The 121896-nt window shown below is 39.0% G+C and overlaps 11 protein-coding genes, 1 long non-coding RNA gene and 1 pseudogene across 15 annotated transcripts; 6 read left to right on the forward strand and 7 right to left on the reverse strand.

The window, feature by feature from the left end:
* Positions 1-971: 971 nt before the first annotated feature.
* Positions 972-5019, reverse strand: LOC145480351 (uncharacterized). The gene is made up of 2 exons (XM_081458641.1): positions 4784-5019; positions 972-2530 (listed from the first exon to the last, which is right to left on the reverse strand). The coding sequence occupies exon 2, from the start codon at positions 2520-2522 to the stop codon at positions 1560-1562; it is 963 nt and encodes a 320-aa protein (XP_081314767.1). The 5' UTR covers positions 2523-2530; positions 4784-5019; the 3' UTR covers positions 972-1559.
* Positions 5020-10113: 5094 nt separating this feature from the next.
* Positions 10114-16113, forward strand: LOC145482142 (uncharacterized). 2 transcript variants are annotated; one of them, XM_081460748.1, is made up of 12 exons: positions 10114-10688; positions 10792-10995; positions 11310-11484; positions 11614-11809; positions 12566-12923; positions 13140-13334; positions 13823-14009; positions 14260-14514; positions 14706-14877; positions 15147-15295; positions 15441-15638; positions 15975-16113. In XM_081460748.1, the coding sequence occupies exons 1-12, from the start codon at positions 10314-10316 to the stop codon at positions 16100-16102; spliced, it is 2592 nt and encodes an 863-aa protein (XP_081316874.1). In that variant the 5' UTR covers positions 10114-10313; the 3' UTR covers positions 16103-16113. The 2 variants fall into 2 exon arrangements, with proteins under 2 accessions (XP_081316874.1, XP_081316872.1); XM_081460746.1 differs by having other exon boundaries at positions 10116-10688; positions 15969-16113.
* A 66-nt stretch (positions 16114-16179) lies between these two features.
* LOC145482143 (uncharacterized) lies at positions 16180-17822 on the reverse strand. The gene is made up of 3 exons (XM_081460749.1): positions 17280-17822; positions 16931-17185; positions 16180-16359 (listed from the first exon to the last, which is right to left on the reverse strand). Exons 1-3 carry the CDS (start codon positions 17564-17566, stop codon positions 16197-16199), a joined length of 705 nt encoding a protein of 234 aa, XP_081316875.1. The 5' UTR covers positions 17567-17822; the 3' UTR covers positions 16180-16196.
* Positions 17823-19428: 1606 nt separating this feature from the next.
* LOC145480352 (uncharacterized) lies at positions 19429-21998 on the reverse strand. Its single transcript, XM_081458642.1, has one exon. The coding sequence runs from the start codon at positions 21431-21433 to the stop codon at positions 19694-19696; it is 1740 nt and encodes a 579-aa protein (XP_081314768.1). The 5' UTR covers positions 21434-21998; the 3' UTR covers positions 19429-19693.
* Positions 21999-23255: 1257 nt separating this feature from the next.
* On the forward strand, positions 23256-28125 carry LOC145482144 (uncharacterized). Its single transcript, XR_014048724.1, has 4 exons — positions 23256-24458; positions 26973-27038; positions 27121-27186; positions 27545-28125. It is a non-coding gene; the product is annotated as an uncharacterized LOC145482144 (long non-coding RNA).
* Positions 28126-31831: 3706 nt separating this feature from the next.
* Positions 31832-43492, reverse strand: LOC145482145 (cellular tumor antigen p53-like). The gene is made up of 16 exons (XM_081460750.1): positions 42864-43492; positions 42722-42759; positions 40786-40853; positions 40110-40255; positions 39766-39814; positions 39616-39645; positions 39408-39477; positions 39205-39312; positions 38791-38904; positions 36836-36947; positions 36083-36216; positions 35399-35466; positions 34946-35025; positions 34719-34776; positions 34336-34373; positions 31832-33812 (listed from the first exon to the last, which is right to left on the reverse strand). Exons 1-16 carry the CDS (start codon positions 43157-43159, stop codon positions 33617-33619), a joined length of 1605 nt encoding a protein of 534 aa, XP_081316876.1. The 5' UTR covers positions 43160-43492; the 3' UTR covers positions 31832-33616.
* A 1486-nt stretch (positions 43493-44978) lies between these two features.
* On the reverse strand, positions 44979-54351 carry LOC145482147 (uncharacterized). The gene is made up of 8 exons (XM_081460753.1): positions 53908-54351; positions 53310-53370; positions 52978-53070; positions 51900-51960; positions 51339-51454; positions 50347-50449; positions 49255-49310; positions 44979-47983 (listed from the first exon to the last, which is right to left on the reverse strand). The coding sequence occupies exons 1-8, from the start codon at positions 54249-54251 to the stop codon at positions 47861-47863; spliced, it is 957 nt and encodes a 318-aa protein (XP_081316879.1). The 5' UTR covers positions 54252-54351; the 3' UTR covers positions 44979-47860.
* An 80-nt stretch (positions 54352-54431) lies between these two features.
* LOC145482146 (dynamin-like GTPase OPA1, mitochondrial) lies at positions 54432-70825 on the forward strand. 2 transcript variants are annotated; one of them, XM_081460751.1, is made up of 32 exons: positions 54432-54570; positions 55707-56043; positions 56681-56795; positions 57345-57410; positions 57793-57878; positions 58022-58069; positions 58512-58619; positions 58829-58915; positions 59320-59396; positions 60013-60049; positions 60238-60318; positions 60660-60734; positions 61240-61311; positions 61481-61536; positions 61789-61832; positions 62039-62101; positions 62654-62721; positions 62839-62911; positions 63150-63222; positions 63367-63482; positions 63733-63797; positions 64187-64429; positions 64721-64765; positions 65115-65228; positions 65793-65901; positions 66275-66354; positions 66465-66518; positions 67070-67156; positions 67386-67496; positions 67799-67892; positions 68414-68524; positions 69915-70825. In XM_081460751.1, the coding sequence occupies exons 1-32, from the start codon at positions 54536-54538 to the stop codon at positions 69977-69979; spliced, it is 2895 nt and encodes a 964-aa protein (XP_081316877.1). In that variant the 5' UTR covers positions 54432-54535; the 3' UTR covers positions 69980-70825. The 2 variants fall into 2 exon arrangements, with proteins under 2 accessions (XP_081316877.1, XP_081316878.1); XM_081460752.1 differs by having other exon boundaries at positions 57796-57878.
* A 6135-nt stretch (positions 70826-76960) lies between these two features.
* Positions 76961-78250, forward strand: LOC145482533 (uncharacterized). The gene is made up of 3 exons (XM_081461130.1): positions 76961-77080; positions 77206-77305; positions 77732-78250. The coding sequence occupies exons 1-3, from the start codon at positions 76961-76963 to the stop codon at positions 78085-78087; spliced, it is 576 nt and encodes a 191-aa protein (XP_081317256.1). The 3' UTR covers positions 78088-78250.
* Positions 78251-81321: 3071 nt separating this feature from the next.
* On the forward strand, positions 81322-100546 carry LOC145482150 (arf-GAP with coiled-coil, ANK repeat and PH domain-containing protein 2-like). The gene is made up of 30 exons (XM_081460754.1): positions 81322-81590; positions 82842-82899; positions 83886-83944; positions 84202-84316; positions 84749-84807; positions 85093-85155; positions 85265-85322; positions 85474-85539; positions 86111-86155; positions 86288-86383; positions 86662-86736; positions 87071-87114; positions 87303-87365; positions 87490-87541; positions 88237-88340; positions 88981-89041; positions 89258-89314; positions 89779-89846; positions 90373-90440; positions 91344-91407; positions 92351-92420; positions 92741-92832; positions 93926-94556; positions 95586-95646; positions 96354-96421; positions 97095-97204; positions 97668-97728; positions 98141-98190; positions 98519-98574; positions 99074-100546. Exons 1-30 carry the CDS (start codon positions 81538-81540, stop codon positions 99187-99189), a joined length of 2643 nt encoding a protein of 880 aa, XP_081316880.1. The 5' UTR covers positions 81322-81537; the 3' UTR covers positions 99190-100546.
* LOC145482151 (uncharacterized) lies at positions 100258-104450 on the reverse strand. The gene is made up of 4 exons (XM_081460755.1): positions 104271-104450; positions 104145-104192; positions 102865-103028; positions 100258-102038 (listed from the first exon to the last, which is right to left on the reverse strand). The coding sequence occupies exons 1-4, from the start codon at positions 104428-104430 to the stop codon at positions 101970-101972; spliced, it is 441 nt and encodes a 146-aa protein (XP_081316881.1). The 5' UTR covers positions 104431-104450; the 3' UTR covers positions 100258-101969.
* LOC145482152 (large ribosomal subunit protein eL22-like) lies at positions 104407-109408 on the forward strand. The gene is made up of 4 exons (XM_081460756.1): positions 104407-104469; positions 105470-105562; positions 107708-107829; positions 109179-109408. Exons 1-4 carry the CDS (start codon positions 104461-104463, stop codon positions 109327-109329), a joined length of 375 nt encoding a protein of 124 aa, XP_081316882.1. The 5' UTR covers positions 104407-104460; the 3' UTR covers positions 109330-109408.
* A 95-nt stretch (positions 109409-109503) lies between these two features.
* Positions 109504-120678, reverse strand: LOC145482148 (uncharacterized; annotated as a pseudogene). The gene is made up of 2 exons (XR_014048725.1): positions 119937-120678; positions 109504-117497 (listed from the first exon to the last, which is right to left on the reverse strand). The product of XR_014048725.1 is annotated as an uncharacterized LOC145482148 (transcript).
* Positions 120679-121896: the final 1218 nt, after the last annotated feature.

Below are 121896 nucleotides of genomic sequence, written 5' to 3' on the forward strand. Positions count from 1 at the left end.
ATTTTTTCAGTATTATGAATCATTCGATAGAGAAGTATAGTGTAAATATGTGAATTTTGATACTCGTAGTTTATGATATTAAAAATTTCTACGGTTTGAAACTAACGCATTTTTTGAGAAAATTTCTTAACAAAAGGCTTTACTTAACTGCACCTTACCTTGTATACTGCGGGCTGCGTCCGCAGTCCGAGCGGCAGTAAAAGACCAAGCTGTCCTACTTAAACGGACTTTCACTTAAACCACCGAAAGGAACGAAAACAGTCATTTTCTTCGCAGCTAAAAAAACGAAGAAAATGCTTAAGTTGCTTCGGCCCCTCTTCTATTAGTTAACTTGAGAATCTCGGGTTTTATTTGAGGTACAGCATATTTTGTTCAAAATAACACAACTATTATCCTACCTGGCGACACTCGACGAACTTCGAGCGAGTTGCCATGCTGGACGCCAGCGGCCCATTTTTGGAGCCAAATCAGAAGCTTGGAGACACAAAATGTTTCATATTTTTCATTTTTTGCAATGTGATATGGTTTTTGGAACTGTGAATCCCTTTTCGTGAATATTTAATGCCATCTCCAGCGAGAAAAGTTTCCCGATTTTAATGCTTTTCCTGTTAACATACATTGACGTATATGTGAGGACAGTAAAGTTTTTCCCGCCTGCTAAATCCTGATTGGTCAATTCAAATTTCAGTCGCGCCAGCCGTATGCCAAGTACTACATCTGATCTCGTTCCCTGAGACCGAAACAACCTTTTTGGTAAGCACCAAGAAGTCGAGACCTTCGGAAGAAATCGGAATATGGGTCAGCATAAGTCACTTTCTCTACGCATGTTCGGAAACCTTTATTGAACTTGAACACATGCGCAGAATCCAAACGAAACCATGCAGGATTTTCTGGTTTTTGTTTCTGATGTCGTTCTGAGCGTCTAGCGTTCGGTCACTGTCGACTGAACACGCGCGGGTTCAGGGAACGAAATTGTTAACGAGCATATGCTAGTTGGATAAAGTGACAAAGGGAGGTTTTCACATGCGTACAACTGAAGAATAAGCAACGTGCACAGATGCGGTAATGTTCCATGTTGGAAAATGTTCCTTACAAAAAGCGTTGGTTCCTCAGCATCTTATTACGTATGCTTAGTAACGTTAGAAACAACTCTTTTTCGCATCATCAAAACCTTACATTTATTTCTTAATTTGTTAACCATAAAAAATCATTTACTTATTGAATTATAAGTTTTTTATGATGTCCGAAAGTCCTTCTAAGAAAACAAATAACCATTCTACGATCACAAGTCCAGCCTTGACCCCTCTTCTCGCTTTGTTCCTTCTGCCATCTTCCTGGATTCACCACCTATGTTATATCACTCATCAATAAACGAATGTACATTTTTTTTTTTTCTGTAAACGCCCAACGAGTATCCCAGTGATATCTATATGGGAGCTTAACGCCCCCCCCCCCGCCCTCCTACGCCTCGCTGAAGAAGGGTGCTATATTCCTCCCCCCTGAAAGGGCGGGGAAAAGACTATCATAACCATTGATTTAATGATTTTATTAACAATAGTTTAACTCTTCTCTTTTTCGTCAGGAGGAAGCAGTTTCTGTTGGTCACCCTCTGTAGCTATAGTTGAGCCTTTCTTTTTGGAGAAAGTCACAAATATCAAAATAACTATCGAAAAACACACATCAAAACCGAACAAAGTGAGGCAAAGATTGCGCTCAATTTGATCAACCAAATACAGAATGATAAACACCGGTATATCGAACACTATACGGTAGAACACTGCAGCTGGAACATATGGATGATTGATAGTGTTGGCGTTTGCCAGGAGATACCATCCATGAATAGACAAGGTGAAAAAAAAGCCTGCCAAGAACCCAATGGAGTGTCCCTGGAAGTCATCGAGTTGGAGGAGATACTGGGCAGTATCAGGCCTTATAACAAACACAAGCCAGAAAAATAGCTCAAACAAACCGACGAAAAAGACGGCTGCGATGGATCCCCCTGATGTAATACCGCGGCACTTCAAGATTGGTGATAAACTCTCTCGGAAAAAGAGGTTCATCGAGGCTCCTTCCGTCTCAAGGCACCATATTACAAGGGTGATCAGAGAGAGTGACGTGTCAAGGCACATGAAAACCAGAGCAAATGAGAGCGGAAGCATGTCCCTAAGGATCAGCATTAGTAGGATTCCGTTCACGCCGATACAGCGCCAGAGGATGGACACTAAAATGGTCGCATGTATGGGGTCCTGGTGGTTGGAGCGTGCTGAGACGACGAACAAGAAGCCAATGATGACCACGCCCAGTCCAATAAGGCGAAGGTAGCCTTCAGTACGACCCAGGAAGTCCAACTGCAGAAGGATACTCCATAGCTGCGGACAGACGAGTAAACTACCCCCTCCCACACAGTAAGCTAGCACTGAGGACCACTGGGTGAATTTTTGTACTTTGGTCATTGGCTCTGTTCTCGGAATAGACATCATGAACATAAACCAGTCACAAAGAATCGCTTTAGCAGTTGCCATGATTTCGTCTGAAAAGAAAAATAGTTGTTAACATATTACTTATAACAAATCAGCTACTCAGAGTAGGATGCCAACCGCCGGAGTCACTGCTGTTACAAGTCGTTTCCAGATGTCTTTGTCAGCAATTATTAGCGCGTTGGACGTTGGTTCGAGAAGTCTGGGTTCGCGCACTTGTTAGGAGTAGAGAGGAGTGTTGTATTGTGTTATGTTCTCGGGCACGTGACCGCTAAAGTGACCGAGTGGTTCTCTCCATGGGAGATTCTTAATGCATGGGTATGCAAGAAACTCTGAGAGAGTGGCAAAGCCATAGCGACAAACCGAATAATAGAAACAATCTTTTTAGGCCTCCATCAATTGAATACTTGAGATAATAAGCGATGAAGTCAATGAACGCGAAACGGACCTCACAGCAGGAACAACAAAAATAGCAAGGTACGATTTTTCTATGAGCACTGACGCATAGCTTACTCAGCGGGAAAAAGCTGACATTATGAATAGAGATACACATTTCATTAAGCTACCAACTAACCTACTATGTGCGTGCTTTCCTATCTCAAAGCTTAAAGTTATAACCTTCTGCTGCTCTTAAGTTTGAATTTACTTTTTCGGTTTTCTTGCCTCTTTACAGTGGTTTGTTTTTCAAACCCGGACCACGGACGAATACAAACATTTCAAGTCGTATGGTCAACCCTTTAATTTGGTCTCATCTCGTTTCTCGTTTCAGCGAATATGAGCCAGCTGACTCCATTGACTCAACAGAACGAACATTATCTTACCCTTATCACCCGGTAGTGGAGCACAGCTGAGAAGAAATTACGACGTTCGTAAGCCGACCGACTCCAGTCCCGTGCTATCCGCAAAAATTTCCATTAGACTCTAATACCTCCTCAGAGGTTTTGCGTTATGAATTAATTCATGAATTCTCGCCGGACCAAATAATACGGTAGACTGAGCACTTTGTATGCTCTAAAAACACTCATAACAATAATGAACGAATCTCAAAACAAGAAATTTGTGCAAGAAACACTGCTTTTAATCATTACTACTAATCGTTCATGACCGTTATCAAAACTATATTGAAAGTATTAAAACCTACGATAGCTTATAGGGAAAATAAACTCAAATTCGTCGTGCAAAAAGTAAACAAATCTTTTGTTCCATAAAGAAAAATAAAATTCTTTACTCAAGGCTAAATTTCTAATGTTTCAGTGTTGGTTGCTTTATCAATGTGTCCACCCGCACAACAAGGACACGTCATGTTGCTTACATGTTGTCTTATTGGCTCGTTCGGGCGCGAAAAGCGTTCCCTTGCTCCGTACAAGATGTCCCTCGGGACGTCCCCCATTAACTGTAATTGTTGTGCAAGGCAAATGGAGACTCACACGAAGTAGTCCCTTCATCTTGGCAGCAGTAAACTCTCATTGATTGAAGCCCCGCTGAATGTGTTTACATTTTTGCCACTAAGTTCCGAAATTGTTTTGATAAAAATGTCAAATAATCGTCCATTATTCACTCGTGTTTCCCTAAACAAATCTCTTCTGATTGATATCCAATCACAGTTTTGACATGGGTCAATAAATTCTTACACTGACTATCGCAGAAGATGTAATACGACGTAAGTAAGTTTTTGTCGCGCCACCTTAGAATCTTAGTCCACGAAAACTGTCCAACGTGAGCAAACCAACGCGATCTCTTTTTAGTCGGATGCTTATAACAAAAGCGAACTGCATGGTGTGGGCCTTTGTCTTAACGATAATCCCAAGTGAAAACGGATTAATTAACTTCGAAGGAGACAAGTTTCAGGCTTCGTTGAATAACTTTTACTTCTCGCGATTCCATGGTTGGTGAATCTTAGGACAATTCTTGTCTAGTTTGCTGTGCCCTTTAAATACAAACGTCGTTTAGAACGGGCACATTTTGCATTGCAGATTATGATTTCTTAGGCAGACAAAAAGAGTAAATTGCGTATACAATCAAGTAAATACGATCCCCCATGAAACAGGATTAGATGCAATGTAGTTCCTAGAAAATGTTATCTTCTAGTCATGGCTAAATTTAGTCAGGAAAATGTACGTCCAAACGAAAACGAAAAAAGTCCGGTTTTGCTCATAATACTAGCCGCTTGCCGTGTGTGCCACGTTACTCATTTCGGAGTACGGTTCTCTGATTGTGTAACTTTCGATTCTTTAAAGTTTAAGGCTGAAACAGTACCAGGCTATAAATTAAATAACCATTTAGTGTGAAATGGTATTTTCACTAACCTGATGTTTCGTTTCTCTCGCTTTGGGCGGCTGGTATCTTAACTGAATTACCTAAGTTAGCATGGAAAAAGCGTCGAAGCTGTACGTACTCGTATCGACTTTACTCCCGCTATGCAAATGCGATTCTTGTTGCTCAGAGCGACCTTAGTAGAGGTTATACGTTAATTGTGATGAAAACAAAAACCCCAAAAAGCTTTGACTTGACTTATAAAAGCCGAGGGGGCTCTCTGTTTGCATGCTTATTAAGCAGACATAAATTGTAAGAAATTGGATTTTAATCTGTAGCAGGGAAATAAGTACCGTCGAGAAACAGGCGGAAACACAGAATATTTTGCGACTTAACTTTTTAGCATTAACAAAGAAAACATCTGAAATCTAAACATTGTCACAAACAGAAACTTTGTTTATTTATTTTTTAAAATATTCATCAATTTCCCTATTCTTGGTGTGATGAAAAGAACAGCACGCATTTGTGAAAGTCGAACAATTACCACTCTCAGCTTTAGTGGCGCCTGAAATGAAATTACAAATGACTTAGAAAACGATTTTTCCACCGTAATCCACTTAAAGTGATTTAATTCAATTCTTGTTCGTCGTGGTGATCCCTGTCTGTTTAAACCTGCGAGCAACACAAACATACTACCAACATTCATGTTTAGAGGTCACGAACTTGTCGCCTTGCAATAAGCAGTCCTCCAGGGCCGAGAATAAGTAAAATAAATATAATATAACATGAAACAAACTGAACATTTTAAATTGATGCAAAAAAACTATTTCTTTGAGATGGAAACTAATGTCACATATTGTCTTTAGCAAATGGTTGCCAAGGATTGAAATAAGGTCGGCAGAAATGCCATTTTTATGCGTTTTCTAAATTCAGAGAGCTAGTGCTGCCATGATTTTTACGTATCAATAGGCCTCTCCGCAAATATTCGGATATTTTTTGGTACATTTAGAAGTTTTCCGAAATATTTAGAAATATATTAAGATATTCATAAATTTAGAGATACAGTCAAACCTGTATTAGGTTGGCAAACTTAAAAGACCGATCTGCTAAAACGTGGACAAAAAAAAACCATGCATTCTTTTTGCAGTGTCCATTTGATACAGGTTTCTAACAATAGAAATGACCATAATAGTCAAGTTTAAGGTGTCCGCGTCCGCTTAATAGAGGTGTCCGTTGAATACAGGTATTTTTTACAGTGGATGTGGGAAGAGGAAAATGGGACTTGTACTGTTGACCACTTAACAGAGGGTGTCCGCTTAATATGGGGTCCGCTTAATACAGGTTTGACTGTATTAGGAATTATTGATAGCTTTTTTTGAGTCAGTCCTGTGTTTTCCTCGCTCTCCTCTTGAAACAATACTCAGTTGTATGCTAGAAACAAATCCGATTTCGCCCATGAAAAATATCGGTATTCCATATTACAAAGAGCGGCAGCCTCATCCCCAGGGCCATTCCTTTCCCAATCTTTAGGGGCAAAGCCCTGGTAGCGAGATTGAAAAAGCGACAAAACAGCAATTTTCTGAATTGGTGGATGCTGGTAACATCCCAGAGCCTGATTCTTCTTCCTCAACCCGGTCCTACTACTGCAAGAAAAGTTTGAAAACTTTAGCCTAAGTGAGTGAAATCAGTTTACTTTTCTCAAATAAAACAAAAAGATGTTTAGAGGGTTTTCCGAGATATTCTGAAAATGTCTTGTGATTGTTAGAAATTTAATGAGAACTTCTGAAAAGATAACAACAGTTTTTCGACATCTTGGGTCTTCTCTTGAACAATCTTGTGTCACCGTGACCTAATTTTAGATTTATTTATTTATTTATTTGTGCTGTGTTATCATTGAGAGAGTACGCCAATTGCTTCTTATCCTGCTTTAAAAGGTTCCACAGGCTCTCAGAGATTAACTCAGAACTGAAAACTCTAGCGAGGTATTGCCATGCACTAAGCATTACCATGTGCATTTCAGTTTGCACAAAACTGGGACGTGTTCCCGTCGGCCCCCTGGACTCTTATTTTTCCACATCGGTGTTTCATTGTTGGGTGACATAAACAGTTACAATGAAATTTCCACTGACAATTTTTTTGTGTGTGTTTGTGTGTGTGGAGTAAGGGGGGGTGGGGGGGGGGACGGCAATTATGAAGATTTGCCCGAGTTAAATTTCGGTCCAACTCCAACCTCGTTCCCAGGGTCTCTGGAACGAGGTTGGTCCAACTCTTGGCATTACAAAGACCCAGCTGGCACACCGCTGTAGGCACTTGACTCTACTGAAGTATGAAGTCATCTGTTACTCCTTCCTGGATGGAATGCTAGTCAATCGCATTGTTACCCCAACATTTTATCGGCAAGCACTACCAACAGACCAATTTCGATATATTAAAATTCAGCCTAAAACAATAGACTTTACCACTAGGCTCTGGGGAATGAACCCCACAAACTCTGAAGTCATTCCCCAGAGCCTCTTGCTGAGGTCTATTGTTTTAGGCTGAATTCTATTATATCGAAATTGGTCTATTGGTTGGCGGTGTTTATTTATACCGCAGTATACAGACGGAAATGAAAGGAAGAAAAAGAAAAGAAAAGAGACAAAAACCAACAAACAAATCGTTAGACTTAATTAGTGCACATTAACAGAAGCCCGACAAAGCTCTTTGTTGTGTTGCTGTTCGGTGTTTTGGCCTTGACCATGCACAAAATAAGAGGGTGTCTACTTCTGTCTGTCTGAGCAGCTAACCAATAGAAACGTTTTGATACCGTTATTCTGTCCAGTTCCAGGCTCTCTATGTCAGTAATGCTCTTCTATTCTAACGTGATAAATGTGTGTGACTTACAATTTGCCTTGTTTTGATCTTAAGTATTTAACTAGCACTAAAATCAAACATTATGTTAGCCTAATGCAACAAAAATATATTTTATACTTGCAACATATAACGTGCAATTCTCTAATAAAGTAAAATTTTTCAACACTTTTAAGAACGACTATACACCTTTCTTTATTTTAGGCCATCCAAGCAAGCTAAGCAAGAGAAAAGAACTAGTAAAATATAAGATAGGCAATCACAAACTAAGGATTGAAACTGGTAGATATTATCAAATTCCAAGAGTTAACAGACTCTGCCCTATTTGTGAATCTAATCAAATTGAGGATGAATCTCAATTTGTTACGGGTATGTATTGCAATAAATACTCTACTCTAAGAGATGAATTTTACACAAAATGGAGAATATCGTTCCGACAGTTAAACAATTATCTCTGTTAAAAGACATCGGCGAACTGATGGCTTCTACATACAAATCATTATGTGAATATTCAATCAGCAAAATTAATTTCATCTTGCTTTGATCTAGACAATATTCTTCTTTCAAATTAAACCAATGCAACTTGATTGCTATATCATAACCTTATTATATATTCACTGGATAATCATTACCGTTTCAGTTTAGCTCACAAAAGCGTTTGCAACACTGTATGTAGCTATGGTCATGTAAATAAAGATAGCTGTTGTTGTTGTTGTTGTTGTTATCGTGGGATGGAACTCCATACTAGGAAAATTTGGTAACCCATTGAGTTAAGAAAGCTCAGTTTTCACGCGATCCGTCCTTCTGTCCGTAAGCGTGCCAATTGCACTGCACGTGCTCGAGCTGAGCCCCGTACCTCAAAAAAATGAAACAGACCAGTGAGTAGGATAACAGGCAAGTAACATAAAAGAGGAAATAATGGATGATTCACTAACTGAATTTTCTTAACACGCGATAATTTGAGATAATAAATATAAATTTCAAATCAAAGTGACTTGGAAAACGAAGGAAAACATTGAAATGGCCTAATGCACGCCTAGGGCAAGCTGTGTTTTTTGGCGGGAAATAGCTTGACAAGGTCGGCCAAAAAAAAAGTATCAAAACTACTTTTAAACGTATGCGTCCTTATTGATATCTCTTGTTATGTCGATAAACAAGAGTATAGTAAATTTAAGTTCAAGGAGACAGCGCCAAAGCAAACTGCAACGGGAAAGAGAAGAGAAAACAGGCGAAGAAGTAGCCGGAGGAACAAGTAGAGAGAGATAGAAAGGGTATTCGGAAATAGTCAAAGAAGTTGCGAAGAACAGCGCGAAAAAAAGAAAGAAAGGGTCTCAGAAAATTGGCAAAGAAGTAGCGAATAATAACGAGAAAAAGAGAATGAGAGGCCCCGGTAAAATAGGGAGAGAAGCGGGCTAGAAGCATCCAGCTTATGTGCTAATGTTCAGGAAGAGAGAATTTCGTTTTCCAATATGTTCTCTTCGTTCTCTACCGTTTGCTGCCGGAACTGTTACGTCATTTCATTACTATTGCTGACTTTATCTTGCTGTGAACAGTTCCACTGTAGTTCTAAAACAAAGCAACCGGTAGAATCGTTAAATTAAAATTAAGTTTGATTTCACATTTATAAAGGTGAAAAGTTCTGTCATAGTTCTTTTACCCCCAAACTTTTAACTAGCCAACCAAAATTTGAAGTTTGAAAGTAGTTCATTAATTCTAAAATTTTAAATTTGCTGTACATCGCAACCAAACAAACTTGTTGGATAAACCTAACCATAACTGTCAAGAGTCTAGCGAAATGCTGCTTCCCAAAGGCTTTTAATCCACAAAAAGTCTCTTGTACGCCTTGCATGCCTATGTTTCAATGTTCAATATATATGACCAAGAGTGAGGTCAAGATAGCTGGATATTGACCAAGTTCTTTTTTCTTATGGACCCAGACGGAGTCGAAGTCTATAAACACGCAATGAAGAGTGAGACCGATATCCAGCCATCTTGGCCGAACAAGTTAGGTCGATAAAGGATTTATTATATGGAAAAAGAACACCATTTTCTTGCGGGACACAGCGGGTAATCGCGAACGCACAAGATTGCGCCATCTTGGCAGCGCTGGTAGCCAATCACAGCGCAGGATTTAGTTCATCTTGCCCGCTCAGCGAGCTAACCATGGCCATATTATTATTTAACTGAGAAAGTTACTTCATTGTGATTGGCTCAGAGCAGGCCAATTTATCGTTAATTTTTAATTTCCACTGCAGTGCAAATCATCACGCGCGCTTTCGTGATTTTCCCAATAATATAATAAATGAGTAATTGTATGAATGCTGGAGCAATTAAGATTTACACTACTATAGTTTTCAAATATCACTCGTGTATAAATCTTTAGTTGCTCTCGCATTCATACAATTACTTATACTAATCATCATTGGTAGCCATTGACAAATCTCCGATGACGTAATGGTCTTAAAGTGCCTATCACCCTTACCCAGTTATATTAAATTCCGAAAATTTATGTATTTCAAAGAACTTTTCCGAAGAAATAAAACTTATTCTGCGTTCCGACATCTTTTTATCGGAGAACGAAATCGGCAATTTGAAGCGAATTTTCGCCATATTGAATTCAAAAAGGAGCAGTTGAGAGACTGGGCACTAACAAAGCCTGTGACGTCAACCCGGTATCTCAGTTAGAGAGCATAGCAGACTGTATGGTAAGTTTCTTACTGTAACACGCGAAATATGCCAGGTAGATGTGTTGTTGGTGGGTGTTCTGCCTTCCCAGATGTGCAGAAGGGTTTAATTTTACACGCCATACCTTTTCTCGACGACGAACGCCCGGAAGCAAGGAAACGTCGAAAGAAGTGGGTTGATTTCGTGAAACAAAAGAGAGCGAAGTGGGAGCCTACACGAAATTCCTCGATATGCTCGAGACACTTCACTGAAGATGATTATATTCGTCGCTTCAGCTTCGTTGATGAAGTAACAAACAAGCCAATCATGCCAAGGCTTAAACGCGATGAAATCGGCATAACTGCTGTGCCATCAGTCCATGCCGAAGCGGTGACAAAAACACCAGTGGTCACTGAAAGTGCAAAGCGTCGTCTTGAACGGGCGGTAAGAATCTTTGTCAAATGTTTCGAACTTCTTGGTTTAAGATATTCTTACTGCGAAAGAAAAGCTTCTGAAATGATTAAGAATTCATCTTTCATTTCTCTAGACGCTCAAGAATGCGAAGAGGAGGATGCAGAGTTTGACCCCCACGGAAACTCCAAGTAATCCCACGTGTACCAGCGAGATTTTCACTCAAAGTGAATCGTGTGAACACGACGAGGAAGAGCGAGAGATGCAAAGTGAAGATGCACCGGTCAGCTCGACACCGAGTGAAAACAATTTAGATACTTTTGCTGAACTGCATGATCCGGTAAGAAGCTTTTATTAACGGTATTTTGACGTGTAAACGTCTTGAACTAGTGGGATTTTTGTCTTGCAAGCGTGCATAAAAAGTGTGATTCAGCCACAGGTAAACCAAACTGTCAGTCAGTCTTGTAACCCGGGACTTGAGCAGTCAAACCGACTCCAATTTTAATCAAAAATTATGGCAATTAAAATTTATTTCAATTATTGGACATTGCACACTCGGAAAATGTATGAGCTTTTTTTTATACATTTGCAAAGTACTGTGATAAAGTAACAATTTGAAGTTTTTAAAAATTATGGTCTATTATACATGTACAGAATGAAGAGCAATCAACAGTTCCACCCCCTGTAATGTCAGAGTGCTCTGATTGTGAGAGACTGGCCAAAAGAAACCGACAACTGAAGAATCAGCTTATAACAGCAAAAGTAAAACTGAGGAGCAGCAGGCTGGAAGTGAAGAAATTGAAGAAATATTCTAAGGAAAACAGAGCAGGTAATGTTTGTTATGTTATAACCTACAACTGTAACTAGTATGCCAATAATTTGAACTTGTCTTTGTGGTAAAATAACTAATATAAATATTAAAGTCATTCTTTTCTGTAACATTGTTATTTACATGTAGGTCAAGAAGTTGATCCACCTGCCAACGTTGTTGAAGAAACCTGTGATGACGAAGAGGATGAAAACGAAGGAAGTGATAGTCAGCATGAAACAACTGAAGAAGAGCCTGACTTTTCTTCGGACGGTGTATATGAACCTGACACTGAAACTGACACAGCTTCAGAGCAAGAAGAAGACACTAATTTTTCAGGCGACAGGTGCATTTTATCTACTTTCTTTCTATATCATTCAGTACACATCACATCGCGACTACATGTACACCTGTACGTGGATGAATATAATACTGCCAGGTTTGGGGAAATAACCCCAAAAAGTCACATTGAGATTGATTGGTGAATTATTATAATAAATTTGTTTTGTTCTCCCAAAACCATGGGGCAAAACTAGAATTTTGAGATATTAAAATTGGCTGGTTTATGTTACATGCATGCCACTTAGATAGTGTGATGAAGTTTCATGCTGATTTAGATGAGTTTGCAAGTGTACATGTAGCATTGTTCCTGAGTGAGGGCTTACATACAGTGTACCATATCTGTATATAGTCTAGTGTTTTCTAATCTTCCATATAATTTATCCAAGTGTTTGTACTGAGTGTTATGACCAGGAGGCCGAACTCTTTCTGTTATAAAAATATGAAATTTTTCCACATGTTTTTTGATAATACCCCAGCTGGTCCAATGCATTTTAACTTTATATAACAGGCTGATCTAAAATATTTAAGAATAAAAATAAGCGATAAGAATTTTGCACTTGCACAACGTTTCAATGTTGCCATGACATCATTTTCAAGTGAGAAGGAAAAAAAAAACTTCTCACTTGAAAATAATGTCATGGCATGCAAGTGCAAAACTCTTATCGCTAATTGTTATTCTTAAATGTTTGTATAAATTTAATCTCATTCATCTAAAATAATTAATAAATAATTGTTTTGTCCCCATTCCATCCCTTCACAGAGTGTTCATCAAAGATAACAACCTGCGAATGCAGCCAAAATTCTTAGTTTTCCTGTCTCAGCTACTGCTCCTGTTTAAATTTTGTCACTCCTGTAAAGCTGATAATCCACTCGTTGAAACAAAGCAAGTTGGTACCATGGCAGTGATCACTTCCACCTGTACCAACAAGAGGTGCAACAGGAAGGACATAGTTTGGAAAAGTCAACCAAATATGCCTGGCACTAAGATTCCTGCTGGTAATTTCCTGTTGTGCATGTCGATATTGCTGTCTGGCAGTTCTGCATCAAAGGTGTTACAGATGTTCCAGCACATGGGAGTAGCCTGTTTTTCCCTAAAGACATTCTTCAAGCACCAACATGTAAGTTATGAACTTTACATAGTACAACTATAATAATCAAATGCAAATCATCTTGTACTAGTTGTTTAATATTTCAAATAGCAGGCCTTTCAGAAATGAAATACCCAAAGGATCATCTGGGAGATTCTTTGCTGTTGATTATTAAATTACTGAAAGCTAACCAGGATTTATGTGATTCAATTAGGCAACAAGTTTGATATAGGTTTTCCCCCACAGGAGAAACTGTTTCCAACCATTCATTTGTACTGGAAGTCCTACCAAGACAAGATGATGGTCAAATTGAAGGAATTAGGTCAGGTGGTAATATCTGGAGATGGAAGGCATGACAGCATGGGGCATAGTGCGAAATTCGGTGCATACACCATATTTTGTTGCACTTTGCCCCTTATCATTCACTTCTCTCTTGTTCAGGTAATGGCATAGTCATGATATGGTCAATGAAGTCCTGTTGAGGTAAATTCTGACAAGTGACATGGTCCAAAAAGAATCATTGACACAGAGAATTAAATGTTATGTCAAAACAAAATCTTGCTCACCAAATCTCGGACAGGTCAGAGATTAAGAGGAATAAAGATAAAGTACCCACATTTTTTTCTCTTAAGACATCATAATCAGGTTGCATGCTGCTAACAGTGTTTGTTCATATGTTGTGCTTTAAAATTTTCTTTGGTTTAAATTTTTTCAAACTGATCAGCCTGATTTATAGTGTCCTTTTTCAGTTTGAGTGTTTCAGATAATGATGTTCTAAAGGAAATGAAAGGAAATAAAAATTTATACCTACATGTATAATGGAAAAATTCAACCAAAGACAAAATTGAACAGCAAAACATACATCTACTGGTCCATCTAGTGTGTTTCACTTAGACAACACTTTTAAGACACATTCTTCTATGTTGTAGAGGAATGTTGCAGGAAGCAGCCCAGCTATGGAGTTCCTTGGGTTTAAGAACTGCATGGCATATCTCCTTGGATATGGTCTGATGATCAGCACCTTGATAACCGATAGACATGCATCCATCCGAAAATACATGAGAGAGCAACAGAAGAATATCAAGCACTACTTTGATCTATGGCATATAAAGAAAAGTAAGAATCTAATTATCTCTAGCCATGGATTCTTCAGAGTTCCCAAAGTTACTTTATATCTGGTTGTCTTTTTTTGGTAGCAGGCCTTGTCTGTTAACAGCTCATTATTCTGAACCACAACTGCACAGGGCAATTTTGTTAAAAAATAATTTTGTGTAACAATGATCATTACAAGTTAACATTGTTTGCAGTTAAATATACAGTAGGATGGAACAATAACTTATCAAATATGGTGTATTTGTATCCGTAGAGATCCACAAGGTTCTAACCAGCATTAGCAAGGAAAGTGGCTGTGCATCTTTGATCAACTTGATCAGACCCTGTGAAAACCATTTCTTCTGGAGTGCTACATCGACTTTGTCTGGAAATGGCAATGTTATACATGTATATGCTAAATTTAAATCTTTCTTGAGTCATGTTATTAACAAGCATGATAATTTAGATGATCCACTTTTTAACAGATGCAATCATGGTGAAATAAAAGACAGGACATGGCTTGAAAAAGGTAGTATAATAGTTGAATTATATGTGCATGATGTAGTTCGTGGAAATATCCACTTACCCCCCATCCTCCCCTTACACAAACACCACCACCCCTCTCCATGGAGGTGATAAGAAAGTGCACTTTGAGATAACAAAGCAAGTGATTAAGCATGTGTGCAAAATATTAACAGAGTTGCTTATTTGTTGTCATAGATTCCCCAGTATATGAGAAAATGTGCTCTGCCCTGAACAATGCTTCCCTGGTCAGTGGGATCAAACAGGCCTTGCCTGAGGCACAAACCAGCTGCTTGGAAGGCTTTCACTCTACACTTAACCAGTTTGCACCAAAAATGATAGCCTTCTCATTTATAGGAATGTATTGCAGGTTGGTTGTCCAATCAATCCTTTTCATAAATAGACAATAAACTGAATTAGAGTAATCAGAGTGACAAATAAATTGTCTGGATTAATAGCAATGGATTACTTATGTACCAAGAACAGTATTATAGACATTGCATGCTCACCTTCTGACAAGGATTGGCCAGTGATGAAGGAAATTGACTCTCTTCTATAGTCAAATGCCAGGCTTTAAATGCAGTCATTTTATCTGAAATCTCAGCACATTCTAATTTTTGTTTGCTCTTTTTTTGAAAGGCACATCATTGCTGCTTTATATTTCAATCTCAACCTGTTGCGAGAAGTGAAAAAAAATGCAGATGGTACAGAGCAAGTGAAAGTGGTGTGGCCAAAATTTAAAAATGGCGAGGCCACTGTGCGTGATGTGAAAGTGGAGCCCAACTATGGTAAAATATATATCTACATGTAGATTGAAATAAAGGTGTTGTACATGACCTGAACCACCAGAATTCTGCTAAAAGTATGAATTATTTTCTGAATTTTTTTTTTCCTTGTCCACTAAATAAGAGGTGTGTCCTATTATTATTACAGATTATGTGGAGGATATCTACCAAACATATATTGAATGTCAGGAAAAAGGCCAGCTTGGGGTTGCCATGCGGGAATTGAGTGACATGAATCCCCCACCGATGAATACAATGTTGGAAAGGCAATCAAGGGAGGAGGCCATTGTTAAGAGGGCAGAAAGGAAAGAAAAGACAGTCAAAGATGTGCCCCCGACAACACCTGGTAATTGCAATAAAATACAAAAAGTACCATTCAACCCTAGTCAGGGTCAGTGTGTTATGTTCTTTGACATATCACTTTCACTGTTCTTTTCTAGTCTGATGCAGAAATGCTTTATACTGAATGCCATGGAAAATGGGTTGAATGTTAAATGCCTTGTCTGCCAGTGACAAAGATGCTATAATGAAATACCTTAAGAATATACTTCCAAAATTTTGGTTTTCCTATTTGCCAATAAGAAATCAAACTTTTAAGACTTCAATGGCTCACTTTATTATCCCCTGAATCCCAGTTAAATGCATGACTTATCACACAAACATCATTTGTTTTAAGTTACAGAGTCTCATGGAATCCAGCAGCCGCCACAGGCCACTAAAGGAAAGCCCCGCTACTGTTCCACATGCCAGCAGCCTATGAAAGGACACAAAAATGTGACCACCTGCCCAAAAAATCAGAAGAGAATCTAAATGAAGTAAAATGAGAACTTCAGAGATATAAATATTCCAATTTATTTAACTACATGTATGAAACAATGTTCAATTAATGTCTATGAACTGTCCATCATTCAACATCTTCAGTTTCAAATCCAGCATATGAAGATTTCTCCTCTGGAAATGTTGTTCTTATTGCATGGTATGTGCATGCAGGCAAAGGTATCCTCCTCCCACCCAAGTATCCGTGGACAAGGCGAGTAAATTCTCGATAGGAAATACCACGCAGAAACCTATTATGGAAAAAAAAAAAAAAAAAAAAAAAAATGATATTTAGATGAAAGGGTAGTGTCACAACAGAGAATTCCACATTCTAGCTCATTTTGTATTTTGTTCAATTTATAATAAAAAATACTTGTATCCAGCTCAGTTTTGTTTCTTGGATATAAATATGTATATACAGTAGAAAGAGATATTTTTCTGGATAAAGTGCATGCGTGCATGGACATGCATGGAAAATTTTCTTCTGTCCAATATCTGTCCATAAATTTCATGCAATAAAATTTCTATCTGAGAAAAATCCTAATCAAAGGTTTTCAAATATTTTTGTGGGAAAATGTACTCAATCTGGAAGTAAAATTGATGAGATCAACATAATTATAATGAGGTATATCTTAGTGGAGAATTTTTAACAACTAGCAGTCGACTAAAAAGGTTTTAAAGGAACACAAGCCAACAAACATGCAAAAAGTGCAGTGTGCAAGAATTTGGACAGCATACAAACTTCAATATTTTCACAATCAGAATAGTATGTTAGTCTCAGTGAGTGCAAACAGGCAAAGTAATAAAACAGTTTCTATTTACCTGTTTTCCGTTCCAGTCTGACGATACTTCGTCTTATTTCTTGTCTTGTATTTATCAGCAGCCAACCGCAAACTCCACTTTTGCAGGCAAACTTGGCTGAATCCGGGATGCTGCGTAACACAGTTCGGCTTTGTGCCCACTTCTTCGATTACCATTTCACTAGAGAGACACTTCATGCACTCTTCTATTTCCACGCAGCACTGGAATTCGTTCGGGTTCTGCAGATTCTCCGCACTACATGCACCACATTTGCACCTGTAGAGCAACCAGCGGTTAGTAAACCTTGACTAATCGATGTAAAAAACAACAAACAAAATACAGGAAACACTGCACTCTAGGTCTGACTCACCACGAATTTACGAGTTGTTTCCCATCGTAACGATCCTGGAGCTTTCGCTCGAACTCAACTTGCGTTTCTTGCCTTTTTTTGTATTCTAAAAGCCACTCTTCAGTTGCTATCGGCTCGTCCTCATAGGGTTTGTAGTTGTCTGGGTCTGGCTGGGAAACTTGCTCTTCGCCTAAATTTTCATCGTCTTCGACTTCAATATCGCCAATGTTGACGTGGCCAGGGATAAAATTGTACTCTGAATCATCAGAATCGTAGCTCCTTTCGGAATTAGAGTCGTTGTCTGACATTTTAGAAGAAGAAGAAGACCGGAAAACCGGAGAACACGCGTAACTCGCTATATTTCTTTGTTGTGTTTTGTTGCGTGTTATCGCCAAGATACCGGGTTGACGTCACAACTTACTAGTGCCAGTCCCCCGTATGGCGCGTTTTTTACTCCGAGAACCATGATTTCGATCGGCTTTTAAAAATCGGGATTAACTCCAAATCTTATTTCGCTGCTTTTTTTTGTTTATTTTATATATCTACTTTTGAAAAAGAAAGATATTAGGTAAGGGTGATAGGCACTTTAATCTTTGTAGCACTTTCTTCGGGATATGTATGGTCATGAACGATATAAATGACACGATAATAACACTATTAACAACAGCTTTCTTTCTTAAAAGTCATGATTAAATTTAATTGGTGTTTTCCACGAGTAAAGGGCTCGCAAAGTAGTCACACAAGTCATATAATTTAATAATAAAACTCTATCCCGACCGATGTATCGATTTTGATCACTCCAGTGACCACAGATTGAAAACGTGACAGAAAATTGGCGTTACTTTCGATTCTCACCAAATTTGGACAGTGGGATGATCTCATCATTAGCCAATTACAGGCCATTTTTCAGCTCTTTTCGTCATATCTCCTCCCCCCCCCGGGAGAATTTTGTCAAGTTAGCTAATTTAGTATGCAAGCCACCGTAATGGCGGTCACCGTCGACGAAATGTTTATTTGCTCAAAATTGGGGCAAAATCTTTCGGAGATGGAAGTCAGGACATTTGTAAGGATACAGAAAGTAATTTAGGACCGGTTGCTGGCTTCTAAGGCTGAATTTATCCAGAAGTAAGCTGTATTTTCGTTTTCGTGCCGAAAGCCATGCGATGTATGGGTTATTGACCAAGTGTGAGGTCAAGATGGCTGGATATTGGCCTCGTTCTTTTTTTGCGAGTTTTATGGACCGAGACGGAGTCGAGGTCCATAAACTCGCAAAGAAAGAACGAGGCCAATATCCAGCCATCCTGACCGAACAAGCTTGATCAATAAAGGATTTAATTATACGGCTTTCGGGGAAATTTTTCTTGCGGGACACGGCGGGTAGTCCCGAGCGGGCAAGATAGCTCCATCTTGCCCGCTCGGGTAGCCAATCACAGCGCAGGATTTGATTCATCTTGCTCGCTCGCGGAGCTTGCCATATAATAAGAAATATTATCAGCTTGTTCTGCTGTCTTGGTCTGTTTTTCTCTTGGTCTTTTTTGTAGCCCGCCGAGGCCAGTCTTTCGTCTAAATCAGCTGAAAAAAGTTCGAAAAAGATGTTCCCATTCAAGTTTAAGCTCTCAGGCGATAATTCTGGAGTTTTTTGGCCGAAACGTCGGCTTTGTTATGTTCGTGTTTTTCGGTTGCTATGGACGACCGTTGCTTCCTTTGTTAGGTCAAGTCTGGAGAGTGAGGTCTCAAAAAAATTCTAATTAATTCTGGTTTAGTTCGATTTCGCTGAAATTTTAACACGATAAAGCTGGATTGTTAAGGAATAGATTTACCGTCTGCCGATGTGTGGTAGCTATTAACGCTGAAGTGTTATATCGCTTCGAAGTCAGGGTTTTGAAGAGATTTTTTTTGTAACGTGTGGGTTCGGCGTGATTTTGTAATCGGAGGTTTTTGTTGACCCCGAAGGTAAAAATATCCGGAAAAGGTTATTTCATCGACGATTCAAACGAATATAAATATGTATATGTTCCGAGCTAAATTTCTGGTGAAAAAATATAATTTTTGACGAGCGCTGGGTTTTTCAACAGCTTTTGGCGAGTAAACATCACGGGTTGCGTCACTCAAAATTTGGCTGAGTGGAAGCTTGGGTCTTGTCGCCGACAAATCTACGAAAAAAAACAAAACCACTGGTAAACCATGAACCGTGAGTTTAAACTCAAATTTCCATGATCTCTCAGTCTAAGATTTAATTCGCTTTTCATCAGGACCTACACCAAGATCATGAAGACTTGAAGACACTTGGAAGACTTAGAAAACCAGCTCTGTAAGCCTGACGAAGATATCCAATAAAGTTTACGCTGCTGTGAAACAAAATCTGCTTCACGACATGTAACTCATTTCAAGAAATTGTCATGATATATTGTCGAGAAACCAGATTTCCTTGTGAGCTATTTAGTAAAAAAAAATGATGTATCATAACTAAAAAAGGAAACTCTATAGCTCAGCAAGGACCAGAAAAGAGAAGTCAAAATCAAAATAAAGTCATTTCCTTGCAGCTTCGGGCAATGATTTGATGATGACAAACCCGTCCAGTTTCTTTTGAGCGCCGGTTGTAGGTAATTCTCACCATACCAGTTAGTTAACTCATAATCAGTCTCTTTCACGGTTTTAAACTGTTCATTGTTAATGGTGACAAGAGAAGAACTCTTCATCCATTCGGCAGGAGCTTCATAAAAATCAACATAACCGCGTTCTCTCCAGTCGAGTGACACTGGCAGCATACCCTTCACTGCTTCCTCCAGCTCATCGCTAAACAACGCATTCCCGTCTACATCATCGGGCCCGTCAAAGTAGGCAGTCGTATTTACGTCTATATAAGGCGGCAGAAGCAAGTGGGCCCTCTGCATATCGAAGGATTCTCCCACGTAATACTGATTTCCAAGCAGTTTTTGAAGAGCGGAAAACGTTAAAGTGTTTCGGTAAAAAGACGACTCTGGTAGAGCAATATCAATGTCATATGTCCATGGAATAATGGCCTGACTTCTGACAGCGCCTAACAGAGTTCCATAAACTACACGGTATTCCACACTAAGTGTGTTCAAAGCCCATTTCAAATCTCTCAGCATTTTTCCTAAAACGGCGCTGCAGCAGATGGGTGCTGCTATGCTGGGAAGGTCTCGTGGCCTAACGTATGGTTTTTCCGAGCACAATTTCCAGTTTGCTACGCAAGCTGTCCACTCGATTCTGTTTTCTGTTACAATGCGAAGAATCCTGTGTTTGTTAGCAAAGGATGCGTATTCGAGAACTCTGTTTGATCCTTCCAGAGCTCCTCGATCCGCGCGCTTAATCTCGGGTGTCCACACGCAGTTTGCCAGCTTAGCCATCTTCAATTCGCCCTTTGATCGAAGAAAGAACTCCAACAGGGTCATTCTTCCAAAACCGTCTAGTAATCCTCCTAGTTTATGAAATATATCTTTTCTTATCATGAATGGCCCTTGTAGAATGTTACAACTTTGTATTGCAGTCAGTTCCGAATCCACCGAGCTCCTAGATTCGACTGGTAGGAAATTCTCTTGAACCGGGCCTGTGTCTCTAATGTGAACGCTCCAGTTTTTTGTGATAAATCGACACCAAGACGAATCCACCGATATATGTCCGACGGGTTTTCGTTCTTTGTGTTTCGGTCTATCTCTTTCTGTGCTGTGTGTTAAAGGCTCTTCCAAACAAGTCGCGCCGTGGAATTCCTTCATTGAACCAAGAAAATGGCTCAACTTCAAAATAAATCGTTTATCATTCTGAGAAATGTCAGCGCTCTGTTTCGATGAAAAAGGAAAAATTACCAAGAGGGAAATATTGTCATCCGCCATGTTGAATATTGCGCCGTCGGAATACATCAAAGCGAGCGAATCAGGCATCCATGGCAGAGGTACAGTGTCATTAGTAGTGAACTTGTCATCTTCCGTTTCGACAGTTTTATATTCAGGAATAATGCTACTCGCGTTTTTAATGCGGCTCGCTAAAACGGAGTAGCAAATAAACAATGCTAGAAGTAGTAGCAGCGCTAATTTCTGCTCACGTCTTTGTAAGCAAACGTGGCGATAAAATGTAGACAATTTAGTTCTTACTTGCCCAATAACTCCAGCAACGGATTTCATTACGCTGTAACTTGGACTGGTTTTACAGGACATCACCACAGGGTGAATCGGAGTCTTATTTGACCGTTATTTCACTTAATTGATATTCACCGACCTAGCTCGAAGTAGTTTCTACTGTCGTGTTCCGGTGTCTGTAATCTTGAAAGCACTGTCGGAAACGTCTGGTTAGCATGTTGCGTGACAAATAGGGCGTGGAGATTTCATACTGATGTAAACTGAGCCAGTAGATAAGAATTAACAATTACCAGAAATTCCTGTGTGACCAAACTAAGATCAAGGGAGGGGGGTGGGCTGTAGTAGAGACCATGGGTCACTTTCCAAGGGATGAGGGGGGGGGGGCTATAAAAGAAACCGTTGGTATCTGGATAAGGGTAGGGGGCTATAGGAAGAGACGGTAGTCTCAAGTTATTCTAGTGGGTCCCTTATATGTATAATAGTTTTGACCACTTCCCTTATGAAGATACGTCAAAGACATGCTTTGCCGCTCACGCGTCCAGCCGTCTCTTCTCGGGGAGGAACGTAGACCGGACTCGAGAAAGCGGCGGAAATCGATTCCCGCTTTTAAAGATTCCCCGTTTTAAAGATTCCCACTTTTAAAGATTCCCCGTTTTAAAGATTTCCGCTTTTAAAGATTCCTCATTTTAAAGATTCCCGCTTTTAAAGATTCCTCATTTTAAAGATTCCCGCTTTTAAAGATTCCCGCTTTCAAAGATTCCCCATTTTAAAGATTCACGCTTTTAAAGATTCCCCGTTTTAAAGATTCCCGCTTTTAAAGATTCCCCATTTTAAAGGTTCCCACTTTTAAAGATTCCCCAGTTTAAAGATTCCCGCTTTTAAAGATTCCCCAGTTTAAAGATTCCCCGTTCCCCGTTCCCCGTTCTCCATTCCCATTCCCATTTCCATTCCCGTTCCCCGTTCCCCGATTCCCCGATTCCCCGATTCCCCGATTCCCCGATTCCCCGATTCCCCGTTCCCCGTCCCCGTTCCCCGTTCCCCGTTCCCCGTTCCCCGCTCCCCGTTCCCCGTTCTCCGTTCTCCGTTCCCCGTTCCCCGTTCCCCGTTCCCCGTTCCCCGTTCTCCGTTCTCCGTTCCCCGTTCCCCGTTCCCCGTTCTCCGTTCCCCGTTCCCCGTTCCCCGTTCCCCGTTCCCCGTTCCCCGTTCCCCGTTCCCCGTTCTCCGTTCCCCGTTCTCCGTTCCCCGTTCCCCGTTCCCCGTTCCCCATTCTCCATTCCCCATTCCCCTTCCCCATTCCCCATTCCCCTTCCCCATTCTCCATTCCCCGTTCCCCATTCCCCGTTCCCCGTTCCCCGTTCCCCGTTCCCCGTTCCCCGTTCTCCGTTCTCCGTTCTCCGTTCCCCGTTCCCTGTTCCCCGTTCCCCGACACAGAATGGATCTCTAAAAGACTACAGCAGTCTCTGGCGACGCCGGACGAAGCTAAATATGATCCGTGGCGAACAGCCATAATCTAACAACCGGGCACGGCATCACAATATAGCATGTAAGTAAATCAATATTGATGTTCACCGACTTTGTCCCTCTAGAGCGAATAATTAAAGAGATACATTTCTGCAATAAACACAGATTTCTGCAATAGAAATGAGGCAAGACAAACCACACTACTCGGCACATGGCAAATTACAGAGGTGTTAAACTCTACAAAGCGATAGATAACAACTGAAACTATGCAGAGCTCTAACCTCTAACGGTCCAACGGCTCTACTCTACTCACAGGCGGCCCAAGCTCACGATGCGAGGAGTTATTACTTATTTATTTTTTTAATCTTTATGCGTACGTTCAGCGCGTGAAACGTGACATATTTAAAATTCACCGCCAGTTGTCACAAGTAACGCGAATTGCGGTGTGATGTTTCATTTGTGCACGCGAACTGTTCTTGATCTGGTTGTTGCATCGCAAGTTGGCTTTCGTTCTTGTCAAATTTTCTTCTTGTCAGGACGAAACATTCTTGCCCATTTTCGTCCTCGAAGAGGTCGAAGAGGCGAAAATCTGGTGGAACCCACAGGTTCAGTGTCGAACAAGATCTTTGGCTCTGAGCGACCGTGGGTCGCACTGTAACCAAGAAGAATGGTTGAAGAAACTCGAGGACGCTAGTCCCGCCAATGAAGCTAAAGGACAAAATACAACAAGTGCTAGTCGCACGAAATTGTTGTAGAACGGACGCAATTCCGAAACTTCCACAACGAGAGAGTCAAGCGCAGATGTAGATGTTGACAATGTAGACCTCGAGATTTCCTCTTTTTCATGCTTTTTGGCTTCGCGAGACATGGTTTTCAAAAAATGTCTGGAGAACGAAGGAGCCTAAACTTAAGCAACATAATACCAATGCCGCCGGCGACATCTGTTAAGTAAAAGTGATCACGGCAGTTTAACTTGCAGGAGTACCCGTCGGATCCGCTCCGCAAAATATCCGCTCTGCAGACTAAAGTTGAGCTGGCTGGGAATTTTAGCATTAAACAGAATCTTGCTGAGAATTTAGCTTATTGCGAGCTAGCTAGCTGGAAAATTTTTTTTGGTGTTCAAATAGCTTACATTGTGGTTTTACTAATCAGTTCTGGCTGGAAATTACATTCCGGATGCGATCACTGACTGAAGTGTGTCACTTGACACTCTGTGACTGCTTGACCTTTTGTTTGAAAACATGCTTACAATATAATGTTAGTTGTTTATTAAAGTTTTATTTACCAGCAACCAATAGAAGTCTGTTCTGCTGTCATTTATAGTGTGAAATTAGATCGGTTTCTTTTCCCTTGACGCTCCTTTTTCCCACGTTCAGTTGCATGTTTCACCACCGTTGATCCGGTCGCGGAAAATCATCGTCTGTTCTGCTTTCATGTTCTACCTTGAGACAACTGGTTATCTGGTGATGACGTTTGTTGGTTCGTACAGTCTTTTCACATTTTTGCCTGAGGCCCGGTGAGACTCGGGTAACCTCGTAATAAACGGTCGGTTTCAAGCGTGATCAGATTTTGCCGACCGGTTGTTTGAGGGTTTGGCAGCCAGAGAACTCTGAGGACTCCACTGATAAATTCAAAGGTTCAGGTAAGAACTACTTTGGAGCTGAACTAGCTGAATCAGCCTATATATTTAATATTCAGTGATAATGTTTAAGCAATGTGTGCGGGAAAAGCCGGCGCAGGTTTTCAAACTGTATTCGCCACTGTATTGTATTTCAAACCCAACGGAAAGTGCAGCTTCAGTGAAGACAGTGAAAGCAAGAAAAGGCCTGATATGTCTCAGAACTTGGAAGGGTTTTCGAAATTGTCAGTGCATTCATCCACAGTGATCCTACTTCCAAGTGTAATTTCAATTCTGTAATTTTAACGACCAGTAAAATCCGATCCCGGTGCTGCAGTCGATGATGACCGCTTTTTAACGCGTCGAAGTAGGAATTAGCAAGGAGTGACAGGCCTGCACAACTTCTAACAATGGAAACTTTTGTACCATGTAATATATGACCCCTTTATAGTTTTGCTCTTACGAGTATGTCTTTTAGGGATTTACCTCTTTTATACGATATTAGTGGTGGCTCTTTGAAAATTTGCCGTAGAGAAGGCTGATTTTGTATCAAGTGCCATTTTTCCATTAAAACATTTTTGAGGTTGAGCACTGATGGTTGATATTGTGTTACAAAAGGCAAGAGTTCTTTCCGGCTTTCATGTTTTTGTCTTAGCGCCGATTCCCTTTCTGTGAATTTAACATCTGAAAGGAGTGTTTCGATCAGATTTTTTGGATAACCTCTAGCAAGGAGACGTGATTTGAATTTGTAAATGTTCTCTTCAAATGTTGCTCTTGAAGAGTTAGTTCGTAAGAGTCTTAGAGCTTCGCCAGTCCAACCATCAGTCACATTAGAAACCTACCTGGAAGAGGTTAAACAACAAATCGCGGAGATAAAAATAACCCGACAAAAACCAAACTTGTCACGCAAAGAACGTAAAGCGCTAAATGTTTTACAGCAAAGCAAAGATCTTAATTTCAAAAAAGCGGACAAGGGAAGCACACTTGTAGTCATGGATAAAAATGATAAAATACAAGAGGGCCAAGTCCAAATCAATGACCTAGATAATTACAAGCCTCTTGACAAGCCTATAGTTAAGGAAACACATACGAAGGTGTCACGCTTGATCTCAGAACTACACCGTGGCAACTACATTGATGACATGACTAGAACGTGGTTATCTCAAACACCAAATCCACCGCGGATTCCGGAATTCTATACCCTTACAAAGATCCACAAACCTACTCTAGTAGGAAGACCAATTATCTCAGGCTGCAGTGGGCCTACAGAACGAATATCAGCATTTGTTGACACATTACTTCAGCCTATTTCCATATCACAAGCGTCTTATCTAAAAGACACTACAGATTTTATTAATTTCATTGAAAAGACGAAAGTGAATAAACAAACATTCATTGTATCAATGGACGTAACAAGTCTATATACTAATATACCACAAGAAGAGGGTATAACTACAGTATGCAGAGCATACGAAAACTTTCACAGAAATAACCCTCCTATCCCCACACAATATCTCAAAGAAATGCTAAGCCTGATACTGAAAGAAAATTCTTTCCAATTCAACGGTAAGAATTATCTACAAATCCACGGTACTGCCATGGGTACTAAAATGGCCGTTGCTTTTGCAAATATTTTTATGGCCAATATCGAAACAGAGATTCTTAGCAATAGCGTCGCAAAACCCACAATCTGGAAACGATATATTGACGATATTTTTTCTTTGTGGGATGTCAGCCAACCTGATATAGACAAGTTCATCGAACAAGCAAACTCACATCACCCTACAATCAAATTTACAGCTGAAATTTCAAATACTGAAACTACATTTCTGGATACAGTTGTATACAAAGGCAAACGATTTAGAGATCAATCCATCCTGGATATAAAAACACACTTTAAGCCAACTGAAACCTTTCAATACACTCATTTTTCCTCTAGCCACCCACCGGGTGTCAAAAAGGGATTCGTGAAGGGCGAAGCTCTAAGACTCTTACGAACTAACTCTTCAAGAGCAACATTTGAAGAGAACATTTACAAATTCAAATCACGTCTCCTTGCTAGAGGTTATCCAAAAAAATCTGATCGAAACACTCCTTTCAGATATTAAATTCACAGAAAGGGAATCGGCGCTAAGACAAAAACATGAAAGCCGGAAAGAACGCTTGCCTTTTGTAACACAATATCAACCATCAGTGCCCAACCTCAAAAATGTTTTAATGGAAAAATGGCACTTGATACAAAATCAGCCTTCTCTACGGCAAACTTTCAAAGAGCCACCACTAATATCGTATAAAAGAGGTAAATCCCTAAAAGACATACTCGTAAGAGCAAAACTATAAAGGGGTCATATATTACATGGTACAAAAGTTTCCATTGTTAGAAGTTGTGCAGGCCTGTCACTCCTTGCTAATTCCGGCTTTGAACATCCCTTCAATGGGTATTTATGAAATTTTTACGGTTAACTACCTCTAGGAATGTGAGTGTCTTTGGTTGTTTAGCTTTCAAGTTAAATTAATTTGTAAAAGTTGTGTTGACAGTGCTTTGCAGTCTTGGGTAAGGCATGGATCAGTGACATGGACTGAGATGAATCACCAACATTCAAGGTATGTATTATCAAGATTTTTTTTACTCGTTTTATGATAAAGATTCTAATGTGGTTTATACACTTTTATCTCGCAATTCCAGAGTGGGAAGCTCATAGAAGACAGTTGTCCAAAGAAAAAGAAAAACACGTTTTTCAGTACTTTTGAGGTAAACATGGTGTTACTAATCAGCACTAAACCAGCTCCCTTTGGTTGTTTTAAGGAGCTGGCATAACCCTTTATTTTTCAAAAAAATCATTAGAAATAATTTTAAACTACTAAATCGGGGTAAACATATAAAGTGTGTTGCTGATGTTGAAATTACAATCATTATTGGGCTAGCAATGTAGAAGTAGGGCTGATATGTAGTAGTAAAGGACTTCAATATTATTTTTTGTTCATTTCCCTAACAGCGTTATATAAAAGTAATTTTGCAACAGGCATTTCTTTGGTGAAAGCAAGTTTGATCTGAATGTCTAGAAGGATTAGAGGGATCTTATTTTAAACATAAGTGTGAACCGTTTTAGATGTCAGAACGTAAAGTGCCAAACTGTCACACGTATGCTGAACCTGGAAGGTATCTGAAGTATCGGAAAACAACGTGCTGGGAGACACCTTGTCCGATCCGCTTAAGACATAAATGGTAAGTTGTATTGTTTTTAAGTGATAACATAATCATAGTGTAGATTTTGCTCATAGCGGCAAAAATAACCACATATTGCTAATTTATCTCTAATAATAGTCAACAGACAATAGGCTGTTGAATAAAGGTCCTAAACAATGCGTTTGTTTTTAATCTAGGTCAAAACGCTGGCCAGAACATTTTTTCGCCAATAATTGTCTTGCTGGCATTTACAATGTTACTCTTTACTGCTGGCTTGCTACTTGGCTAATTGCCATTTTTCTAGCTCGGTATTCAAAATTTTCATTATGTCTGGCTGGGAGTTTTATGAAATAAAGTCGATCTTGCTAGCAGTGAAGAGCGGATATTTTTTTCCCAGGAAAGTTAATTATTAATGGTAATTGACGTGGGAGCACAGAATCAGTGCTTGGGAAGTCACATATTAAATTTCCAGTTAAAGTGTCGTTGGGTACTCCTGAACTTGTAGTTTGTCCCTTCTCGGACGACTCCACTGCGACGCGGGTTTCCGCGCCGGAATATTAGTCGTCTGTTTATTTCAAGTTGTCATAACCCATTGTGGTGGTAAACTGACCCATGCCGACATCTGTCAGTGAGGAGGGGATTTTTAACACCTATTCATACAAATCTCATAAAAGGTTTTTCGTGTTTTTCTCGATAAAATAAAACTGCATATAAGGATGAACATTTTTAGTTCGTTTACGCGCGTCTTCCGATGGAATTGGCTGAAAATCAGCAGGTATATTCTAGGATACCTCCTTCGAAAAAGCGTGTCGGGCTTTGTTTAATTTCGCTTCCGTTCCAAAGTTATGGCCTCTTTTGTGGAAGGAAACGTCCGCATTAAAAATATCAAAGTTCAGGAGGGTGTAGAAAAAAACCCAAACCACATCTGGAAAATCACAGACACGATTTTTGAGGGTGATGTGTGAGAAAACATTTCCGATGTAAATCGCGCCGCTCCGATAATTCACGCGCGGAAGCCAACCAGTTCAAGCGAAGCAGTGTTTCTGGGTATTTCTTTTAATATCACTGCGACAATAACTTATAAGAAAATTTCAAAGATATAATTGTATTCTATAACTATTAAGCTTTCAGAAAATGTATAGGTTGATGGGGTTGTCTTTCAAAGCGCCAGCGTAAGAGCGCGATTTCCAAACACTGTCAATCCACCTACCATGATACCTTAAATAATAACTCCTCGCATCGTGAGCTTGGGCTGCCTGTGCTCTACTTTTAGAAAAATCATCCAGATAACACAACATTAAGTGCCCTTCAAAAACAAGTGAAGAACAAAATAAAAGGTTGAGAGGCTGGAATTTATGAGAGAACGGCAAATGTACAAATGTCACGAGCCGTAGGAGTCCGTTTAAGCCTGTCACCCGAATCAAACACATTTTGTTTTTTCTCGCGTCTGACGTCACGTGGCTTAAAGCAACCAATCAACAACCTCGTTCGCCAGGCGAACGGTTGGAAGAGCATAAACAATAGTGTGACTACAGGCGGATTTTTCTCGCCTCGCGCGCGCTCGTGTATCGCGCTAGAGCCCGCTAATCCGCCTGTACTGCAGGCTACGACTGGACCTAATCAACAAATGCAATCAAATACAGCTGTTCCCACGGTTGATATCCCAAAGCCAAGGCGATTCAAAGTCGTGTTCGTAAACATATGAAATAAACAAGGAAAATTCCCTCAGATTCCGCTTAAGGCTACCATCACCAAAATCCAACGCTGAGAGCACAAAATGGCAAAGCTTACGGCGACTGAATGGAAAGAAATATCCAGCGCAAAGGCGACCTCACATAGCCTGATCACATGCTTACATTTATCACATGTCTTATTAGTAACGGTACCAGTTTACTGACCGTGACATGCCCCCGCAAAAATCAAGCGGGGTGGAACTTATAACCGTGCACAGGATAACCAACTCCAGAAAGCCACAGGTTAAAATTAGGTTTGCGTTCTCCGAACGCAAAAATTATCGATAGGTCTTTTTGACTTAGCCCTGTGTTTTCCTCGCTATTTTCTTGAAGCAATACTCAGTTGTATGCTAGAAACAAATCCGATTTCCCACATGAAAAATAACGGGTATTCCATATTACAAAGAGCGGCAACCTCATTCCCAGAGTTTTTCCTTTCCCAGTCTCTAGGAGGAAAGCCCTAGTAGCGAGGTTGAAAGGGCGGCAAAAGAATAATTTTCTGAATTGGCGGATGCTGGTAACATCGACGACTTTGAACCTTCTTCCTCAACCCGGTACAACTACTGCAAAAAAAGTTTGAAAAATTTAGCCTAAGTAAGTGAAATCGGTTTACTTTTTTCAAAGAAAGCAAACAGATGTTTAGAGGATTTTCCGAGATATTCTGAAAATGTTTTGTGATATTTAGACATTTAATGAGAACTTCCGAAAAGATATCAACAGTTTTTCGACATCTTGCGTCTGCTCTTAAATAATCTTGTGTCACTGCCTACTTTTAGATTTATTTATTTATTTACTTATTTATTTATTTATTTATTTATTTATTCATTTGAGAGAGTACACGAATTGATTTCTCTCCTGCTTTAACAGGTTCCACAGACCCTCAGTATTACGTGGGAGAATCCTTTCGTATGCAGAGGGCCCACCTGCTTCTGCCACTTTATATAGAAATAAACACAACTGCGTACTTTGACGGGCCCGATGATGTTAACGGGAATGCGTTTTTTAGCGATGAGCTGGAGGAAGCAGTGGAGGGTATGCTGCTAGTGTCACGCAATTGGAGGAAACGCTGTTATGTTGATTTTTATGAAGCTCCTGTCGAATGGATGAAGAATTCCTCTCTTGTCACCATTAACAATGAACAGTTTAAAACCATGAAAGAGATTGATTACGAGTTAACTAACTGGTATGGCGAGAACTACCTGCAGCCAGCGGTCAAAGGAAACTGGTCAGGTTTAACGGATCAGGGGCAGATGTAGGATTTTTCTTAGGGGGAGGGGGTACGCAACCCCTGCACCCTCCCCCTAGATTCGCCCCTGCGGATCATTACCAAACTGAATGAAAACTCTAAGCACTAATTAACTCGGGATTCTGTGAGGTGATAACTGACGAGGCTGAAGGCCATACCAACTATCACCTCATAGAAATCGAGTGCAAACGATCTAACTGTCTTAGTTATAGAATTCTAAATGTATTTCTTAAAAATAACAATTTCCAATTATTCTTCTACATTTTAAGTCATATATCAAACACGAAATACGGTGTTTAACCACATTTCCAAACACCGAGAAGAGAGTTGAAAATATTTTTGACGAACTTTGAGGTGTTTGGAAATGTGGTCAAACTCTGTTTTTCGTGTTTGATATATCTTCTCAATCGAAACTAAAACTAAGGAAAAAGTGGTGAATTGAAATCGTAATAATCTCTGCTAATTAAGATCAGATATCCAAACACCGTCACGGTCATGATTTCCTTTGTTTAAACTCGATAAATTATTAATGAGTTTGAGAAGTGATATAATATTTTAAATCTTCCTCCAAAACTTCGGAGAAGCGTGAAAATGTTGATCACCTAAAGCCACTGAAAACTAATTAATAATTAGGTTATGAGCTCGAGATTTGTATCGCCTCATAGAAATCGAGAACGAATAATCTAATTGTTTTAGTAGAATTCTAACTGAAATTTCCTTGAAATAACGATTGCAATTATGGCTGGTCTTCACGCATTAGAGAATTCGCGCAGACTGAATTAATTGTCAATTGACAATTTGACATTTGCAGTTGCGTACGCGTGCTTATCAGTTTCTTTCAAAAATTTATAGCTTTTTATTTCAAGAAACCGTAAATGCCCTCCTTTTAGTCTTCTCAGGAATTTGATTATCCATTTGTTTGTAAATGTTCTTTCAAAACTTTGCAGAAACGAGGAAACGTTGCAATTTTTGTTGACCACATTAAGCCACTGCTCACTATTGGCTGATAGTGTGCAATGGCTCAGCCAATCAGATTGCAGCATTTGCATTAGTATACTAGTAGAATTCTACTAATAGCTGATAGTGTGCAATAGTGTACTAGTGTATTAGTGTACTAGTAAAATTCTACTAATGGCTAGCTGATAGTATACGTGTAGCTCAACCAATCAGATTGCAGCATTTGCATTAGAAAACTAGTAGAATTCTACTAATAGCCGATAGTGAACGATGGCGCAACCAATCAGATTGCAGCATTTGCATTAGTTTGCAAGTGGCTGCTGCAGTGAAAATATGCTCGGATATTTGTCCGTGGAGATCTGTTCCGAAAAGCGAAGGTTGAGGAAAACTGCAAGCCCTGAGGAACAAATAACGTCTAGGGACATTAGAGTACGTTGAATCGTCATCATGGTACCATCAGTTGCCTAGCAACTTTGAGGCAAAAATTGCGTACTCAGTCAGTTTCGGAGATCGGAAGTTGCGCTCATCTGACACCTGTTTTCTTCAATGGTTACACTTATAGGTGAGAGCTACTGTACTAACGGGTGCGTTTTCAAATGGTTAAGAGGACGATCAATTATTTTCTGTTCTTTTTATACCTTATATTTTTCATCTCGCGTAGGTTTAACGGTCAAACTTATCTTTTACCGAATGCTTAGGTCTGCAGAGGTCAAAGTCACGACGTATCGCAGACTCCCCCAGCAACTTAAAGAACCTTTCCTTATATTGACTATGAAACAAACAAGAGCAACACATAAAAAAAATATGTAGTATAATTATATTCAAAGCGGATTACAATGATAACACGGTGTACTATGGAAGCGTACAAGAAATCCCTGTTTATAATAACAACAGCTAGATAATCAGAGCGGTTTCAATTGAGTGTCATGAAACCAAAACCGAACCAATCACTTAACAATTAGACTACTCAGCCAATCTCGAACCGTAGTAAAACCAAAACCAAAGTAATTGCCTGATTACTTTTGACACTCAATTGAAAACCGCTCTAAAAGACAAAATTAGATTGATGTGTACACGCAAACAAGCGACAAAAAAACAGCAACAAAAATCAATAAAGACTCATGGTAGGAGTCGAGGCATAACTAAATCTTTTAGTCCCCAACTTGAGATCTTTAAAATTCCCATTTATAATTACTAATGGCTATTCACTGATTATTTTAACATTAACTCTGAGAATATCTTGCTACATCAAAGGTATTATCACCGCCGATTGCAGGACGTTTTGGTTTTCTTCAGACTTCGTTTTTACGAGGCTAGATATCGTGACTGGCTAAATGAATGGCACAGTTTGTGCATCTTGAAAAGTTTAGCCTAAATTTTTAAAGTTCGTCGTTTGTAATCCATATTAATCTTCTCCGTCCTTGACCATTCTTGTTCCATTCTGGTTTATTATTATCTCTTAGGTGTTCTTCTATCTTATTAAACTACTGTTTTCAGGTTTCCTTCAATTTAAAGGTAACAAATTAAAGGCAATTTTGTACGAGGCCAAAATAATTCACGGAGCTCCTTCAAAGGGCCCCAGTCAGCCACACCTTTGTTTTTGTTTTCATGCGAGAGTTTTGCTATTATATTTTATTCGGGGCATGTCGAAACGAAGGAAATCACGGTGAAACTACTTAAGATAATTAAACATACTTTCAGGAACACAGCTTACAGTAAAGCAATAAGATTTCGCTTCACTAATTTCGATGTCATCGAAAATGGCGGAGGCGAACTGAACTAGGGTCCTTGAAAGGCTGGATTGTAAAAGCTCGTTAATCTCTTGGGAACCTGCCTCCTTTCAGCTGCTGTTAGAAAAGTCGTATTCTGTTTGGCTAAGATAAGGTCATCTATTTTATCGATCCATGACAGATACAAAAATAATTCGTAAAAATCTTACGTTTGTTAATGTTTTACGCATGAAAGAACAGCGAGTAGGTTACCCTCTTTGCTTTGGATTGTTTCCAAAGATTTCAGTCTACAGTTAAAAATCTCTATCTCGCATCGAATTATAGATTTGTCAGTCTTTCTTAAATATAACAAAAGACGTTTTACGCCTGTATGTAAAGCACTGTTGGGGGTACTGTGGGGGCTGATGTGGTTGGCTCGCTTGGTCTTGTGGGACAGCTGGGTACCAGTTTTCCGTGTGAGATGGAACTAAGAAAGACTCCTGGTTGACGATGATCGGTGGCGGAGGTGACTCGGACACTGAAGGCCTGCAAGAAGTAATATGAAGCCACTGATTAAGTTCTGAACATTTCCTAACCAGCCTTTCACCAGTGAGTTTAATGAATTTCTAGTGTGAGGGTCTTGGCCATAACAATAGATTCCCAGTTCTGTGAAATATGAAACAGTTATAGTTCCAAGAGTGGAAGCTGGCATTGCTTTGAAGGTAAAGAACTCGCCATATTTGTGGTAGTTATTCCTTCCAAAAGGAGCGAAAGGGCAAATCCAGTGATGGTACTTTATGAGACCTGTTCAATAATTTGTCAGTTTAATGTTTCTAACCGATCTTTAAATTAACTAGACCTTATAATAGACGATAACCTCATCTTCAGACACTCCCAAGTGGTCGCTTGCTCAGTAAGTAGCCAGACGAGCGGATAAACAGAAGAAAACAGTGTTGTTGTTGTTTCTTTTTTTCATGCTGTTTACCGTTTCAGCTTCAATCGTCTAAACTATTTTTATTCTAATACTTTGCTTAAATAAAATTTATTTAATTACTCGGTTTAAACTTACTTGACTAAAGTCGAATCAGGTTCGGAGTTTTCTTGATCCTGATAAAAGAAAAACCGTCAATAATTCACTCAGTGTTACTAAAGAAGCAATTCGCGCGAATTCTCCTTTTTCGGTAGAAAAACCTCTGGGACGATCGAAATTAAAGAGAAACTAAACGCTGAGAATTAGGAATTGGAGTTATGAAGTTCGGCCTAGATCCAGACCCTGGACAGAATTAGACATTGTCCTTTGTAAAAAATGAAACGAAAATTTTGATTTTTTTTTTCTAACACTGTGGCGTTCAGGGCTTTTTATTTCCTAGCAAGCAATTAACTGCCACTAGACCAAACAAATTTTAGCTGCTCAAGAATTTTATTTCTTCTTCAAATTGGTAATGCACGCACCTCTGGAGTGTATTCTGTAAAGTCTGGCATCTCCAGGTCCTGGGGCTCCATCGTAGTACTGTGGGGAAACAATTTACAAAAAAAGCATTAGTTTTACTTGTTTTCTGCCCTCTACACTGATCAGAGCAAGAGTAACGAAGACTGAATTATCAATGGCCAGTTTCTAAGATCTAAAAAATTACAGAAGAAAGCGAAATAGAAGAAAACGAATAAAGTGTAAGCCTTACAACTTATTCTCCATGTTTGCGAACAATTCCAGTGCGATGGCAATCCTTTTCATCATAAGGTAATTATTGAATCCACAGATCTGTGAGCGAAAATAATGATTATTAAAAACAGTCACTTTGTAAGCGATGACTAAATTGCATATCCTCTTACGAAGTAGGCAATTAGAGAATAATTGGGGTTCTTATTTGAGTGCAATTTTGTCAAGTGGCAGTAAGTTGGGAATGCTAAATGTTTTCTGTCTTTCTGTAAGGCTTTTTATGTTTCCATCGGACTGACAAAAATATAACTGAAGCAACTGAAAATAATGAAAGTTGAGTCACCCTTTTTCCAGTTCTCCTAAGAATTATATCTGGGCAAAACGTCTTTCAGGGAAAATTAATTCTTAGTTTCCATGAAAAGAGGCCATTATGGTGAATGAGTATAAAATTTTCAAATTTAGCAGGGCCCTCTACCTTGAGGTTGTACACGGTGCTATCTTCTTTAGACATCTTTGGACCAAGACACTGTAGATCATTTACACCTGGCACGAAACAACAAAAGAGACTTTGTTCATCTGAATAAAACCCACTAACTTCGGAATGTGAGTGTCTGAATGGCGCGCTGTAATCTCAGAAGTTAGAAACGCGCCGCAAAAATGATAAAATTGGAAATTTAGAGCTTACTTTTTCAAGCCTGGCGTTACATGTAATTCCTTTAAATTTATTGTTAAACTATTAAGGTAGCTTGAAAATTGATGTACAAAATTGTTTCTTAAAATATACATCAGTTCGTGTTGTTCAGTTGCAGTTAATTGCGCTGACAAAGCCAGGGTAAATCCCTGCAAGACTTAAATAACCTTGCAGTTTTAACTGTTCTTTAATGAGTAATTACAATTAGCATTGTCAGAGGGCATGGATGGGTTGAAACTGATTGTTGCGTTGTTTTGCCAAAGTTGCTACTGCCAGTTGGGAAATGGCGGGTTTTTAACTGACGACTGAGTTTTAAAAGTTGTCAAATTTACTAATTTTAAATGATAGTTTCCATTGATCAAAGAATGCTTTCGAGCTTCCTGAAATGATACTAGAAATATTGTTCGATGTCTTAGTTAAATGTTTTAAAATTGTGAGCATTCATCTAGCGACGGTCTACCAACTTACTTGCTTTGGATTTACCGCGCGGTTTTTTGCCTGGCCCGCGGTTAATCGCCTCGATTTCCTGTTTAGAGTCTCGTCCTGGGCATGCGCAGACTCTGACATTGACGTAACATCTCCCCAGGACCACATTGCCTGACCTTCAAATGAGAACAGAATGATCCATGTTACATACTACAATTTATTTTGATATAAACTGTTTCACAAAAATAATACTGTAACTTCTGTGAAAGTTGTCCAAACGCATCTCATATTTACATCTTTTAAGCCCCGGCCAAACGATCGCAACATTTGAACACAACATATTGCAACATTGTTGGGCGCGTTTGGACACCCTGTTGCGACATGTTGGGTGTTGTTGCCTCAAGTTTGAAAGTGGTCAAATTTGAACCAACAACACTCAACGTGTCGCAATACGTCATCACAGGGTGCCAAACGCGCGCAACATGTTTCGCCCAACAATGTTGCGATATGCTGCGTTGAGCTTTTATCTGAAGGCTGATTCCCGACCGATTTTAATGAAGTTTCCCAGTTCCCTTGCCAATCATTAACCAAGTTATTCTTGGAGGGGGAGTAACGTCAAAGTAGTCACGTGTCGTTTAACTCACGCGTGCGATTGCTGGCTTTTTGGTTGGTCGAGAAGTTTAGAAAGCCAATGACAATATGACAGATATTGCAATGCAGTGATATTTATTACAATGGATGGCATTTCGGAAAAAAGGAAAATTTGCTATAAATAATATTATATTAGAAACTTACAGATCTTCCAGGGTAAAAATGATCTGAATTGGTCTCCTGTTCAAGCCGCCACAGGAGTTATTACAGATAAAGTAGAACAGTTCATGGACTCCAAGCTCGTCAGCGTCTTCAGCTGAACACAATTAAGGGTAATTAGAAATAGTAATCAGTTAGAAATGGCAAATACTTCTTCTTTCATATACACCAATTTCAAGACAAATTGAGATTTACATCTCATTAGGAAAACACTCCTTGCAATAAGAAAGAAAAGTTAACGATGCCCGTTGTAAAACAATAAAAATGCAAGCAAGATATAAATTCCCAACCATATTTATTCGTTGTAATAATGGGCAAAAAGTTAATGGTAATGTTTTGAGAAATAGGTGTTGGGTCATTCGAAATGTAATACTGGAATATTTTAGGTGTTTAAAAAAATGTTCCCCTTTCTTATCGTTGTTGATGTGTACGCAGGTGCTACGTTTCCTAGGAACTAGTTCTTCAGTGAAATATGTGTAAATTACTTGACCGTTGTTAAACTGGAAATGGTGCCATGTAATCTAACTATTTTGGAAATGTAGTGTCTACTTCAATAATTTGTAGCCGATTCTTGGTAGGATGCCTTGGTACATTCATGTTCTGCGAGCACCGTTGCTGCACTGCATGTTTTCGGTTTAGCTGCGTTGTCCAGCAACACGTTTGTTTACTCGCGGGTGTCGATCGAGAAAATGAAGTAAAAATTGAAATCTAGATTTTGCATGCGCTCTTTTTGGAATTAGTCGCGTTAGACTCCTTAACTTATTTTCAGTCTCCCGTCCAATTTTTCAGTCAAACCTTGCCCTTTTTACTGACCTTTTCAAGGAGTTTGATAACGGTGTTTAAATTAATTTATTCCTAATTTACACTTCTACCCAAATAAAGAAAAGATTCCTAACAATAGCAGCGGCACCTCATTAAAGGATGTTTGTACCAAGAGCACGTCCAGTTAATGAGATGGATAGTTTTAACTGGAAATCCCTCCCACGAAGCTGGGAGTTTGCAAACCTATTTCTTGTAACACTTATGTTGTATGAAATATTTAACAACAACTTTTATCTTTTAACTTAGTGTTATCCTAAACTTTTAATCGGTAAGAACGAAGATTGTAACTTTTATATTGCTCACGTTACCTTATTTAGGTCAACCACTTAAGGATAGTCGGTTAAAATCAAGGTAGAAAACGTTTTAGTCAACCTCGATAACCTCGAAGGAAAATATGCTAAGTAGCTTGGTGCGCAGTCGCAATAGAACCTTATTCGAACTGCGCATGGCATTACGTTAGCCTAATTGACAGATTGACATTGATTTGATGGATGACGTGGTTGTCCCTTTAAAAGGAACGTGACGAGTTAGCTCCTAGTAGTTGTAGTAATTGCCGTAACCAGTCAAGAGCAACAAGTAAGAGAACGTTGTGAGTATTGTACCCAAGACATCAAAAGTGGAAATAAAAAGAGAAGCAACCAAACAAAGAGTGTTGGAGTGATCAGCTAATTTCCCCAAAGGTCACTTTAACACCGTCTAATTCCTACCAATATGTCTGTTTTTTTGTTTGTTTCAGTCTACGAAATGAAAGGGAAACGCGGTGGTTACTCCTAAAAGGCTTGCATTCAACTCTGAACAGTGAGAATGGAAATGGTGGGAAGTGTTTCCGCGCTTGGCAACAGATTCACGTTTTCCCGCGCATAGCACCAGCTGCACGTCAGTTCCCGCGCTAAGCGACAGGCATACGTTTTCCCGCGCTTGATGAACTTGTCTAATACCTACTACAATTTTGCTTCTAGTTGTGACTGACTTTCCTTTTAACATTTGCTTTTGTTTTGATCAGCTATTATTGGTAAATGTCATTTTGGTTTGACAACAGTCATTTGAAGATGGTAATTAAAATTCCATGAACATGAAGACTTCACGACTGTATGAGCAAATTATGTTACGAGGCTCACCTGAAGCTGGTCCGCGGAGTGGTATCCTTACAGAGTGCCTTGTGGTTTGAGGACATTCCTCATACTCAGCCTCTTGGTTGTCACAACGGAGGAAGTGACCTGTAGCAGGAGAGCCTGGAAACGAATACCGGCGAGCGAAAAATTACAACTCATTCTCAAAATTATTTTCCCAGTTCAGTTTGTATGACATTCATCTCGTTTTTCTCCCATATTAACCACGTTTACACTCTAATAATAAAATTTCTTTTTTGATCTAAGACGCCAATTTGGTTCTTTATATCTATTTCGCCGAATCGATTTTTCGGCAGCTGTTTTTCATTTGCACGGGCACATTCTCCAGTCCCTTCCCCACTCTGCTAGAAGGTTAACAAGATCTACCCCTCCCTCCACAGGCCAGGTTTCGTTTGTCCTCACCAGTATGTTCAGCGGTGTGATTTCGACAGCAGCGAACCACATCTTTAGCATGCTCAGGTTGTCTGAATACCGGCATGGCGCGTATGAACGCTCCAGAAGGAGGGGGACCTGGGTACCAAATAACACCAATCAACATAATTAACAGATTAGGAATTTTAATCAATGAAAGTACATTTATGAGGCTTTTATGGAAATGGCCTCACCTGTAGTCAAAAATCTGACAGGACATGGCGTCTTTGATTTGATGTACAGTTTCTTCTGGTGTACTGAGTACTATGAAAAAAGACTTCGTGTAAGTATGAACCATCTGTAACAGTCTATCGTATTGATTTTTATTCAGGCTCAACTGACAAACCACAATGGTGAAGCTATGAGACATGAGTTAGGAGCTAAGAGGTTAATAGTACTTACAATCCAGTCTGGATTGGCAACTTTCTTGGGCTGCAAACAAAGTACGACGCCATTAGTATGTTATTATTGACGATTGCAGACGAGAAAATACATTAATTAAAATGCACACGATAGCAGGTCTAAAATGTATTTCTGATACAACGAAATTACCTGTGTTTCCAGAACCATCCTGAAATTGTAATCTCCGCGAAACTCGTTCCTAAATAAATAGACCAGTACAGCAAAACACGTTATCTAAATTTTCTCAGCAGATAATATTACGGGAGCGATGGAAGCAGCCACCTTTGCTTTTTAACAGAGAAACGTACCAAAGGAAAAAAAACAAACACACAAAAAAAGAAGCAAGGTAACATTGCATAGAGGAAAGACACAATGGGGCATAAAAGAAAGAGGCAACTCGAAAATAATCACTTATTTTCGAAAATCTTAACGATTTTGTCCGGAGAGACTCTGGGGTCGAGATTGGATCAGAGTGAAACATTGACATTGCTCACGTGCTTGGTGACGTCACATGCGGAGGCGATAAATTCATAAGCGCGTGAGGAGGAAACCTGGGGCTGACTGGTGTAAGAGGATCAACGAATTCTGGGAAGTCTTCGCCTGCCTCGTCCGTGGGAACATTGACCATCAAATTTTCGGGCTGAAAAGAGAACAATTGAGTTTATTATGCCATTTATGGTTCGAGTCTTATCCATCCTTTTATAGTAGATCCATAAACATTCGTTTTTGCTCTTTGCTGTTCTGTTTTGATCAAATGAACTGCAGAATTAAAACTTTTTAAGATATCTTGATTCACTGATAGTTTTTTTTTTTTTTTTTCGTTTTTGTTGTTTTTAAAGACTGCGATATGTTAATTATTAGAATCGCTCTGCTGTGGTTCAATATTGACGAATTTCGAGGTGATTTGAAATCAAGTTAATTGTGTTTTGTTTGTATTACAGGGAATAGTAAACCGCACAGTCTAATTTGAAACCGGTGAAAGAAAATTCAGAAAATGCCTTCAAGCTTTAAACCTTAAATTATTTTTTATTTGCCGCTGGGTTTATTTTCGGGAACTTATTGGCCAAATTATAAGGTTTATCTCACTAACAGAGGCCTAGACATGCTCCAAACTTTGTTCTTAATCAAACTGAGATTTCTAGAAATCATAACGAAAAAAAATTCAGTTACCGGATCTGGAGAGTACTGTGCGAGCTCTTCTTGTTGCTGTTGTGGCCGCGAGTCTGGATCCAATGTTTCTATGTAAACATGTAAGTATAATTGTATATTAAATATCCACAGCAAAAGTAACTCGATATAATCTTTTTAAGCTAGAGAATTTACTTATTTTATGCGGTCGTTTTCAAAGAAATTCGCAACAGAAAAAAGGACGGCTTGCAATTATATTTACAGCACTTTATCTGAAAGCATAGAAATGGTTTACGTGGCGCGAGGGCAAGCAGACGCACATTGTAGCTGAATTTCTCGTAGATACTGCCGCAAGCAGAAGAAGGAAGAGATTTGACGTCAAAGTGGATGCCTCTACATGGTCCGCACTCACTCTTTAAATTCATAGATACTATATATTAATTGCAGCAGTTAAGTTTTGCGAATTTTGCGTTTGTTTGTCAAAACGCGAAAATCGATTGCCACAAAAATTTCTACTCGAGAATTTCCCGCTTTGCTGAAAAGAAAAGAATGCCATATCTTACGGCATGAAACGGATGTAATTTCCATTTTTGTGCTACATTAAATAAAATAAAAATAGAAAAGCAAAAACTGAAGAAGAAACGGTCTTAGCACTGTGATTATGTACTCGTCTTCAGTCTTCATTTCCATCAATTTTCTCCCCTTTCTATGGCTGTAAAAATTTTATCAGTAGCATGAACGCGCTGAAATCCTTTCTTTTTAGAATGTTCACTGCCTCTCTGTTTTTCAGCGCACGTGAAAGAGTAAGCGAGCGAGGCGAGCGCGAAGTTTTCTCGCGATTCTATCCACGTGATCAACGATCGAATGAAAATACGAGAAAGTAGAGGGCTGTAAACAGTCGAGTTGTTTTTGTTGAAACGAACTCTGTGTAAAATCAAAAAATACACCATTTACAAAATCGCAAAATGCACCTTTCACGACTCTCCTTTCTAAATGGAATATCACTCTTATAGCGCCCAGCTCGAGTTAAACTTTTTGATATTTAGTATTGACCAATATGATATTTCTCCCAACGATATCAATCAAGAGAAAATGAGATCATGAGATCAGATCACGGTCTCTTGTATCAATGTAAGGTCAAGAAGACAGGTGAAGAGAATGTCTAAATTAATCAACTGCGGGAAAGTATTATCAAGTTGATGAATTATCAGTTTCTCATTACCAACGCCGTTTGAAATGGGTCATTCGGTAGAGAGAATTTACATTTCAAGCATGCGCTTTTTTCATCCCCGCCTATATTATGTCTACCAACCACCTGTCAAAATCAATCCTTTATGATCGGACAAAGAACGATTGCGAAGGATCGAAATTATACTGATTCGTTCTGTCTCGATGACCTTGAAAGCGTCAGTCTGCTATTGTATTATTGTTTCAAGAAATGCCTACGCTCTAATACATTCGAATGGACTGATTCATTCGTCGTCAAATATGAATAAATATCACCAGTTACGGCTTCCTTTTAAAACTTACTTCCCTGTTTACGTAAATACCTCTTCACTTGAGTTCTATCAAGTGTACCGAAATAGAATGTCATATAGCTCGAGGAACAAAAAACAAAGAACTTACATTAACAAAATCCCTGAAAGCTTGCGTTTAATTTGAATGAAAATTTATGCAAACAATTAAAGATTCAAGAACGTGTCCTATTAAAAACTTCCAAACTGCGCAAACTGCGTTTAAAACAAGTGTTTTGAAGCTACCTTTGCTCGTGGATTTTTCCGCTTCAGTAGAAACCTAAGCGCGGTGTATGAAGTCAAATCTTGATCACTTAATTTGCACGATTTTTGATTTATTGTGAAGGGTAGCTTTGGGATTCTATAAACACTTTGTGCTGACATTACCCTGAAAACCAAACAAAAGGAATTGACCGACGAATTAAGTGAGTTACGATACTTTTAACACTGAGAAAATTTCTTACCTGTACCCTCGATTTTCAAGCTAGGACCATCGAACTCCCTGAGTGAAAAAAAAGACGAACATTAACATTAGGAGTGCCATAACAAGTGTCTAGGAGCAAAATGTGAGCAAGCTTTAATTAATAGAACTTGCCAAACACTTACACAGGAAAATTGCAAGGACTTGGAATAAAGTCAGACAAGATGTATTGTTCGGGATAGTGCCAAGGAAATGTCTTCATTTCGGCGTCGATTTTCTCAGCAAAATACGCTTCGCCCATGTTTGTACTTGACGAGCTCATCTGTGCATTCTTTGGGATTTTGCAGTGGTCCCAGTTTTCATTCAAGCACCGAGAACTTCCGGGTCGCTGGAGCCAATGATACAATTGTTCTGTTATCATTTCCGGTCGCCGAAATGTCCATGGAAAAGAGGTTTCATTGAAACCCTTTTTGTGTTGCATTGTAATTATCTTCTGACATGTGCCATTCAAACTACGAACACGAAAATCACAAAATATCGCTGGCGGCAAAAAAGGTTTTTTGAACTTTGTCTGTGTTTATTTCTTTTGTCGTTCCGCGGATGATACTACTCAGATCAATAAAGTTTATCACATGCAGGTGTCTTCTCTTCTAAAACCGACATTTTAATAGGCTTTTAATTGAGTAAGATCAATAGCGTACAGGAGGAACCCCTCAGCCATTTTGTTCTTCGAAAATGTTCCACTTCGCGAGTAAAATGCATTTTCGAGCTTGTTTTGGTGAACAATAGAATTGTTACAATGCCGTTTTCAGAAGAGCAAGACATGTTTGATTTAGCTGAGACAAAAAGGAAGTGACACTTCTATAGATTCATCAAGGAAAAAACGACACTTACAGCAAACCTATAAAGTTTTCATTGAAAAAAGTGTGAATAGCTGACCTAAAATGGCGAACAAAAATGACAACTGTTAAATAGCAGCCAAAAGCTTTATTTGGGTTATGCGGCGGACTACAAAGGTTTTATCTATGCAAATGAGAGTCAGGTTTTAATTCAGCAAGATTGTCAAGGTCTGCCGTTGAACTTCACAGTCACATACCTTATCGATTTTTACTTCAATTCACTCCGAATCCGAAGGGAAGCCATGATAATAGGTTAAGACAAACAGAGAATTAGTCGCCACTGTCTTTAACCGTAGTTAACATGCTTTTTTGTTTATCTTTCAAAGGGGATCTAATTGAGCACTGTACAATTGAATCCTTTCTAATCGCTTGCCGCAATTACGGACTCTTCACAATTCTCATTCTGTAAAGCGTTACAACTAGTCATCGCAAAATTAGATTCCAATTAATATGTTTTTCTTATACATTATTCTTATCTCCAAAGGAATTCAATTCATAGCGTTGTTTAAATTAAAATTACAACCTTCACAAACTAATAACTATGCACAGACATTGAAGGCTTGCGAAAAAAAAAAAACAAGGTAGACAAAAGGATGTTGTGCTAGGGCCATTTGAGTATCTTTAACAATCCCTTCTATCAATCAAAGTTGGAAAAAAGTGTGCAAATTATTGTCCTAAGATGACAAAAAATATCGGTTTACTTAAGTCGCATGTTCTTTGCTGTAGCACAATAAGCAACAACGAAATATTACTCCCGTCTGAGCATACAAGGCTATAATTTGCCCTTTTCAGGCTGGCGTCGATCGTCGCGGCCACAATACAATGCTTGTTTTATCAGAGAGCTTGTCTAACCGTCTGAAAATTGCGCTGCCATGTCACTGAGATTTTTTTTCCTCTACTGATGTACCATGCAGAAAATTTCTACCTATATCCAATAGGTTTCATTAGCCACTCCCTTAGTGGTTCGGTTAAGATATTTATTCCGTACCAAGAAAACTTAACACCAAAACCGATCGTATGACCTCCTTCCTCGACGCAGACACGCTCACTTCCCATAACCCAGGTTTGAATATGCAGACAGGCGTCCAATACGTATTTCACTGATCAGCGCCAGGGCAATACGAGAAAACCTTAACTTTTTGCAGACTAAGAGCGAAAAGTTAATTACATTTTAGTAATCATACACTGATAAATAAAGGGTGGGTTATTTCTCAGAGCGCTTGGGAGTTTTGCCGATTGTTTGAAAACTCATTAAGACCGAAGAAAAATTAACAATACAATGAAAGACTGAAGGTGCAACATCTTATTGTGTTTTAATGACATCTGGTGTTAAAAAAAGATAGTTCTTTGTGCTTGTCTAGATCACCAAGTTAATTGCTGACACGGCTTTATCCGTTGAGAGGGCAAACTTGCGTAAAATTACTCGGACGACAAGCTTTGCTTTCTCGTAAACAAGTCCGCCATATTTTTTGACATTTTTTCGCCCTCCTTTTATTCCTTGACGACAAAAATACCAACACAGTAGGTGGCAATGATTAAACTTGAAAAAATGAATCACTGCCCCGTCAAAATACCTGATTAACTGATAAAAGATAAACTTCCGAGAAGACCATCTGAAAGAAATTCTTGGTCGTTAAAGAATTAAGTTTAGTGTTAGTATGTTGGAATCATTTCAAAGGCAGCTTCACGCAATTTTGTTGCCGCGCACCAATTTACCGAATAGCTCAGTGAGGGGGAGGGGTTAGTGAGGTCAACTTTCCCCATAATGAAACTTACTCACATTCTAACTTGCAAAAATACTGCTGTGTAAATACATCGAATGGCTATAACGTCGCTTTACTTTTAAAGAAAATGTACCATTTAGAGCTCTTCTTCGAAATTTCCGCCCTGCACGAGAAGATCTATTCCATTCTCTCTGCTCTCCTCCCCGCTTCAAAACCGATAGCGACGTCAATGACCCTCGCGTGCCCTTGTCTCAGCGCTAGGCACAGCATGATGTCAGCTTGTTTGCCGTGGGAAACGATAAAGTTAAACTTCCTTTATAGGCTCAAGGCCAATAAACAACATTAATGTTGCAAAAATACATTCTATTTCGAATTAGTTAATTCAAAATCGACCCCTGAGCGTGTTAATTAATTCCATCTCTTTTCAGGTAATTTTTTTTCAGTTGGCACTGCACCGAGCCACGCAAACTGCCCTGCTAGGGCTTGCTAGCCAAACACGATTTCACGTCAAAGAACACTCATGCAAATATCATAACAACAAATCATATCAAGCGGCTTGTCAAACCAAACATAATACAGCAGATGATTAGCAAACCCTCTAGCAAAATTGTGTAAAGGAAACTCTCAATAACATTCAAGATACGTTGACACTGAAGGCTGCGTGGAAAAATTTCAAGGATCCAAGCATACTTTTGACCCAAGTGCCCTTTATTTTTGAACTTCGTACAACTACGTGTCGCTCCTGACAAACCGTGGTTTCGGTTCGTGCCTTCGAAGTCAAGTGCCATCTCTCCATAAGCAGCTCCGCGCATGCGCCTTACCGTTACAGCAAATACAGAACTTTTGCGATGAAATGAAAGCGAGAAGTAGCCCACCACGTTATGAAGACCTTATTGTTTACTTTTCCAATGAATCCCTAAACGCGGTCTTTTTTCCCACTATTCTACATTGATGGAAGTGTTAGAGGGATGCGCGATAGCGTAGCTTCGAAAAATCGGCGGACTTTGAAAACAGACAGAAAAGCAAGCAGGGTTCTCAGGCTCTCAGATGGCGGATGGTTGGGCAGAATACCTGCATGAATGTTAAACGTAAAGGATTTAACCACGTCCTTGTGACGGAGACATTCTCAACAATCTGCAAGCTTGGGAAAAACTAATGGCGTCCGTTCATTTTTGAAAGAACTAAGAAAAATCAAGATGGGAATACACTGTGCTTGACCACAGGGGGCCCTCACATCCGTTTAGATTATGGACAAAAGATTAACCTACCTTTATCGCGCGTGTTTGGCGCGTGTTTTTTGTTTTGTGGCGGCCATTTTGAATTTTTAATACGCGGTCTGCTAGTGCAAAGTCTGGAACCGAAAGTCTGGGATGGGGCGCGAAGTCTGGGACGCGCGGGACAATTCGCAAATTCTCGGAGGATCCGATCGCTTACCGCGGATAATAAAGTGCCCTTGTCATTTTCTTAGAGCTCCAAGATTTCCGTATTTTCGGTTCCAGACCTCGCACTAGCAGACCGCGCACGTAGTAAAAATTCAAAATGGCCGCTACAAAACACAAAACACGCAAGATAAAGGTAGGTTAATCTTTTATTCATATTCTAAACGGATGTGAGGGCTCCCTGTGGCTTGACTACAGTACTCACGAGGCAGCGAGAACTCGCGCGCGACCCTCGCCTCGCGTGCTCCTACAACCGTTCTCCTAGCTTTTCAAGCAAGATATATAACAAAGACAATTTTGGTCTTTTATAATCACTTTATTATATTTTTTCATTTCTTCGATTTTTGAAAGGAATTCCATCATTATTTGATGTTTAAACTAACATATCTGAGGACGTTCCGTCGCTGTGCTGAAATTGTAATCTTTGAAAAATGCTCCGCTAAGTACTGGGTATGAAACACTTGCACCATTCTCTGACCAATCAGAGAGAGACAATTCTCTTACATCATTTTATAAATTTATCTATTCTTCGTTACCATAGTAACGTATTCATTGCAATAAAAATATATTATTTTTCTTTTAAAAACGCGATGTCCAATAAACTCTTCAAAATGCCTCAAAACGAAAATAAAGTACGATTACTGCATGTTCTGAAAAAGGGGGGGGGGGGGGAGGGGCTGCTAACCCAATGAATTTAAAAAACATTTCCCTATAAACTAATTTTATAAACGATCCTCAATGAGAATGTCTGATTTTGATAAAGAAAACAAAAGTGATGATCTACTAAAGACTTCAGAGGCACAAACACGGACGGGATACAACCCTTAATACATGTACGTAAGCTACTTGTGAAGTACACCACACCCAGGAGGAGTGGATTAATTTAAGTCCCCTTTGCGTTGGATTTTGTTAAATAGTAAGGACCATGCCTTTCAGCGTTACTGTTTAACTTTTTTCTAGTTTTTGGCGCTAAAAATGCCAAAGAAAATAGAGCGAATAAAGTAAACAAAAATACCTAGTGGCTCAGTGTCGTTCCCTTTTCCCTGGGTTTGAAAAATAAAAGGGAATCTCTTAGTCCGTCTTAAGTTTGCCTCTTTGTCCTCCAAAATTAATCGCGACTTCATCTTTGGTTAAGATTTCTGTATTGGTTACTTCGGCTGATGACTTTCCATTTTAAATCATTCTTGGGTGGGTGAACGGCCATGTACAAGACAGACGCAAAATAAACGTAACTCATCAACATCTGGAACAGAAAATAAAATCACAGAAAAATCACTGTCACGTCAAATGAATCATGCATAGCCGCCGCATTTGCAGTGGTTTTCGCGCCAGTATCGAAAATAATTCCGCGTGGTTTTGCATCACTCTGTTAAAGCGATTTCCAATCAGCAAAACCAAAGTATTGGTTATCACTCTAGCCAATCACAAAGGACACTGACAATACAGTGAACCAATCAAAAACTCGAAGAAATTACATGTAGCTGACGCAAAGCGCGGTAAAACGCGTGCAAAATAGTCACGATTGGGTTTGGTTTTGCTCTTGATTGGACGAAAAAGTGACGTGAGTTTTTTAAGCCACTCGTGTAGCGTAGTTGATGCAAAACCAATTACTTTTCGACACTCTAATGAAAACCGCGCTAATAAACGATTGCAAAACAAAGCAAGCTCACGTCACTTTTTCATCCAATCAGAAGTACACCCAAAACCAATCTTGACTCGCTCGCAAAAGTTTTCCCGCGCTCCGCATCCGCTACATGCATTTACTTCCAGTTTTGATTGGTTCTGCTCTATCTGGAAAGAAATAGTACCGCTCACAGCTGTAGACAGGTCAAGATAGAGTGCTTTTCACTGTGTTGAAATGTAATTGGTTTTACATTATTACGCTAAACGATTGCCTTAAAAAACTCGCGCCACTTTGCAATCCAATCAGAAGTAAAACAAGAGCCAATCGTGACTCACTTGTACTCGTTTTCACGCGATTCGCGTCTGATACGTAATTGTTCACTGGATTGTCTGGTGTCCTTTGTGATTGGATAGAGTGAGAAGGTGGGTGCAAAACTGACGAGAAACTCTTTTGATGATTTTGAATGTCTAACAAAATATTTGGGCGTCCTAATTTTAACTTGACCCACGTAATTTTAGAGTAAGACCTGCTATGTATACCCTTTGGACATCTTATTCGTCTTTCATAAATTAATACTGCAGCTAATCCCAACCAAGTACGGATCCAGGATTTTTGTTAGGAGGTGTACCACTAAGGAATGACGTAACTGACTGGTGAGGTAAACAAATTTTAAAAGCAAATACGAAGAAGAAGGCTTCATCTCGGGGGGGCGGGGGGTGTGCACCCCCTGCACCCTCCCCCTAGATCCGCCCCTGCTAACTGAGAGATAACCAACTGGCAGTTTCCCTCAGATCTCAAGATTAGCTTGTGATTTATTAGAACAATCTGATCAATCAGTTACGGTACTACATACTCAAGAAAACCAGTTACAAAGTTCATTTATTAAACACCTGTGTCGAAGCAATAAGCTGCGCTACCCACATATCTGGAACAATGGAGGAACTGCCTGTAAAAACATTTCAAACAAAATTATAATCAACTTAAGTTGAGTGGAGCACAATTAAAAAGGTTCCCCTTGCTCTTACAGTTTTCTTGAGTTATCCCAAAGTGTCACAAGTGTTTCTCTGAAGCGCAATAAACACAAAGAAAATGTTCTGATTTGCCCATTTAATAATTCATTCAATAACTAATCCCGAGAGGATTCAGAAACATTTAAATACGCCCTTTGGTGTGTAAGATTAGATAATTGTGTAACCAACACGAAACAGGAGAAGAGCAGACCACAATTTTTGACTTCTGTTAACATAAAGTGCAAACATTAAACTCTTCCATTTCCTGTGTCAATGCCTGGTCTTCCAATTCTTAACCTTCAACCATGATTTCAAATCATGTTCTCTATTTCTAATATTCAGAAAATAACAAAGGAACAAGAAAGGAAATGTGTGATCACTAGTTTATTTCAATCATCAAAATTCAAATTCTGTTTGCTTGTACTAGCTTGGGCTATGTCTATAGATTTATACAAGCCATGTGTCAGTACAGCTTTTAACACATGTTATCTTGCACAGCATTTTCTTAATCCTTATGATGCTAAATAATATGCAGCAAGTATAACTGATGTTTGCCCAAGGAGTCCAAGGAGATAAGAGGCAGAGAAGGAAAGATCAAAGCCAGGGAGGGAGACCAGCATCAGTCTTCATCTGCAGTTGCTGTGGGAAGGACTGGCATTCCTGCTTTGGTTTGTCTAGCCACACCTGGCGTTGCACCAGAACTACTGTCCAGTCTCCATAGTCTCTAAGACTGACAGATGCCATGTATGTAACTGATAAAGATGAGTTTCAAACCGTATAATTTATCCACTCTGCTTGAATTTGTCAATTGCAGTGATTTTTTTTTTGTCTCTCTCAAATATTTTTGTTTAAAGTTGCAGGGCAAAAAAATTAATGCATGTTACCCATTCCTTCAACTTTCAATAACCAGACCCGTTTCTATTCTTCACTATATGGTACCAAATAAACACAACATCCCTTGAATGCACTCACCACACAAAGTTCCAGTTGAAATGGAGAAAACGGTCATCTTGAAAAATGTTAATGGTGTACTCCATGGATTTTTGGCTCCTGAAATGTGCTGAAATGCAGTAGGCTGACAAAATAAAAACAAGAAGTTTTTTTGAAAAAAAATAGCAATTGATGGTTTTGAGTAAAAGGTGAAACTCGTGGCAAAAATTCAAAACAGATGACAGCTGACTTGCTTACAATAATAACTAGCTTATTAAATTATTTATAATAATATTAATATTATTTGTTTGCCAGTAAATGCATTACCCTCACCTCGGGTTGTCACCTTGTCGCAGTGGCAAGGCTTGTGCGTTTCAGTGACCCTAAGACCTATGCTGGCTGGGACTTTTTGTCCCTGGTAGGTTCCACCTTGCCAGATTGGTTAAGGGTAGAAACCCAACAAAGAACAGCCCCTGGTTCTGCAGGCTGGGAGTTGAGTGATGGGCCAATCACCCATCCCCGTAAAACAGCATTAGACTACCGAAACCTCAAGCACACTAAATCAGTCATCTCTTGGGACTGCTGTGGGACCTTGCTCAGGCGAGCAAAGTATGATGCACCTGGGTAAAAGCCAGGGGCTGACCAAACCTTTAGTGATCACAAGAACTCAACTCAAAATGGGAAACTGGAATGTGGGACACAGAAGGGTGCTGAAGGCGGGTTAGACATAGGACAACATGGAGGAGAACAGCAGAGAAGAAGAGAGAAAGAGCTGGATGGAGGAGCTGGAGTGAGGTGTCCACTGCAGCGGCAGACAGAGCTGGTTGGCGACAGAGTGTTGAGGCCTTATGCACCACTTGGCTTGAAGTAGTTAGGTGAAGGTGGTGAAATGCATTACAGGTACATACATCCTTTGCTTAATCAGCTATAAAAGTCCTGAACAATAATTATCTTTTTAATCAAATGCTACATCTATTTTCGGGTCAGAACTTGTTCTTCCTGCAAGAGAAATGCCAAATGTGCAATTCACTTACCTGAAATTTGTAGACCAGTGTGTAGAGCCCTGCATAGAGAAGTGTTGTTGAAAGAAAGGACTGGGCAAGAAAAGACTTTGTCACTGTTTGATGCATTATTTGCTTGGTCAGTTTGACTGTAAGAAAGCATAAATATTGTATAATTTAGAAAACCAGATTAACCAGTACAGATAAGTGCCAAGTTGCAAGTTGCTGACATGTTTGCTGACATGCTTAATTTGTATAACACTTTTGCTTTAGAAACCCAACTTCCTCTTTAAATTTCTCTGAGGTGGTCATGGAAATTTCCTGTGACTGCACAGTCTAATCTGCCTGGATGTTTAAAGTTTGTATTGGTGTAAACCAGCTACCTCAGTTGACTTGATTGAGGATCATTTGTCCAAAAGGTCACAGCAACATGCAGTTAACTAAACAAATACAATAAGAACTTTGTTGTAATATCTGCTGGGTTATTTTGTCACATGTTTCCAAGAAATTAAGCAACCCATTTAGAAAACATGGGTTTCATGGATATACCTGGAGGACTGTAGAATAATTCCCTAAGTAAGAAGTTTAACTTACTTGTTGTAAAGATCACCAAAATGAGATTTGCTGCCTGGAAAACCACAATCACAATAATGCTCTGAAAAAAAAAAAAAACGATATTAAAGTGATTTGTAATTTAAATTAATAACATAGCACGCCATTGAGTTTAGTCCAAGTTCCTTTTGTTTAAGTTTCGGCAATGTGAAGATTATTCTGAACAATCCAAACTCTACTTCGAGCCTTTGACTTTTGCCAAGCTAAGATGTTTACTAAAACATGACTATTTTGACTTTGTTTGTCTACATTTTCATTGAGTATTTTTGACTTTGTCTGACTACATTTTCATTATAATTAATTCGAAGAAGAGAATTTTTCATTGACAGTTTTAGAAACCAGGTTAAGCATTTTCGGTCAACCATTGCTCAACTGATTGTGGTGTGTTAGGATCCTAATGACCTTTGTTTCTTTTCACCGTGCATTATGAGAACTTTGTAGACAATCACAAAAAAAACATGCTTTAGCTCCAAGTTGTTGTCACCATGTTATAAAAGAATTGGTTCATGCTATTAGCTGTGCATATATCGAGTTTGGATGCACTTGGGAAGTTTGGAGAGCACTCAAGAAGCTAGAGTTGCTCTTGGCTGTCACTTCGAGCAACTCTTACTCTTCTTTCATGCTCTCCAAACTTCCCGTGTGCATCCATGACTCCATATACACACACTAAGCATGAACCAATTCTTAATTAAATTGCTGTGTAGGAAGCTTTTCAGGATATGTCCTGCCAATTCCAGAACATGTACAGTAGCTGACAGAAAAAACAGTATTAAATTACTAATAATTTTTGTTCCAATATATTTAGCTTTGAAGTGTCACTTCAATTAAAATTTTGGAGGAAGATTACAGATTACAACTACTAAATTGAAAATATTTATTATATTATGATGTTCCAATTGTCAGAGGTTGTGTTAACTCGGCTGATGTTCCGAAAGCAGAGGTCAAGTTGATAATATACCACACAATCATGTACAGTACCTAACAGATTGAGAAGCAATCTTGCAACCTGTTATTAATGCTACTGAGAGTGTTTTCAAAAGCCAAAGATATAAACTATTACCACTAAATATATGGTTCTTTCCTCTGTTTTGTCTTCACCCTTGGACTGGTTTGCAAAAGCCTCAGCAATACTCACAGCAGCGATGTTTAGAATCTGCAGATTAAATCACGTGTGTAATGTTAAATGCATTTCTTGAGGAAGCCGATCTTGCCAGAGTAATGCTCATAATTTCTTTCAATTATATATCTTTATTTAACTTATCACATGGTATAGAGATGGTAACAATGAACATGTTTTTATTAGCAGCCTGTGCTTCATTTTAATAGGCCTGTAAGGGACATCAAATAATTATATACAAAACAACAAGTAAACGTGTACAGCAAACTTCATACCTGCCAGAAAACTGTTAGCAGCAAAAGATTGTTCGTAACACATTTTGGTATTCTGTGATTCCTGTAAATAAAATCTGTTATCACTGATTTGTATCAGCTTGCTGTTACCAGAGGAGATAAATAAAACACTGCTACAGTGCATTTCACAAAGTAAATTTCACAATGTCTTCAGAATTCCAGTCCAAGAAACCCGCACCTCTCCCTCAGAATTCCAAGATGCCGCCCATGGTATGGTATGGATTTTTCTGGAATCACCCAATGTTGAAGTTGTTGTTTCTTGAAGGAGTTAGTAGGTTTTGTTTGCCTTGGGAGTTGGTGAGTTTTGACCCATGACATGTGACAAATTCTCCTCCAGTCAGAAAAAGGATTTGAGTTGGGGGGTATAGCAATAAGATTTTTTACAATAACTGTCTATAACCAAGCTCCATCCCCCGGCCTCCATCCGATCCCCTTTCCGCAGTACACACCCCACCCTCCTGCACCCCTCTACCCCTTCGTGTACAGCTGAATTCGTTGCTTACAATTTGTTGATCCAACAAATTTAATGCTGAACAGTCAAAGAAATGAAAACATTAAAATTGTAACATCTCAAACTCACCGTCGTCGCCTGGTTAAATTTTCTAACTCCACAGAGTTCATTCCGACTTGTTTGATCAAATCACTTGTTGTCTCTAGAGCTGTTAGAAGCTCGTCAAGTTGTTCGTGACTTATGGTGACCACAGAATCGTTTACAGGCCCGTTTCTTCCCCTTTTTGAGGGATTGTTATTTTCTCTTTCCGAGCTAGTTCCGCTGAAAGCGTCTGGTTGCAAGCCAAGTTGATCGGCAAGAGCTGTAAGTTGCGAGTCCGTGCTGTCTTTTCGCAGCCTTTCATGATCTTGGTCACCAACGGAGTACATGTTCTCTCGATCTGTTAGGAGAGGAGTTCTTGCATCTACAGACATCTCAGAAGAATTTCCCACGTTCAAATTTACGCATAAAGCGAGCAAAAATGTTCTAAAGCCAGCATAATTTTCACAATTTCGATAATATTATTGCGTTGAGATTTCTTTCCGGCGAAGACTGGTGACAAATTGCGAAGCTCCCATCATGCACTTGGATTCGCTTTAACTTTTAAACATGGCGGCTGTGGTCGGAAGGTTAATATCTTGGAATTTCCAGCCTTCCCTCAGCTGATGCAATATGCTGATGTGTTCAAAATACCAGAATTGTTTTCTAGACTAACCAAATGCTCATGATGTTGAGAGCTGTAGGCGCTTTCAGGTCAGTGAATTAGAAAAATTCATCAAAGTTTGTGACTCACTCAAGTTCAATTTATGATTGTGATCTTTAGACCGTGATTTTAGCGGGGTTGGTCTACAGATGTTTATTATTGTTTGATCCAGGAGACGTACCAAATAGTAGGCTTTATCAATATGATAAACTTTTTTGCTCCATTGATAACGAAAACCAGTGAATGGGAAATAAAAGTTATAAAATGAGACACAATGGTATGAAAACAAGCTGATACATGTCACTTTATTTGCTTGGGCTTATATTACCAATATTGGGTTTGGTATTTTAGTAGAACTTTAATTCCTCTTTTGTGAATTCGCTGATAGAACGACAAATATGTATCACATCACTATAAAATAACAGTTTATTTGTAGATGATTTTAATACAATAATCATGTACTCTGAGGACAAATATTTCCTGTGTTGTATGTTTACAACAAATAAACAATGATTCCTTCAAAGATGTGACAGCTTGTTGGGCTATTAATCTCAAATGTAAATTTTCTGCTATAATTTGTACATAACAATTTGGAGTGCAAATCAAAACCAACAATTGTACAAATACGGTAAATCCTTGAATTAGCGCCCCCCCCCCCTCCTATCAGCCAAAATTTAAAATAAGCACCCCCTCCCCTCCCCCCATTTTGTGGACGAGTAATGAGACAACAAAGGATGTGTAGTTTTCATCGTGTAGTATCAGATTTGTACATTGTTTTAGTTTGTGAACATGTTAAGGTTGGAAAAAATAGATATATATTCTAGCGGTGCTGCAATTTAAAGTTTAGGATCAGCTTTTCATGTTGATAAACACTGATAACGTATGAAAAAAAATTAATGATCATGTCCAGCCACGATTTGGGAAAAATCAAGTAAGCGCCCCCCTCAATTAAGCACCCCCCTCAAATAAGCGCCCCATGTCTTCTCCTAAATTTGAAATAAGCACCCTGGGCGCTAATTCAAGGATTTACGGTGTACAATTTTATATTATATATCCTATTTACTTTGCCCACCTACATGTATGATTAAAATGTTAGACTTTTGTTCTAGAAAATGATCACATAAGATAAAGCACATCTGAGCTGAACATTCTTCTTGTCTGATCTAGATTTTTGTTTAACTTCCAGCCAACACTGTGAACAGTGTCTAAAAAGAAATGCTGCAGAAAAGGCCGGAAGATTTCTTTCCAGATCTAGACATGTCACACCTCAATTACCAGGATACAACATCAATCATCAGAAATGTTACATTCACACTTTACTTATTCTACGACAGAGAAATATTAGAACATTTATCAGGACTCCGCATGGAATGTTCCCTCACGTCACCAGGGTTCTTGTTAACAGGAGTATCAAGGGTGAACGAATGTTCACCACCCAAATTATTAGAGCTGTAATGCGAGTGGCTAGAGTTAGGTATATTCTTCTTGGTACTGCTGGTGCAGGAGGTATCGCAGCTAAAATGGTGAGTTAAGAGCAAGTTGACTTGTATCCTCTTATCCTGGCAAGGAATGGGGCAAGGAATTGAGAAAGTAGACCTTCAGCTGGTTTGTCCCTGCATAATGCGATATATGTGTGTATGACTATGGATGAAAAGATCCGAGCATGGCTGCAATTATTGTTGTGTCATGTTCGTAGACAAGGCACTTCACTCTTAAGGAACCCTTTCTCTAAGTCTAGGCAAGCTAACCCCCTAACAATTCCCCTCTAACCCCTCTCCCCACCTCCCCCCCTCACCCCTCATCCCTCCCTCTTCCCACATCTCACCCCTCACCCCTCACCCCTCACCCCTCACCCCTCACCCCTCACCCCTCACCCCTCACCCCTCACCCCTCACCCCTCACCCCTCACCCTCTCACCCCTCACCTCTCACCCCTTACCCCTCACCCCCTCACCCTTCATCCCCATTTTATAGCTCTTGTCCAGTCAAAAACATATTTCTTCATGTTTTTATCCTGGTGGTTGTGGTAAAGTAGTAAATGTCATTATACCCTGATAATCATTGTACATGTATATGCACACCTGTACACGTACATGTACATTAAACTTATACTGAGCATGATCACTGTGAGGTTTTGTTATTTCTTGTACTTTCCTCTCAGACTTATGATTCATGGAAGGACAAGTGGTTGAGATTTCAAGAATCTTTACCTGAATTTGGCTGGTTGAGGGAACTCAAAGACAGCTTGCCTGATTTGTCCAACACATTTGCAGGAGGTACCGTAAATATCTGTCAATTTATCTTCACGCTGTTAGCATAACCCAGTAGCTGACTCTTTGGAAATCCATGATCTAATTGGCTATATATAAACAGGCAATTGCTATGATGGGACAATAGAAGGCTTTCAGAGCAAATGCATGGTTTTTTGTGCATATAAAAGTCCAAAACAATTTGAAAGTACTGGTGAAATAAAACTGATGATGAAATTTTACCTGCATTGGCACAATTTCTCTGAACTTTTAAATTAATTTCCTTGAGTTCCTATGGGTAATTGTTTTTGGTGTTATTTCAGGTAGATATTTATATCTTGAACTCTTAGAAAGTGCAAAAAGGACTGTAATATACTCAACATTACTCTGGTTACTCTGGTACGGGAGTTTTGTCCACTTAAAACAGAAATTGCTCAATTTCTTATTGGATTTCATCTCAAGGATTTTACATATAATTACATAAATATGCTCTTTTATTTTATTTTATTTTATTTTATTCTATTCTATTCTATTCTATTTTTATTTTTTATTTTGATTTATTTTGCTAAACTTTAGGCTCAGAAGCCACTCACAGCCTTGTTGACAGTTTCAAAGATTTTGTGGATGAGTTTTGGTCTTCAGGTATTGTAGCTGTGATGTGATCTACAATACCTTGCATCTGAAACTTCACAGACTGTTGTTGTGTGGCTTCAAACAATTTGCTATATATGGGATCATTTCCGTAATAGGATTTATCAACCTGAGAGTAAATTTGCCATAAAACCGTGGATTACAACTGACTTTGAATTTCCACAAAATTTTGTTCCTTTCGAAGCTGCATTTAATAATTTGTTTTCAAGTAATTACAAGACCTGTAGTAACTGGTCTAGAGAACTTACACCTGTAAAGATGACTTCAAACAACTTATCACTTTTTTCCATTGCCCAGTTGGTCAGAAACTAGTTTGGGCATGTAATTGTCACATCCTCCTCGTGGTAACAACCTTTGTGCTCTTTTGCGTCAGAAGTCAGCCCTCCTGTAGTGTCTGCTGCTATCAGACAGGAAAGTGGTGAGAAGGCATCAGTCCCTAAGAAAACAGCCATGGAAAAGGTGACTGTTTACCTTTGTCACTTATTCAGTTTATTCATCCCTTATACCTGGGCCAGTCTCATAATTAGAGTACGTGTATTAGAATGTGGATTGAGAGCGAGGAAACCTGTGATGCTTCAATTGATGATATGTATTGTCTTTAGATGCAAGAGAGGCTGGAGAAGTCTCAAGAAGAACTGCTTGAGATGCAAGTAAGATTCATTTGCTTTTACATGGACCACATGTAAATCTGCTGCCATCATGTGTTTATAAGGGACCTTTTTATTAATTTACCAATGTCACACTTTTCTGATTTTTTCATTCACTGGGGCTTTTCCCCTGGCATACGTTTCTTTGTAAAAATTGGCAACTTTGAGGTTCCATATTTTCACAAACTTGCTACGGATTGTTATTAAACTTTGTATGTTTTCTAAATGCGTGAATGCATGTTTTCTAAATGCATGATAAATTGAACTTAACAGGTAGTTTTTTGTTAAAATGAAAAATCCCCAAAACAGTTATTGTTTGTATTGCATGGCATCTGTAAAAAGGTCCATTATAAGTTGTTCCTTCTCATCAACTGCTTGGCTGAATTATACTTTTATAAATACTCTTACTATCAGTTTCACCTGTACTTTTTTGGTCTTCTTGCAGCAACGATACCAACGAGAAATAGACAAGCTTGAACGTGACAACCGAGAGTTGAGAAAGCAAGTCATTATTCTTAAGGGTGACAGCATGCCGACCCCAAGAAAGATTAAGGTGACTGGAAATGTTTACTTCAAAATCACAGCTAACCTACAAAAATGCACAAATCACTCTATTTTGTGAGTCACAGATTATCCTGCAAAGTACTTACACGTAATTATAAGTTTCATTATTGTTCTTGTACGTGTGTAGCTAAATAAATGCAAAACATTCTTGACTAATGAGTTGTGATGTGACTTTTTATGTTGATCATTCTTTCTCAGAAATCTTTGATTGACATGTATTCTGATGTTCTGGATCTCCTGTCAGAATACGATGTGAGCTACAACACAACTGATCATCTACCACGGGTATGTTGCTCCTTATAATTACATTGTTTCCAACTTGCTAATGACTCCACTGAATCTCTTTTTTCTGTTGTTCTTTTATTTACACACTCCTGTTGACCAGAAGTTGCAACCTTACAGGTTGGGTATCGGCAGTACATTGATACCTCTGCACAATATGTGCCCGTCTTAAAGCTAAGCCTATAGAAAACAGTGAACACTGCAACAGGATTTCTTGTAAAATGATATGCCTGGTCATGGATAGAAGGCACAAATATCTGGCTTCAAGCTCTAAACTGATTTTACAGTCTTGTTCTGATCAATTTACATACAGCTGTAGAGACCTGTTAGTCACTGTTCACTGGCTTATGTAGTCTTCCTGTTTTTTAGTATGTTCCCTCTCATTGTAGTATTTGCCTGATTTGTAGGTTGTAGTAGTTGGTGATCAAAGTGCTGGCAAAACAAGTGTGCTGGAGATGATTGCACAAGCCAGAATTTTTCCCAGGTTAGTGGGCCCAATTACCTGTTAATGCCAAGGAATTAACTTCCTCCGCTCTTTTTCCTTCAAACCACCTATAAACTATCTGTCTCAATGTTAAGGCTTTGCAGTCCACTGTACCCCAGCAACGACGACACTTGTAGCCTTCCCACTTGGCTATCAGAGATAAACAGTCAAAAACAATTGCCACACAAATGTTGGAAAACAGGACTCCTACGATTTGCACCTGGTTGGGGGGGGGGGGGGTGGAATCCCATATATAGAGGACAGGGGTGATCATTGTACCTTTTAGGGTGTTGAGCCTCAAAAGGTCCCCAGCAGGAGCTATTGCAGCACCTTTTTAAATAGGGTATCAGGCCAAAAGAAATATAACAGGAGATAATGTGTTGTTTTAGACTGTTCAAGCAGTACCTCTTAGGGGTGAAAAACATTTCAAGCCATGCCTACAAAACAGGATCATGGTACCTCTGAGGGGTTCTTTTCAAAATTTCCGATGAGCACTCCTGTCCTTTTTAAATGGGAGTTCCTCCCAGGGATTTGCACTGCTCCTTAAAATTTTAAACCTAGATGTTTCAAGACTTCTTCACACTGCATGACGTTTCAATTTTGAATTGTGTTTCAGAGGTTCTGGACAGATGATGACAAGGGCCCCAGTCATGGTGAGAAGTGCTAGTTAGATGACTGCTACTTAATAATGAAAACATTATGTATTGAGAATACACAGGTCCACTCTAATTAATGTTTCTATTGTGATCAAGGAACTACTGGTAGACACTCAGATATTTCTGATAGAACACCTGTCTGCCGTCCAATTCTTATTGAATTATTTTTATTTTATTTTTGTCAGGTGACGTTGAGTGAAGGGCCAAACCACATGGCACAGTTCAAGGGAAGTAATCATCAGTACGACCTTACACAAGAAGATGAGGTTTGTATTAATATGTACACTGTAGCTTGAAATAGAAAGCTTTCACTCACAAGACTGTTCAATTCTTCTCTGAGCAGCATGGTGTGGAAAAGGAATTTTCATTCGTAGGATGTTCTTTTTCCAAATTGATGTTGAGTTGCATTCTGTGTCATGACATTAATAAGAGAGTTCTCAAACATTTTCCAAGAAATGGAAATGTTCAGGTTTGGGCCACTTAAGTCACTTGATTTTAATAAACGTCAGTAATATTTTTCATTTCTCTGCACTCATGCTATGTACATGTAGATGGCAAGAGATTGTTAATTTTAATGAATGAGGGTATTTTTTTGTTGAATTTACAGCTTAAAGGTCTGAGACAAGAGATTGAAATTCGTATGAAGAACAGTGTGAAACATGGACAAACAGTTAGCCCTGAGGTAATAAGTGTTCACGTACTTGTATGTCTACTACATTGTTTGCTGATGTATCATGTGGATGTATGTAGCAACGACTTAAGGACATGTCCAGGCAGGGGTTTAACTGTCACCTCCATTGGAAAGAACACAACACAAGATGAACAACCAGAGATACATCCTGTGAACACTGCGTTCCAAGCCTGATAATCTGACCATTAGGTCACCATATTTGAGTCTCACAAATACAGTCAAACCTCCTTTAAAGGGAAGCCTGAAGGACAAGGAAGGTGTCCAGACAGTGCAGTCAGCGGAGTGGCTGATTACGGGAGATTAAAAATGTCGAATTTTTAGCTGGACTAGGACTATGAACTGTCTAACTGGAAGTGTTCATCGGCAGAAGTTTGATTGTACAATGTATCATATGACTAGTACCATTTGCAGCTATCCTTGTTGTATTAAATTGCTCTTGACAACCTTTTTTCTTTTTAATGGCTTTAATGTATTTTATTTGCTGTTTCATTCTCAGGTGATATCTCTAAGTGTCAAAGGCCCAGGACTTCATCGAATGGTATTGGTCGACCTTCCAGGAATTATTGGGGTATGTTGGACATTCTGTGGTTAATTACTAGGTATTCCTTAGCTGATGATTTTCTTTATTCTCATCACCTCTCCACTTAATAATGTATTGAATTGGTAATGAGAAAGTACAGGTTGATCACTGTTGGAAATTTAGGAGTTATTTGAACAAATCTTGTTTCATTTTACAGACGATTACAACTGGAATGGCAGAAAACACCAAAGATGACATTGTTGAAATGAGCAGGTGACTACTGAGTGTTCTCAACAAAAATATAATAATTAAGACACAAAATGAAGTTTGAAAAACATTAATATTTTACTGTTGCTGTGCAATACTGCCCACCACGTAAGCAAACTGCAAAACTAGTTTGTACATGTAGTTTCTGTCCTGAAGCGTAACTCCATTTGGACTTTGGGCCAAGATACTACCAGGAAGTAAAAATAGTATCTGTTTAGTCAAGAGTGAAGACCAAATGTAGTTTGAAATTTCTTTTAGGAAATACATGCAGAATCCAAATGCGATCATCTTATGTATTCAAGGTGAGAGTGAAATTAAGTTTAATGTCTAATTTGTCTTTGTGTTTTAGTTTTTTAAATAATCGAGGTCAACACCTACATGTAGTTAAGCACTCATTCATTTGTTTATTTACCTTATTTTCTGTCCATTGTCCCATTTTCTGCTTTTAAAAAACTAAATGTAATGCTTTGAATAAGTGACAAGCATGACTATTTAAATTGTTGCACAGATGGCTCCATTGATGCTGAGAGAAGCAATGTCACTGATTTAGTGAGCAGTATGGACCCAGCAGGTTTGTATGACTCAAAACTAATTTGACTCAGAGAATCTTGTGTTAAAACATTTTATAGTCAAGCGATCTTGTGGAATTGATTAGTATTTTGAGTGCCAAGCACAAACAAGCGGACTTAGGTAGTTACGCAAAAATGAACTGAGGAACATTTCTCCTCGTCAGCCACCTCTCCTGTCTTTCACAGAGAATGTAGCATTGTGTTGCAAACAGGACCAGACCTGGACTAGATTAGTGGTGTTACATGTTTCTTATTTTGTGCATTTCTTGCATTAGTTATACTGTTTGTAAGTGAATGTACGAAAGATCATGTATTTGAACTGTGGAAAAAGATGTGAAGACATCAATGACCATTGGAGTTATATACTCAACTTTTACACCGTAAGTTTTAGCAATTAGAAGCTGCTGTGAAATTAAAGCCTGAAAAAAATTCAGGCTTGAACGGGATTCGAACCTATGACCTTTGCGATACCGGTGCGGTGCTCTACCAACTTAGCTATCAAAGCCAACTGGGAACTGATCACACTGTGACTTATGCTATTTATTGGTTTTCAGGAAAGAGGACTATTTTTGTGCTAACTAAAGTTGACTTAGCGGAACAAAATGATGCAAACCCAAGCCGGGTATGATTGCTTTTCAATTCTTCATTTCATCTTGAGAAATCTCTGTATAGTTAGTTTTATTTAACATCACTCCATCATTTTACTGTGTGTAAATATGACATGGTATTTCACCTTCAGATCAAGCAAATACTAGAAGGCAAGCTGTTCCCGATGAAAGCTTTGGGATACTTTGCTGTGGTGACTGGAACAGGCAAGTCAACTTGACAGTTTTATTTTAACAGTCTCCAAGTGGGTGGGTCTGTTAGTGCTATTGTTCTTCACTCTGTTGTTCTGTCGGTCAGGGTGCAACTGAAGTTGAGTATGTAGTTAGATAGAAATTTTCCTTTTCTCTGAAGCGTGCTTTCTTCCATCAGATTATTATTTTTTTACGTTACTTTCAAATGACTAATATTTTACTCTAATGCACTCTGTGTCCTTTACATTATAAGGTAATACCAGTGAAGGTATTGATACCATCCGTGGCTACGAGGAAGAATTTTTCAGAAACTCAAGACTTTTTAAGTAAGTACAATGTAGTACATTTAGATTCCAGGTTTCAGAAAAATCGCCAAAGAATTAAAATTAATTGTGTATCAACCAGTGACAATCCCCACTGCTGAATTGTCGTATAACTTACGACGATTTCTTTGAATGTTTACCTCCAAGGTCTGGAGTTTTCAAAGCCAGTCAGATGACCACACAGAACCTGAGTTTCGCTGTGTCACACTGCTTCTGGAAAATGGTTCGTGAGTCGATTGAGCAGCAGGCAGACTCCTACAAAGGTATGGGAAAATGGATCATAGAATCTATATGCCGAGTTTTAACTGGGAGTATGTATGGAGCGACAAAGGGTTGTGATCTTAAAGGGGACTAATTAATTAATTAATTAATGCTGTTTTATTCGAGTGATTTTCAGATAGCGTTTTTAAGAAATGAAAATCCAGGAAGTACGGGTCGTGAGGGTCGCTCAATTGGTCAGTCACCTGCGCAATAAGATTCAGTAGTAATGATGCAGTTATTAATTTATTTCAGCAAGGCGGTTCAATCTGGAAACGGAATGGAAAAACTTTTTTCCAAAACTGAGAGAGTTGGACAGGGTAGGTTATTACATAGAATGAGTTAAACTCATTTTTTTGTTGCCCTCCATTTAATCATGGTTTGGTGAGACTGAATCGTACAGGGGCACAGTGATGTCATTGGGTTTGAATGCAAACTTTATGTGGTTCATGCTGTCTGCCATGTTAAATACTATAGAAAGCGAAATTGTTTGCGGGACCAAAAGCTTCTTAGTACGGGGAGACGAGGGCGACGGGGGGGGGGGGGCGGGGGGGGAAGGGGGAGGGGACCAGGAAGGCGTACTTGGAACAGCTCATTTACTCGACTTTCTCATTTGCTTTTTGAGAAATCTAGGCAAGATTTTTGAAAGGCGTTGTTAGTTTTGTTGTTAGTTTTCCAAATTTTCTTTTCACCGTGTGTTCTCTTGCAGAATGAGCTCTTTGACAAGGCTCGTAATGAAATCCTGGATGAAGTCCTCACACTGAGCGAGATAACCCCTCAAATGTGGGAAGACATCATTACTAAACACCTGTGGTCAGCGGTAGCCCCGCACTTCATAGAAGCCATCTACCTTCCTGCTGCTCAGGCAGATAATCCCAGCAATTTTAACACTTCTGTGGACATTAAGCTCAAGCAATGGGCGGAAAGAACTCTACCTGATATTTCTGTCAAGGTATGACTAATTTGTTGAATATAAATTTACAGTGTGATTACTCGAACCGGGCCACTTAGAAGAAAACTAACCAATCAAAACCAAGGGCAATGGACTGGTAGCTTCTCGTGACGGCAAGTGACGGTCTGTTTGACATGAGAACATAAACCAGACAGATTGCTATCCTAATTGCTATCCTAACCCTGTGATTGGTTAACTCTTTTCCAAGTGGCCTGGTTCGAGTAGTGGCACTGTAATTTACCGTATTTTCATTCTCCGAGATTAATGTGAAACTTTGATTATTTCACCCAGGTTGGCTGGCAAACACTGTTTGAGGAATTCTCTAAAGCGATGCAAGTAAGTTCTTGCTTTAGTCCTTTGTTTTTCTTTTACGGGATTATTTTCGGTGGTTCACGGTAGCTAACGGGCATTCAGTACAATCTAGCTTATCCATTTATCACTTTATATAAACCCGTTTGCCATCCTTCTGTTATGTTACTGAGCTGTAAATATCCTCAGTTTTAAGGATACCTCAACGATTAGTATAGTTTTACTGACTTTTCCTGCACCTTACCGATGGGCTTTCTACCGTCTTAAACGTATCATCAACGAAACTAGTCAGTGTTGCTTTTGAAAAGTTCCCAAGAATAAGCCAAGTTTACTTCTGTAATGTTGTATGACGATGGAAATTGTTGTTTACGTGTAGGAACAGAAGAACGATAAAGATGGCCACAGCCATTTGTTCGAAGAACTCAAATCCGAGCTGTCTGACGAGTGTAAACGAAGTCACGTTTGGCAGTCAAAAGCCATTGACAGCCTGGTAAGTCATATATCACACACGAAAGACAGTGTTTGACCACATTTCCAAACACCGAGAAGAGAGTGGAAAATACGACGCGCAGCGGAGTATTTTTGACGAACTTTGAGGTGTTTGGAAATGTGGTCAAACACTGTCTTGAGTGTTTGATATCTTCTCAATCGAAACTAAAACTAAGGGGAAAACGGAGAAATAACATCGTAAAAATCTATGCTAATTAAGATCAGATATCCAAACACCGTCACGGTCATGATTTCCTTTGTTTAAACTTGATGAATTTGGGGAGGAAAAAGTATGTTTTGACCCAAAATCAGCCTTGAACATGTTTCTTTTTTACTCATACTGAAATGCCTTGGGTGATTGATTTTGACATCTTTAGATTGGTTTCCCAACCTTCTCAGCCAATCGCACGTGCAAGTTATCGTCACGTGACAACTTTCACGCCTTTACTCCCAGTCTAACTTGATTTTTGCTTTGTCAAGAAATAAGAAAAGGAAACACCGAAAGGTGTCTATTGGAAACTCTTTGGCAGAGTAATATGTTACTGCTCTGTTTTCTACTTCTCAGAGAGTAATTCAACTGACTGCACTTGAAGACTGGTCCGTGAGCGAAAAACAGCAGTGGGACTCAGCTGTGAAATTTATGGAGAGCACCTTACAAGATGAATTAGACAAAGGTATTCAGAGAAAATTCATGCTTCGTTATTGTCTGACCAAGAGTGGTTGGAAACAGTCAGGTGTTTGCTTTGCTTTTGAATTACTGAGCTCTGTTATTGGCTCAAAAAAGATCGTGCAACATATAACCAATCACAGCAAACTTGCTTTTTTCGACCAATCAGTAGCTAAGCTTTTCCTTAATCTTCGATTGTATGCTTTCCCTTTGCTTTGCCGCGCTTTGTCCTGGTTACATGTCTTCCCGCGCTTGGTCCTGGTTACGTGTTTTCCCGCGCTTAGTTTCTTTTTGCGAATTGTGATTTGTTCAATGCTTTATTTCATGTGCTGCCGACAGTCATGGAAAAATGTTTTATCACGAGTTTTTCACTATTTCAGCCTCCAAGAAAATGTACGATTTACTTGGACCCGGGGCGACGGAAAGGTGGTTTTACTGGAGATCCAGAAGTAAAGAGCAGGTAAGTCAATCCCAGATAATCGGGAAAACATTCGTTTCCGCATAAACATTTTTTTAGCTCTTTTAGCAAGACCCTAACATGTTCGGCTTCATTGTTTTCCTGTTCTTAAGCAATGTCGGTCCTATATCAAAGACGAACTTCAGCGATTGCTTCAAGCAAACGAGGTGAGGTGACCTCTGTTAAAGAGAATAAAGAAGTTTGCGTTTCAGGATCAGGGGCCTGTTTCTCGAAAGTCCCGGAAACTTTTCGGGTCCGCAAAGCCATTTTTAGTTAATCTGTATCTCAAAACAGAAAGGTGTATACGCCTGGAACTTCTTGTATGAAGGAAACATCTGTTCATATTAAGAATATGTGAATAAAACAGCTCTCTAATAATAGGGTTTGAGATTCTGCTACGACTTTCCGGGTGCGAAAACTTTTCGGAACCTTCGAGAAACGGGCCCCAGGTTTCGTTTCTCTACCTTCATGAATTTCTAGTTTCATTGAAGTCTATGGGAGAAAATCTGGTATCTGGCCGTTAGAATTAAAAGCTACTGAACAGTCCTGTACCACGTTGTTTTGCGAAATTTCAGATTTTCTGGATGTCTTGGATTGAGTTGTTGGGAGGGGTGATGCGGGGGATGTGGGAAGGGGTGGCGATCCACTCCGCATTGATACCCAACGTTAAATTGCAAAGATGTTTCTAACAATGTTTTTGGGGTTTTTTTGTACACAGCGTCACGGACCGATACTCGCAGACGATGAGCTAACGACTGTTAGAAAAAATCTAGAAACCATCAGCGTGGACGTGTCCAGTGATCTGGTTAGTAGCTTGGTTTAAAATGTGACCCTTTCTTGTCGTAAGATTGAAAAACTAATGCTCTTTAAGGCCTGACGTGCATTGTGTTTAATGACAGTTCTGAGAAGTTAACGTTTCATCGGGGAAACATCTAGTGGATGAGTTTTGTTATTCTCGTTGCGTGTCTCCTCAATAGAGCATATGGATGTTGTAAATAGCGAATAATCTTTCGTCTACCTTTTTTTTAATTCAGGTAAATGAAACTTGGAATCAGTTGTATCGGGAGCATTTTCTGAAGCAATCCTTGGGCAACGTGCAGGAGTGCAGAAATGCTTTTTATAGAAGAGATCTGGTCAAAAACGAGGTAACAGGTGCCCGCTGTTTTGATCCAAGTGATATTTCGTACCCGGTTTTCTTCCCCGTTGCGGTCGTCGAGTAATGAATAAAGTGAATCCAAAGAGTAAATGATATTAAGAAGGAATCCACTAAAAGTTCGAGTATCAGGCGGACAAAAACTTTGTTCCGAAGTTATTAACATTGTATTACAAACTTTGTATTACAATGTAGACTTGTTATGACTAATATGTCATTCGTGTGTGGGGGAGGGGGGTGTTCTTTATTACCATGTGAAACACTGGAAAAGGCCCGTTTTTCATTTCTTTTCAGCTGGGTTGTAATGACGTAGTTCTCTTCTGGCGAATTCAGAAGATGTTGCAGACAACGAGTAACGCCATCAGACAACAAGTCATGAATCATGAAGGTAAAGCCATTTTCATGATCCACACTCGAGTCATTTCATCGCGCACCTGAGAGCGCTCCAAAAGAAGTAAAGTTTAGGCTTAGAAATGGAATAAAATCCAGCCGTGGAGCTTGATAGGTTTGGAAATAGAGTGACTTCTTGAGAGTTTGCGTGACTCTCTGGCGTGACTCTTTCCAGGCTTGTTAGGAGCATGAGTCACACAGTGCATAACCGACACCACATTTTGAAAGGACTGAAAGGGAGGGGGGAAAGCCTCTGAGATGAAAGCAAAGAAAGACAATTAAGTCGAAATAACAAGTTTAGCCGAAACAACAAGTTTTGCCTGTCCCTGGAAGGCCACGCTTCGTGAGGAGGGAAATATTTCGACTGCGGCTGGCAAATGAAGACTCTTCATGTGTTCCCCAACGAGTCCCCGTAAATGGCATCTGTTTTCGTTTACATCTTTCAGTTAACTACTGTACGTTCTGTAACAAATGACTGGATTTGTTATCTTCACTTAACATGTCTTTAACTTGTCGTAGCTCGCCGACTAGAAAAAGAAGTAAAACAAGTTCTAGATGAGATTAGTTACGACCAAACAGCCAAAGAGAGGCTTATCCGCGGAAGACAAGTTGACCTTGCCGAAGAATTAAGTAAGTTAACTGATGTCCCGTAGCGTGACCTATCGAACATTATTTTATGTTGTACCTAATCTAGTGTAAACCTCAATCTACTTTAACAGGCTGTATAAGACTGAAGAAATCGTGTTCCGTAAAACTTTATTTTATTTTGGTAGCCTCCACAATTTTATTGTGCGATTTGTACATTTGCACGGTCTCATGTTGCGTGGCTTCATTTCTTTGTTTGGTTACGATTGACTTTACAAAATGTAGAAAATTAAATTTTCCCAACATCGTGTATGACGCCATTTAGTAAATAGTAAATTATATTCGTTGACGATGAATGAATGCAGAACAGATCGATATTTCATTCAATCCCGAAGTGTAAAGCAATTAACACCAAAACAGAGAAAAATTAATTACAAAAATCTTCGCGTTTACGACCAGACGCAATGAAGCGCCACATTTGTCGTTTTCTAAACTTTTGTATTCTTTGCAGACATATTAACTCAATATAATTAATTTCAAGCCGTTAATGATCGGATAATATTGAACTTGTGCATGGACCAGACGGTGTTTAAATTCTTTTCCCCAGTGAAGTTCGACTTGTGGTTGCAGTTTGACATATGCCGTAGCTTTTTCAATTTTTAGACTGATATTTTCTGTCTTTTTCTTGGTTTTCCGTTTCTTACCCCATTTTTACGAGGCGGAGAAGTCCAAGTAGTCACGTGCCGATTACGTCGTACGTGTGGCTGCTGGCGTTTTGATTGGCTGAAACTTGCTAAACCAACAAAATTTTACAAAAAGTCGCCAAAGTTTTAATACTATTATTACGTAGTAAACATGCGCTTAGCCTGAAAATATCAGGGACCGCGAAGAGGGAGGGGTTGGTAGGGTTATAGCCCTACCACTTTTATTGCTGGGATTTATTTTCTGGGGCTCCAGATTGGCACGCAAACGCAAGATAAATGGCGAAACACTGACCTTTACGTTTGTTTGTATTGGCCAGATTTTTTAACTTTAAAATGGTCTCCGCGGTCCTTGAATATTGTGTTAAAAGTACTTTAATTGCAGTATACTTAAATCCATACCGCTCTCCGAGTGATTAAAGAGTATTTTTATATGTGGAAATCAGAAAGAATCCGAATTTGAGAGGATGAAAACAGGAAATCATATTTCTGAACATTAGTTGCCTGACACGTGTCCTTAATAAAGTAACCCATTACAAGGTACACTTTGGTCAGCCAGGTTTGAAATTGGCGGGAAATTCATGAAAAATTCACCACCTGGAGGAAAACTTGTGGTTTGATCTATTCTCTGTATTAGAAGACCAAATATCGTATATTTAACATTTAGGCTACAAACCTTTGCCCAACGGGTATTTCTTTATTTAAGGCGAGTGTTTTTTTTACTTATTTTTCAGAACATGTGAGACACATACAAGAAAGTTTGGAACAGTTCATTGAGGCTTTGAACAGTGAGAAATAGCGTCACCGAGCGAAGGGGTGTGCAACTCGTTCACAAACACAAAAATAATGAAAATTCTCTAGTTGGTCGATGAGTTTAGAATGTCCTCCTTTCTCTTTCGACGATGATTCAGCAAACATTGACATCTGAAGACCAGCCGTGGTGAGCTTCCGTGTTCGAGGGACTTTTGAGGACAACGTGACTTTCATAATGGACTTCTAGATGACTTGTGACAAATTGGCCGTTTTTATGCTAGAAACGTTTAAGTTGGCTAAACACCTTTAACGTCTAAGACGTTAAAGGCGTCTCGTATAAAAATGAGACGCATTTAAGTGCACGGCCTGACAAAAAATATATCCTTTTATAAAAAAAAAAAGACTGGGCTCAATACTCGAAGGAGACTGAAAACAAGCAACTTTTAGCGCACCAATATACGAACAAATCTATACTAGCTGATAACATGGCAGGCAGTTAAGGGCGTCACGTTTTTATACTAGACAGGTTTAACGTCTCAAACGTTAAAGGCGACTGAGAAGAGCGTCGTTTAGACGCTCTTAAAAGAAGACGTTAAGCGTCTTCCTTATTTTCCGTTTTTATACAAGACGTGAAAGTCGTCTCGAGACAGCTTTAACGTCCGAGAAGACATTAACGTCCCTAGCATAAAAGCGGCCATTATTAGTCTAAGAGCAATTGATCGTTCATCTTGTGAAATATTAACCCTTGTGTATCTACGAATGTGTGCCTGGAGGGGGATTCACACCGCAGTAATCGCATGGCTTCCTTGGATGTAATCTAGAATAATTATATAAGATGCTTTTCACTCATTGTAAATTGAGCGTGCAATAAAGAGTTGTATGTACCAACATATATTCTCTGGTTGTGGTGAAACTTCATCGCACGTTTTTGTTATAAAGAAAGCAAAGGAAAAACCGCAATCCCGGGAGTTTTGCTGTTACGCGATTGAAAATCTTATGAAGGCCCAATATATTTAAGTATTCTGGAGAAACATGTTTCCAAGCTTGTTCTTTCATGATGTACATGGAGAGCGTACTTACGAAGAAAGAAATTTGAGCAGTCAAGGAAACTTCGCGCCCTGTCAGGAAAAACCAGTTTACCCTGTGAGGCGCGCGACACGGCATCACCCTCGTGTGAACTATCACTGAATGGTGAAACACGCTCATATCAGTCTGGTTTATTCTCTAATGAGATGTTAATTGTTTTCTGCGCGCTTTCATTGCACACTTCTTTGAAAAGTCAATCTTGTTTTATTGTGATCCTGGCAGCATTTGTAACAGATCGACATTATGACTTTGTAATGGTAAACTGTCTGTTAGAAAATTTCATATGGGCACCTGGAGATGTCAGATATCTTTGGAATAAAACACACCCTTTTCACGCGTAGTCCTTGGCGATTTTAACAAACTTCGCCCGTTTAACTGTTTGCCAGTGAGTTTTCTTTCGAATTTATCCTCCACCTAAGGAATTGCTCTTGTTTCTAAATTGGTACAAGTATAATTGCTTTTTTGTTCGCCCATAGTTTTTGTTTAAATTGGTTTCCACGCCCACAACATGCGCTAATCTACCTGAAAGACAGAGGTTTGACAGCTTTTATAACGGAAAAAAATAAAACATAGTTTATCCGATATCTGTCATTCAATAAAATCAAGGGTGGCGTTATTTTTAATTGAACTCTCATTCATTACAAAAAAATTGTCTTAGCTACATTTGTTCTGCACTTTGAAAAAAAGACGATCTCACGGGAAATTTTTGCACAATACTATTTTTCACGTGACAGATTTTTCTTTGTCGGCGAGAAACAGCTTACAGGACCTAGCGAAAAAAATGGGAAAAAATTTTTGTTTTCTTAACAACCCGAAAAAAGTAGACCCTTTCAAAATTAATTCGGGATTCCTCTTGTCACTTTTTAACATGAAATAATTTCGACAAGATACGGTGGGATTTCCAAAGACTGCGTATAAGTTCCCGAGACAAAAAGTGTCAAACCAAAACCGTTTCATTTTTCAATCATTTTCTCACCTTCCTCGATATTGGCTTTCAATTTCGTAGCACCTGGCTCAAACGGTTGTGTCGCCAGTTAAAATGATACCCTCGTGTAATAAATTTACGGCTCACCGAAACTGGAATTTTCACACGGATAATTTGCAGGCTTCATCTTAAATAGCACCCAAAACGCCAATCACAATTTGCTCGCGTTCCTCTGGGTTTAAAAGTGACACTTCCGCTCCCAGTAATCTACAGTTGTGCTGTTTGTCCGTAAATAGGACTTTTTAGCAATGGAAGATGTGAAAAATGCCTTATCTAAGGTAAGACAAACGAAACTGTATTTTAAAATCGTTCGTTGAACAGAGGGATATCACTTGCAGTTGCATGGCGGCAAAAACTAATGTTCTGAACCTTGCTTTGCACCGAAATCCATGATCTGTAGAAGGCCAGGCGAAGGAAGCAGAAACAATGTGTAGAGAAACGGCGAAGAGGCAACATAAAGAAAAGTATTGAGGAACTTGCTCTGCTGATTCCAGAAGCTCGAAAGCAGGTAATAGATTTTCTTTCGTATTTCAAACCGACACAACCTCTGATCTCTGAAAACGTAGCTAAAACATAAATTACAAATGGGCATAATTTCAACTTCTCCGTTGGACGTGGAAGGGTTAACCAGAAAATAAATGCTGACTTTGTAGCTTACACCTGAATGTATCAATAATGAAGTAATAATAAATTCGTGATCACCAGATGGCACATGGCCAGCGGTTACAACAGTCCAAGATTCTGCAGCTTGTAGTCGATTACGTTCGCTCCAGTCAACAAGGTAAGGAAATGTCCAGAGGGACTGGAAAAAAGGGCAAAGGGAACTTATATTTTATAGGGGTCGAGATGGCTCAATATGAACACTATACACCGCAATATACCTGGCAAATTAGTCACCATAGAGTGGATGAACATTTTGTCACTGCCTAGTCATTGATCTAGGTGGCCCCACCCCATCCCACAGAAGGTTCTATTATGGGGTAAGGGGGATTGGAAGTAGCCTAGTTTTTAGCCCTCTTCTTAAGTCGCACAAGTATAAGAGAAGACAGAAATACACTTAAGGTTAGGAATTTTTTTTTTTTTTGTTTGTTTGTTTGTTTGTTTGTTTGTTTGTTTGTTTTGACCGGTCAACAAACCCAGTACATGATTCATAAAAACTGGATTTCGAATTCAAAGAGTTCCGTCTCATTCCTCGCCGGTTCCAAATACCAGAAAGTTCAGTTTAGTAACTGGGAAGTGATTCACCAAGACGTTATATCCCAGTTCTCATAAAGTTTAATAGTATTCCTGGGATATTTTCAACTTCCCGGATACTAAAATTCCTCGTTAACTGGATCGAGCAACGGGGAACGTTTGGAATACAAACACGAAGTCAACTTCATATTTTTAAAACAACATACCACTCTCAATATGACATTGTTGTCAATAGGTCAGTGAGATCAATGTCGTTCGTTTTTTAAGCATATCACGTCGAAATGTGAAACAAAAGGTCCAAAAGATTTTTACTTCGGTGTCGATACAACACTAAGCGACTAGCTTAAAAAAACTTCCGCCACTTTGTCATCCAATCAAAAGGAAAACCAAAACCAATCGTGACTCGCCCGCTAAGGTTTAATTTTCCAGCGTTTTGCGTCGGCTTCATGTATTTACTTTTAATACCTAGTCGTACCTTTTTGGTACGCTTCGGCGGCATACTGTATAGTGTCAGGTGAGTTTGGTCGAGCCATGGTTCGTATTTTGGCGAGACGTAGTCGAGCTAAAATACCCATGGAGACACTAAACGAGCCTGATTTGCTACTGAAGCGTACCAATAAGGCACGATAGGTATTTACCAGGAGATTTACCGTACTCAAATTCGGCCAAGTGAGTATGATATCGTAGCCATATCATGTCGTCACTGACATGATGTCGCAGGATGTCAGGACAATAGACACGGCTTCTGATTGGCTAATTGCGAATCTGGGTATGGCAAGAGTTTTGATTGGTTCTTTGTATTGTCTATGTCCTTTGTGATGATTGGCCACAGTGATTTGCTTAATAATAAGTACCTTTATGGATTTAAAGTAACATTCTTTTCATGTTTTTTTTTTGTTTTTTTCTATACACGGCAGAAAACAACGCTTTCAGTCAACGAGGCAACGACAGAGTTATGGACGATAATAATTCAAACGAGTATGGTAGCCCGTGTTCGTTTTGTGAGCAACATTTTGACCAATGCGTAGAAGATACGGAAACGTTTTCACCCAATGATAGCTATAATTTGCAATCACCACTTGACGGTCAACATAGCCGACATCTTTGCAGCTCCAGAGGAGTACCTCAACATTCGCCATCTGATCAAAGTGTATACAGTATTTCCTCACGTGAAGAATCGCCGTTTGAGGAGGGAGACGTTTCAATGTCATTCTCTCATCGACAGTGGTGTTCCAATTCAAATATAGCGTCTATTGACGTTGTCAGGGAGGGTGTTGCTATGGAAACTACGGGGACGCCGCCTCTGCGAGCTTTGAAATCGTTCTGCAGTTCAATTTCTCCAGTTATCTTCCCCGCTGCAGTATCGGCTTCGCGTGACGCTTTGTCAAAAGAATATCCATGCTGCGCAAGAAATTCGGACCAGTTCGTTTTGGATCCTGTGTTTCAAAAGCCAAACTCCTGCAGACTGATTCCTCAAACAGCACCACCTTCCTCCTGTGACCTGTCACCACCTCTGGCACCAGAAAGTCACGATCTATGGAGGCCGTGGATTGCTTAAACATTATTCATTAATTAATCAGAACGTTGCTACTTCTTGCGTGCATATTCAGATTCCCTTTCTTCAACTAATATAGGCCGGGGCGTGATCAATGATGTCGAGTTTATCTGTTTCGATCTTGTTATTTATTTTGCCATCTAATTTTCCTGTCTAATTACATTTTTTTGATAGAACACTTTTGATCCACAACCCAGCCTTCATTACGATACTCACACGTTGGATTCTTACCTAATTGTTCTTATTCACAGTATTCCAAAATAAGAGTTGACTTGAAGAATGGAAGTAGAGTGTTTTTGTTGTATTTTTTTTTTCTTATTTGGCCAATCCCTGTGTGTGCTCTTTCCCTTTCTCTTTGTGTATATAGATGAAGACAGCCAGGATTTTTTATTTGCAAGACCTGAGATCCGACATCATATTTTCTGTGCTCATATTAAATCCTCAGGGCCCATCTACAATACGCTGAAGGAATTTGAAAACGGAAGTTTCACTCTGAAAACACATCAAACTTTTTCCGTCCACACTACGCCAGAGGAATTTGAAAACGGCGTTTTCACTCTGAAAACGCATCAAATGTTTTCCGTCCCCACTACGCCGAGGGAATTTTAAAATGTAACAATCACCGGTCATTTTGTGTACAAGGAAAACTCAGTCAGGGAAATCACAAAATTATCGTGACAAAGGAGCCCATTAATGGGCTCCTGTCGTGAAGCCATCGTTTTCGAAAAGCTTCGTTTTCAACTGAAATGTTTTTCGTCCACACGAAAACAAAAAGCCTGTGTTTTCAAATTCCTCCGGTTTGAAGAGCGTTTTCGAAAAGCTCCGTTTCCTTGACGGATTAGTGTGAACGGTAGGCCCAACCGTAGAAATAAAGCTGCTTTCAAAAATTTTTCGGCGCAGTGTAGACGCTGCCTCAGTGTCCTCGAAGCACGTGGAAAGTAATTAATAGATCGTTTTCACTGTCACGCAATAAAAAAATAAATCAAAAACCATCCAGTGCAAAAAGCTAAGAAATTATGATGTTATAGAAGAAAACTAAATAAGACACTTCTCCAAGTTTTAGGCCTGTGGGTTTCCCCAAACTTCAGATATTCGTCGAAATATTTCGCAGATATTTACAGAGCCCAGTATGAAAACGCCATGTTGGTGTACCTCCGTGGTACACCAATATGGCGGCCGGAAAATAGTGTAAACATCTGGAACTTACTTTGGCTATCTAGGCGACTGATTATCAGTAGTGATCAAACAAGCATTTACATAAGAACTTTTCCTAATGCCATAACTTCTAAAAAGGCTCAAAATCATGAGATAAGTATATATTTTTCGACAAACTCGATCGTAGCCTTGTGTCACGCACCTCCATAACCCTGAAATTCAAAATGCTCTGGATTCCAAACGAAGCACGCTATTGAGCTGGAAAATTGTAAACAGATATAAATATACCGCCTCTTATGCCTGATCAGGATAAAAACTTTGGTGGCTCTTTAGATTTGGATTTTACAAAGTGATGACCTCACGTGAAAACGATCCATACTGAAGCACACGAAAATCCATCTCCCTCAAATGCTGTAGCCATTTTTAATTGGATGATTATGGGGTCAGGAATTGTTCTGGTACCTTATACAGGTTTTCAGTACAAGACATTTTAGTTTTCGGCGCCGTTCTGCATCAACCAAACCGGCTGCATGGCGTAGCAATATACGGGCTTACTGGTGAAGGTGACATAGCTAATTCACTTTTGAACTAACGGCTGAGGGAAGCCTTTACGCTGATTCAAAATGTAGAGTGTAGTGGTCGCTGCGTTCAGCTCTCATGTTTACTAACAGCCCTCTCACCCTTTTAACTGTCACCCCTACCCCAAGGCTAACAGTTGCTCACTCCACGCGCAGAAAGGGCGCCAAACTTTGGGACACGAGTTTGACGCACGACAGAAAAATTTCTATCAGTTGTCTTTCACGATATCGTTCCACCAAAAGAGAAATTGACTTGTTAATCGTCTCTAAAGAAGACGAAATGCCGAGACATTCAAATGGAAAACGCCAGGTATGTTATCTAATTCTTAGAATTTGTCCTTCATTCAATGAGAAAATGACAAAAGCCTTGCTGTTCAGGTTGTTATCGCTACTTGACCCATTGCCTGCATCCATTTCTCGCAAGCGAGTTTACATATACAAAGGCTTATGTAGGTTTTAACTGTTTCTCTCTTGATGTCTGACTCTTTCATCAAGTCACCTAGAAAGCCTGAAATGGAGAGGATAAGGCGGCAGAGAATCAATAAATGCTTGTCGCAAATCAAACTTCTCATTCCAGAGGCCAAAGAACTGGAGGTAGGTTTCAAACTGTGCGCGAAGCAGACACGCGGCGCCGTAAGTTTGAGAAGCCTGTGGTTTGAAGTCGCATGTATATCCTCATTTCAACTAAATTAGGTTGTCTTTGATTCTCTTTTTTGCAGATCAAGAAAGGTTGCAGGCTCGAAAAGGCTGAAATCCTGGAGATTGCCGTTCAATTTATTCAGAGAGTACAAAACAAGACGAACACTAGAAAACATGAAGGTGAGCTATTGTAAGAATAAATTTTTTCCACTAGTAATACCTGGATGGTTTTCTTCTGAAACAAACACAAAGTTAAATCTTCATTATAGAACGGAGATCAAGATTACAAGGGAACTATTTGGTCTTATGTTTTCTTAACGCGTGCACAATCCGTATGCGTCTCGAACAACTTTTGTTTGGCACAAACAACGTGTGATAAAAAGAAATTTTCGTGTTAAGTACACCAGGACTTTTTTTTAAATGATAAATTGCACCTAATGAATTGCAGAGAATATGACAACTCAAAAAGTAACTTTCAACTTTGACCGTTTAGTTGGCCCTTACAAATTGAACTCACAGTCGCTTTCAGTCCCTGAAATATTTCAAAGCTAAATGACAATTCAAGATTTTGGCACTTTGTTTACCTGTATTCCCCTTTTCTTCCAGAAACCTCCGTTGGACTCGAGGAATGCTCTGCATTTTTCAACTCAAGCACGGCCTCAACGAGACCAATATTCCAGGGCCATTTTGACCTACCACAAAACCACAATCCCTCGTCGCCATTTTACTCAGCCCCTGCATGTTGCCTACAACCCTGTGAATGCTGCGACTCAGTCAAGCAGATTTCTCAAAATAGACTCTATGGGTCATTATTCCCACCGGCATTTCCTCGGATTTTCAAGCCGCGTTGTGTTTCTTCAAACATGGCATACGTTCCTGTAACCAGTGGCCTCGAGACCTTTGCAATTCCACCTCAGCAACCTGCCGATTTGCCGGTCTCAGTCAAAGCCGAGACTGACTGATGAAAAACAACCTCTCGAAGTTGCGTTTGTTTTTTTCAGTGTTTAGCGGAAAATAGGAGCTTTGAGGATAAATTTAGAAACCGTCCTTTTAAAAAAGGCATTTTCAGTTGAGTTGGTACATTTTGCAGAATTTCAAGCTATGTTGAGTTTCGTTCCATCATTCGTTACCTTTGAAAACAACTTACTTTCCTCGCATACTGGTTCGTTTGATTAAGAGTATTTTACCAAATGATGGCCTTGATTTTGTCAGTTTAACCTATAACTGAAAAAAAAAAATAAAAAAGGATAAAACTAACAAAAAAAACTAAGTTCTTTGCATAGGTATGATGTTACTAAGTCCTTGCACGTAATAAGAATTGTTTTTTTATTCGAATACAAACTTTTTTTAATTCATACACCTCTGTGACAGTAGAAAATGTTACTTTAGAAGCTACTGTTTTGACAATGCGACAAATTTATAATTTCCCAGGTTCACTTTTACAATTGTTGTCTCATAAAACGTCTCTAAATGTACGAAATTCGTGGGGTTTTTTTTTTTTTGTTAACTCACTTCACATACCTTTGTTTATTAGAGAACTTTACAATTGTTTCAAAATTGAACTGTACAATTTGCCGCACTTGATAATAAATATTAACTCTTTAATTTTCGCTCTCTTGTGTCCTGTTTTCAAAATATTCATCAATCTTATTGCGTGTTATTATGCAGAATTTGAGGGTTCGTCAACATCGTGTCTCTCTGGATAAATGTTTTCATTCTCTCTCTTATCTCCTTGATAATGTGGCAATTCTGTGTGTACACGGTTCAATAGATTGACGATTCTTGGCGATAACTTGCTAGTTTTATATTTTCCACGTGGGTTTTGGAATGCTATTTTAGCAGTTACTGTTTTGACACTGCAACAAATTTATAATTTCCCTGCTTCATTAAATTACTTTTACAACTGTTGTCTCATAAAACATCTCTAAAGATCTCTGAATGTGTGAAATTCGAGATTTCTTATTTCTTGCTGCAGTTTTGTAACACGCCGACCAAAAATCCTTTACGGGTATCTGACACAATTTCTTGCCAGATGAAGGCAAGAACTAAACTTGCCTAAAAAGACAAATAATTTATAAATAATAAACGGCGGTCAAAACGTCCCTTTTTAAAAGCTCGATTGTTTCTCTGTCGCTCTAAATCGAAATTCAATTGGACACATACTGATTTCTTTAAACAATTTGGAGATGGGAGGGAATGTTTGCAGATATTCCAGTTAATTTTATGTTTCAGCTGAAAATATTAAAAGCAGCGCACATTAAAATATTGTGTTAATTTAAGATTCTATTTGTGTGCAATTCGAACATTATTGAAAGTTGTAAAAATTCAATCATGAACTGAATTCAGATTCCCTGTTTTAGACTTCAAAATCATGATCAATAACATTTTATTCTTTTAATCTCGAATACACGGATATTTTCGATTCTGAATTAAAACCTCAGACCAAATAATTTTTGTTACTGAAGAATTTTCTGCAATGTTTGTTAAAAAATCAGTATAAAATTTGGCCCTGGCTATACTTAACTACACGATCTTATTGAGGAAATGGCAAACCCACGATGATGAATTAAAAATTACGAAGACTGAATTTTAAAAATCGTTGCATTTGATGCCAAACTTCCCCATCCAAACAATTGAATTCAAATCATTCTAAAGTAGAAATTCTATAAATAAACAATATATGCTTAAATAAATAAATAAACTAATTTACTGCTATTTAATGGCTACCCGCGGTTGTTTAGGACTTAAACGGACTTATGGCTCTGCGATGTGATGTTCAGTCGAAGCAACTGGGAGGCTGAACCACATTCAACGCAAGTATTTTCATGATTTCAATCTGTCTTACTCCTCCTCCTCTTTTCGTCGCTTGGTTCTTCTTCGCGTATTACTTTTGTCTTTTGTGTTAGAAATACTTGGAGGCTTTGGAACAATTGCCGTCGTCACTACATCCTCGGGTGAAGTATTTTTAAACGCAGTTTGGTTTAATAAAGCCAGCTGCGAGGAAGAATTCTCTTTGCAGGTGATATTGCTGTTACCGATTTTTGCAGGCGGAAGTTTTATCATTTCCGAACTCGTTTGGGGACTTCGTTTCATAGCTTGTTCAACAGCCACAACATTATGGAAAGACCCAGAATTCGTCTTTGATTTTCCATCTATTTTAGGAAGAAACGAAGCCCTCTTTGTGGATTTGAATTCCTCGTTGGAGAGCTTTAGGGGAGCTTTTTTGTCCACCGCGGGAAGGCTACTAGCTAACGCTGCGTCAGTTTTTGAAGCTCTGTAAACTTCGGAGAAATTTGAAGGCTTCCCTTCCACTTTGGAAATTACTGGCGATCGGTTTGAGGACCATGATGCAGATGGTACGGCTCTAGCATAATGGTTATAGTTTTGACTTCCGTTCATAAACTTGTTTGGTACGAACACTGGAGCAAGCACTTGATCACTCAATCTGTTTTCCACTTCTATAGGTGTCGGCGGCCTGCCCATGCTTGAAACCTTTCGTAGTGCTAAAATGGCTGGCTCCAGGCACCGTTTTACATCAGTTGTTTCGTTACTACCTCTTTGAGCTTTGGGAATATGGTGTTCTTTCCCCGTCTTCTTCGGCGACTGTTTTTTCTTCATCTTGAATTTTGTTTTCTGCGAAGTGGCCAAGTTACGATCAGGTTAGTGACTGGCGACCCGACTGGCGGGAATTTTACGTCATAAAGGCGCGCTTGTCGCTAAGTGGCTGAATAGATTGCCAAACAACCAATCAGAATAGACTATGTAATGGGACCCATTCAAAGAAACTCTAGAAGTTTGACAAGTGTTTTACAGCTATTTTTTTCGAAAATACTTAATTAGCCTTCCTCAAAAGGTGATTGAAAAAGATTACGCACCTGATGTAGATTTATCATATAGCATGGCCTGTGCACGTACGTGCTTGGTGCATGAGGCCTTTGTTACGAAAGAATAATGTTAGAAAGGTTTGTAATATCCGGAATATTTGAAACGGTCTCTCCGACAGGGACTCTTGAATAAAAGAATCAGGCTGGCCGCTAACAATCATTTGGCATTTTAATTGAAAAACTCAAAATGCATGTAAATAACCTTGGAGACACGCACGGAAAGTTGGATCGGGGTATTTTCCCCAGATTCCTCAACTACTAGTATTAATTGAGTAGCTGTGACTTGAACAATATATATTTTTTTGTTTTAAAATTGGAAAAATCCTGAAAAATCGCAGGTTCAAGAAAACCGTTTCGAACCTTACAACCGGGCTAAATTAAAACTTACTTGGAGTCTGGTGACTAGCGGAGTTCCCACTTTGAGAAACAAACATGGCGTAGGAGACAGACGAACAACCACGGGATTACTGGCTGGTGTGACTCATGTGAAGGGTTTCAGGAGAAAAACGTTAGTACGAGTATTGAGCCATGAAGCAGGCAGTGGAATTCGAAGAGTGTCTCAAGGACTCTCCTCGTTTCAGGTGAGAAAAGTGAAGAGAGTGGTGTAACTGAAAAGAGCGTCAATAGGCGAGGCGCAAGGCTTCACATTTTCGATTGTTCTGACTCTTCGCAACAAGACACGGTGCTGCGTTACGCCCATCACCTACCAGGTGACAGTTACTTCTTTTCATACTACGTTCTGAATATACTAGCCTAAACACCATGACAAAACTAATTTCTCTACGCAAGTCACGTTTTCACAACTATCATTTGTGAGATTTTTGGGTGATCGTACGACAAGAAAAGTTGTTCGTTTAGGCGTTTGTTTGGGCTTAGAGTAAGCTTATTTGAAGTAAATGTATGGTTCAATTTGTTTGCTTCTCATTTAAACTGAAGTTTTCACAATTCTGGACAACACAATATAGTACAACTTTCATACAGCTGAGAGCATTTGCTGTGATTTGAGTTGGTTCGTATTATTACACACAGTGAAGTTAAGCCTACTAATACGTTTCCAATGATGTAACTTTAGTAAAACAAGCTTAGCACTGTAGGCGTTCATTTAGTCGTGTTTAGTTAACTGTTTCTCTGACATTATTTGTCAAAGTCAATCGAATGTGTCCGTTTGTAAAACAGTAATTGTCCATGGCACTTAAAAAAAGCAATAATTTTATCGGCGTGACCGTGTGATTTCAATTTCGCAACGAACTTCGAACTAACAGATTTACTGTAGCCTTAATTTATTTTTAAGTTCTTATTCATTAACTGATCGCAGGTTGTTGTCACCTCATGCTCAAAGACATTTTCTGTTTTGAAATAAGTGACATGTGAAGCCATTCAACAAATACACAAATATTTTCCAAGTGCAAATTAGTTGCCTGTTTGTACGTTTCAAAACGAAAGATGCTGCACATTCAATAAATAATTAATGTAATCCAAATGTAAATTTTACAAGTGTTTTCAGTCTTGGTACAAGTAGGTCTCAAATTTTGCTTGCCCTGGGCAAATTTTGGTGGGCTTTTTTAATGGTTTAGTTGGCAGACAACTTGCCTGATCTCTTGCCCATTGGGCAAATGAGAATGAAGCAGGAAAATCTACTTGTCCCAGACAACCGTCTGGCACTTTTTTGAGCCCTGCTTATTACGTTAAAATGCACACACCACCAAGACAGTTGACACTGGGCACTGTGTTGTGCGTATAGTGTGTGGACAGCATTGTATTGTACCTTGACTGACATGTGTCCAAGTTGTTTCAGTTTATATTCGGCATTATTATGTTATTTTAATTTGTAGGTTACAGATTGATCAAAATGAACATGACATAAATGTTTTGGAAGGAGCTCTGGAAAAGGTGAGAATTTTAGTCAGCAGTCATAAGGTTACGTATGTTGTGATGACTTGTTTAGTTGTGTGAGGTACAGTGGGCTTGTGGTTGCTTAGTTCACTATGGGTAGACTCTTGATGGGGACATCTAGCCCAGTGTTGCAGGGGTTTCATTAAGGGCCAGGCGCCAGGCAAATTCAATGGCTGTGAGGACAATAACGTATTTCTGAAAAAAAGTATTTCCTGAAAGTATTTCTTGTAAAGAAGTTCAGTTCTAATAGTTTCACCCACCTGTGAAAACCAGTTACCCTCCTGCTGAAAATGCTAATGAAATCCCTGGTGTTGTGTTTTATTCTTAGTCTAGTGGTGGATCAAGGAAAGACTCATCCCTCCTTCCAGTGCCTGACAACAAAAAATGGAGAAAAACGAACAAACCTCCATGCTTTCATGGAGCATGAAAGGGACTGTTGCCATACTGCCCCTCCCCTCCCTGTTTGATCATCTTTGTATCACTGTTCAGTAATCACACATTTTCTGATACAGATGCTAGTGTTTTTTCCATTCAAATATATTTTAATTTACTGCTGTTAGTAAATTGTTCCAGTAACCAAATGAAATACCAAGAGTGGGAGGAGAGAGAGGGGGGAGGGGGAGGAGAGGTACGGGGTGTTACCAGACATCATTTACCCTGGTCCCAGAGGTTTTTCTTGGTTTTTTTCCGCATGAGATGAAACAGCCAAGAGAGCCGCGAAGTGGCAAACACGAGTCACGAAGTGGCAAGAAAGAAAAACCTTTTTCTTTGTCACCACTTTGCAACTTGTGTCTGCCGCTTTGCGGCTCCTCGCTGCTCTCTCATGCAGAGAAAAATCAAGAAAAACCTCTGGGACCAGGGTAGGCATCATTTTTTCCTCCCTACTTTTATATTTTTTAAAGTAAATATACATGTACTTAAGTACAATTCTTCATCTTTGTATTACTTGAACAAGTTTGCTCAAACAAGTATTTTGCATTTAGCTTATCAAGCTTTGTAATGGAATGGTTGAGGCAGGGAAATTGTTTAACACATCTACAAGGTAAGCATTAACTCTTTGTTGGTAATACTCGAACTACTGTAAGCTCGTAAGGTCAAGGTTGGTTTAAGAACAATATTATTGTTGACATCCCAGTCTTGTCACTCCTACATGTATTTCCTTAGATTCCACTCATTAGGATTAAAACTGATGTATTAATGAATATTACTTTGACCTGGTAGGCTAAAACTCTCAGTTGTTCCTTGGACCTAGATAAAGATCCTTGAATCTAAATCTACGTGATTGTACTATGTTTGCAGTGCCTTGGTGGGTGGTATTGACAGCCTGATGAAGTACTTTGTTGGAGATGAGCTGGTTTCCTCTACCCTAAAAAAGTTCTCATGTGCTCTGACTGAGCTACAGAACTTCTTGTTAGTAAGTTAGACTTGTTTTGCAACTTTGTGTCCTGGATATGGTGTGCAGTAGACTCCCAAAAGAACCACATTTTCTTGAACTTGGTTGTCTCATTTGAACTTCCCTCTATCTTGAGCCCAAATTATTTTCCCTTGAATATACCTTTTGGTCATTTACTATGTTTCCCTTGAGGGTTTGAGATAGCATGATTTAGCTGTATTTTTTAATACAAATGTAGGTAAGAATGTTTTGTATGGAGGCACATTTCACTGTGAGAGGGAAATAAAAATATGCTGACTGTCATTTGGGATTCATAAGTTATCCTAATAATATTGTTGACTACTTTGTCAGGTGGTTATGGCTTGTTCAAAACAATGGGTGTTAATTGTCTACTATAATTATGGAACTAAATGGGATTATTTTGTTTGACATGAATATCTTTTGTTTCTTTAGATTCTGTTGGAGCAAGCTCAGAGATCTATATCCAGCACTCTGCAAACTTTTATCAAAGAGTGAGTCTGGGAAACTGTCTCTGACTCAGTGTGTATTCAAAACAGTGAAATTCTCTCATGAATTATATGGCCAGTTGGTAGAGCTTTTGCATGCTTAATTCATGTATTAGGGCTGAAGGGTTGAAGATGAAAAAACCCCAAATAAACCCATAGTCAGTCATGCATGTTACATGTTAATATTTGTTTACAGGAGTCGCATTTTTTTTTAGAGAAAAGAAAGAAGTTACTTCATTTGAAGATGTAATTCTGAGTAGTCTTTACTTATCTTTTTTTTTTTTGTTTCAGGGAAGTAAAGAAGGTTAAGGAGACCAAAAAACTCTTTGACCGAGTCAGTGACGATTTAGATAAGTGAGTACATCGACTGCCACACTATTGTTGCTGGAAAATATTGTTAACTCAATAATAATGTTAGCAATAAATGATAGTTTTAAGATCAAAGTTTGTTTCATTTTTTCAGTGCCTTGACAAGAAATGCACAACTTCAGCGCCACTGTAGACCGTCTGAGGCTGAAGAGGTGGGATTTTGTTTTCCTTTCCAGTTTGTAGCATGCAGAATTTTTATAATTTATGTTTTTTTAACATTATTTTTAATATTATTTTTTATTTTGATCATTTATCTTTGGAATAAACGGTTAAAATTGTCATTGTTTGTTTCACATATGGCAGGCAAAGAATATTGTGACAGCAATGCATTCATGTTTTAACCATACAGCACTGGATTATGCCTTCCAGGTAAAATTTTGTCATAATTTAACAAAGTTTGAGTTGACTTCTGCATTGCCTGTGGGCACAATCTTGGTAGAAGGTTTTCTTTATTGACAGTGACAACTACTGAAAGAGAGTTGGGGAATTTTTTGTTCACAATTGAGCTCCCCAATAATTTATACAATCCATATATAGTGGTATAGTGCTCAGTAAGAGTTTAGGACAGTAGATCAAGGACTGTGTGGAAGGTATCGTGTTATGCTCTCGGGAAAGACTTTCTTCTCATCCAGGAGTATTATAATGACAAACATTTCTGAATTATAATTTAATCTGTGGATTAAAAGCCTCTTCACAGGATACACCAGTGCCAATTCCTACAGTTTTTACTTACTATGTATACATTTACTTAATTATTATTGAAATGATACTAGCAATTTGAAAAGCAAACTTGTAATGTGCAACCTAAGGGTATCCAGTGATGTACTGTTAGCACATTCAGTGGGACTGCACTGTCTTTTTGGTTCAGTGCTGTCTACCATGGACTGAGATATTTACCATGTATTGGTATTATTAACCAGGTATTTGGTTTGATTTTCAGATCAACATTTTGCAGTCACGGAGGAGAATTGATGTTCTGGATACTGTAAGTTGTGACAGCAACATGTGGGTTGCACTATTCTCTAAATTTGCATGATTGTCTGTTCTTGATGTACACTACCTCAATGTTAGGGTTGAGTAGTAGTTGATGTAATTTGCTGTTTTGCTACTCTTTCAGATTTTAAAGTTTATGCATGCACAGTCAACGTACTTTCACCAGGGCTATGACTTGATGAATGACTTAGACCAATACATGAAGAATGTGTCAAGTGAGGTATGAAAACTGTGAACGGTCAAACCAAGTTGTGAATCACAAGATCATGAAATGATTGTGTGAATCCAAGTCAACTTACTTGAAAATTGTGAGCCTGAGGGGAGCACTGTCAGAAAGTTTTGATTCAACTGTAGCCTTGATCTTCACACCCGTAACAAACTTGTTACTTTATGGGTGAATTGTACAATATATTTACTACAAACAAGTTCAGTAGCCGTCAGTGAAGGTTTGACTGTATTATGATTCATGACTCCTTTCACTGCTTAATTACAATCCAGCTGGAAAAAATGTCTGCTCAGTTTACAGTGGATAAGAAAGAGATGGAAGAGAGACACACCCTGGTCCAGAAAATGGTAAGTAAAAAAAAATGAGGCAGTATAAATCAAACCTAGAAGATATTGTCAATTATAGGTATCCAAAAATGTATAATATCTAGATATTTTCATGTGAATGTGCTTGGAAATCAATTGGCATTAAATAAAACTGTTTCTTGCAGAATTTGGGATGACAAACTTGGGACAAGTAAACTGCAACAATTTGTCAGACAACCACATTATTTTGGATTTCCAAAATATGTTTCACAGCCAGAAGTAACACAGTGATGTAGAATTTTTTTGTTTTTAAGGTAACTGAGAAAAAAGTCCTTTACATGTATGTAATAGCTGATGGTGACTTCTCTTTATTTAGGAGGAGACCGTGAGCTTAGGAAGAAGGAACCTGGATGACCCAAGGTATAAATAGTCACATCTACAGCAAGACTGTAGATGTGATAAGCTTGTGATAAGTTCCATGCACACTAAATTTTTCTACAGTTGCTTCTCTGTATATACTGTAAGTTAAACACATCGAACCATCCCTCTCTTACTGTTTGTTTTAAATAATTCATAATTTCTGTTACTCTACCTCTTGTTTCTTACAGTGGCTTAGTGATGGAAGGCTACTTGTTTAAAAGGAGTAGTAATGCTTTTAGGAGTTGGCATCGGTGAGAATTCAGAAAAATGATTATGTGGAGAGTACACTGAAAAACACCTTAAAAGCTCCTTCCCAAGTCCTACCATACTACATGTACCTTCTTATGATAGCTGTCTGATTTTCTTGCTCTACAGGAGATATTTTACAGTACAAAACAACCAGCTGATGTATCAGAAGCGATTAAAGGTACAAATGTATGTCTGTTTGTAAACCGTGCCTGTAATACCTCAAACATGTGGTGTGGTAGCCGAGAAGCTCAGAGTCCAGTGTGGTTGGCAGGACTGTCATTAAGTTTTGAGTCACCTGTAGCCTTATTCTCCACACCCATTGCAAACTTTTTACTTTATGGGTTAATTCTATCACAACAAACAATTTCACCTGTACCTGCAGCATAAAGCATACTTAGCCGTGACAGGTGTTACAGGTTATGGCCATTAATGACAGCCCTGGTTGATCGTGTAAAGCCTGAAAAATGATTTTTTCTTCTTATATTTGAGTACATCAGTGTGCCATCAACAGAAATGATGTCATCAGTTCTGTTGATGATACTTTTGTGTGTTATCATTCAAATGAAAGCTATTAATAGATGTAAAATAATATAGTTATCATGTAGAACTGTGATACCGTAATGTGATACTGCTTCTTGCTACTGTTTATTTATAAAGGTACTAAGTAGTACTTTCATGTGGTACGCTGTACAAGTTGGTTCTAACTATTAGTCTAAACCCCAGGATGTGATCATTCAAAAGAAAACTTCAGAGAGTATTTTGCTGTGACATTGTTGATGGGTTCTTCAATAAATAAGCTTATTCACCAACGAAATAACACAAATCAACACTGTTCAAGACATCAATTATATATTTTTCATGTTTTGTTTGCAGGATGACCAAACAGTTCTTGCTGAAGATCTAAGATTGTGTAAAGTTAGGCTTGCAGAAGAAGCAGTAGAAAGACGATTCATCTTTGAAGTTGTGTCACCAACAAAGTAAGGCTCGAATTACTATAATGATTATTTTCACTTCATGTGACCTTGTGGGCTCAGACCAGAAGAAATAATATAATAATTATTATATTATTATTTATTCTCATCTGAGCCCACAAGGCCACTTGAAGTGGAAAAACCAAGGCTTCATTAAGGGCTAAATAGGGGTCGCCAATATTTTGCATTGCCACAGATGTATATGCGTATGAACTCATCACTTGACTAATGAATAAATTAATATGTGATATCGGTATGTGTAGAGAGTACCTATAAAGGTAGGTTAAGTCTGCATACAAGCCATCAGGCTGGAGCTTATCTTGGTTTCTGTAGCATTAAGTGACCAAGAGTATTTTTACTACCCCCGCGATGGGATGCTAGTCCATCATAGGGTTACCTCCCAGCAATACAGTGTAAGTGTACCAATACCAATTTAAACACCTGGGTGGAGAGAGGCACTGTGAGAGTAAACTGTCTTTCCCAAGAACACAACACAATGTCCCTAACCAGAGCTGGAACCTGGACCACTCAATCGGGAAACAAGCACACTAAACATGAGGCCACCGGGCCTCCACAAAAGAGTAGAGAATAGAGAGTACTACATAATAAAAGGAAATTGAAAAAGACTGTTTAATTTGCTTTACAGATCATGGTATCTTCAAGCAGACAGTGACTCATTACGAGATGAATGGATGGAGGCTATGCAGGTATGTTAACTAATCAGAAAGCAAGTGTCACAGTTAACTAGTGAGAATTCCATTTCCATATCTCCAGCTACAGACTGAACCTTCCTCTTCTTGTTTTTCAATGCCAATATTAGTGCAATTCTTATCTGTTGTACATATAGTTGTGTAGTGGCACATAAGTTATTAATTACCTGATTTTGTAAGGTTTTGAGTGTTTTTTTTTTTTGTGAATCACAGGCCAGCATTGACAAGGCTTTTAATAATACAACCAGAGTAGAAACTGACAGTAGTGAGGTAGGTGGGATTACTGTAAGGTATAATTCTATACATCTGCTGTTTCCTGCATATAATTATTTTAGGAAGCTAAGGCGGCAAGTAGGAGCTGTAATTAATATTGATATCTCTGACGTAGAGTTCATATCATTAGTTAACATTTGGTTTTGAAAGGAAAAAGCTATATAATACTTACAGGACCTTAGTGAATACATAAAATCTGGCTTATTTGAGCATTTATGCATGCATTTGACCTCTGCTTAACTGCTGATTGAACTAAGAGACAAAATTCATTTAAAATTCACACAGTACCTGGCTTTGAGGCTTGAGTGAATGAAACAAAAGAAACTATTTAGTCATACGTAAACCTTATGATAAGCTACACAATGTATTTCACATAGAAATAAAATATAATTATTTGCTAAAAGCCCTGGGGTTTGCCTGGCTACTATTTCCCAACCAACTATTGTGAAATTTTATTACAGAGTGACTCACTGGGATCAGGCAGAAAGAGCAAAAGTATGGATTCTTTAGACAAAATCTCTGGACCAAGGTTGGACCAAATACCTTCTTTTTTATCGTCACCACTTATAGCTAACTATAAACCCCTTCTCCACCCTCCCTGTGCCTCAGTAGACTCACTACTCCCTTCATGTTCTCCTCATGTTCTTCCCTGCTTGAGAAACATCTAGGACTCAATCCGAGAAATTCTTCACTGATGGTGTACATGTACCACTGCGGAGAGTTTCACTGCATCTCAACAATATAATGTACCTATAATAATTAATGTTAAGTGATTGTCATAACAACTTTTTCGAATTTGCTATGTGTAGTGTATTCTCCTGGGCATGGTGTTTGAAGCATGACTAGGCTAATCCATTATTAACTTCATTGAATTTTCAGATTTCAGTTTAATAACACTTGATTTTTGTTTTTGCTTATGTTTTCTGTCCACGAGTTTTGAAATTGTCTAATAAATGTTTAAGATTTCACTATAAAATAATGCAAACCTCAGTAAACTTCCAACTCTGAATGACTCTATAGCTCCTAATAGCATATAATGTTGTTTTTCTTTGAAGTAAATATAATCTGGAAGTCATCAGAGCTGTGGCTGGTAATGACAAGTGTGCTGACTGTGGAAATCCTGGTAAGAACAAAAATAATAATGACCACCTTCTCTTCTTACCTTCAAATTAAAATATTTGTGAATATGTACTAACAGTGATCTGAGATGTCCTCTTAGACTAATGTTGTCCATTCAGCAGTCAAATGGAATGCTAACAATATTACTAACAATGTAATTATCTGTTTGTGGTTAGAGCTGTTAGAACTACTTTCACCCATCTGCCTCACCCCATTTCAGGGTTTAAAAAAAAAATAATTGTCTTCCAGCTTGCCGTTGGGACAAGTAGCTCTCAAATTTTGCTTCTCCTGGTCAAGTCTTAGTTTGCCCTTGTAATGCTTTGGATGGCAGACAACTTGCCTGATCCCTTGCCCATTGGGCAAGTATGCATGAACGCTACTTGCCCAGAAGGAAAATATACTTGTCTTGGATGACCAGGTGGCACTTTTTTCGAGGCCTGCCCATTCTCCCTCCCAGGATGCAAGAAAACAACAACAACAACAACAACTTTTGGGTTGGGCAAGCTTCAGTGTATATGTATTACATTAATATTTTGATTTACTAGCCTGAAAGTCATTCACAGTAGCCCTCCAAAATGTCTTACCGGCATGGTTTATTAAGTTATTACTTAACAATATTTTTGTCCCTTAGTGATGTAGTGCTATGTATCTCCTCGTTGATTTTCCCAAAAATACTTCACTTGCTCATTCAGCAAGCAAGGAATAGAATCCAGTAAATTGACTGCCAAATTTTTTAGCCTAGAGCTATTGGACATCACACTTCCCAGACAGATACATACAGTGTGCTACTTGCTAAATATTAGGAAAACTGCTGTTAAGATTTCAAAATTTAAAAAGCCTTAAATAAATTGGTGTGTATGATTGAGTCCTGCCTTATTCTTTAATATATTATGTTATTGATTTTTAGACCCAACTTGGGCAAGCACTAACTGGGGAATTGTGCTTTGCATTGAATGCTCTGGAATTCATAGGTAAAGCAATGGTGTGGCTTACAGTTCTTCTTGATCCCTACGTCTAGATATTTTGATCTCACACTCTGTTGAAGAGACTCAAGGAGCCCGTTGAGTATTGAAAGATTGAGCGAGGTTCGACTAGAAAAATAAATAAAGATACATGTGAAGGAGAGCCAAGTGATAAGAAAAATACAGGACAGAATATAAAGACTTACAAATGTTTCCTGACTGTAGCAATGATGGTGAAGCTAGGTAGAGTATAGATTCCACAATGAAATTAACTTGAAGCTAGAGAAAACATTGAAACGATTGGCGTGCTAGGAAACCGTAGCGTTTAAATAGTCCTAATTAGCATACATAAATGGCGAGCTAAAATAAAAATTTGCACATGGAATCCTACAAATGGACCATAATGAACACTTCACTAAGTGAAAATTCAGTGACAGTTTCTTCTGTACACAGCCCTGTTGAATTTAGAATCACCCTGTAGAAGTGTGCTCTTTGTGTTGTTTCCATCCACACACAAATACAGCATTGTTAAAACTTCCTCCAACTGTCCAAACATGAACCACAAGTTGATTCTTGGTCTGAGTTTAACAGGGTTGTCATTGTGACTTGTGGAGGTTCAGTGACGTCATGGTTAGTGTGCTGAACTCCAGATTGGGCGGTCTGGGTTTGAGCCCCGACTGGGGACATTGTGTTGTGTTCTTGGGTAAGACACTTTATTTTTACAGTGCCCTTCTCCATCCAGATGTATAAAAGTGTACTAGGACTTAATGCATCCCACCAAGGGGGGGGGGGGGGGGGGGACGTGGGGAGTGTAAAGTTTCTTGACTAGTCTCTTCATGCTACAGAAAATGGGATATGCTCTGGCCTGAGGGGCCACTGTATGCAGACTTTGCCTACAATGTACATGTAGATACGAAGGTATCCTATACAATCACGATCTATGTTGCTTTAGGAGTTTAGGAGTTCATGTGTCCAAGGTGCGGTCTTTGATTCTTGATGCCTGGGAACCAGAACAAGTCAAGGTATGATTGAGTATTGGGAAACTTATTACAGCAACCTGACAACATTGGAAGGAGGAGTTAGGAGGGGGGCTGTGTTATCACTGATTGACCAGTACTATCCTTTCTAGGGGGGGGGGGGGGAATCCATATCTATATTCTTATATTCGTTTTCTTCTATGTAAGGAAAACCACCAACAAGAAGTTAGAGGACAAGCTGTAGTCTGAATTTCAAAAATATTATTTTCAGAATTTAACTGGTAGTGTTAGTACTTATTTATGATTAATTTATGTTTCAAATGGAAGTCAGTAACATCTGATTGAAAATCTGTTTTGTGTTTTAGTTAATGACAGAACTGGGAAATACATTAGTTAATGGAGTTCTTGAAGCCAAAGTGGACTCTAGTGCAAAGAAACTTACTCCACAGAGCAGCAGGTACTTTCTTTGAATTAAATTCAATTAATTTGATAAATAATTGGTGGCATTTCTTTCTAAAACATGTAAGTTAATGCTTTACTTTCTTACTTATCCTCTTCATTCAATGGGGGACATTAGGACACAATCGAACCCTACCAATGAACCCAGTCCTGTACTTTGGCTATTGTTTCATCCCATAAGAGACCTGTCTCTTGCAGCCCTTTTACCATTTGGTTTAGGAACCTGCTGGCAGAAATGTGCCATTTTAAAACCTCAAAATATAAGAACCTGTTTAGTCAAGCAAGGTCAAGCAGGTTCTTATATGTGGTTACAGTGAGTTAAGTTATGAACTACATTGAATTTCTGAAATCAGTTGTGTTAGGCTTACCATAATACAGTTGTGAATAATACTGTATATTTGAAGGACCAAACCCAAGTTCATATATTTTTCTGGTAATCAACAACTACATGTATATCTCATTGATAGAAATTGAGAACCTAGTAAGAACTTACTTAGCCTAAATAGCCATTTAGCACCCCAAAATATAAGAACTTATTTTGCCAGACTTAAATAGTGTAGGTTCTTACACGTGGGTTTTTACTGCACTGTGCCAAAAAAAGATGTAACAAGTAACGTAATGACAATCAACATAATCAGGCTAAGGACCTTTTTTTTTTCTTAAAGTAGAATGGGACATCTATCACTTGTGACATACAGCGAGACTGAGTATTAACACTGTTTATGCCTTGTGACAGTTAACATACTGCAAGTAGTTAGACAACACTTTTGAGTGTTGTTCCGTGGAATACCCCACGAGTCACTTGAATTTTCTTGGTGTACACAGGACCCTTTAGGTGAGTGTGTATGTATGATGAAAAAACAAGTGACAAGTAGGATATTCCATGGAATAACATGAGAGAATGTGGCATAACTATTTTATACCATGCCATAGAAAATACCTGTAGTGGCCAACACAATCAATGCGACATATGCACGGCACAGAAGGGAAGGGTGGATGTTATACCGTCAAATTTACTACGGCTTCCCTGTATTCTGATTGGCTGTTTTTTCTATGGCATGGTATAAATACTCAGATGTTTTGTGTTTTAGGGGTGAAAGAGAGACTTGGATCAAATTGAAATACTTGCAACGCAAGTTTGCATCCCTGGAAATCTTTCTAAAAACTTGTCAAAATCTGAATAAAGGAATCATAAAAAATCTGGCCAGAATGAAGGTTCACCATGAAGAAAAGGATGTAGGTCAGCTGCCTGTGGGTAGAACAGACTCAAAAAAGAGTAAACTTTTTAAAAGGAAACTTGCCATCAAAGGAGCTAAATCTAAGGTGGACAAGCGAAAGAGTGCACCGGCAGGAATGATACTATCAGATGTAACGAGTAAAGAATATGAAGATTTGGAAACTATGGCTTCTAATCTTCTTCACAATGACGAGGCTGCTAGCAGTGATTCACATGACGAGGATCGACCCAGGAGTGGATCACAGAGAGATTCTCCTGATGATAGCAAGAGACGAAGGGCTTCCTCCACTAGTGCTGTTGCAGCTTCGTTGTCAGATGAGGGTAGAGAGAGAGGAGAGTCAGTTGATTCAGTATTGAGTGAAGATGGTCACACTGGAGACAAAGCTGAGAATGATAACACTGAAGTTGTTGTTGATGAGGAAAAAAGTCTAAAGGATGACAGAGAGAAGGCTATTGCTGTGTTAAAAAGAGTCCATCCCAGCAGGGTATGCAAAATGCATGTATGAATCAGTAATAAATTAAACTTGATATAAACTGTAAGTTTATCATCATCGTCATTGTCAACATCATCATTGTCATCATCATCGTCACCTTCTTCTTCATCATTTTCAGTATCAGCTGCAACATTTCGTTTATGTTTCTCGAGGACTCTGTCAGCGACCCCCTTGTCCTGATCACATGACACAGAGAACTGAAGACAAACTAAAATACAGTAAAAATCTCTCATTCAGTGTTTCTGCCAGACCACGCCATTGGGGAAATTACACGTTGCAATCAGAGATGACCCCCCGAAAAACGAAAAAAGGGCCAATTTAGCTCTTTCCTTTTACAAGGCTGCAGGCTTTACACAAGCATAGTATTTTAACAGGCCATCCCAGGGCTCAAAATTGCGACTGATACTGGTGCCAATGCAACTAACATTTCATTCTTGGCAACCAAAAATTCTGTTTTAGTCGCTATAATGGGGACTACATTTCTCTGTGTTGACAATCAGTAACGGTTATTTTCTCATATTATGTCCTTCTAGAAAACCATATTGAAAGGTCTTTGCCTCTAAAACAATCAACATAAGAAAAGAAGTCAATCCACCCTTTTGCTTTCCTGTATTGATTCTCTCACATCGGAAAACTTCCAAATGGCTGACCACATTTGAAATTGCCCCATAACACACTGCAAACCCTTGATCATTGACCACGTCATCTATGGAATGTTCTCTTGTTATTCGTGGATCCTTCATACTAGTACCTGACGATAAAAAATTTGCATTTGATGACTATTTTTTATCAATTATTATTTTATTGCCCCTTTTCCTAAAAAATTGGCCCCTAAAAAGGGTCTTCAGGGGCCACATTGGCCCTCAATTAAAATTTTCTGGCTGAAACACTGCTCATTTGTGTGTAGTTGCATTGTAAATTTACATGTATTAGAGAATTCAAAGTAGTATAGCTGGTACTTGAAGTTTTATTTATAGAGTTCCACTCACTTAACTGCCAGTTTCTTTTTGTTACTCTCAGCTACTGTTCAAAGCTGCAGAGTGGAAGAGTCTTCCTCTTATGGCTGCAGCACTTGCTGAAGGTAAACACCACTTGAAAAATAATGTATAATTATATTACAATATTATAATATACATTGAATGTTTCCCTCACATGGCCAGCAGCCACACAAATTAATTCAAACAACAGAAAGTGTTTATTAATATATACATTCTAAAAAAGAGTTCAACTCCTACAGGATTGTTTTGATACAGTATGGCTGCCATGAAGTCATGTAAAAACACTCTTTAGAAAACAGCCCTAAGAAAATATGCACGCTGATTGGTTAAAAATCATGTTTCTATAACGCGATAGAAACACAGAACTAGCACAAGCTGTTGACGCGAGCAAAGAGAATTGACATTTTGATGATCAAAGTAAACAAGTTGTTTCCCTTTTTTTCCTCGCGTTGTTTTTGTGAAAGTTTGGGAGAACTTGAAAAAGCTGTGGAAACACTCACCTACAGCTGGTGTTCCCACAGCATTTCTCATTCTCCCAAACTTCCACTCATGTCTCTATAACTCGACAGAAACATGGTACATGCTTCCTGTTTCTTAAATACTTATTATTATAGTGCTTAAGGTTGGTTGCAATCTCTGTTTAGCTTTATGTGCTGATTTTTCTAATCATGACAGGTACAGTACACTGTACGTCTTAATATTTTAGTTGACTTGTTCCCAAAAAGAAGGTAAATGTAAATCAATGATCTACATGATACCCAAGGCTAAAGGAAGTTCCAAATGCTTTCAGGTGCCAAAGTAAACTGGGTAAATGAGGATGATGAACACAAAACAGCACTTCACCAGTCTGTCTTAGGGGTAGGTTTAACATGAGCCATATTTAGGTTTAGAATCCATCAGATATTTTAGCTTGTGCACAATTGGTCCAAAGGTGTCACATTACTCTATATTCCCCAGCCAAAACTGGGGAATATCTTAGTCACATTCTCCAATTTTCTAAACTGCGTGTGGTGCAAAAAATATTTGAAGGATGATAAACACAATAGCCTCGATTTGGCATGAAAATACACTTGGATATTTGTCCTTGGACATCATCTGTTCCTCAAAGCTCACTGTTTGCTTCTTGGAACAGATAATGTCTGCAGACAAATATACGAGCATATTTTCGGGCCAAATGGAGGTTATTGTTTATGTATAGTTTACACCTGCAATTTCCAGTTCAAGTAGCTCTACATTGTAGTTTGATAGCCAATCCAGGCATGTGTGAAATGCAGTTAATATCAGTGTATTGGGCTCTGCACTAAGAGGTCTGGGCTGTTGCCCTGACCAGGGTCATTGTGTTGTGTTCTAAGGAAAGGCACTCTGCTCTTACAGAGCCTTTCTTCACCCATTATGACAAACTTTAAAATTTATAAAATAATGAAAACCAGGTGAAACACTGAGGATAACCCATCCAGAGAGAGTAGTAAATCTATTCCCAACTCTGGATAGTCCCCCACATGGTTGATTTTTTGTTTTGTTCTTCCTTCAGGGATCATTACCAGCTTGTGAATTCCTGCTACAAAATGGTGCCAAGATAAACCAGAAGGACAAGAGAGGAAGAGGAGCTCTTCACCATGCAGCTCTGCTGGGACAGACAGGGTAAATTTTATATCATCCTTAAGGCCATCATAATTATTTTGTGGATCGGCATATTGTGCAGTGATTTTCAGCAGATCAAAAATCAAACCAGTTATCTCTAAGGGTGAAGTAATTCCTCTTCTTCATTACAGTAGTCCAACAGATGTTCCTGAATGAGCAAAATTTAGTAATAGCACAAAGTGTATGACTTTTATGGATAAAGGGATTTGTAAAGAAACCGTTGTGCTGAAATGACAAGCAAGTGAGAGCATTTTAGTGGTGAACTAAGCTGAGCATGGAGTGATAACTGCTGAGTGTAGAATTATTTTCATGCCAGTTCTGTCTGCTTGCTCCGTGTTCCAAACTTGGCAAATTTTTGTTGTTATCAAACAAAAGAAAAGCTTAACTGTATTTTTTCCCAGATTTAAAATTAATACTAGTCATGGTAAAGATTTTAACATATTTTTTCCCTGGTTATTATCAGGCCAATCCTGCTGTTCTTGAAGCGAGGAGGTAATCAACATGCTGTTGATGAGAATGGTGAGGTGAGTATGGCAGTTAGCAGGTTAGAATGTTTCTTCATATGCTCAGTTATTTTACTGGCAGAGGAGAATTTTGGCAATTCCATGTGAGTAAAACCCCTAGGGGGGGATAGTAACTATATTATTGTTGGATTACTACATTGTACATATCATGTTTTTCACAGAGACTAGTATCCCATGAAATAGTTTAGGGAATTTCCCTTCAGTAGGGAGAAGGGTTAAGCTAAAGGCAACTTGAGACACTGCGTAGTGCTGAAATTAATGTTAGCATAAAAGGTTGTGCTTGAAACTAAGTCAGTCTTCTTCCATTTAAGGTAGAGGTAAACATGCAATGAGATATTATCTATACGCTCAGTGTGGTTCATAGTTGCGTGGTTGTAGATATTTGCACTGTCTTATTGTTGTTTATCTGCAGGATCCTCTTACCATCGCTTTGAAACAGACCAATGCAGACATTGTCACCCTGTAAGTTAACACAGACTGGTTCTTCTGTTCAGTATGTTGACGTGTTGTTGACAGGTTTGAAGCAGAAAATGGGGAATGAGCTGCTCTTCTCCCAAATATTCTTGAACATGGCAGGGCATACAGTTTGTGAAGTTTCTAACTTGCCCTTTTGGCTCATTCAATGAAGCTGCCATTACAAACTACTGGCACCCTGCCACAGGATTCTGCCGCCCTCCATCCTCACGCTCATTATAATACCAATTGGTTGTGTTTAATGTAAGATAACTGCTGTGCATGTCTACAAACACATTTGGTGTTGACATAATGGAGATCATTTTGAACTGTGCAGGTTAAGACTGGCAAGATTGAATGAGGAAATGAGAGAGGATAATGAGGTTATTCAAGGTGAGCACGAGATGCAGTCTTAAGGCTGGTTTTCGCTGCAAATGAGTTGTAGTCTGAATCGGAAATGTGAAGTGATATGATCTAGGGAAAATCAATCCGACAGAGTCAGAAGCAGAGGCCGAAGAATAAACCAATCACAATGTTCGATTCTGGGCCTTGTGATTGGTAGGTTCTTCCGCTTCTGCTTCCGACTCTGACAATCCAGTTTTCACTGGATAATAAGCGGCAGAATTGTAAACAGAATCAGAACGAAATAATGGAACCGTTCTGATTCTTCCAACTCCATTGCCTTCAAGCTTAAGACTTTGCTTACGACTTATGACTTACACTTCCATAAGCACTGTTACAACTTTGACCCTGACCTGTGACTATGTCGCTAGTGAAAATCAGTCTTAACAGGCATTTCTGTTTGATGGGCTTATTACCAGTTCACATCATCATCGGTTTTTGGGCACCAATGCTTTTCTGTAATACAAGGTATGGGATTATTTTATTTCAGGTGATGTCACATTTACTGATGTGTTCAGAGACTTCTCAAACATGGCATCAAGAGATCCTGACAGACTGAAAAGGAACTTTGACCCCAAAGATCCAGACAGGCAAACAGAATTATGACAACAAAGGGTATACATGCCAATTAGTTCTGCACACAATCTGCCGACAGACAATTGAAGGATCAAGACATCAGAGATGACTCATTGCAAGTGATGTGATTAACATTTGGAGTGATGAAATAATTATACCTTCCCATGTATTTTTTTTCCCAACAGACTGTTTGAAGTATTCATTACATATTCCTCACTTCTTTTTTTGTTGTTGTCCTTAGAAGAAGCTCAGTCACTGTATTTGGAGTTATTTTGGCCAAAATATTAATAGTTCTTTACTGAAATAGAGAAACTGCATAGAGATAATAGTAAACCGTAAAGGAACAAGGGTGGTTAAGGATGGAGAAAATTAACATGGATTACAAATGATGCACTTGAAAAATTTAGGCTACACTTTTCAAGATGTGCAAATTGCGAGGTAGCTCCTTTAAGAATTAAAACAAACTGTTTCTTTATAGGCAGCAGTAATGGAAGTGCAAATGCCCAGCTTAGATAGTGAACTAAGATTAAAAAATAAATGTATGTAGTTAAGTACTCAATAGTTTTAATTGGACAGGTTTGGTAGATGACTTGGTAAAGTATTCCTCTGACAGAAGTCAAAACAGTCAATGAGTTAATTTGATTTTGAGTTGCTCAGAACAAGCTTAGACTTGATTTATTCAAATGTGACTGAAACCTGCAATGCAGGTTGTGAGTAGATGAAAAGAGCAGTGGAGGCAGTTTGGTAGTTTGGTAGTTTTGAAATCTTACGAATTTCATTGGGAACCAAATCAAAATTGTAAAATAATTGAGAAATTATTGTACAGACAAGTTGGAAAATTATCAGAATATTTGATTGTATTTATAAATGCTTGCCCGATATTTTTGTCAGTTCTCAGGAATCAATATCTGGTGAACAGTAAATAATTATTGCTCTGGACTTGAGAAGATCGTGTTACTTATGCGCTTCATATTCAAGACTATGAAGCTGAACTTATACTGCAATAATATTGTTAAATGTCTTCAAACTTAATGAAAAAACTATTTTTTCCCTCTTCTGTTAAAGTTTTGAACTTGAAGGGCAGTCATTTATGAATAATTTAAAAATGAGGAACATCATTTTGTTCATTGGAGAAATGACAAAAAATGCTTGTACATTGTACATAATCAAAGAAATGTCACTGCTGTTGCTTGTACCTATAGTTCCCATAATTCTGCTAGCCTACTGGTACTTGTAGGAATACAAATAGATACTAGGAGTGATAGTACAACTATTTATCAAGTATTAGCTAAGTAGATGTCATACCTAAAATGCACAGTTTGGCAGCAGTGAAATATTGTAGCAATGAATATACCGGTAAGTTTGTAAACCTTTTTTTTCCTGCTATGAACAACTCAACAATAATAATACAATGATGTTTCAACATTGCATAGTTTGTGCTAGTCTTGTCTTTTTAAAATTTAATTAGTTATAAAGCCATGATATAAACACGAGTGTTTTACAGGAAAATACACCACTCATAAAATTCATACAAAACCACATCCGGGACTCAGGTGGTGCATTTTCCATTTCCTCACTAGTGAAGATATGGATTACTTCACTGATATCATGTTTGACCCTTAAAGTGTACTTGAATTAATTTTGTTGGTGTATGATTGAAACATCATTGGATCCTCCTTGAGAGTCTTCTGAAACCTTTGGTAATCTTCGGAAATTTTTGGACACGTTCATGTGGCCTTCGCACAATTTTTGCAGAATCTTTGGAAAGTGGTCAGAAATCTTTGGAGAATCGTCAAAAACGTTGCTATCAGTATTTCTATATAATAAAAAAAAAGAATACATGGTTGCTTGTGGATATGGAATATCTCTTCTCGTGTTCAACTCTATATCTCACTCATTCGCTGTGCTCACTCATGAGATATCGAGTTGAACAATCAAAGATTATTCCATACCAACGTATGCCAATGTATTATCCTCTTTACAGCTCATCAGATACTATACACTCTGGTGAGGTGGATACACAAAGGTTTGTTTGCAGCAGTGCAAACAAATTGATCACTTCCTGTTGTATCTGTTGGTAGTGTAAAAAAGGGATTTCAAACGGCTGTTTGTATTTGACATAGCATGATGCTAATACTTCTCTTTTTTGGGGGGGGGGAGGGGGGGGCGTTGACAGCTATTGTAAAAATCCCTGCTTAATACAGCATTGAACTAAAATGATGTTAAATAAAAATTGGAATCTGATCATCTACCACTTTATTTATTTTAAGACAAACATTGCTCTTGAGTGTCCATTTACTTCAAAAACTAAAACCTATCCAACCCTTTCTTTTCTCTTGTGTTCACCTTCCATGTAAGCCAACATACATCCATATATGTATTTCAAGCAAGAAACAAACCTACAAGCACATAGATGTTCAAGATACAGATCAAATCAGCAAACGATACCAGTCAGAGTACTACTGATGTATCAAGTTTATCAACCGTGGATGGAGTAACTTGAAGTGACTAACAATTTTGATACATTGACAAATGGGAGGGTTATGAAAACTGAACGAGAATCAACTAAGGAATATTGTCTTGACTAACCTGTAAATTCTCATTTAACTTTCATAGTCTTGTGTAGCAATCAGTACAAAGAATTAAAATTTTGAGCTTTGGAGTGAAAGAGAAAAGACTGTTTCAGGTGATGATAATTTCTTGATACTCCTTTAGTTTTGCTTTGTTGTATGATCTTTATCAGTTCTTCAAGTCTTTATTGCACATTTTCCATCCCATGGAATTTTTTGCACTCTTTAATATTTGCTTGTTTAGTCTCCTTTCTTTAGTTCCTGATTTTCAGCTGGTTGCACAGGGGTTGAGTCTAACAGTTTTGTAGGCTGTAGATGAGAAGGGAAAGGTGAAAACATGAAAATAAATTCAACATTTATGCATCATACAAGGGTCAATTCAATGGGTGTATTTATAATATAGATACATATGAGTCTTGCAAGAGTTCTTTGCAAATAAACACATTGTCATCCTAATGATCAATATTTGATTCCAAGTCTGTGGAACTGTCAGATCACTTTGTCTTCCTCTCCATTTGGAACCTCTATCAATTTACAAAAGGTGACATGGATCACACAGCGTGGGTGAAACCTCTCATCAAAATGCTTGTGAAGATTTGAACAGAGTTGATAAGAGTCACTGGGAAAGTGTGAGAGTTTCAGGCCACAAGAGCAAAAGTTTGAGCTCGTGGCCACTCTTAATATCTGTTTGTATGCAGCTCAATGCTATCAAAGAGGATGTGATGCGACATGTGACCTATTGAAAGATTTAAAGAACCACTGACATATTGAGGGAGCTTTTAGGATTAACTCTTCAGAAAAAAACATGGCTCAACTCCTCTATTTTAGCTTGTACCAAAATCCACAACATCAGCAAAGGATTTTCCATTTTGGCATGAAATTGTTTTCTCACCCTTAGGTTCTGCATGACTTTTTTTGGTGGGCAATAGCTTCTACAACATTTTGTAATATCAAAAATAGGACCTGTATAGTAGGAAGCACTTGTTCAATTTTTTTTTCATGCCTCCCCTTACACATTTTTTTTCAGCCATTTTTGCCATGCAGGACTTTTTCCTGGAAATTGTCCAACCCACTCTTTCTCCATCAAAAATTAATGTTCCCTAAGCCAGAACTCTTGTCTGTTCTATCATCCTACCTGTGTTTCACCATCTTTACCACGCCCAGCCCAGAAAGGCCTACCCCAAGCAGGCCTCTGAAATGGTGGCCCATGAGGACCATGCCAATTGAACTGGTGTCGACAGTTTGAATATCCAGCACCTAGACCTATGCCAATCCCTAATGTTACAGGCCAGGCAGCTCCTTAAAAAAAATAACAAAGGTATTGGTCTTCAACAGGAGGTAAACAACATGCTGAAAAAATCTGTGCAAAAGTGTTCTAAAATCTTCTTGAACCCATCCACAATACGTGAGAAAATTAGGTTAGCACCTACATTACATACGGACACTGTACAAATGCAAAAATCATATTGTATACAGTGACGTTTATAACTTGTGAAGTTCCACCCCCCTGTTAGCATTCTCGAAGCTGAGCTTCCCTGGGCCTAACATGTATACAGTTCCCAGGGGGGGGGGGGGGTGCTCCCTTATATGGGCTATATAGGTATGTGCAGCCCCAAAGGGTATGGTTTTTCAGCTGTTTTGGTCATAAATAGGGTATCAATTTTAGCTGATTTTGGCCATTCTGGTCATAAATAGGGTATGGTTTTTGCACTCTAGCCTTGATATGGGTATGTTTTTATGAAGAAGCTACTTTTTCATCATTATCGAGGAGAAAATCAACAAAAGCCCTTCACAAATTATGTTTATGGTAATTTAACATTGGTCTGAACTAGGAACTAATTATCACCCAGGTCTGAAACAGGGTTTTGGTCCAGGGGTTAGGTCATGAATAGGGTTTCGAATTTTTGGTCAGGTCATAAATAGGGTAGGGCATTTCGCAGATTTTGGTTTGGTCATAAATAGGGTAAGGGTTTTGGGAAGTGGGCCGCACACCCCCACCCGATTTTTCTGGGAGTACCCCCCCCCCCCCCCCACCCCGAGGATACAGTTCTTCCAATTATAAATTACACCTTATTCTTTAGGCATTTGAGCAGAAAAGAAAAAAATACAGGTTTTCTCTATTATTTATCATAATGAAAAGTACTTCAGTAAGCCACTGAAAACTGCTTATAACTATTACTTTTGCATTTGGGGAGCAATAACCTTGTACTAGTTTGTCAATATCATCGCGCGCGCAAAGCCATTCTTGAAAATAAAAGTTTCAAAAATATTTAGATAAATAATAATAATAATACCACAACACACACAAAACCTATGAAAAAAGTATTCCTGGTAGCACATGTTATAATTTGTGTCCTACTAATAGCATGAAGTTTACCAGCTTATTGCAAGTGTACTGTACAAAATTGAGCTTACTTTTGAAAAACACAAGTGAAAATATGCTGCCAAAAACAGCTCCGCCAACTGCGAATGAAGTAAATAATAACAATTTAGAAAAAAAAATCGGTAACATGTTTTATGGATTATTCAGAGCCAAAATACCAGTTTTAAATGTCGTGTCCACAAAGCACCGATCCCATTTTCTTCCCAATTCTTCTTCGCTGGGCCTTCTCGGCGCCATTTTGAACCCGGTACGAGCCTGCGGGATTTTTGCACAGTCCTCGCGCATGCGGACGAGGAAGTACCCCCTGCGTTGCCGCATGTGTCCTCTTTCTTTCTCTCTTGAGCCATCATGCCGGCGGTAAGACTTGTAGAGAAATATGTTAACATTTTGCGATATCTGAACGTATTATTTAGACGACGAAGGTTATGAAATAAAATATAAGGCCTGTAATGCTAGTTTAAACACATTTCATGGTAGTGTAGCTGGTATAAAACGTAGGCTTTTCTTACTAAATGTCATGGTATGCGAAAATTTTACACACACCAATTTTGTACGATTGAACTGAGTAGAAAAGTCAATTCCTGCTCTTGGTTAAACTGATTTCTTAGTCATAGTACTTATATACAGCCTTATGCCTGTTTCGTCTTAAGTGATACCCTGTTTAGCGTAAAAGAAGTCTACACGATGAAGGTCGTGGAACAAAAACTGTCGTTTAATTTAACACGTCTAGGTCAAACGTGGTCAATAGCAAGAAATATGGCAACTTTTTCTATTCCTGTCTGACTTCCTTGTTTAAAATGAAGCGATTCTGTTGATATGAGTAACGACCATCTTGTGCGACATAAACTTTAGCAGGAAGAGACTTTTTAAAATACAGTGATCAGAACTTTGGCTACGAAATAGTTTTGTTCGGGAACGGTTAGGCTTACATTTTAGCTGACGATAATTTTAAGAAATTTTTCGAGATGGGTTTGGTAAAATTGCTATGATCAATCGTTGTCTTTTCCAATGCTGAAAAGCATAGATTTTTTAATCACCTCAAGTAACTATCTTGTTCCAGAAAATCTACTCCACTCCCACAGAAAACTTGATTTGATCTTCCCATCCCTCTGGAAATTCTAGTCTAACTTCATACTTTCTTTTAAAAGCTTTGGTTTTTGAAAACCCTCTCCCCCATAATTTCCAATGATCATCCTTAACCTGCATTTGAAAATGTATTTACATGAAGAATTTTCTTTTGAGTAGCTACACTGTAAGCAGAGCGATCAGTAGATGAAAGCTCTTGTAATCATGCCATGCCAGTCATAAATATACATAACCCAGTCCAATTCAACTTTGTTTTTGCCTTTGTTTACAGAAAAAGAAGCAACAGAAGAAGAAGACACAGTTGAAATTCACTGTGGACTGTACGCATCCAGTTGAAGATGGCATTATGGATGTAGCCAACTTTGTAAGTTACGTCATGTTTTTTCCAAGTATACTACTGTACGAAAACATTTCTACATTTAATGTCTGGCACGCTTGTTGTTTAGGAACCATTTTCTAAAAAAGTGTGTTTGATTTTCATTGATGAATGGACCATTTTTGTATTCTCTGTATTGGACTGGAACTATGATGATGGACAAAATTCCTTGGGACACTTGCATCATTGCATGCATGGAGTTTGAAAAAGCACTGTTATCCTTTTCAAAATTCATGTCTGCTCCCCACCCCATACAATGTTGAAACTCAGGAGAAATGTCCAACATTGTAGGTGGGGTGGGGGAAGGGGCTGAGCAAGTGTAGTTGAATTCACGTGTGACTGTTTGTTTGGCACGTGTGAAAAAGCACCACAAGTGCAAATTTGTCCCAAGACTTTTGTCCTTGATTATAGCGTGCAACTGAGGCTAATGCAGAGAGTCTTATCAAATGCAAATGACATAAGACTAAATCCAATAGACAATAGAGCAATTTCAGCTTTTTATGGACAAAAACCTTGTACCGGAATGATTTTAGGTATTTTACAGTACCTTTTACATTTTCTTAAAGCTTAAAGTGCCTATGAAGTAAAAAATAATTGCTGCTGATTTGAAAGGCTTTTCAAAGTTAAGAAGAATGGCGTTTTCCTTTTTGGAATATCTTTTTTCGTTCTAGAGATATTTACGTTTTTGTATTATGCAAATGAGGAAAGTGATGATGTCATAGGTGGTTCCACTTGAACAGTAAACACTGAATCAAGAATATCTCTAGAAATATTGGAGCAGTGTTCTTCAAACTTAACACCACAAATGTGCATCACAAAAGAAACAGAATGACACTTTCTGTGTTGTTGCCATGGCAACACTTTTGACTCCAGTCTCTTTCTGTGAAAAACCAAATATGCCAATTTGCAACCCTTCGAAAAGGGACAGAGGGTCTTGCTCAGAACACACATGATTCCCATATTGTCTTAACTCTCCCCATTAAATCGTTGGGAGTGGATGATCCTTGTTTAAGAAAAAATCTGGTAATGTTAGTTTTAATTAAAACAGGACCAGCGGCATAACTGTTGTCATGGTGACGGCATGACGGCTGTCATTTTGTTTCTTTTGTGATGTACATTTCTGGTACCAAGATTAAAGAACAATCCTTGTTTAAGAAAAAATCTGGTAATGTTAGTTTTAATTAAAACAGGACCAGCGGCATAACTGTTGTCATGGTGATGGCATGACGGCTGTCATTTTGTTTCTTTTGTGATGTACATTTCTGGTGCCAAGATTAAAGAACACTGCTTTAATATTTCTAGAGATATTCTTGATTGAGTGTTGAACTGTTTTAGTGGAACCACCTATGACATCATCACTTAGAATACAAAAACGTGAATATCTCTAAAACGAAAAAAGATATTCCAAAAAGGAAAACGCCATTCTTCTTTACTTTGAAAAGCCTTTCAAATCAGCAGCAGTTATTTTTTACTTCATAGGCACTTTAAGATATAAATAGTTTCCTAAAATAACACTGTGCGGAAACAATTTCCCAAGGGAACTAGAGAAAATAAATTTTAAAGTTCAGAGAAACTGTGCAAACACACATAAAATTTCATTTTATGTCTTAAAAGCTGAAAATACTTCTTGGTGCATGTATTACAGTTTTAATGAAAGTTGCTTGCCAAGTGGGGCATTACAAAATCCAAGTTCAATTAGCAAACACTGGAGAAAGAGAAATCAAAACCAGACTCAAGACAGGTCGTGATGAGATATCACCATTACCGGTATTTACATGGTAGACAATTATGCTGCAGAGATCTAAACGGGCTTAAAATTAATCAGAAACAAGATACCAAAGCAGAGTCAATGTTTTAACAATCATGAGCTTTTGACGCTGTCACAGCAGCTTTCTCAAGTGAATGTGGCAGGAAAGCTTTGGCCTTGTGATCGCTAAAACATTGACTCTGCCTCAGTATCTTGTTTCTGATCATGTCTGCTATAGAGTCAGGAAACAGTATCTTTACTAGAGTTAATATTTTTCAAGGGAAAAATATACTAAATACACAGTTAGCAGGGATTACCCTTGCCTGATTGCATTGCTTTGCTTAGGGCTACCTTCCCTAAGTGCCAAAATATGTTTTATTTTTCAGGAACAATTTCTCCATGAGAGAATAAAGGTCAGTGGCAAGACCAACAACTTTGGCAATGATCTGTCCATAGATCGACAGAAGAATAAAATCACTGTTGTTTCAGATATCCCGTTCTCCAAGAGGTGAGGCTGATGACAACTTAAAATATTACAAACATGGAACTGGGAAGCAACCGATGGTGTCTATTTACACTGTATGTTGGTAGTTGGCCTGCAGTTTAATTGTCTTTGTTGTGAACTTTGTTGGTGTTTGTTCTTTGGAGTGATAACTCTGTGGACTACAGTGATTAGGGATGCCATTTGAACCAAGATTTTTCTAATATTCTTTCCAGTAGACTGTGACATGCATGATATTACTACGATTATCAATTGAGTAAGGTGTGACAGAACTTTGGTGACAAAGTTTTGGCCTTAAAATTACAGTGTTGCCACAGGCAACTTTCCTCGTTTCCAATGGTAACAATATCGACATCACACCACTGAAATAAGAGCCGGTTGCCCATGACAACAACAAAAGTTGAACGTTATAACGCGGTCACCAAACTTTCGTCACACCTTACTCAACTGATAATATTGGTACATTTCAAACGGCTGCTACATGTCATGTACATGTTGATATTGCAGTGATGCACTTTTTGTGTTTCAATAAAGTTGATTGCTTGGTACACACAGCAAGGCCTAACAAACATGTATGACTTTTAGTCAGATTGAAGAAAAAATCCTTCATGTTGCCATACTTACTGTATGGCAACACCACCTTGCTGTACTCAGCCAAGTTTTTGACATGTACTGTGTATATAACTGCAATGATCAATCATGTCTTGTCTTCATATCTTTCTTGGCAGTTTCAATATATGATCTTTCATATATTCACTTGTATACTGACAATAAGTTGTAAGTGTGCAGAGATTTGTGGTTCTTCTGATATCATGAAGGCTTTCCTTGTGGTCACGTTTTTACTGTTGTTCCATTGCTTAACCAAAAGGCCACTGTAGCTTTAGATTTCTTTATTGGGGCAGAAAAACCATTTTCTTTCACGTCAGGCTGGGAGATGCAACCTCTCAATGCCCTAATGCATGTAATTGGTACAGAGGACTGAGGATCAAGTAGTCTGGGCTCAAACCTTGGCCAGGGCCATGTGTGTTTGTGGGGGGGGGGGGGGGGGGACACCTAACTTTCACTGTATCTCTCCACTCAGTTGTATAAATGGGTACCAGTGAATTTAATGTTGGGGTAACCCTGAGATGGCCTAGCATTCCATCCAGGGGGGAGTAGAAATAATCCTAGTTACTTAATGCCACAGAAACCACAGATAAGCTCCAGCAATATAGAGTACTTGGCCCCAAACAAACTGTATCTTTCTTGTCTTCTTGTCTTTCCTGATACAGTCAAAACTCTCGTAAGCTGACACTAGAGGTGTAATGGATACATGTAGATGGTCAAGTAACAAGTAGTTTGTTTCTTTGTCACAGGTATTTGAAGTATCTTACAAAGAAGTACCTCAAGAAGAACAACTTACGTGACTGGCTGCGAGTTGTATCCTCAGCGCAGACGACTTATGAGCTGCGGTACTTCCAGATCAATAATGAAGATGAAGATGAGGAGGGAGAAGATGAATCTTGATCAGATTCAAATTTGTAACTCTAAATGAATGTCTTGAATAAACATGCCTGAAGCTTGTTTAATGTGTAGTTTAGTTGATGTTGACTGTTTCCCATGAATAAAGCACAAGGCTCCAATTTTCAACTTTTTTTCAAAAAGGTTAAATATAATATATGTATCTTTGAAAGACTCTTATTTCCAGAGATCAGAGTTAATAATATTACTCATGATTGTAACACTTAAAGTTCCCTTTGAAAGTCAGTGTTGCTCTGTTGCATCTGGATGATGATCCAGAATAATATTATGCACAAGCTCAGATGCAGATTTAAGGGAATAGCTGGGGAAAACTGTGGTAGAGATGAGCATGTGTTGCAAATGTAATCGTTTCCCTCAAATTCACAATCCTTGCTTGTCAAGTAAGCTTAAAATTGCACCACTCAGGGACAAGATAAGGTTAGGAAGGGAAAAACGCTTTCTTTTCTAGTGCTCCTTGACCAAGAATTGTTATTTTGTTCAAAAGTTGTTTCTTACCCCAGGTTGAATCAAAGTTTGAAATCTTTGATGCCCAGACCATTAGTGCACTTGTCTGGCTGGATAATCACACACTTGAGTCATGGGCTATCATTTCTTATAACCCATCAAATGTTTTTGCTTGCACGGGATTGGTCTAAATGCATCACATGACTGAATGCCAGAATGCCCCAGCTAAATCTGGGTGTAGTTTATAGAGGGGAATGGTTATGAAACTCGACAAAGTTCTTTGTTGTATGTTTGTGTTTTCTTTTTTGGCCTTGACTGTGCACAAGACACAATTATAGTTGTTTACTACTGACTGAGGAACTAACCAATAGAAACGTTTTGGTTACGAAACTCATGCATAGTGTATGAATGCAAAACAATAGATTGTGCATGGTCATGGACCTTCCAACGTAAATCTGGGGATCTTAGTTTGTTCCTTTGATGTTTGCCGGGCTTAAAAACCATTCCCCTCCATTAACTATGATCTGGGGAATATCCGAGTGATATTCTCCAATTCTCAAAACTGCCTGTGTTGTGAAAAATCTTGGCAGGATTAACAGTTTCCATTTGGTGCAAAAATGAAATATGCTTGGACATTAAATTTTGTCCTTGGACATTATCTGTTCATCAAAGCTCACAGTTATCCTTGTGCTATGCTCTTGGAAAACTGTTCACTTCTTGGAACAGGTAATGTCCACGGACAAATATCTGTGCCATATGGAGTCTTGTTTATACAATGACACTTGTTCTGCACTGACCTACTGTAAACGAATGAAACCAAACAGCAAGACAACAAAATCACTCAGAGAACATTGGATTGCAGGCTGCAAGCCCCTGAAATGACTGCAGGCTGCAAGTCAATGTTGTCTTCCCTCTGTTAGCAATTACCTCAAATAATACCAAATAAACCATCTCCAAGTTACCTTGTACTTCTGTTTCAAAACAAGTATTAGTGCAAAACATTTCGCATGAAAATGAGTTTGATTTGCATCAAAATGAACCTGTAAGGGAAAACATTTCCATATGAATGGTTTTGCATGAAGACTCTGACACAGAGGCAAAAGGCAACTCGGAAATGGCCTAGTTTTGATCTAATAGACTTTTGCCCACCACTTGACCAAAAGAAAGGAAGGCTTTGCTTATGGGAGGTTCAAGTGAATTTGGGAGGACGTGCATCATGATCTAGCAAAACCATCCAACAAGCGCTACCTTAAGAACGTTAACCCAGAAAACATTTATTAAAGATTATATTGAACTAGAGTCCATAAGTCACAAAAGACCAGCTTTAGACACTCAGATGTTTTCAAGGTTGTCTGCTTTGTTCAAACACCTTTGGCCAAATCAAAGAACGCTTGGTCTCCAAACTGTATTCTCGAAAAATATTGTTGGTGTGACAATGGCGGTTGTATCGCTAGCTCAAGTTTTTAAAGTCTGAAAGCAGAAAGTTCTGTAGCCTCCTATGCAGATGCTCTTTGGGTTCGTCACACAATCTTCCTTGCGTGATGAGCCCAAAGAGAGTCTTTGTAGGAAGCTTAAAGCTCTGTGACTACTTACAAATTCTTAATCAGAGAACATTTCCAGACAAGATGATTTGTAATCCTGGTTACTCTGACATTTTTACCAACAAACCTTGTTTAATAGTAACAATAACACTATAATTTCCAACTAAGTACTCGCTTTTTTTACAAGAACAACTCAATCTAATAGGAAACGTTTAGCTTGGGTGGTTTGTTTTCTCATTACAGACCATATGATGTTCTTTAGTGAACTGCTCTTTTATCCATCTAAAGATATTATTCTTTCATAAATACATGACTATTTGACGATTTGAAAGCAACAAATTCTCAAGAATAACATCACATGGCCTGAAAGGTGGCAACAAACCACCCACGCTAAAAAGGTGTATTGTTCAAGTCTTTGATCTCACAAACACAGGGCTTACATTACTCCTATGTCTCTATTTGAGCAGCCTGAGTACCGGTATTAAACGCTGTGAGAAGCAGCATCAATAGCCGTACATGTAGCTCGAGCAGTTCCTTATTCTTTTCTCAGCAGCTGCTAATTATTACTACTTATTCATTTATTTTGAATTGATCAGCTTGTTTACTTGCATAATTTGATGGCTGTCACATGACTTATGACTTTTATGTTTCCCTATGTTCAACTTCAGGTTTCTTCATTTCCACACAACAACAACAACAACAAAAAAATAGATCAAACACAATTTTGAAAACTGTGGAGGTTTGTCAACGAAAACTCACTAGGTCAAAAAGAGTTCACACCCCCAATGTAAGTGAGTTTCTTGTGAAAAGCACATGACCATCTGGTTATCTTATCATCAGCTTTTCTACACTTGCTGTCTCGGTGTAGCAAAGACAGTAAAAAACAAGTATACAGTGTATTGCAGCTGATAGCCTGTGTAGCCGGCAATTAAAGGGGAGGGCTAGGGGGAAACCTTTGGGAGAGTGTTTCACGCTTCTAGTTTTCTTCTCTCCTTCCCCTTTGGACACCTGCCATACAGGCTAAGCAGCTGACGACAGGTTCAAAATCATTCAATACAAGCTCCAGCGACCGATTAATGTAGCATGTACTGCATTATTTAGAAGTAAAAGTGTTAATCAATTTACCTTGCACTTGCTATCACTGTATGTGTTCATAACCTGTGGAAGTGGCCAGAGATATCACTTCTGGCTGTCCCTGGGTTTCATTTGAAATGAGGTCTTGAGACTTCTGCTGACTGTCACAGTTTGCAAAAATTTCGACATTTTCTACATGACCTGCTTGTGCAAAGTGAAAAGGTGTTCCAATCTTGCATGATATTTTTACTTTACCTTGACCAGCCACAACGATCGGTTGTGGAATTTCAACAGTTCTCTCCAGCAAGTACTCGCCTTCCTTTACCAAAACCACTTGATTCACTCCATCTCCACCAGGGTTCTTAACCTGTTGAAGAACACTGCATAGCTCAACTGAACTCTGAACAACTTGCATTTGAAGATTCCCATAGCACTGAGTAACTTCAGGGACGTCCCTACCCAAGCTCAAGTGATTAAACATTGCAGCTGTAGCTAGAGCTTGCTGTTTTCTGTCCAGCTCTGCCAAGCTTACTGCCTTGAAGAAGTAACCCAGCAAACAGACAGGGTTAGCTTTGATTGCAACTTCAGCATCATTCAATGCAAGCTCCAACAATGACACACGCTCAGACAGAATTGCTTTCTTTTGCTCTGCACACTTCAAGTAGGTTGAGGCTCTGCTTGTGAGAATCTGTGGATCATTTGGACATGAATTCAGTGCTTCACTGTACAGAGATAGTGCCTCGTCCACATGGCCACGATTGAGACATCCTTTAGCTTTCTCTTTCAGCTTTGAGACTGCCTCTATTGAGGGCGACAGTGTTATGTTCTCCACGTAGACAGTTTTATTAACCTTCAGTGGCATTCCTTGTGAGAAGGTAATCTGGGTTTCCCCAAGTCCAACCATCACTGTATTGTCCTGAAGTTTCAAAGGATTTGATAACTCGTATCTTCCCTCTTTCACGACAATCACTAGATTCCGAGTATCTCTTCTTTCGTTGGCCCGAAGAAGTTCCTGCACTGTTGCAACTATCTCTGCATTGCAGTTTCCAAAGCGATCCTCAACTGCAGGGATTTTTGTGTACTTTGACGGAAACAGATGATGGGCAACAGCTGCTGCAGCTAGTGATGGACCTCGCTCGCCAAGGTGAGCAAGACAGACAGCTTTCCAGTAGTAACCCTTCACCCAGGAGGGATCTGAAGTTATTGCATTCTGAGCGTCCTGCAGTGCAAGGTCGATCATCATGATTTGCGCTAAGGGTGAGCTTTGTTGCGACAATTTCATGAAGGAGGCAGATCTGTTTGTTAACAACTTAGCGTCATTTGGTGACAGGCTCAACATTTGAGTGTATAAAACCAGCGCACCCGAATAGTTTCCTGCCAAATAAAAATTGTTTGCACGATCCTTGAGTGTGCTAGGAGTAGGCACATTACAATAATCAGCTACGCTTCGGTAGAATTGGATAGGTGCTTCTTCACACTGGTTCAAAAGTGCTGAGAATTCTGCCACCTGTTTCATATTTCCTAAGAAGCAGTGTACTCTTATTAAATATAGATAGGTGCGCTTTAGCCCAGGATGCTTCTTACCGTAAAAATGTTTCTGAATGGAGAGTAAACTTTGTGCAATTCTCAGGTAAACCTCTCCCTTTTCACTTGCAAAGTTTTGTTTGGCACATTTGCTGTCAAGAGAGTTGGTAATTACTGTAAAGCAATTAAGCAGACCCTCCAGCACTCCGATGGCGTGAAAATCGCTACCATCCTCAATGACGACTGAATTGGGTTCCATGCAACCTTCAATAACGCCTTTATATATCTGAGGCCACCTTTCATTCAGGATTGCAAATAACATACACTCTGACCTAGAAACATCAAATTCTTTTAACACTGAGAGAGCGCACGTCATTCCAGTGAAGTATTTCCAGGAATCTAATGGACATTTTTGGCAATATCCAACAGTTCTTCAGCATACAGTTTGGCTTCCTGTGTCTTGTCTGTCGTACAGGAACATGGTGATATGCTGAAGGATCGTCAGAAGGTTGTGATCACCAGAAGGGTAAATTTCCCTGGCAAGCTGGAGAGCTCTCTCATAGCGTTTTAAAGCAGTTTGAAAATTACCAGCGAAAACAAATCTTTCAGCTCTTCCTATAAGAATTTGAAGGTCTACAATGTCAGCTTTACAAAGTGGCAACCTTTCAAGTTCCAACAAGGCTTTGTAATTCTTTTCCCACTGACCTGCCAGTGCGTAAAACGAAGCGTTAAGTTTGAGCACCCTGCACTTAGCGCCATTCGATATTGTACAGCCTAACTTCTCAAAATGGGTCATTTTTTGCACAGTCTCTTTTGCCAGCTTCTCTGATTCTTCGTGACACCCAGGTGTTAAGCAGTTCCTTTTGGCAATGCTTGTGGAAACCATTGTTTGAAGAAGAAAATCTGGATCACCATCCCCACACACCATCTTAGCAACATTCAAATGGAATTCTAATAGTTCAGCATGTAGTAAAGTAAGGGACAAATCGTTTCCGCTTACATCACAGGCAAAGGCGCACAGGCTTAGAGTGTTTTCATTGAACAAAGCAGGAATACCATCTTCTTTCGATAAGTTCATTTCTCCCTCCATATGATTCTTCAACATGCGAAAATTCAATAAAAAAGCAATGAGAATGTTCCTTGCTTGGTCCTTCATTTCTGAAAGATTGAATGAATAGAAAGGTTTAGCACGCTCGTGGCTGCAATGCTTGTTAATCATCCTTTCCAATGCAAAATGAAGAACTCTAGTGGCCGCCACCATTGTTTCTATCCTCGTCAACCTGGTGAGGCTTTCTCTGACCACTTCTTGAACGAGCTTATGCGTACCAAAAACTCTACTCTGCTGGTCTACTGAGAAAAGGGAATTACAAGATAGTACTTTAAGGATGGCAGCAATATCAATTTCAGAACGTGCACTCTCTCTCAATTCCACTTGTTCCAATTCAGGGAAGCCTGGGTTGATGACATCAATAGGAACCTCGTCAGTTTCTAAAAAGGCTGCAATTTGCATCATGGTGGCGGCAGCAGGCGATTTGTTTCGAACAAATTCAAAATTCATCAGCCAGGTTGTGTGCACCGATAGGCGATGGTGTGCCTCTATACTTAGTGCTGTGGCCGGCTGTTGCTCCAAGAGACTTAGTTTAACAGCTCTGTACTTGTCAAGGTACGTTTTGAAACTGCAAGGAATAGGAAGGGCAGATATATAGGCGACTGCTTGTTCGAGAGCCAATGGAAGAGCTCCCAGCTCATTCACTAGATTTACTGCTTCCTGGTCGAGGGCTTTTCCCTTAACACCGGTCCTTTGCATTAGGAACACTGCCCCCTCTTTTTCACTGAAACATTGTAGCTCCAGGCAGTCACCAGTTGAGAGTTTCAAGAACGTTTTCGTCTCTTTCACAGTTTGCCTTGTTGTGAGCAGTATGTGTCCATGCTTGGGTATGCTGCCATTTCGCTGCCAAGACCCTTTACATATCTTCTTCACGCCTGTAGGACACGTTTTATCTTCCAGTTCATCTGCATTATCCACTACCAGAAGCCATTTTTGTTTCTTCTTGGATAAAAAGGATAAAAATCTATTCAGGGTATCGTCGACTTTCTCACTTGTTGAGCCACTGATATTCAGAAGAGCAAGGTTCTCTACAACTGATTTATTGATGTTTTCATCACTTTCACCATTGATCCAGAACACGCCACCTGGGAAGCAATTCTTACATTTCCAAGCAAATTCTACAGCCAGAGAAGTCTTGCCACATCCTCCAAGCCCACATACAGTTTTAGTAAAACAGGACGTCCCTGGACAATTTTCACGACTATGTTGTGGGGTTAGATTTTGTTCCAACCATGCCAAAGCTGTCTCACGGCCTGTGAACGATGTCAACCTTGCTGGTGCAGTGCATATTGCCTCGCTATCATCGATGTTCTGTTCCTGCAAGGGTTTCACTGTCAACGTCTCCTTGACTTTGAATACTTCTCTCTGTAAACCTGAAATTGCAGTTCTGTTTGTGGCTGCCTGGTTGGTCATGCTTGAGAGGTTTTGTTCTAAGTGTGATACTTGAGATTTCACAATAGCTTGTTCCATAACAACATTCTGCACTCCACTTTTCAAGTATTCCACATCCTCACTGATAAGGTCACAGACTCCTTGCAGATCGTCTCGCACATTAAGTTGCCTATTGAAATCTTCAACAGTATTTGAGACTGTCAATATTTTCTGCTGAAGGTTGATTACTTCAGTATCCAGCTGCTGTCTTAACTTGGTAATCTCTTCACTGTTTGAATCACCTTGCTCTTTTACTTTAGCCAGGTTCTTTGTCTCTGCATCCAAATCATCTCGGCACTTGGTCAAGTCTGCAACCAGTGACTGACGGAGTAAATGAAGAGCCTCAGCTTCAGAATCTATGACGCTTACCAGACCGTTTGTCTTTACATCTTGCAAATCTTTGGACGATTTTTGGGCGTCTTTGTCAGAGCTGAAGACTGGGTCATTTAGCAGGCTATTAAGGTGACCAAATATGGTGTTGACATCTGCATCTTGAAGTTCTTGCTTTGGAGCATGCGCCCAGTGATTCCTGCACTGGTCTCGTGCCGAAGTCAAAACCGTTCGACTGACTGGAGGGTGAATAAAAGGACACCACTCTAATAGGTTCAACAGGCCACCAATATCTGTGGTCTCCGCGTCAATGACATGTGTTTTTCGCGTTCCAAGAGTTGGCATAAAGATTTTTGCTATCTCCCACGCTCCAGTTGGAGAACCCCATTGATTTCTGTCACTGTTATCACAGCAAATCTTTGGTCGCCCGGACTTGTGATGACGCTTCAGCTCCATCTCCCACTTGACGCAAGTACCACACTTTGAAGAGCCAGCCGCACAAGCACATGGAGGAAGTGATTGCAAAGGTGGACTGGAAATGAGGGACTGGTACCAAGCCTCCATTTTCCCTTGGATTAGTGATGCAATTCCATTTTTGGCTATGTTCAGGGCACATCCAACTGTCACCCAGTTTTTGTGTTCTTTTTTGTCAAGCACTGCTACCCAACTTGTAGTCATCATCCTGTGTCTTCTTTGTAAGACTAAAATTTCAAATTTGAGTCAAATTAATGCGGAAATGATGAGCGTGACTTTTCAAGATGTGATAGTTCAGTGAGAAGGGGAACAAAAAAAAAAAAGAGAGAAAAGGCCAAAATGAAAATGCACGAAACCCACAAGGTGCAATATACCCATATACCTCATATAAGAGTTAACTTCTATTAATTAGTTTTGGGCTGAAAATGATCTCACCACACAATAACTAAAACAAAGTGGCAGAAACCTTTTAAGCTAGCGTGACGAGCTCACCCTTTTCTTTTTACGTTGGTAAGAGTCCCAAAGTCATTGAAAGATTAACTATTGAACTAATATCTAGACTTATTTAGTGTGCCAAATGAAATTCAAAAATTTGTTCTCTTCCCATCCCTTCCCATGGTGTGACATTTTTCATGTAACAAACACTTCACAGGACCAAAACTGTTTTTGGTGAAACAGAACAGAAATATTTTCTCGTGGTCAGCAGAGCGGTAAGATCTTTTTCATTAAGCGACGCAGCTGGAATTAAGAAAATTTGAAAACAATCATTGAGGAGAAGTTTGGTGCTAATTCGAGAAGTGATTTCCAAGAAAAGTCTTGATTAATCAAAATAACGGTATCAGAATGACTAACTGACGAATCTGATCAACGACATCAGCCAAAGAAGTGCGGTTTCTAATTTTCATGTTAATTTTATACGGCTCAACTTTTGTTCACTGTACTGGAACAAACTGTTGACTAGTAAGCAGCAATAAGAGTAAATAAATAAGAATAACCCTGATTTCATAACAGTTCAAATTGCAAAAACAAATACATACAAAGGTAACAATATACAAAGTCCTAAATGCTGATACTAAGCTGTATCGGCTTTGGTGCAGTATACTTACCATACACTGACAAATGAAAGTGTTTTTCTACCTGTCAAACCTACGCTTTTGGAACAGTTGACTAGTCAATCACATTTAAAGTACAAAAAAAGTTTTGACTGCTGGTCATTTAGTCTACATTATAAATCCCAGTATACCAGGTGCCAGGCTCGCCAAAATTCACACTACAGTGGAAATAGTGAAGTATTCAGCCGTATATATAAACAAGGATTTGATATTATTAACCAAAATTTAAAAAAAATTAATTTTGACTGCCAGACACGCAGTATTTTGAAAAACTTGTCCGGCTGCCGTAGATATAGGAGAATCTTTGTTTACAATATTTGCCTCATTACCATAAGTGATACAGTTTCTGATGGAGCTACAAAGAGATTAATACTGAATACTGAAAGGGCACAGCACGATTAACTGTCTCAAGGAATTTGAGTGCGATGTATTGAATACTTTTTGTGCAACGAGGGTTTAAAAACTCAAAATTTTACAAAGAATGTATGAGCTCATCAGCGCTTTTGCCACACAGAAATTTTGATGTTTTTGAAAGCCAATTTCTCCTCCAATATTACACTCAAAGAGCCAAAAACGTCACCACTTACTAAGTTTCACAAGCTCTTTAAGTTTTTCCAGTAAAATCGTGTCTAGCATGATGCCTTCTATACGCAAAGTCGTATGTTAATGAGGAAAAATGTCAACAATGACGTCAGCAGAGATTCACCTATAGACGCAGCGTTTTTAAATTGTTTAGTTCTCAGTATGAACTTTACGACTAATGACAACACACTTCATTATGGATGCAACGACAAATTAATATGCTAAGTTATTCGAATTTATAGAACACATCAACTGAGTGCCTGGTATCTTATAACTGACTCGGTTAAAGAATTCTCAGATCTTAACAGAACGCACCATAGCAGTTAATGAAATGATTTTGAAAGGACTGACTTGCATCGAGCAAAGATCGTGAACAGATTCCAAGAATGCTGGTAATGTGCAGATTGAATGACGAAACTTTGATCAAAAATGTTTTTAGGGCCAGTTTAGACGTCGTGCTACTGCCGTACCGAACTAAATTGCAATTAGGATTGACTGTACCACGGCAGGTAAACAACTCTTATTCAGACGTTGTCCCAGAATCGAACCAAAATCAGGATTTACAGAGGCTTCGTAACAATTCTCATCCTACCTCCCCCTGGGAACGCAATCCCGCCAAAATACGTTAATATAATTTATGAATTTTGTTTGGCGCGACGTTTGAATCGCTGCCGTGCCAGAGTGTCCAGAGGCGTGTAGCACGGCAGAGTTTGTCGAACTTAATCACTTGCAAACTTAATTCAGAAGTTTGATTCAGACGCCGTGCTTCCGCCGTGTTTTTGTCGAACTTTATTTCTGAATTTAGTTCGGCACGGCAGAAGTACGACGTCTGAACTTCCGGTGAAACTGACATGCCAGAGACTCAACCGAATCATTCTAAAGTTCTTTTCACTGATAACGCATAAGAAAATTCAGCTTAACAATCTTGTACACGCACTTTTAAGGATGAACTTTTCAATGAACAGTACTTACATCTTACATTCCTTGCAGGTCACCAGATTTAGGTATCAGAGAGCTAGGAAGTTCGCTTCCATCGTTAAACCCCTGCTTAATTTCAGCACATTTTGATATGCTAGTGTCCAAGCTCCCCAACATGGCACCATTGTCGTCCCCAGTGTCGCTTGTCCCTCTTAGCCGGCAGGGCCTCGGCGCGACCCTCGGCGCAAGGAAAAGGTGGCTCTGCAGACACATAATTTGATGGGCTAACTTCTTGGACTAAGATTTTCACTAATTATACGCTGGTTTCATTTCTGAAAATATGGACGGTTTCGTCTCTCTACTGGCTTATAGGGACAGGAGGCTCTGGTAACGAGAAACGCATGGCACAAAATTACAGGGTGCTTTCCATTGTGTCAGACCGACCAGTCATTAAGCGAGGTCAACTGAAAGGAATGGCTCTTACCATTTTCTATTCGTTTCCTCAATCCCCCACATAAATTAAAATCTACTGAAGAGAATGATTTGTCAATAGAACGACAAATTTCGGTCCGACTGGTAGACCACCTCGCGAATATTCCTGTCGGACCGACCCAAAACGGACCTTTCCATTTGACTTTCGACCAAAATTTCCGGAATTTTTGACACAATGGAAAGCACCCGCGTCCACAGACTCCAACACACGCAAGATCCACGTAAAGATACCATCCGTTCGCACTTTTTTATTATGTTAAATCTTCAAGGCTTACAAAAGAGTTCGAAATTAAAGCAGTAAAAACCAAACACTTAATGTATACATTACAGATTCTGTTTCCTACTTAATGTTGATTTATTTCTTACTGTTATTGCTTTGATTGCATAAAGCTAGATTATTTTCACGTTTGACTTTGGCAAACGAGTATTTAATCATGTACGATTAACGATCGATAGCCACTAAGAGCTCGGTTAAAAATTTCAAGAACAAAAGTTTTAAAGAGCTTACAAGTTCAAGCTTCTTCATTTCCCCACAACAACAAAAAATAGATTAAACAGAGATTTGAGAAATGAGGTTTGTCAACGAAAACCCACCGGGTTAAAAAAAGCTCTCAAACCCAATCAAAGCGAGTTTCTTGTAAAGAGCTCATGGCCTTTGTGTATATCATCAGCCTTGCTACAGTTGCTGTCCCGTTGAAGCAAACAAACATATACATTGTATAGCAGCTGACGACAGGTTCCAAATCATTCGATGCAAACTCCAACCACCGGTTTACGCACGACGTACTGCACTGGAAGTAAAGTGAAGAGTTAATCAATTCACCTTGCACTCGCTATTAATGTGTTCGTACCCTGGGGGAGTGGCCAGAGATATCACTTCTGAATGTTCCGCAGTTTCATTTGAAATGCAGTATGGGGAATCCTGCTGACTGTCACATTTCGACATTTTCTACATGACCTGCTTGTGCAAAGTGAAGAGGTGCTCCAATCTTGCATGATATTTTCACTTTACCTAGACCAGTGTCAACAATCAGTTGTGGAATTTTAACAGTTCTTTCCAGCAAGTAATCGCCTTCTTTTACTAAAACCACTTGATTCACTCCATCGGGGCTCTTCATCTGTTGAAGAACACTAGGTAGCTCAACTGAACTCTGAACAAATTACATTTGAAGATCGCCAAAGCGTTGAGTAACTTCAGGGACATCCCGACCTGAGCTCAAGTGTTTAAACACTGCAGCTCCAGCCAGAGCTTGCTGTTTTCTGTTTAGCCCTGACAAGCTTACTGCCTTGAAGTAGTAACCGAGCAACCAGACAGGGCTAGCTTCAGCATCGGTTAATGCAAGTTCCAACAATAACAAGTTTAGACGAAATTGCTTTCTTTTGCTGTGCACTTTTTAAGTAGGTTGAGGCTCTACTTGTGAAAATCTGTGGATCATTTGGACATGAATTAAGTTCTTCACTGTACAGCGACAGTGCCTTGTCTACTTGGCCACGCTTGAGACATTGCCTAAATGTCTTAGTT

Source organism: Orbicella franksi, chromosome 3 (assembly GCF_964199315.1).
Source record: "Orbicella franksi chromosome 3, jaOrbFran1.1, whole genome shotgun sequence".
NCBI classification, from domain to species: domain Eukaryota; kingdom Metazoa; phylum Cnidaria; class Anthozoa; order Scleractinia; family Merulinidae; genus Orbicella; species Orbicella franksi.

Coding starts and splice junctions, on each gene's coding strand:
- LOC145480351 (XM_081458641.1), bottom strand. CDS start 2,522: ATGGCAACTGCTAAAGCGATTCTTTGTGACTGGTTTATGTTCATGATG.
- LOC145482142 (XM_081460746.1), top strand. CDS start 10,314: ATGCCAGGTAGATGTGTTGTTGGTGGGTGTTCTGCCTTCCCAGATGTG. Junction 10,996..11,309: donor TTGCTGAACTGCATGATCCG/GTAAGAAGCTTT, acceptor ATACATGTACAG/AATGAAGAGCAATCAACAGT. Junction 11,485..11,613: donor TTCTAAGGAAAACAGAGCAG/GTAATGTTTGTT, acceptor ATTTACATGTAG/GTCAAGAAGTTGATCCACCT.
- LOC145482143 (XM_081460749.1), bottom strand. CDS start 17,566: ATGTCAGACAACGACTCTAATTCCGAAAGGAGCTACGATTCTGATGAT. Junction 17,186..17,279: donor AAACAACTCGTAAATTCGTG/GTGAGTCAGACC, acceptor GTTGCTCTACAG/GTGCAAATGTGGTGCATGTA. Junction 16,360..16,930: donor CAGACTGGAACGGAAAACAG/GTAAATAGAAAC, acceptor TTTCCATAATAG/GTTTCTGCGTGGTATTTCCT.
- LOC145480352 (XM_081458642.1), bottom strand. CDS start 21,433: ATGTCCTGTAAAACCAGTCCAAGTTACAGCGTAATGAAATCCGTTGCT.
- LOC145482145 (XM_081460750.1), bottom strand. CDS start 43,159: ATGCAACACAAAAAGGGTTTCAATGAAACCTCTTTTCCATGGACATTT. Junction 40,854..42,721: donor CTTGAAAATCGAGGGTACAG/GTAAGAAATTTT, acceptor ATGTTTACATAG/AAACATTGGATCCAGACTCG. Junction 39,478..39,615: donor TTGCCAATCCAGACTGGATT/GTAAGTACTATT, acceptor CTTTTTTCATAG/TACTCAGTACACCAGAAGAA.
- LOC145482147 (XM_081460753.1), bottom strand. CDS start 54,251: ATGTCTGTAGATGCAAGAACTCCTCTCCTAACAGATCGAGAGAACATG. Junction 53,071..53,309: donor TGCTAACAGTTTTCTGGCAG/GTATGAAGTTTG, acceptor TTTAATCTGCAG/ATTCTAAACATCGCTGCTGT. Junction 51,455..51,899: donor TTTGGTGATCTTTACAACAA/GTAAGTTAAACT, acceptor GCTTTCTTACAG/TCAAACTGACCAAGCAAATA.
- LOC145482146 (XM_081460751.1), top strand. CDS start 54,536: ATGCTCATGATGTTGAGAGCTGTAGGCGCTTTCAG. Junction 58,070..58,511: donor AAGAACTGCTTGAGATGCAA/GTAAGATTCATT, acceptor GTCTTCTTGCAG/CAACGATACCAACGAGAAAT. Junction 68,525..69,914: donor TGACCTTGCCGAAGAATTAA/GTAAGTTAACTG, acceptor CTTATTTTTCAG/AACATGTGAGACACATACAA.
- LOC145482533 (XM_081461130.1), top strand. CDS start 76,961: ATGTCTGACTCTTTCATCAAGTCACCTAGAAAGCCTGAAATGGAGAGG. Junction 77,081..77,205: donor CAGAGGCCAAAGAACTGGAG/GTAGGTTTCAAA, acceptor TCTTTTTTGCAG/ATCAAGAAAGGTTGCAGGCT. Junction 77,306..77,731: donor GAACACTAGAAAACATGAAG/GTGAGCTATTGT, acceptor CTTTTCTTCCAG/AAACCTCCGTTGGACTCGAG.
- LOC145482150 (XM_081460754.1), top strand. CDS start 81,538: ATGAAGCAGGCAGTGGAATTCGAAGAGTGTCTCAAGGACTCTCCTCGT. Junction 84,808..85,092: donor CTGCAAACTTTTATCAAAGA/GTGAGTCTGGGA, acceptor TTTTTGTTTCAG/GGAAGTAAAGAAGGTTAAGG. Junction 89,847..90,372: donor GACAAAATCTCTGGACCAAG/GTTGGACCAAAT, acceptor TTTTCTTTGAAG/TAAATATAATCTGGAAGTCA.
- LOC145482151 (XM_081460755.1), bottom strand. CDS start 104,430: ATGCGGCAACGCAGGGGGTACTTCCTCGTCCGCATGCGCGAGGACTGT. Junction 104,193..104,270: donor GGACACGACATTTAAAACTG/GTATTTTGGCTC, acceptor CTTCATTCGCAG/TTGGCGGAGCTGTTTTTGGC. Junction 102,039..102,864: donor GTAAAGATGGTGAAACACAG/GTAGGATGATAG, acceptor TCTCATCTACAG/CCTACAAAACTGTTAGACTC.
- LOC145482152 (XM_081460756.1), top strand. Junction 105,563..107,707: donor TTATGGATGTAGCCAACTTT/GTAAGTTACGTC, acceptor TTTATTTTTCAG/GAACAATTTCTCCATGAGAG. Junction 107,830..109,178: donor GATATCCCGTTCTCCAAGAG/GTGAGGCTGATG, acceptor TCTTTGTCACAG/GTATTTGAAGTATCTTACAA.